Source organism: Bufo gargarizans, chromosome 6 (assembly GCF_014858855.1).
Source record: "Bufo gargarizans isolate SCDJY-AF-19 chromosome 6, ASM1485885v1, whole genome shotgun sequence".
In the NCBI taxonomy this organism is placed as follows: domain Eukaryota; kingdom Metazoa; phylum Chordata; class Amphibia; order Anura; family Bufonidae; genus Bufo; species Bufo gargarizans.
Window position 1 is genome coordinate 981,539 of NC_058085.1, and position 144,179 is coordinate 1,125,717.

General features: G+C 45.1%; 1 protein-coding gene and 1 pseudogene across 2 annotated transcripts; one reads left to right on the forward strand and one right to left on the reverse strand.

Annotated features, from left to right (window-relative positions):
* Positions 1-6,104: 6,104 nt before the first annotated feature.
* On the reverse strand, positions 6,105-6,280 carry LOC122942893 (annotated as a pseudogene).
* Positions 6,281-38,366: 32,086 nt separating this feature from the next.
* Positions 38,367-78,211, forward strand: LOC122939826 (perlwapin-like). 2 transcript variants are annotated; one of them, XM_044296002.1, is made up of 5 exons: positions 38,368-38,492; positions 42,136-42,288; positions 59,517-59,657; positions 72,206-72,343; positions 77,890-78,211. In XM_044296002.1, the coding sequence occupies exons 1-4, from the start codon at positions 38,417-38,419 to the stop codon at positions 72,340-72,342; spliced, it is 507 nt and encodes a 168-aa protein (XP_044151937.1). In that variant the 5' UTR covers positions 38,368-38,416; the 3' UTR covers position 72,343; positions 77,890-78,211. The 2 variants fall into 2 exon arrangements, with proteins under 2 accessions (XP_044151938.1, XP_044151937.1); XM_044296003.1 differs by lacking the exon at positions 72,206-72,343 and having other exon boundaries at positions 38,367-38,492.
* The last annotated feature ends 65,968 nt before the right edge of the window (positions 78,212-144,179 follow it).

Sequence of the window (144,179 nt, forward strand, 5' to 3'; positions counted from 1 at the left end):
CCTCTGCTGCGGAGGATAAGTTCATCCGAGTCACCAGCCTCAGAAATCGCAGGTTAACAGCAGCTCAGATTAGAGACCAGGTCAATGCCACACAGAGTTCTAGCAGCAGACACATCTCTAGAACAACTGTTAAGAGGAGACTGTATGAATCAGGCCTTCATGGTAGAATATCTGCTAGGAAACTACTGCTAAGGACAGGCAACAAGCAGAAGAGACTTGTTTGGGCTAAAGAACACAAGGAATGGACATTAGACCAGTGGAAATCTGTGCTTTGGTCTGATGAGTCCAAATTTGAGATCTTTGGTTCCAACCACCGAGTCTTTGTGCGACGCAGAAAAGGTGAACGGATGGACTCTACATGCCTGGGATTTGAACTCACAGCTTCTGCATCACAGCCCAGAACTTTAACCACTACACTATATAGCTGCATAGCCAGTCAGCAGAAAAATAAATAAAATATGAGACTTCTACTGTAGAGGAATACTTACTACCAGTAAAACTATGGCCTGTCCGAAATTTATTACGGCAGCCTCTCGCCGTGCGCTGGCGTGCCTCTGCCGGAATTCCACCCTGCCCCCATTATAGTCAATGGGGACGGAGCGGCAGTCCGGAGGCACACGTTCACTAGCGGCAGGACGGATCCGACAGGGTGTTCACCCGACGGAACAGCCTGCCGGAGGTCCGTGCCGCTAGTGTGAAAGTAGTCTTACGGATCCTCCTTTTGAGAATTTTAAGCTTTCTCCTTTGGGCGTTGTGCCAAAGGAGGAGCCTGGGGACTTCAGGCTTATTCATCACCAGTCATTTGGTGAGAAAAGCTCTCTGAATGACATGGTGGATAAATCAAAGGCCTCGGTTGTTTATGCCTCATTTGACAATGCCTTAGCCTTTCTACAGAGTTTTGGTAAGGGAGCTTTATTAGCAAAGACTGACATTAAGTCGGCATTTCGTTTATTGCCAGTTTAGCCCTCGGGGTTCAATTTATTAGGTTTTCAGTTCAATGGTTATTTTTATTTTGATAAATGTCTCCCAATGGGTTTTTCTTTGTCTTGTTATTGCTTTGAAGCTTTTTCTTTGTTTATTCAGTGGGTTATTGATTATGATACGAAAATAGGTGGCGTTTTACACTACCTAGATGATTTTTTATTTGTCGGTTTTTCTGAATCTAATCTATGTTCGGACTCGTTAGCTATATTTTTAGACATTTGTTCTTGTTTTAGTATTCCTATAGCAGCAGAGAAAACTTTTTTTTATTGAAGTTTTCAGATACATTTGAACATGAAGGAACGACATGTTCCAAGACAAAGGATTGAGAAACATCTGTAACTGTATTTAATCCAAGTCCTTCACAATGTGCATTCCTATTTTGCAACTGTTATGTTCCAATGTAATGTACCTGGTTTACCAGTAGGTGGCAGCAAGCATGGCAGAGCTACAGCTACAGAGAACGGAATCCTTCTTTCCATTCTAACTCTCCCTTTAAGGAGGGGAGGGGACTACTTAGAGGTCAGTTTAACTTACCCCCTGCTAGGGGAGAGTCTAGCTTATCTATCCCCTGCTAGGGGAAGGAAGCCAGGGCTAGGCGCGTCGCCGTTGGACGTGCCCTAGCTAAGCAAAGCAAGCCAGCTAGAGCACCTTTAGCTCTGCTGGACATGGAGGCCACAGTTTAAAGCCTCAGAATCCAGGAGGAGTTTTCCCTGGACAAATCTAGAGACCGACCAGACTACAAAGAGAAGTTGCAGCACGCAGCAGAAGCAAAGATTCTATTTAAGCCTGTCGGTACAGCAGAGTCAGAGAGCAACCGATGTAGCAGAGAGGAGTTTGCCTGCCACAGTTTTAATGCTAAAGCCTCCTGGGACCAAAATAAAGTCTGTAAACCGTTTGGAGAAACGTTTATGCAAAGTGACGCTGCTTTTCAACTTCATCACAAGGCCTGGACTCAATTTATTCTTCATCCCCAAGTTAACTTCCCCCCTTTTTCTGCTTCGGAGCCAACGCCTGGGGTCCAGTGTATCCAGGTAGGAGCACCGTGACACAACATTACATAAAGGGACATTTTAGGCCATTCTATGCCACTCGGTAATTCCTACACCTGGGTGCCGCCACCAACACCATTTCTTAAAGGGACTCTGTCCCGTTGTTGCTTCATTGCAACTGGCATCACAAACATTTCTTAAAGGGACCCAAGCCTGTTGCCGCCTCTTTAGCACTTTGGGCTAGGCTTCGCTGCACATGTATGTTGGTTCTGTAATGCGCGCTGGCTGCGGCCTTGTGTGTGAACATGGCCTTAGTATGGATGCATTTCTGTTTGTGTCACGGGTTGTTTGTGCTCTGGCGTACTGGCTGCGGTGGACTCCGTGTATGCTGGGTGCCAAGGGCAACGCTCAGGAGTGCCACTTGTGTGTTCACTTCCCTGTTCTTGCAGACTCCCCTCCCCGTTTGGTTCTGATGGGGTTAACTTTCCCTGGTCCGTTCTTGGGTGTGGCTTATCAGGTGCCCTGGTTATGCAGCTATTTCTATGTGTGAGCTGTGGGGCTTGGGATCAGTTTTTCTTCTGCCTTGCTGGATGTTGCACCTTGCTGCTCACCCAGGGGGTCAGTCTGTTTTGGGCCTTACTAGGTGTAGCCCCTTGCTGCTGACCTAGGGAGTTTTGCCATCTGCCCTTGTTTATGGTGTCGCCTGGTTACGTGTTGTTGTTGTTTTTGCCTTGTCTGACCTTCTGTACCTGTCCTGTACGATGTTTATGTTGTTATCCTTGTCCATGTCTTGCCTGATCTCCTGTACCTGTTCTCTGTCTGCATTAGGGATGCCACCTTTGCCAACAAAAAAAAATACTGGACAAGTTAAGCCACACCCAAAAAGGTTGTGGTTGTGGGGGGCGTGGCTTAACACAGGGTGTGAAGTCGCTGTCATACTGTGGCTCCCTAGGAATATTAAAGCCCCCATTAGCGCCCCCAGTAATAGTAATGCCCCATTAGTGCCCCCTCAGTAATAGTAATGCCCCCATTAGTGTGCCCCAGTAAGAGTAATGGCCCTATTAGTGACCCCCAGTTAGAGTAATGTGGCCCTCATCCCCCGGAAACCGTTGCTTGGGGCCGGCACTGTCTGACTCACACAGCGGCTGCTGCAGGCCACTGAGTGCTGCAGGGCCCGGCGACATTAGTGAGAAAGGCTGCCCTTGAACCCCTGCCCCGCAGGCTCCTGAGCCCGACACAGCGACACCAATCGCGTGCTCCGGTTCTCACCCAGCTCCTGGGCAGCTCCTCTAACCAGGGTCGCAGCCATTTCTTCCCAGAAGGGGCAACGCACGTCTTTCTGGGAGCCGGCGGTTTCCTAGCAACGAAAAGACGCGCGTGGACGAGGAGGCAGCTTCCTATTGCTCGTATCGAACTGTACATAAGATGGCATGGGGTGAGTGTGACACAGTGATGGGGCGGGGCTATGCCACTCGCTCAGCTGATCACCGGATTCGCCACGCCGGCAGTTTGACAGGCTCAGTCAGCTGACGTCTTCCGCTGCTGACTGACAGTCCTGTCCTCATCGCCGGACGCAGCCGCCGGCGCTGCTGACTCTGACATCACGCCGGCCGCTCACTCACCGCCTGCGCCACTCCACCAGCTGTCAGGACAGATGAGGGCAGGCAAGCGTAGAAGGGAAGACGTCTCTGCATGAATCTTCCTGTGCCCGGGTCTGAGAGAGGCTTGTACCCGGGCACAGGATTACAAACCCGGACTCTCCGGGTCAATCCCATATGGGTGGCAAACCTAGTCTATATACACTCTGTTCCTTGTATAGCCTAGCAATGCTCTACTGCATCTGATGTCTGCTCTGCAGTGCCTTACTGCGTCTGTTCCTGTGTTTGTCCTGCCTTTGTGAGAAGGCCCCTGGGTTCTCAGGAGGGAGGATCTCTAGTCTTTTTGCAGGTCTGCCTGAGACAGCCATGCTTTCATTCCGCATGGGGTCCAGGTACCTGCTTCTGTGCTGGTTCCCTTTTGTCTTGTTATCTTATCCATGTCCTGTGTTTGCTTGGGTTCCAGTTCTGTTGTCTGTTCCGCTGTTGGTTTCACCAGTGTGGTTCTCTGCAGGTAGTGGCAAAGTGTATCGGGACCTTCATGGAGGTGTGACCAGTGAGCCCTCGGCCCAGTTTATCCCACCACCAGGGGCTCTGTGAAGAACGGGGCTCACTGGTAGAGATCTCCCAAACTATTCGCCGGCGAATAGTTCCCGGCGAACATAGCTTGTTTGCGTTCGCCGCTGCGGGTGAACATATGCAATGTTCAGTCCGCCCCCTATTCGTCATCATTGTGTAAACTTTGACCCTGTACCTCACAGTCAACAGAAACATTCTAGCCAATCAGCAGCAGACCATCCCTCCCAGACCCTCCCACCTCCTGGACAGCATCCATTTTAGATTCATTCGGAAGCTGCACTCTTAGTGAGAGGAGGGACAGTGTAGCTGCTGCTGATTTAATAGGGAAATCGATAGCAAGGGCATTGTTCTGTGTCCACAGACTCATCTGCTGTAAGGACAGCGTCCTGACAGCACCCCAAAAAGCCCTTTTTAGGGCTAGTACATCAGTCTGCTTTTTATTTTTTTTTCTGGTGCCACAGTAGCTTGCATTTAAAAAAAACATTATTTTTTTTGACTGTAATATAATAGCAGTCAGTTGCCTGCAAGCATGTGTGATTCAGGCCCTGCAAGTGCAGAGTGTCATCAGTGCAACTCCTATCTGGTGTCACAGTATATTACATTTAAAATAAAAATAAAATTTTTGACTGTAATAGAATAGCAGTCAGTTGCCTGCAAGCGTGTGTGTCAGGCCTACAGTGTCTACTCTGCCAACTTCTGCCAGTGCACAGTGCCACTCATATCTGGTATCACAGTAGCTTGCACGCATAGTACAACTAAACTAATCTACACCACATACCCTGAACTCGAAAAGAGTAGTCAGGTGGGAGCCGAGGTCACAATACCAGGACGGATGCGCAGTACAGGAGGAGCAAGCAAAGGATCGTCAGGGAATAGGATCAGGTGAGTATTCAGTAGTCCAACAAATAGCCAGGAACGTAGAAATTAACAGGCAGCCTGTGGCCAGCAGGCTGCCTGTATTTATAGTGGGGAGTGAGGGTCATGTGATGTGGCCAGCGTCACATGACCGACAGACCGACCAGTCGAGCACCGAGTGATCAGCTCGGCGCTCAAGGCAGACCTAGGAGCAGGGAGCCTCCTAGCTAGCAATGCCGCCGTAGGAACGAGGTCAAACACAGATCCTTGCTCCCGAAGCTAAGCAGCAGGCCTGCAGCTGATGGGAGACCGAGTGTGCCTTCGGCACCCCGTTGCAGGAATAAAATTTATGTCATGAGTGTGTTAACTATTGACAACTCTTTGCGGTTGTCTAAAATCTTTTCCATACACGTCCCCTGATAGGGGACGTAACAGGGATTAAACTGATAGGAATAGTACTACTTAACACACCTCTCATATCTGGTGGCACAGTACATTGCACGGCGCACGCGCAGTGCCCCAAATTGGAAGTAGGATGACCGACCAAGCATCTTTTTCCATCTCCCGGTTCCTAAAATCTATTCCAGAGACCGGCCCCTGATAGGGGACGTAACAGGGATTAAACTGATAGGAATAGTACTACTTAACACACCTAATAATAATAATAATAATAATAGGGCACGTAACAGGGATTAAACTAATAGGAATAGTACTACTTAACACACCTCTCATATCTGGTGGCACAATACATTGCACGGCGCACGTGCAGTGCCCCAAATTGGAAGTAGGAGGACCGACCAAGCATCTTTTTCCATCTCCCGGTTCCTAAAATCTATTCCATACACGTCCCCTGATAGGGGACGTAACAGGGATTAAACTGATAGGAATAGTACTACTTAACATACCACTCATATTTGGATTGCACAGTACTTTACACGGTACACGCGCAGTGCCCCAAATTGGAAGTAAGAGGACCGACCAAGCATCTTTTTCCATCTCCCGGTTCCTAACATCTATTCCATACACGTCCCCTGATAGGGGACGTAGCATGGATTAAACTGATAGGAATAGTACTACTTAACATACCACTCATATTGGGATTGCACAGTACAATACACGGCGCACGCGCAGTGCCCCAAATTGGAAGTAAGAGGACCGACCAAGCATCTTTTTCCATCTCCCGGTTCCTAAAATCTATTCCATACATTGGCCCCTGATAGGGGACAAAACAGATATTAAACTGTTAAGAACAGATTTAAAAAAAAAAAAAAAAAAGAGGACAGCCTCTGTGGAGCTGGGTATTTTTTGGCCGCATTACTGAACGCTCATGCACAATGGCTGTAGGCTCGTGTGTCCTTTTGCGGAGGTGACAAACCTGATCAGTCAAACCCAAGGCAACATCATCGACCTCATCCCATATGCGTTTTTTCTGGAAAGAGTGCTGGATCAGGCCGTAGATGAGAATGAAGAGGATAAGTTGTGGTCACCATCACCACCAGAAGCAGCCTTGTCGTCGTAAATTGCTGGACCTGCGGCAACGCAGAGAGAGGAGTCTGAAGAAGAGGAGTCAGAGGAGGAAGGTGGCTTTGAGGAGGTGGAAGACCAACCACAGCAGGCGTCCCAGGGGGCTTATTGTCACCTTTCGGGGACCCTTGGTGTTGTACATGGTTGGATGGAGGAAGAGACCTTCAATGACGTCAGTGAGGACAAGGAACGGAACATGGCTAGCTTGGTATCCAACCTTGTGCAAATGGGGAGTTTGCGGTTGTGCAAATGGACTGTTTGTGGTGCGTTAAACGGGGAGTTTGGTCTGTCACTGTGAAGTGGGCGTAACCCTTACACTACCTGATCGATACAACATCATACCTGATGTTTTAAAGCACGTTATTCCAAACAATTTATTGTTATATAACGTTATTCCCTTTATGGATTAAAACCCGACTCTGCGTCAACTATGTAATTTTCCATGGGAGTTTTGCCATGGATTCCCCTCCGGCATGCCACAGTCCAGGTGTTAGTCCCCTTGAAACAACTTTTCCATTACTATTGTGGCCAGAAAGAGTTCCTGTGGGTTTTAAAATTCGCCTGCCTATTGAAGTCTATGGCGGTTCGCCCGTTCGCGAACATTTGTGAAAATTTGCGTTCGCCAATCGCGAACGGAAAATTTTATGTTCGCGACATCTCTACTCACTGGCTCTCCGCTCTCTGGGTTTTGCCTCTGGTCTGCCGATGCACTTCGTTCTGGTGGCCACCCTACAGTTTAGGGAGGGTGGGCAGGGACAGGTGGTCCCCTCCCCTACCTTCGTTTATGTCGTTTTGCCTGGCCCCATATTCAGCAGAGACGGGTCTGGGTTAGTATGGGGTTAATACAGGGATCTGGTTAAGGGGGGGAGGAGGCGGGGTTCAAGCAGGGTATATAAACTCTGTCCCGCCTCTTCTCTTCCTCTTTAAGCGGAAGCGCTGTGTGGCGTGGTAAGCTGCTGCGCTCTGTCCGCTAAAAGAGGTGGCTTCAGGAGATGCCCCCCCTGAGTGATGCTTTACTGGCGAGAATAGCTGAGGGTGGCGAGGGATGGCTGCTCTCTTTTTTGAGCAGCCTCAGTCCTCCCCAGCCTTCCTCCTCCCCTGGCTTGGTGTGCACCGCTGGGGATTTGGTCCCATTGCAGTCTGGCTCCAGGGCTTCGGCGGGGGGCAGGCGGTCCACCTAACAGCGCTGGTATACAGTACAGACCAAAAGTTTGGACACACCTTCTCATTCAAAGAGTTTTCTTTATTTTCATGAAAATTGTAGATTCACACTGAAGGCATCAAAACTATGAATTAACACATGTGGAATTATATACATACCAAAAAACTGAAAATATGTCATATTCTAGGTTCTTCAAAGTAGCCACCTTTTGCTTTGATTACTGCTTTGCACACTCTTGGCATTCTCTTGATGAGCTTCAAGAGGTAGTCACCTGAAATGGTCTTCCAACAGTCTTGAAGGAGTTCCCAGAGATGCTTAGCACTTATTGGCCCTTTTGCCTTCACTCTGCGGTCCAGCTCACCCCAAACCATCTCGATTGGGTTCAGGTCCGGTGTTATGTACAGTACAGACCAAAAGTTTGGACACACCTTCTCATTCAAAGAGTTTTCTTTATTTTCATGACTATGAAAATTGAAGATTCACACTGAAGGTATCAAAACTATGAATTTACACATGTGGAATTATATACATAACAAAAAAGTGTGAAACAACTGAAAATATGTCATATTCTAGGTTCTTCAAAGAAGCCACCTTTTGCTTTGATTACTGATTTGCACACTCTTGGCATTCTCTTGATGAGCTTCAAGAGGTAGTCACCTGAAATGGTTTTCACTTCACAGGTGTGTCCTGTCAGGTTTAATAAGTGGGATTTCTTGCCTTATAAATGGGGTTGGGACCATCAGTTGCGTTGTGGAGAAGTCAGGTGGATACACAGCTGATAGTGCTACTGAATAGACTGTTAGAATTTGTATTATGGCAAGAAAAAAGCAGCTAAGTAAAGAAAAACTAGTGGCCATCATTACTTTAAGAAATGAAGGTCAGTCAGTCCGAAAAATTGGGAAAACTTTGAAAGTGTCCCCAAGTGCAGTCACAAAAACCATAAAGCGCTACAAAGAAACTGGCTCACATACGGACCGCCCCAGGAAAGGAAGACTAAGAGTCACCTCTGCTGCGGAGGATAAGTTCATCCGAGTCATCAGCCTCAGAAATCGCAGGTTAACAGCAGCTCATATTAGAGACCAGGTCAATGCCACACAGAGTTCGAACAGCAGACACATCACTATAACAACTGTTTAGAGGAGACTGTGTGAATCAGGCCTTCATGGTAGAATATCTGCTAGGAAACCACTGCTAAGGACAGGCAACAAGCAGAAGAGACTTGTTTGGGCTAAAAAACACAAGGAATGGACATTAGACCAGTGGAAATCTGTGCTTTGGTCTGATGAGTCCAAATTTGAGATCTTTGGTTCCAACCACCGTGTCTTTGTGCGACGCAGAAAAGGTGAAAGGATGGACTCTACATGCCTGGTTCCCACCGTGAAGCATGGAGGAGGAGGTGTGATGGTGTGGGGGTGCTTTGCTGGTGACACTGTTGGGGATTTATTCAAAACTGAAGGCATACTGAACCAGCATGGCTACCACAGCATCTTGCAGCGGCATGCTATTCCATCCGGTTTGCGTTTAGTTGGACCATCATATATTTTTCAACAGGACAATGACCCCAAACACACCTCCAGGCTGTGTAAGGGGTATTTGACCATGAAAGAGAGCGATGGGGTGCTGCGCCAGATGACCTGGCCTCCACAGTCACCGGACCTGAACCCAATCGAGATGGTTTGGGGTGAGCTGGACCGCAGAGTGAAGGCAAAAGGGCCAATAAGTGCTAAGCATCTCTGGGAACTCCTTCAAGACTGTTGGAAGACCATTTCAGGTGACTACCTCTTGAAGCTCATCAAGAGAATGCCAAGAGTGTGCAAAGCAGTAATCAAAGCAAAAGGTGGCTACTTTGAAGATCCTAGAATATGACATATTTTCCGTTGTTTCACACTTTTCTGTTATGTATATAATTCCACATGTGTTAATTCATAGTTCTGATGCCTTCAGTGTGAATCTACAATTTTCATGAAAATAAAGAAAACTCTTTGAATGAGAAGGTGTGTCCAAACTTTTGGTCTGTACTGTAGTTCCGGCTGGCCGGCAAGATTCCTGTGTAGCTGTGTCAGTGGAAGCCGCACCCCTTCCTCCCTCCTCTCTTCCCTCTGTACTTCCTGCCGCCTCTTGTGTGAGTGCGGTGTGGGGCAGTAATTTAATGAGCAGCATGGGAGTGCAGGCGAGCAGCTCGTCCTCACAGGGTCTCCCCCTCACGCCTCCTGCAACCCAGCCCCTGGTGCCCCCAGTACTTCAGGGGCAGCCAAATGATGAAGGGGCTATGCCCTCTGTGGCGGTTTTGGAGGATGCCGTTTACCCTTCAATTAATAGTGGGGCGCAGGTGGACCCCCCCGCACATTGAGTACCCACACACTAACGGCACCCTCCCCAACTAGCCAGAGGTCACGCAAGCGCAGGGAATGGTCTAGCTCGTCATCCTCCTCTCAGGAGATCAGGAGAGGCTGTCGCCGCGGTTCCCGCAGACGTCACTCTCATCGCAGGTCTGGCGACTCGGTGTGGAGCAGGCGCTCCAGATCCATCAGGTGGCGCTCGCTGTCTTCTTCCGAAGGGTCGTTAGCAGCCTCTGCGGAGTCTGGTCGGACAACGCGTTTGCATCGCAAGAGGCAGACGCCTGGCCATTCATTCAGGGCTCGTAGCCTGGTTCCCGCGCTGTCTCTTCAGTTCCTTCTGTGGTGCCAGTCTCGTCGGTGGCCGGTGAGTACCAATTTACAGGAGCTTGGGGGGCGGGTACTGGGGATGCAAACACAGCTGAGTTGTTAACGACTCTGTTGGAGCGGTTGCAACAGCCTAACCAAGCCCAAGGGCCCCCTCCTCCCACTATTAGGCAGGTGCCCGTGTTGGGCCCGTGTTGGCAGGGGTTCACAAGGATTCGTGCTATTGTGGAGTTAGCCTCCTTGGCACCCACCTGGACTAAACTGTATGGGATAAACTTTGGGCTAATCAGTACCGTATGTGGATGTTTGGTCTCTCATATCTGTGGATTAACATACAGTGGACAAGGAGAGGCGTTTCTCAGATAAACCTTCTGAGCGCAGACCCAGAGTGGCTAAGACCATGAACAATTGGTTGCAGGCCTTCTCGGTTTTGGGTTGCCTTATAGGGCAGCGTCACCCTGAGCGTTGTTTCGAACTGTTCGTTTATCAAGATATAATCTATAGCGCTTACAAATCTCATGGGGGTAGCGCCTGGTGGTGGTACGATGAGGAGTTCCGGCGTTGTTTAGCTTCGCAACCTAAGATTAGTTGGGGGGTAAAAGCGACGGATGTGTGGTTGAGATTAATGGTGGCGCAAAGACCCTCTCCCTTTTCAGCGGCGGCCTCTGGTTCAGGGGGATCTTCTTCCAATGGACCAGTGGCCGTCTGCCGCCCAGGGCTTGTTGGTTGTTTAACCATTTAAACATAAATGCTCCGCCTGTGGTGGCACTTACCTGGCTAATAAGTGCCCTGCCCCCCAATTAAGCTTGCCAAACATTTTGAACAAGGGGGCCACAAGGACCCCAGTGAGCGTGGCAGAAATGGGCCCCTGGTTAGACAGATACCCCAATAAACAGGCGGCTGCCCAGCTCCGGTTTACTGATGTACCGCTTCCTAATTTACGGGTTTCCCCGCTTGGTGTGATCCCTAAAAAAGAACCGGGTAAGTTCAGATTGATACATCACCTATCTCACCCGAAAGGCTCATCAGTGAATGATGCCATTGGTCCGGAGGACGCTTCTGTGTCTTATGTCTCCTTTGACCGGGCGGTTGCGTTGGTCAGAGAGGCGGGTAAAGGGGCTCTCCTGGCCAAGTTGTACATTGAATCGGCTTTCCGTCTTCTCCCTGTTCACCCTGATTGTTTTCACTTGCTAGGTTGCTGCGATGATGGCCAGTTTTACTATGATACATGTCTCCCTATGGGTTGCTCCATTTCATGTCATTATTTTGAGATGTTCGGTTCTTTCCTAGAGTGGGTCGTCCGTTATGAGTCGGGCTCTACGTCAGTTTTGCATTATTTGGATGATTTTCTTTTTGTCGCCCCGGGATCAGGTAACGGTTGCTTGTTTTTGCAGAATATTTTTTGGGAGAAAATGTCTCAGTTTGGGGCTCCCATTTCAGCGGCGTAAATGGAAGGCCCGGTTACGCGTCTGTCGTTTTTGGGTATCGAAATCGACACAGTGGACATGGTTTTCCGGTTGCCGCATGAGAAGCTTCAGAAGCTTATAGGCTTGATTGATGGGTTTTTATTAGTTAAGAAAGTTACCCTCCTTTGGGCCTTTTATGTTTTGCATGTAGGGTAATGCACATGGGACGAGTTTTTGCTCGGCGTCTGTCATTGGCCACCCGGGGTGTCAAATCTCGGCGGCATCGCATCCGGCTGACTAATTCTCTGAAAGAAGACTTGCGGGTTTGGAAGGTTTTTCTACAATACTTCAATGGCCACACCTGTTACATGTCCAGGGTAACCCCTAATTCCGAATTGTCCCTGTTTTCAGATGCTTCCTGGTCATGCCGTTTTGGGGCGATTTTGGGGACTGAATGGTGTGCCGCGCCGTGGCCTGATTCGTGGCGGTCCTCTGGGTTATGTAAGAACATCACTTTATTGGAGCTGTTCCCGATCATCGTGTCAGTGGAATTGTAGGGGGACAGGTTGTCCAACAGGCACGTTTCTTTTTGTTTTCCTCTTCCCTCCCATTTTGGCTTTGCTGCGGCATTTAGTGCTGTTGTGCCTTGAGCGCAATATTTATTTTAGGGCTCGTCATGTTCCAGGGGTGAATAATAAAGTTGCTGATGCCCTTTCCCGTTTTCATTGGCAGGATTTACGGTCCTTTCTACCAGAGGAGGATCTGGAGGGCAGAAAATGCCTGCAGTACATATGGGGCTTGGTGGACAGCAGCTGATGACGCTGGTTAGCTCTTCAGTCTCCTCTGCTACATGGCAGGAGCATGGTAAGGCAAGGGCTGAATGGTGGGGGATGGTGGGCGACAGGGATGTGGGCTCCCGAGATGACCTTTGCTTGGAAGTTACAATTGAGTGGTTGTTGCGTTTGCGATCTACGCGCATTTCTGCTGCGGTTGCGCAGCGGCGCCTGTCGGGTATCGCCTTTCATTTCAGATTGCGCGGCTGGCTGGACGTGACCAAGCAGTTTATTATTCGCCAGGCATTCAGGAGCTGGAGGAAGGAGTTCTTGTCACGGGAGACTTGGCGTCCGATCTCGTTCAACCTACTAGGTAGGCTTATTGCCAAGCTTCCTGAGGTATGCGCATCACCCTTTAAGACTGTGTTGTTCTTGGGTAGTTTTAGTCTAGCTTTTTTCGCGGTCCTCCGAGTGGGTGAGTTGGTGGCCCCCTCTCATCGCAAATCGGGATGTCTCTTATGGCAGGATGTTGTGCTAGGCAAAGGATTCGGGTCAGTCATTCCAAGACGGACCAGTTTGGTAGGGGTACCTGCATTCCTCTCCATCCTGTTCCTGGGGTAACTTGCCCAGTCCGACTGATAACTAATTATAGTGCGCTGCGCCCGGCAGGTCACAATTTCTTTGCGCATGCAGATGGTTCTCCGATGACCAAATTCCAGTTCACCAAGGTTTTGTGGTCTTGCTTAGCATTGGCGGGGGTGGATCACAAGAAATTCGGTACCCATTCATTCCAGATCGGGGCGGCTAGGGCAGGTTTACCCTAAAATTGGAAGATGGAAATCGGCTTGCTTTGCGAGATATATTAGGCCGGATCTTTTGTTATTAAAAAAAAATACAAATATATATATATACAGTACAGACCAAAAGTTTGGACACACTTTCTCATTCAAAGAGTTTTCTTTATTTTCATGACTATGAAAATTGTAGATTCACACCAAAGGCATCAAAACTATGAATTAACACATGTGAAATTATATACATAACAAAAAAGTGTGAAACAACTGAAAATATGTCATATTCTAGATTCTTCAAAGTAGCCACCTTTTGCTTTGATTACTGCTTTGCACACTCTTGGCATTCTCTTGAGGAGCTTCAAGAGGTAGTCACCTGAAATGGTTTTCACTTCACAGGTGTGCCCTGTCAGGTTTAATAAGTGGGATTTCTTGCCTTATAAATGGGGTTGGGACCATCAGTTGCGTTGCGGAGAAGTCAGGTGGATACACAGCTGATAGTCCTACTGAATAGACTGTTAGAATTTGTAATATGGCAAGAAAAAAAGCAGCTAAGTAAAGAAAAACGAGTGACCATCATTACTTTAAGAAGTGAAGGTCAGTCAGTGCGAAAAATTGGGAAAACTTTGAAAGCGTCCCCAAGTGCAGTCACAAAAACCATAAAGCGCTACAAAGAAACTGTCTCACATGCGGACCGCCCCAGGAAAAGAAGACCAAGAGTCACCTCTGCTGCGGAGGATAAGTTCATCCGAGTCACCATCCTCAGAAATCGCAGGTTAACAGCAGCTCAGATTAGAAACCAGGTCAATGCCACACAGAGTTCTAGCAGCAGACACATCTGTAGAACAACTGTTAAGATAAGACTGTGTGAATCAGGCCTTCATGGTAGAATATCTGCTAGGAAACCACTGCTAAGGTCAGGCAACAAGCAGAAGAGACTTGTTTGGGCTAAAGAACACAAGGAATGGACATTAGACAAGTGGAAATCTGTGCTTTGGTCTGATGAGTCCAAATTTGAGATCTTTGGTTCCAACCACCGTGTCTTTGTGCGACGCAGAAAAGGTGAACGGATGGACTCTACATGCCTGGTTCCCACCGTGAAGCATGGAGGAGGAGGTGTGATGGTGTGGGGGTGCTTTGCTGGTGACACTGTTGGGGATTTATTCAAAATTGAAGGCATACTGAACCAGCATGGCTACCACAGCATCTTGCAGCGGACATGCTATTCCATCCGGTTTGCGTTTAGTTGGACCATCATTTATTTTTCAACAGGACAATGACCCCAAACACACCTCCAGGCTGTGTAAGGGCTATTTGACCATGAAGGAGAGTGATGGGGTGCTGCGCCAGATGACCTGGCCTCCACAGTCACCGGACCTGAACCCAATCGAGATGGTTTGGGGTGAGCTGGACCGCAGAGTGAAGGCAAAAGGGCCAACAAGTGCTAAGCATCTCTGGGAACTCCTTCAAGACTGTTGGAAGACCATTTCAGGTGACTACCTCTTGAAGCTCATCAAGAGAATGCCAAGAGTGTGCAAAGCAGTAATCAATGCAAAAGGTGGCTACTTTGAAGAACCTAGAATATGACATATTTTCAGTTGTTTCACACTTTTTTGTTATGTATATAATTCCACATGTGTTAATTCATAGTTTTGATGCCTTCAGTGTGAATCTACAATTTTCATAGTCATGAAAATAAAGAAAACTCTTTGAATGAGAAGGTGTGTCCAAACTTTTGGTCTGTACTGTATATATAAATATATATTAAAAAAATATAAATAAATTTTTTTTAACGAAAAACGATATTAGCCGCATTGTTGTTCTTGTGTAGGGGTTGCAAAGTAGTTTGTTTGGTTCTAATGCTTTTTTCTTGCAGGTCCGGTGCGGCCGGCCATATGGATGGTCGGCCATTCATATATTTTCTGGGCGGCGCATAGAGCTGACTGCAGACCTGGTGGGACATCCCTCGGTTTCCGGGAAGTGGATGTGTCGTGGAGAGGAATTTGTGGCTTAAGATGGTCTCAGCTCCTATCGCAGGTGGTGGATATTGGTTTGCAAGCCAATGGTCCAGTGATTCTGGTCATCCATGCTGGGGGAAATGATATTGGTTCCATGCTACTGGTCGAGCTTTTGATCCTTATGCGGTCCAATTTGGAGCGGTTCCCGTAATTTTTTCAGGAGGTGGTTATGGTGTGGTCCGAAATTGTTCCACGAGTGGTATGGCAAGGCGGGGAGGCGGTAGAAAGGTGCAGGAGAATGGTGAACACGCGTATATCCCGCTTTGTTAGGGCCTGGGGGGTGTGGTGGTTCGCCACCAGCAGCTTGAGGATGATAACTCGTTGATGAGGCCAGACAGGGTTCACCGTTCCGATATTGGATTGGACATTTTCCTTTCAGGCCTTCAGGATGGGGTGGTTTATACCGACAGTCTGTGGTAGTTCTACCACTATTGCTTAACCTGCATGTATTGTACTGTCATGTTCTTTTATTACATGTGTAATAAAGTACTCTGTTGGTCACTGGTCTGTTTCTGCATGTGTCCTGTTTGCATGACGTCCCGGAGGTCTGCCTTGGGCCCCCGGCACGTCCATTATGCACAGACGTCTTTGGCCAGGGGTATGTCACCCCCTCTGCTATATAAGAAGTTACCAGGATTAATAAAAGGCACACTGTAGATGCGGCCCGCTATAGATTTTCCATTAGGGCTCAGGAGATTAGGTTACACCTCTGCCTTGACTCATTTCTTCTGCGGTCCATCCCCACCCTAACCTCCCTATACAGCTACCCTTATACACTACTATCCTGTAGCTTCCACTAGTATTGTTCCTGCCACCCCATTAGCCCACATTACTGTACCAACAGTGCTGCCAATGACCCCAATAAAGGTTCAACTTGGTATCACCATGGGGGGGCTCCCCACACAGTGGACACTATCCAACCAGTGCTGCCAGTGCAGTTTGTGCAGGGTCCTCTTTAACACATTTTAACAATCTATTTGTGCATTAGTATATTGCAGTATTATATGTATTGTTTGAGTATAAACTAGAGAAGCTATGTACAGCATATACAGTATATGTCTACTAGTATAGTCATAAAAATTATAAATGGTGTATTTTGTTGAGTGACCATGTTCTGGTGGCAGACCTTTTACATTTAAAGTTTTCATCTGTGTCGATGGAAATATTAATAAAGTTTTTGCTGTTTAAAGGCAGGGAGAGAAAAATGAAAATGTTTCCCCCAAAATTAGCTTGGTCTTTAAGGGGTTAATGACCTACTTGTTAGCGTGTTCTGGAAGTGATATTGGTCGTTGGTTGCATTTTGAAATCCTATGAGACATACCTGAGCTAATTATTTTGACCTTATTATTTTGTTACAAGATACTGTGGTTGTTGCGACATGGAACTTGCTGCGGTGTGAACATGTTGACAGCACAAACAGTCCTTAGGACAACTGTACAAGCTGTACCGTGTAAGGGTTGGTCCCTGTAGACAATGGGGCAGATTTACTAACCTTATTCTAATATTTAGACAGTGTAAATAAACTTAGACTGGACCCTCAAAAGATGCACCAAATGTGTCAAAGTGGCTGATGCTGCATCATAAATGTGGTGCTCGGCTGGACACTGTTCTCTGATTTTAGGGTACTTTCACACTTGCATTAGAGGACTCCAGCAGGCAGTTCCGTTGCCGGAACTGCCTGCCGGATCAGGAAATCCGTATGCAAACGAATAGCATTTGTTTACGGATCCGGATCCGTCTGACAAATGCATTGAAATACTGGATCCGCAGACCGGGAAACCGGATCATTTGTTCCGGAACACTTGGTACCGGATCCGGCATTAATACATTTCAATGGAAATTAATGCCGGCACAGCTTCGGCATTCCGGCAAGTGTTCTGGAATTTTGGCTGGAGAAAATACTGCAGCATGCTGCGGTATATTCTTCGGCCAAATACCGCAAAAGGGACTGAACTGAAGACATCCTGATGCTTACTGAACGGAATGCTTTCCATTCAGACTGCATTAGGATAAAACTAAAGCGTTTTTCCTGTGACGGAACTCAATACCTGAAAACTTTAACGCTAGTGTGAAAGTACCCTTACAGCACCTAACAGTGATGGCTAACCTCCGGCTGTGGTGAAACTATGACTCCCAGCATGCTTCATTTATTTCAATAGAGTTCTGAGAACAGCCAAGCAAGTGCACATCTTGGGAGTCGTACTTTTACAGCATCTGAAGTGCTGGAGGTTAGCCATCACAGGCTTAGGATATGTCCAGACAGAGTTTAGACAGAGTTTTTTTAGCATGGATTTGATGCTGAAAACCGGGCCAAAACTGTACTGAAACCGCCTCCCATGGAAAACAATGCGGCCGTTGATTTTTTGCCACATGACTTTCTAGTCCGTGCCATTTACAGGTAGTGTTGAGCGAGCATGCTCGGCCGAATACCAGTTCGGCTCGACCATCGCTATGCTCGGCACATGGCGGTACTCGGGCGAGTACCGAATGTGCTCGAGTGCAAAGCTCAAGTCTCCACCTCGCATGTTTCGCAGCTGCTAAGCAGCCAATAAACGTGCAGGTAAGTACTGCCCTCACTGTAATGCTGTAGCCATGTTGGCTGCTAGCATTACAGTGATTGGCTGGCGGGAGCGCGTCATCGGGCACTATATAGCACCCGATGACGCATGTTCGGCTCATTCGTAGTCAGGGAGAGCTGAACATGGGAAGGGAAGGACAGTGTAGGGAGTGTAATTGAAGTTATTTTTTTCACAAAAACATTTCAGAGACCCAAAAGTCCTTTTAAGGACTATTGTGTGTGACAGCAGCAATATACAGGTCCTTCTAAAAAAAATTAGCATATTGTGATAAAGTTCATTATTTTCTGTAATGTACTGATAAACATTAGACTTTCATAAATTTTAGATTCATTACACACCAACTGAAGTAGTTCAAGCCTTTTATTGTTTTAATATTGATGATTTTGGCATACAGCTCATTAAAACCCAAATTTCCTATCTCAAAAATTAGCATATTTCATCCGACCAATAAAAGAAAAGTGTTTTTAATACAAAAAAAGTCAACCTTCAAATAATTATGTTCAGTTATGCACTCAATACTTGGTCGGGAATCCTTTTGCAGAAATGACTGCTTCAATGCGGCGTGGCATGGAGGCAATCAGCCTGTGGCACTGCTGAGGTGTTATGGAGGCCCAGGATGCTTCGATAGCAGCCTTAAGCTCATCCAGAGTGTTGGGTCTTGCGTCTCTAAACTTTCTCTTCCCAATATCCCACAGATTCTCTATGGGGTTCAGGTCAGGAGAGTTGGCAGGCCAATTGAGCACAGTAATACCATGGTCAGTAAACCATTTACCAGTGGTTTTGGCACTGTGAGCAGGTGCCAGGTCATGCTGAAAAATGAAATCTTCATCTCCATAAAGCTTTTCAGCAGATGGAAGCATGAAGTGCTCCAAAATCTCCTGATAGCTAGCTGCATTGACCCTGCCCTTGATAAAACACAGTGGACCAACACCAGCAGCTGACATGGCACCCCAGACCATCACTGACTGTGGGTACTTGACACTGGACTTCAGGCATTTTGGCATTTTGGCATTTCCCTCTCCCCAGTCTTCCTCCAGACTCTGGCACCTTGATTTCCGAATGACATGCAAAATTTGCTTTCATCCGAAAAAAGTACTTTGGACCACTGAGCAACAGTCCAGTGCTGCTTCTCTGTAGCCCAGGTCAGGCGCTTCTGCCGCTGTTTCTGGTTCAAAAGTGGCTTGACCTGGGGAATGCGGCACCTGTAGCCCGTTTCTACTCCAGACTCAGTCCACTGCTTCCGCAGGTCCCCCAAGGTCTGGAATCGGTCCTTCTCCACAATCTTCCTCAGGGTCCGGTCACCTCTTCTCGTTGTGCAGCGTTTTCTGCCACACTTTTTCCTTCCCACAGACTTCCCACTGAGGTGCCTTGATACAGCACTCTGGGAACAGCCTATTCGTTCAGAAATTTCTTTCTGTGTCTTACCCTCTTGCTTGAGGGTGTCAATGATGGCCTTCTGGACTGCAGTCAGGTCGGCAGTCTTACCCATGATTGCGGTTTTGAGTAATGAACCAGGCTGGGAGTTTTTAAAAGCCTCAGGAATCTTTTGCAGGTGTTTAGAGTTAATTAGTTGATTCAGATGATTAGGTTAATAGCTCGTTTAGAGAACCTTTTCATGATATGCTAATTTTTAGAGATAGGAATTTTGGGTTTTCATGAGCTGTATGCCAAAATCATCAATATTAAAACAATAAAAGGCTTGAACTACTTCAGTTGGTGTGTAATAAATCTAAAATATATGAAAGTCTAATGTTTATCAGTACATTACAGAAAATAATGAACTTTATCACAATATGCTAATTTTTTTAGAAGGACCTGTATATTTTTAGGGCACCCTGCGCTAAATACTGTGTAATAGGCTGCTGCGGACAGTTAAATTATCTGCACCACATCTCCTGTGTAAAGTGTGCGCATCCCTAAAATATAAGTGACATCCAGTGCACTTTTTCCGTAGACGGTGTCCGCTTCTGACAGTGACCTGACCAGGCCCACATCTGCAGTGTAACGTGTGCACTTCTAAAATGTATCTGTGACCTACAATAAAAATTTTCAATAGACGGTGTCCTCTTGTGACAGTGACCTGACCAGGCCCACATCTGTAGTGTAATGTGTGCACTTCAAAAATTCTGTGACATACACTGTACTTTGTCAGATTTGCAACCATTTTTCCCCTGGAACACAAAGACTGGTTTCCCGAAAGCAACTCTGCGGGTTATGGGAATAACGACGCCGGATGTCATTGTTTATGGTCGGAACTACGACGGTATCTGATCGTCTTCCAACTTCCGACTTTCTGTTTTGATTAATGAAAATATTCTGGGCGAATGCTTGGTTCGTCTTGCGCCGGTCCAAGAATTTCACCTCTAGCAACGCAATTCGGATGCCCCCGGCCGTCCCTCTTAATCATGGCCCCAGTTCCGAAAACAAACAAAATAGAACCGGAGTCCTATACCATTATTCCTAGCTGAAGTATTCAGGCAACCCAGCCTGCTTTGAACACTGTAATTTTTTTCAATGGTCAGCTCAGCAGCAGGCTCTCAACCATAATGTTTTAGAGAGTCAGCTCAGCAGCAGGCCCTCGCATATCATTTCTTTTAGAGGGTCAGATCACCTGCAGGCCCTCGCATATAATTTTTTACAGGGTCAGCTCACCAGCAGGCCCTCACCTACAATCTTTTACAGGGTCAGATCACCTGCAGACCCTCGCATATAATGTTTTAGAGGATCAGCTCACCAGCAGGCCTTCTTCACCTACAATCTTTTACAGGGTCAGCTCACCTAAAGGCCCTCGCATATAATTTTTTAGAGGGCCAGCTCACCAGCAGGCCCTCACTTACAATCTTTTACAGGGTCAGATCACCTCCTGATGATGACAGCGAAGTCTTGCCTGTTGGTACTCTGGCACACATGGCTGACTTCATGTTAGGCTGCCTTTACCGTGACCCGCGAGGCATACGCATTTTAGACAACACGGATTACTGGTTGTTCACCCTTTTCTACCCCCACTACAAAGAGAACTTATCATCTCCAATTCCTCTGGTAGAGAGGACAAGCAAAACGGTGCAATACCAGAAGGTCCTTGTGGAAAAATTGCTCGACATTTTATAGGGCTGACATCAAAATGGATCGTCGATGTCACAGGGAAGTGCGATCAGGCAGAAGTTATCTAGAGTCAACAAAGCAGCAGCAGGCCCTCACATATCTATGACATACAGTGCACTTTTTGCATAGACACTGCGAACAGTAACATTACTTGTGGTACCTCTGCTGAATAACGTTTTCTCATCCGAAATACCAGTAACATTCCCTGTAATTTTTTATTACTCATTCCAATAACAGGGCCTCTTACAAGTTGTTGTTTATCGCCACTGCCTCCTCGAGTTGGGATTGGGTAATTTGCGCGCCCACCACTTGCCTTCCTTGGATGTGGTAGCCGTAGCCGTTTCTCAGGCTCCCTCTCCGAAATCGAACCCTGATTCCCCGTTACCCATTGTCACCAAGTCAGGCGCATAAAAGAACATCGAAAGTTGATAGGGCAGACATCCAAATGGATCGTCGACTTCACGGGGACGTGCGATCAGTCAGAAGTTATCTAGAGTCAACAAAGCGGCAGCAGGCCCTTGCCCATAATGTTTTCGCTGGTCAGCTCACCGGAAGGCCCTCGCATATGTGTGACATCCAGTGTACTTTTTCCGTAGACTGTGCTGCGGACTGTGCTAAATCTGCTGTATAACGTTAGCACATCCAAAATATATCTCTGAAATTCAAGTTAATTTTTTCTTAGCCGGTGCTGACTGCGCCATTGCCTGCGCTAAATCTGCTGTATAACGTTAGCGCATCCAAAATATATGTCTTTTGCTGCTGCTCTGGAATGTAATATCCTAATATTGTTTTTCCTATGCTGATACATAACTGTTTTTGATAATATCTCTGGAAATGTCCTAGCAATGGCAGCTCTGCTAGTCTAGCGGGAATCAGGACTGTCATCGTTTAGCATTGACAGTAGGTGCACATTATCATGGCACACTTACTATCAGCGCAGAACTCTGCAGTCCCGCTTCTCTCGCTATCTTCCCAGTGTGTCTCTTAGCGCCAAGAGAGAAACTCAGAGGACAGAGCCAAAGTAGCAGAACTGCCAGTGGTTAGCACTGGCAGCAAGTCAGGCAAGGGCTCAGCAGTGCTAAAGCACATATAGGGAGGCAAGAGCTGGGGAAGTGACAAGAGGCAGCATGAAAGCCTCTGTATGTTACACACAAGCGTCTTCAGAGCTCAGTTGAACCCTGAAGACAGACGCTCCTTAGGAATGCTCAGGAAATTCAAATCTATGTTTATATACAGCTAGTAATGGATGGGGTATGCTACAAATAGTAATGGCTAATTAGCTAATTGGTCATAGCCCTCAAGATCGGATCTCAGAGATAATACAGATATGGTACCCACAGATTTTGTCTTCTCATCTTCTTTAAATTATTGCCAAGAATCCCATGGCCATCTTGCATTTATACTAGAATTTTATGAGTATGGAATTGGCACTGGGTTCTGATGTGAAGAATTGGATTGATCTGTATAATTGTATGTCACATTGGCACCAAAAGGAGCAGCAGCTGAATCAGGGACGGACTGACAACTCATGGGGCCCCCGGGAAATGGGAGATTATGGGGCCCCTGTGTCCCCGCCCACCCTCAAGCCACACCCACACATAGCCCCATCTACATATCGCGCCGCGCCGACTACAGGCTCATGTTGGCCCTTGGGCGATAAAGTCTCAGGGGGCACCCCTATACAGTGGTAACTCTCTGAGTACAGATAATATAGAAACATAGAAACATAGAATGTGTCGGCAGATAAGAACCATTTGGCCCATCTAGTCTGCCCAATATACTGAATACTATGGATAGCCCCTGGCCCTATCTTATATGAAGGATGGCCTTATGCCTATTCCATGCATGCTTAAACTCCTTCACTGTATTTGCAGCTACCACTTCTGCAGGAAGGCTATTCCATGCATCCACTACTCTCTCAGTAAAGTAATACTTCCTGATATTACTTTTAAACCTTTGCCCCTCTAATTTAAAACTATGTCCTCTTGTAGCAGTTTTTCTTCTTTTAAATATTCTTTCCTCTTTTACCTTGTTGATTCCCTTTATGTATTTAAAAGTTTTTATCATATCCCCTCTGTCTCGTCTTTCTTCCAAGCTATACATGTTAAGGTCCTTTAATCTTTCCTGGTAAGTTTTATCCTGCAATCCATGTACCAGTTTAGTAGCTCTTCTCTGAACTCTCTCCAAAGTATCAATATCCTTCTGGAGATATGGTCTCCAGTACTGAGCACAATACTCCAAATGAGGTCTCACTAGTGCTCTGTAGAGCGGCATGAGCACCTCCCTCTTTCTATTGGTAATGCCTCTCCCTATACACCCAAGCATTCTGCTAGTATTTCCTGCTGCTCTATGACATTGTCTGCCTACCTTTAAGTGTTCTGAAATAATGACCCCTAAATCCCATTCCTCAGATACTGAGGTTAGGACTGTATCACTGATTTTATATTCTGCTCTTGGGTTTTTACGTCCCAGGTGCATTATCTTGCACTTATCAACATTAAATTTTAGTTGCCAGATTTTTGACCATTCCTCTAGTTTTCCTAAGTCCTTTTCCATTTGGTGTATTCCTCCAGGAACATCAACCCTGTTACAAATCTTTGTATCATCAGCAAAAAGACACACCTTACTATCGAGGCCTTCTGCAATTTCGCTGATAAAGATATTAAACAATATGGGTCCCAGAACAGATCCCTGAGGTACCCCACTGGTAACAAGACCTTGGTCTGAATATACTCCATTGACTACAACCCTCTGTTGTCTGTCCCTCAGCCACTGCCTAATCCATTCAACAATATGGGAGTCCAAGCCCAATGACTGCACTTTATTGATAAGCCTTCTATGTGGGACAGTATCAAAAGCCTTACTAAAGTCTAGATAAGCGATGTCTACTGCACCTCCTCAATCTATTATTTTAGTCACCCAATCAAAAAAATCAATAAGATTAGTTTGACATGATCTCCCTGAAGTAAACCCATGCTGTTTTTCATCTTTCAATCCATGGGATTTTAGATGGTCCACAATCATCTCCTTAAGTATGGTTTCCATTAATTTCCCCACTATTGATGTCAGGCTTACTGGCCTATAGTTGCCCGATTTCTCCTTACTACCTTTCTTGTGAATGAGCACAACATTTGCTAATTTCCAATCTTCTGGGACGACTCCTGTTGCCAGTGATTGGTTAAATAAATCTGTTAATGGTTTTGCTAGTTCACCGCTGATGTTGTAGTAGATGTTGTGTACATTTTATTATGTGGACATTTTGTCTTAGGATGTGTGTGTGTTTTTATAGATTGTCATCTGTCTCCCTGTGTCGGATTTAGCCAAAGAACACTCTAGCAGAGGGTACTTTGGCTGAATCGGGACCAGTAGCAAAACTGTCAGTATGAAAACCTTCTCATGGGCTTGGAGCACTATCCCTTTCTGGACACATATCTGCTTTTAAGACATGCATATCTGCCTTGTCGGTATATTTGTACCGTATACTGACAATAGCCGTAGCAATGCCTCGCAGATAATCTCAAACCTATGAGAACCAGTAGAATGATCTTTATTAGATACTGATCACTCTGGAGCAGTATTAAATGAGGTCCATGCTGACAGTGATGGGGGGTAGGCGGCTACCTGGCTGGTCGGGTAATCGGCATGACTCATCCTTCCTTATACAGGGATGGGGTGTGTCCATTGTCTGCCCAGCCACATTGACTGCCCCTCCCTGTCCTTTGATATGTCATCACTTCCTGTATCCTTTTCTTGGGTCAGCCCCTTTTACACCTTTTGTTAGTCAATAAAGGACGGAAACTGGGCAAGGAGGGGGAGGAGTTGCTCAGAATTTCAATCAAGATGGTAGCACGTGGGTCTGTCTCTGACTGCAGCTGATGGAGGATGGATTTACCTTTTTCCTTACACAAACTTTGATGCGAGCTGATTACAACTATTAATATTTGTCTACAACATAGATTTCCCCTGCAGTCCTATGTAACAACACAGATAACACAGTGATGGCTATTTGAGTACAGAACATGTAGTAGTGTAACCTGCAGTCCTATGTAAAACCACAGAAAACACTAGTGTAGATCATGTGGTAGTGTTACCTACGTCCTTAGTGTGCCTCCCTGTGCCTCTTCCATGGACTCCATGCTGGTGGTGCTGCCTCTTCTTCCATCATCTTCTTCTTGCCCCACACAGAACGTCCTGATGCAGCTGCATCAAGACATAGGAACACTGTGGGCATGGTGATGTTGACAGACACAGGGAAAGACACACAGGGACAGACACACACAGACACACAGGGACAGACACATACACACAGACACACACAGACAGGGACAGACACAAACACAGGGACAGACACACACACACACACACAGGGACAGACACATACACACACACAGGGACAGACACACAGCTAGGCCTCACCACACTCCAGCCAGGCTCCTCTTCATACAGGAATACACAGAGTCACTAGTGTGTGTGTGTGGGGGGGGGAGCAGGGTTACTAGTGGGGTGACAGGAGGAGGGGGGAGCAGGGTCACTAGTGGGGTGACAGAAGGCGGGAGGAGTAGAGTCACCAGTGGTATGACAGGAGGAGTGAGAAGCAGGGTCACTAGTGGGGTGACTGGAGGAGGGGAGAGCAGGGTCACTAGTGGGATGACAGGAGGAGGAGGAGCAGGGTCACTAGTGGGGTGACAGGAGGAGGGGAAGCAGGGTCACTAGTGGGGGGAGCAGGGTTACTAGTGGGGTGACAGGAGAAGGGGAAGCAGGCTCACTAGGGAGGGCAGGAGGAGGGGGAACAGGGTCACTAGTGGGGGAGCATGGTTACTAGTGGGGGGAGCAGGGTTACTAGTGGGGTAACAGGAGGAGGGGGCATAGGGTCACTAGTGGGGTGACATTATAGTGGGGTTATATTACATTATAAATAGCTAATAGTCTTGTAGAAATGCAGCTATATACAGGCTGTCACTACTCTCCCACGTTGCTGTCAGCTGGGAGTGGTAGTAGTGGGGGCTGAGCAGGTGACACATCCCTATAGTGATGATGATAGTGAAGGCTGTGGTGAGGCTGGTGCTAGGGCAGCCACCATGTTGAGCTGTCAGTTCCTCTGCAGATCGACAGCTCCTCATTTGTTCCTGGCTGGGCTGGCGGGGGGAGCGGAGCATAAGTGGCTGGATTCCCTACATACAACAATAGCCTGTGCCTCTGCGTGCGGGCCCTCGTTCCATGCCCGAGTGCCCGAATGGTCAGTCCGCCCCTGAGCTGAATACATCCGTGCTTGAATTGGACCACTGAGACTGGAGTAAGGCTGGTTTGTAATGTAGGAATTTGGCACTGAAAAAGCTAAAGACTGATTGAAAGGACTGCTTGGCTGTGTACTGTAAGAAACCTGTGGGTATGTTTGACTTACTCCTCCAGTGTTATCAATCTTTTGACACCAGCAATATAAGGAATACTTCCAAGAATTGGGAAACGGTGGATACTGACGACTGGCTGCTGAGACTGACTGACCATTCCAGGTGGTAGATTTATCTTTTGGTTCTTCCGTCCCTGAGATATTTAAGTCTTTATTTATTTCTTCTTGTTCTTCAGTTCCTGGATTTATTTGCTTGATGTTTTCCTGCTCCTCTGATGTATTAATGTCTATGGAGCACATGCTTAAGATACTTAAGATACTTGCATTATTGCCTAATGAAGAATCTTTCGCTTTAGAGAACTCGTCACACACTTTCCTGCTTTGAATGTCAGATGCTTTACTGGAATTTTCATAACCTGAAGAAACTGCAATGCAATTTCCCTGACCGCACACTAGGTGAACATTGTGGAGACCGGGAGCAAGTTGGTTACTGGCACCAGACTTGCCCTCCAATAGATCCTCATTAAAGGATTTCATTGGGTACCTTGCTTGGAAGTGGTAGCCGTAGCCGTTACTCAGGTTCCCTCTCCGGAAGCGAACCCTGATTCCCCGTTACCCGTGGTCACCATGGCAGACTCATCAAAGAACATCGAAAGTTGATAGGCCAGACATCCAAATGGATCATCAACGTCACGGGGACATGCGATCACTCAGAAGTTATCTAGAGTCAACAAAGCGACAGCAGGCCCTCACCCATAATGTTTTAGAGCAGGCATCCTCAAACTGCGGCCCTCCAGGTATTGTAAAACTACAACTCCCACAATGTCCTGCTGTAGGCTGATACCTGTAGGCTGTTCGGGCACACTGGGAGTTGTAGTTTTGCAACAGCTGGAGGGCCGCAGTTTGAGGATGCCTGTTTTAGAGGGTCAGCTCACCTACAGGCCCTCACCTACAATCTTTTACAGGGTTAGCTCACCAGCAGGCCCTCACCTACAAGTCTAGTCTCACTATCCAAGAGTCTGGTCAACACAATCCTCACTGCCGGGGGTCACGTAACTAATTAGCACGGAGGAGTCTCGTTGGTTATCGGAATTAACCAGACAAATCGCTCCACTCACTCAAAATGGCCATGCACCACCACCCACAGAATTAAGAAAGAGCTATCAATCTGTCAGTCCTTTCCATGTCTGGGCCAGGTAAGGTTTGCTGTGTTGAGTCATATTAAGGCCTCATACACACGACCGTTGTGCGCATCCGTGTCTGTTGTTCCGTTTTCCGTGACTTTCAATGGGTCCGTTGAAAACTCGAAAAATGCAACGTTTGTCATCCGCGTCCGTGATCTGTGTTTCCTGTCCGTCAAAAAACTATGACCTGTCCTATTTTTTTGACGGACAACGGTTCGCGGACCCATTCAAGTCAATGAGTCCGTGAAAAAACACAGAGGCACACAAGATTGTCATCCGCGTCCGTGATCCGTGTCCGTTTTTTTCCTATCATTTTCAAGGCAAACTTGACTTAGATTATTTTTTTTCACTTTTCTGGTCTGCTGATCCTCCAAAAATCAAGGAAGACACACGGAAGAAAAAATGGACACGGATCACGAAACAACGGAACTCCGTTTTGCGGACTGTGAAAAAATACTGTCGTCCTAAGCCGCAGGCTCCATTCCTGGTGGTGCCCTTCTGTCAATTAGTTTAAGTTCAGCTTTGCAACCATACTCCCCCCGGAACCCAAACACTTTTTGGTTTCCTGGAAGCTGCTCAGCGGGTAATGGGAATCGCCTGTCCGATCGTCCTCGAACCTCTGACTTTCGTTGTTGATTAATGACAACATTCTTGGCAAATGCTTTCGCTGTCGTTCGTCTTGCGACGGTCCAATAATTTCACCTTCAACGGCACAATACAGATGCCACCGGCCGTCCCTCTTAATCATGGATCCAGTTCCGAAAACCAACAGAATTTTTGGCAGAACTTGCACTTTATATACAAGTAAATATACATGAAAGAATGTTTCCTACCAATTTTTCCTCTACAATCGATTTTATCTCTGGTTTTGTGCGTATTATTTTCAGTCTGTAAAAGTGGCGTACTACTCGGACAACATCGTTCCCAGCAGCGCCATGGGAGTCCAAGATGAATCCAGACATCCTCCCCATGCTGTTCCCGAACCATTGTTTCCCGCAATTTCTGAACTTTTCCTATGAACCAGGCACCCTCCCCTCTTCAGGAACGCGCTGTAAAACGCTCAGGTCTGAACCCAGCCTTAGCGAACTTGCAATGCCTCAGGCTCTTGGTTTTTCTCCCATCTCTGTTTCAATTTCATGTTTACGTTTCATGGTTCGCGGTGGTTAGTGTTTTATGTATGCACGAGCTTCAGATTACTAATGTCTATATTTTCAATGCCTGTTGGCAGTCATGTTCCTTAGGCCACCTTCTAGCCAATCCAATCATTCAAGTCGCTGCATATCCCATCAGGTCTGGCTTATATTTTAATTACTTATAGTCACCGCAACGTCATCCCTCTGGCTTCGGGGCCCTATGACTGATCCGACCTAATGGCTTCAGGGGCTCCATGACCGTTTTTTATGTTTTGTTTGTTAGGGGTACGCCATGGTTGTAGGCTGGTTAGTGTCCCAGGTTTGCTGTTGGAGGGGGTCATGGTTATGCGAGTCCCCAAGGCATTCTGGTGCTGTATAAGTGGTTTATAAAAAAAAAAATTCATAAGAGGCTCGCACGAGTGGCTCTTCGCTTATAGGACCTCACGACTGGCATCGTCATTCGTAGTTCGCACGGCCATCTGATACTTTTTTTCCGCCATAAGGGACTCGCACGCATGGCTCCCGCCATAAGGGACTTGCTGGAGTGGCTATTGGCTTAGAGGATTTCACAATTGTCATCAACATTGGTAGGTCTGATACTATTTTCCATGGCACACCTTTCAGAAGTTTTCTTTTGTTCATTTATATTTTACAGATTAGTACTTGCGGTTCATTTCAGCCTCATTTCATTAAGAAGCTTTACCCCATGTCTGTCTTTCTAGGTTATCGAGTCCCGGTTGATTACTAAACCTGTTGGGTTAAGCCCTAATCTTTTCCCCAGCCATCCTTAATTCTAAGGTTTGCATCCCAGCTGCTGCCCGGCCCCATGGGCCCCTGGTGGTTGCTTTGGCCTCATGGTTTCAGGGGTCCGACCAATGGTTGTCTGTCCACCTGTGCAGCTATGCTTTTGGTTTTGAATGACTCGCATCTTTACCTGTTTGCCAGCTTATGTCATTTTCTGTCACGTTTCCCTTCGTCTTTTCAGGTCATGTAGTTGAATTCATGTTGGGGGTCACCTTCCACGTCGGTCAGGTCTCGTTCCTAACGATATATCGCCTGCCACATCGGTCAGGCTCATGGTTTAATTTCACCTGCACCTTATTCAGGTCACTTATTATAGTTATAATATTTTTGATAAAATAAAATAAAAAAATAAAAAAAATAAAAACCTCGGCCCGATGACCGCTTTGGCACCATGGCTTCGGGGGCCCGATGACTGTTTTCAGTCGTGCTGGGCTGATTGCCTGGTTGGTTGTCTATCTGGGCTGATTTGGCCCGTATGTATCGCATACATACCTGCTTCCCTAATTTCCTAATAATCCTCTTTGATCGCTCACTTTATGTTTTGACCGCAACTGGTCCGGTTCGCCCTACAGTATCATTGTCATGTCTTACGCAGATATTTCGTCTTGCTTTATTCGTTCATGCTTTCGTTCAGGTCCTGCCAGAGGAGGAACAAGTAGGGTAATTGCCTACAGCATTTCAGTCTCTGATCATAGTCGATCATATCTTGTCAACCAGGTCCCCGTGCAAAGTTTTTGCCTTTTTACCACGACCAGGAATTTTATTTTCGCCGGGAACTTTATTGCAATTGCATTCCCTCACTCATGGGAGGGCATAGACAGAATCTTGTATATTATGGCTTCGTAGCTTCTTGCCACACTAACTCAGACTCCCTACAACCACGTTGAATCGGGTTTTGACAAGGTCCAGCATTTCCTCACAGTAGAAGATTCAGATAGTAGGGGTCTTCACATCTCAAGCGTTAAAACAATTCTCAGGGGCACACAGTAGAACAATGCGCGGCCCACGGCTAGCAGATAGCTGTTGTCTGGGGAACTATTCAAGGATTCTCTTCCTATTTACATAGTTCTTTTTGGCCCTCATTCCTGCCTAGTCTAGGCAGTTAGGTTTCGGTCCCACGATTACTGACGCTAGGGCATTGCCAGTACTCGCACTAGAACCAAAACTTTACAAGGTTCAGTTGGTTTTCATGATCCATTTCACAACATATTCCTCCATTCCGCTTTGGAGCAGTATCCGCAATATTGAGCATCATGTCTCTGGCCTTGTCATCCACAAGATGGGTTGTAGGTCTCCTTCTGGTCTTGCCTCATACACCCCGAATTTTCGCTCTAGATTCCTGACGCCTTGCAGTTGGCTTGGGGATTCGTTTGCACATGCCATTCGAGTTCCTTTTCTACCCTACTTGGCTTGGTTTTTGCCCACTTATAGGCCTACCCACGATCATGGCTTAGGGCACACAACAAGCCATTTAGTCAGGTCAGCTAAGATACACCTAGCTGGGTTAGGTTGTTCCCGTTGTTTCTCTCACTAGGGTTCTTTGGATATCTCTTGGCCGTAGCCATGACCACAAATATATATTATTATTTTTTTTTTTTTTACACTTTTAAAAAGTTCCCCTAGGGAACTTGAACATTGGAGTCTATGAGAGTTTCACTATGCTCCTACAGAGCCTTACCACAGGCAGGTTTCCACAGGAACATAGCTGCGGCATCCTCAGATTCCTCAAAGTGACCAGGGCTGCCGCAGAGAATGAAAGGCTCTTCTGATTGCCGTCAAGGGGAATTCTTTGCATGCCTAGAATCAATAGCCCCTGGGTACTTCTGTTTGAAACAGCAGAAACGCAGTGGCTATTATGCCCGCTGCATTTGCAAGCTGGCACCAAATTTAACCCCTTAAAGACCGGGCCTATTTTTTATCTCCACGTTGCAATAACCAGAACTTGTTTTATTTTTCAGTTCACATAAGGGCTTAATTTTTGTAGGACAAAATGTATGCGAGAAGACTGCATCACTCACAGGAGCACCAGTGCCTTGTTGAACAACTACCTTCATCTATAAAAAAAAGCTAGGCATACAAGAAACACTATTAAACATGCCAGATGCTAAACCACACTATATGGGCAATAATGAAAAAAAAAAAAAGTTACAAAAAAAAGCCTTGGGAAAGTCACATTTTTTTTCTTTGCACAAAAAAAAGCAAAACACAAAACGGTGTAGCAGAACACCTAAAGGGGTTTTCAAGGCATTTAAAAAATGAAGGGAGTCTGTCACAATGAAATTCACTGTAACACCAGGCACAATGCTTTGTAGGGCCAGCTCAACTGAATCTAACAATACCTTTCACCTAGCCATACTTTGCTTAAGGCCTCTTGCACACAAATTTTTTTTTTTCCTATTACGTTCTGTTTTTTGCGTTTCGTATACGGAACCATTCATTTCAATGGGTCCGCAAAAAAAACGGAATGTACTCCGTATGCATTTTGTTTCCATTTTTCTGTTCCATTCAAAGATAGAACATGTCATATTATTGTCTGCATAACGGACAAGGATAGTACTGTTCTATCAGGCGCCAGCTGTTCCAAAAAACGGAATGCATGCGGACGTCACCCGTATTTTTTGCGGATCCGTTTTTTTGCGGACTGCAAAATACTGAAAAAGCCATAAGGTCGTGTGCAAGAGGCCTGCTTCTGGAGAAAAGTAACTTTTAGTCCATGACAAATCAGAAGTTAAGTGCACCAAATGCAGGACCAAGCCTCTTTGTGCACCCTTGCTTCCTCTTCCAGCCCTCTCCCTCTGAATGAAAATACTTAAAAATTACTTTATTATAACTATATTCCCAAATATATTTCATAAGTTATAATGGCTCATTTTGTCTGGGGAGAAATTATTAGGAGTAATAAAATGGCCGCCGTCCTTTTAGGACACACCAAAACCTGTCCTAATCACACAGCAGGACAAGTTTCTTCACAACACTGAGCCAAAAAGCTGCCTCATCCTCCTCTCTGCTCTGCTTGTCAGCTGTATTCAGGATCATAATCCCTAAGTCTACTTTCACACCTGCATTCGGTGCGGATCCGTCTTGTATCTTCACAGACGGATCCACACTGATAATGCAAACGCTTGTAGCCATTCAGAACGGATCTGTTTGCATTATTCTTTAAAATAAAAAGTGTAAGTCAAAACAGATCCATCCTGACTTGTATTGAAAGTCAATGGGGGACGGATCCGTTTTCAATTGCACCATACTGTGTCAGTGAAAACGAATCCGTCCCTATTGACTTACATTGCAAGTCAGGACGGATCCGTTTGGCTCCGCATCGTCAGGCGGACACCAAAACGCTGCAAGAGGTGGAACGGAGCTAAACTGATGCATTCTGAACGGAGCCTTATCCATTCAGAATGAATTGGGGCTGAACTGATCCATCTTGGGCCGCTTGTGAGAACCCTGAAACACCAGTGTGAAAGTAGCCTAATAAGAACTGTAGCTGAATCTCTGTAAGAATGGCGTTCATGAGGAGACATGAAGTACAGACTGTTGTAATGGAGACTGCATACAAGTGCTGTCCAATATCCTCATCCTTCTCCCTGTACTTCATGTCTCCTCATAATACTTCATTCCTACAGAGATTCAGCTGACGATCATATTAAACTGTATTCAGGATCATAATCCCTGACGAGCAGAGAGGAGGATGAGGCAGCTCTTTAGCTCAGTGTTGTGAAGTAACTTGTCCTGCTGTGTGATTAGGACAGGTTATGCGTGTACTAATAGGACAGCGGCCATTTTATTTCTCCTGATTTCTCCCTAGCCCAAACCAGTCATTATAACTAATATAATGGGAATATATTTATAAGAAAGTAATATTTAAGTATTCATTTTTTTTTTAATTCGTGGGGAACCCCTTTAAGGCTAAGGCTACACTGAAACATTTTGTAGCGTGACTGATTGATTTTAAAGAGGACCTTTCATGGGTCCAGACATTATAAACTAAGTATCAGGATATGTAAGGCATAGTGCAGGGATCTAACTGCACTTACTATTTTTTCTGGGCGCTGCTCCGTTCGCCCGCTGTGGCCCCCGTTGTATTCTCCCACCTGGTGAGTCTTTCTCCATGGGCGTCTCCTTCACCCCTGGCTGTAGTGCTGTTCAATTGCAGCAGAGAGCGTCACAGCCAGGGAGAAAAAAAACTCACCTTCCCCCTTGCTGTGATGCTCTCCGCTGCGAGTGGACAGCACTACAGCCAGGGAGAAGGAGACTCCCACGGAGAAAGACTCCTCCTCATTGCTCAGATGCTAAAATTAGCATTCCAGGCGGGAGAATACAACGGGGGCCACAGCGGGGCGAAAGGAGCAGCACCCAGAAAAAATAGTAAGTGCAGTTAGATCCCTGCACTATGTCCTAGGTATCCTGATACTTAGTTTATAAAGTTCCTCTTTAACTATTGAACTAAAGCTGCAGTCCAAATGAATGTATTCAGTTCAATGCAATCCTGTTGACTGCAGCTGTAGTTCAATAGTTAAAATCAGTCGCGCTACAAAATGTCACAGTGTACCCCTGGCCTTACAGGGCGAGGTTCCTGCATAATCATCGCGACTGATCCTGTCAGTCAAGAAGGTAAGGGAGAGGCTGTCCGAGGAAGCAGGAGGAGCAAGGGTGCACAGTGTTACGGTAGTGGGTGTGGAACCATTATGTTAACCAACTAATTTGGATTTGGGCTATTCCTAAGGGCATTATCCTAGCTGTTATTCTCTTTAGAAGAATTGTTCTTAGGAGCAGGAGCTCAGCCGTGTGCCTCCTCTCCACACTCAGTGTAGACGGGAACTCCCCCTCCTGGCAGGAAGCAGGATCAGCCCACTCCAACCAAGAGGGGAGGAATATTCTTACTGGTGCTTATGGCCATGTATAGAACATAACATACATAACAATATAAAATACGACTATGCAGTAGCGTAGCGTGGAGGGGGGGAGGGCGGGCGTTAAAATGGGGGGTTCCAGGCAGCAGGCAGTAAAATGAAGGCGATGGAAGCCGAATTAGGCCTGAAGCCTATAAAGCAGTAGAACAGGGCAGGAGATCACGATTATCTCACTGTGACCTCCAGCCTCAGGTCTTGCGAGGCGACGTGATGATGCGGCGCAGGAGGGCACAGTGATGTGTTCGTGACCCCCTGTGCCGGGTGATGGAGAGGTGAATATTTTTTTAGTTTTTCAATCTATGCACATTGCACAATAAGGCAGGCTATACTGGTGGCACTATGAGGATGGGGGAGGAGCATTACTGTATAGAGAGAGTGGGCCATAATGACACAGATAATAATACAGAGGGGGTCATTATACTACTAATACAGAGGGGGCCATAATACTTACAATACAGAGGGGGCTATTATATATAATAATACAGAAGGGGCTATTATACATACTAATAATACAGAGGTAACACTGCGACAGGTCTTTATAAATACTGGGGCTACTGCCAGGGTCTTTATAAACACTTGGACCACTGTATGAGGTATTATAACTACTGCAGACAATGTAGGGGACTTTATTACTACTGTGGGCTCTATTGGGGTACCTTATAGAGGGGCCTTGTTACTGCTGGGGGGCCTTATTTCTACTAGGAGCCCTATGGGGCATTATTAATACAGGGGTGATGTTTTTTCTTTTTTATTATTGTTGAGCGCAATATGGAGGACATTACTACTAATGTGGTTGCTATTGGGGGTGCTGCAGGGGACAGTTTGGTAGCATATTAATTTGCAGGAGTATCTTCATGGCACTAGTAGAGTATTGAGGGTAGCAGCAGGATGACAGTGTTGAGGCACCAGGAGGGAGAGGAATCTTAAAAAAGGTTTCTGTGATAAACTCTGCAGAGACGAGAGGCGGCTGAAAGAAGGCAGACATCCCAACCTGCAAAAACTCATTTCAGGGGGGTGCACTTCTCATTTCCGGGAGGTTTTCTTATTTTTTTTTCTTTCACAAACTTTTTATTACATTTTCCAAACATATGCAGTATCTGCACACTTTGCTCTATGGTGTGGAGGACTGGGCTCATTACCCTGCCCCAAATTATCATATTTATGTATATGATTAAAGGGATCCTGTCACCACCTATAAGCCCTGTGAGCTAAACATATGCTCATGTCCAGGGTAGCATTCTGATTTCTAAGGTGGCCTTATAAAAGCTATTTGCGGAAAAACTGGTTTTACTAACCTGTCAATCATTGAATTAAGGTGCCCAAGCAGGGGAGGTCTGTGGATGCATGGTGCCCACACTACTGCGACTATGTTACTGACACGGCGGTCTTCTCTAACAGCTGATCGGTAGAAGTCCCAGGCCAGCTGTCAGACCTCATGATAGATCATCAGTAAGAAAAAAGTGTAGCACCCTTTAACTTTAGGAACTGTGATCAAAATAAAAAATAACCCATCAAATTGCACACTGCTTCAATGGTAATGCTTTTGTGGTCCCCACCAGTCTTTGTTCATTTGTCCTGCAGTTATGACATCACATACATTGATGCGACATGCTGTACATGCATGCGTCACTGGTCACAGGGATGTACGGCACATCATTGAAGCAAAGTAAAAAAAGACCATCAAGGACCTGGAGAGACAGGATTTAGTAGGTAATTACAGGTACTACTTATTATTTTTTTTATCACATATTGTTAGGCTGATTTTGTATGCTCTCTGGAACCCCCCGTTTAAAGTGCAGAACATTATATAAATGTTTTACTAGGGTTCTCAGTGATGAAGGTTAGGGGATCGCAGCAGCCAGCTCTTTCTGACAGTTTTATATGAGGACTTGATATATTTCTATTAGTTATAGTAATACTTATTTGGGAAGGCATTTCAGAGCCATTTACTAATATATATATATATATATACAGTCATGTGAAAAAATTAGGACACCCTTTGAAAGCATGTGGTTTTTTGTAACATTTTTAATAAAAGGTTATTTCATCTCCGTTTCAACAATACAGAGAGATTAAAGTAATCCAACTAAACAAAGAAAACTGAAGAAAAGTCTTTTCAAGATCTTCTGTAAATGTCATTCTACAAAAATGCCTATTCTAACTGAGGAAAAAGATAGGACACCCTCACATGTATTCCCTCTTAAATTGGCTCAGATCTCACACAGGTATATCACACCAGGTGCACATAATTAGTAGATCGTTACTCTGCATGTTGAATGAGGCTTGCCCTATTTAAACCTCAGACATTTAGTTTGGTGTGCTCCTGACTGTTGAAGTGAGAGTGAGCACCATGGTGAGAGCAAAAGAGCTGTCAGAGGACTTCAGAAAAAAGATTGTAGCAGCCTATGAGTCTGGGAAGGGATTTAAAAAGATCTCAAAAGATTTTGAAATCAGCCATTCCACTGTCCGGAAGATAGTCTACAAGTGGAGGGCTTTCAAAACAACTGCCAACATGCCCAGGACTGGTCGCCCCAGCAAGTTCACCCCAAGAGCAGACCGCAAGATGCTAAAAGAGGTCTCCAAAAACCCTAAAGTGTCATCTCGAGAACTACAGCAGGCTCTGGCTACTGTTGATGTAGAAGTACATGCCTCTACAATCAGAAAGAGACTGTACAAGTTTAACTTGCATGGGAGGTGTGCAAGGAGGAAACCTTTGCTTTCCAAGAGAAACATCGAGGCCAGACTGACATTTGCCAGAGATAAAGTTGACAAAGACCAGGACTTCTGGAATAATGTTCTTTGGACAGATGAGTCCAAAATTGAATTATTTGGACACAACAGCAGAGGACATGTTTGGCGTAAACCAAACACAGCATTCCAAGAAAAGAACCTCATACCAACTGTGAAGCATGGAGGTGGAAGTGTCATGGTTTGGGGCTGCTTTGCTGCAGCAGGACCTGGTCAGCTCACCATCATAGAATCCACGATGAATTCTACTGTGTATCAGAAGGTGCTTGAAGAACATGTGAGACCATCAGTTAGAAAATTAAAGCTGAAGCGGAACTGGACCATGCAACATGACAATGACCCAAAACATACTAGTAAATCAACCAAAGATTGGCTGAAAAAGAAGAAATGGAGAGTCCTGGAATGGCCAAGTCAAAGTCCAGATTTGAATCCCATTGAGATGCTGTGGGGTGACTTGAAAAGGGCTGTACGTGCAAGAAACCCCTCAAACATCTCACAGCTGAAAAAGTTCTGCATTGAGGAGTGGGGTAAAATTTCCTCAGACCGATGTCGAAGACTGGTAGATGGCTACAAGAACCGTCTCACTGCAGTTATTTCAGCCAAAGGAGGTAACACTCGCTATTAGGGGCAAGGGTGTCCTATCTTTTTCCTCAGTTAGAATAGGCATTTTTGTAGAATGACATTTACAGAAGATCTTGAAAAGACTTTTCTTCAGTTTTCTTTGTTTAGTTGGATTACTTTAATCTCTCTGTATTGTTGAAACGGAGATGAAATAACCTTTTATTAAAAATGTTACAAAAAACCACATGCTTTCAAAGGGTGTCCTAATTTTTTCACATGACTGTATATATATATATATACATTTTATTTTTTTTAATTGTGATTTACAGAGAGAAATTTAAAGTAATTTACTGGTGGAAGGACCATGTATAGCTACTTCACTTGGACCCAAGAAAGCTACCTCCATTTTTCAAAGGCCTTTACTAAGGATGGCGGGAAGGTCCATTACTATGGTACCAGATCAGATCAGCAGGTTTTGCATGTTACTATAATACTTTCCAGTTGAGTAATCTTAGTTCATGTCATAAAAGTTCTCTTGGGAAATTTTGCAATCATTACTTAGATGTGTAACACAAACAATATCCCATTGATTAATTATTTCCTTGTTTGTGTAAGGCCACCCACCACACCTAGGTTACCATTGCCTATATATTTATAAGAGCCTGGTACTCTAAGATACATTACAGCTCTCATACCTCTCGTAGAGATGAAGATGAATGGAATTCAAGCCTCCCTCCTGGGGCTCCTGATTTGTGTTGTTGCCCTGAGAACATCATCAGCTCGTAAGTTTTGAAGAGTAAATGCTAGATGTAGCGCTATTATAGAACAGATAGATATGATACATAATGTACAGTCTGTAGTATGCACACTGGGGTACATTAGGGCTGACATCTGAAATTATTTTGACCGTCCTAAAATGTATAACAATTGGTGTTGTCTCCTTATGAAGCTCAGGGGACTTGGTATCGCTGGATCAATTTATATTGGCGCCATATTGTCTTATTTTTCTCTTCACAACATAGTTTTACATTTTTGAGGAAATATGTATTGTAGAAGACATAGTGAGACCTCATCCAATTATGTAGGGTCAGAGTATATCCTACTACTGCATCATATTTTAGAAGGTTAGGGATAATGACACTTTAACATACCTTTATGTAGAGCCAGGGACAGTGATCCCTCAATATCGCTTTGTTGTGGCCTTCAATAATGATAATTCTTATGGCATTGTCATGGTTCCGCATCCAATGATATATTATGTAGGACCTTGAGTTGTGATCCTTTAGCATCAAATTTTTCTAGAAGCTCAGAGTGTGATCCTTAAGTATCCCATTATGATCCTTTACCATCACATTTTTTAGGACCTTGAGTTGTAAACCTGTAGTGCCACATTATGTGGCACCTTTAATTGTGATTCTTAAAAGGCTATATACATCTTTGGTGGCAATTTTTCTAATGATTGCATTTTACTCGTTTTAGGCAAAATATATATATTTTTTTTTCAATTGGTCTTTATTAACATTTTCAGGCATTCTGTCATAAAGGGTTAACTGTCTAGCTGTGTGAATCGTACTTTCACTTTGTGCCGGTCATCTAATTAACCTTATCTTTTAATTACTAAAAGGTCATAAATATTTATTTAAGCCACATTCTTATCAGTAAGATAAAAATGGTCAGAGATGAGGAGCCGTCAGTTGAGCTGCCTGATGGGAAACAGTAAAAATACAGAGCCTGCTACTAGAGAATCTCAAGGCGGTACAGAGAAAGGGGCTCAAAATGTTTACTAAAGACCAACTGAAAAAATGATTTTAGCTCAAAATGAGTGCAATGCAATAATAAAATATAGCCCCCAAAGGTTTACATAGCATTTAAGCATCAAATTAAGTAGAACATTTAATTATTATCCTTTACCGTGACATTTTTAGGACACTGGAATGTGAAACTGTATAATCACATAGTTACATAGTTAAAGGGAATGTCTCACCCAAAATTTTATTGGCCAGTTAAAACCTTATTCTGCCTTTATTTTATGATTACAGATTATTTATTCTATTTCTGAACATAATTATGGGGGGCGTCCATCTTGCTTGAACTGTTGTTAACAGCATTTAGAGAACATTAGGAAAATTGCTTTACGGCAGCCAAATGGGCAATAGACGCAGTGATCTGGAGGGGACCTCATTGACTTCTATGGGATAGTTTTCTAGGCATGCTCTGTGGCCTGTGCAGAGGTCACTGTACAAGGAAAAAATAGATAAGATTTGACAATCACCTTTTGTCAATGGTGGATCCTGTCTTATCTATACAAAGAGGTGATACCATTACAGGCAGGATTAGAATGCCAGATGAGCAGATAACTGCAGCAAAGTAATCTGTTCAGACCAACAAGTGGTACCTAATATTAGACTTAGTGGCCAGTCTGAAAATTGCAGGATTTTATGTTGTTTATATATAGATATTGACATGGAAAATGAAAAATAAAATCATAAAAAATTCTTTCAAAATAAGTTAAATATAAGAAGGGGAGAGAGATTCCGTTTTCTACATATTTTCGTAAGCATTAATGTTATTCAACTTTAAGAATTCATCTAAGCCTTTATTAAAAACGTTCACTGTTCCTGCTGTGACCACGCCCGGAGGTAGACTATTCCACGGATTCACAGTTCTTACAGTAAAGAAGCCTTGACGCCTCTGGAGGCTGAACTTTTTCTTCTCCAGACGGATGCAGTGCCCGCTTGTCTTTTATGTAGATTTTACATGGAAAAGCTTTTCACCACAAATTGTTGTACAGCGCACTTATATATTTATCATGCCCCACCTTAGACGCTTCTTCTCAAGACTAAATAAATGTAATAATTTTAAATGTAATGTCCTACATTATGTACGACATTAGATTCTGAGCTAGTAGTATTGTTATAATATGAGGTCAGTGACACTTTTATTATGTTTCTATGTAATTGTTCACTGGGCAGTGCCCAGTCTGTGACCAAAACCAATATCTTTCAGCAATAAATTTGTTATAAAACCACTTATGCCAACGTTTTTATAAACGACCCTAATAATGACATGGCTATACATGCCATGTAAAGCCTTTTGGATATTACGTTTTAACATAAACCTGGCCGAAATAGCATTAAATCCTTATAAGAAATGTCTGCACTATAAATACGGTAGTTATTCATGGTATGCGTGCATTTGTAGTGGCATTTTTAAAATAGTGTATTTTTGTACATTTTTAGGAAGCCTATGGAGAAAATACCAGAAAAACGGCATGCATACAAAATGACACTAATAAAAAGCTACAAAAACATGATAAAACCATATTACATCTACAGTACTAAAATTATTTAAAGACAAATTTGATCTAAGGCAAATCTAAGTTCATACACAATGAAAAAAAGGCAAATATCAAAAAAGGGAGACGGCATGCTAGAGATTTGAACATCTGTTTTTTACTGTAGCAAAGTCCCATGTGAACTTCACCTGAACAACTGTGGACAGATTAGCAATTACTTAGAACATTTTAAGTGGACCCTTTGGCTCTCCTGTTATGTCTGTGAAATACTTTTTTATGAGCCTTCCCCATAATATTCTGCATAATCCATTCTTAGACCTTTTTCTTGTGCCATTCCTCTGTTATTCCTCCTTGAATATGATGCATACATTGACAGCTTGGTGTTACTAGTTGGGGTTGTGTTTCTATACGCTCTTCCAATCAGTGCTGCCAGCGTCAGATTGTGTAGGCACACACTCCCTTGGGGAATGGTAACACCCAGCTGTTAATTTATTCAGAAACTTTCAGAAGGAATAACAAAGGAACAGCAAAACACAGTTACGAGGAAAGATTCTCCAGAATAAGGCCTCTTGCACATGAACGTGTGCTGCCCGTGCCTCCGCTGCGGACCGCAAATTGCGGTCCGCAATTAACGGGCACTGACCGTGGGGCTGCCGCATGCGGGTCTGCATTCCGTCCTTTCCGCAAAAAGATAGGACAAGTTCTATCTTTTTGCCGAACCGAAGCACGGAATGGAACCCCACGAAAGCACTCCGTAGTGCTTCCGTAGGGTTCCGTTCCGCTTTTCTGGATTTACGGACCCATTCAAGTGAATGGGTTCGCATCCGTGATGCGGAATGCACACGGCCGGTGTCCCATGTATTGTGAACCCACAATATGGCCACGGGGGACACACGGCCGTGTGAACAAGCCCTTATCCTTATTTCATGAGGAATGCAAGTATTTACTAAAACAGGACAGACAGTCCTCTTTAAAGCCTCACTTCCTATGAATAAGTAAGGCCAATTATAATTATCAGTCTCCATGGCAGACACAGAATTTTGGGTGAATCTGCTTTTGCGACCAGTTGTGAAAATGAATACTAAATAATGACATTAAGTAAACTGCTTTGTCTGTGACCTTTTTTCTAGAGACTGTGAAGCCGGGAATGTGTCCTCCAGAGAGATTCTTAATTACATCATTTCCTACAATAACTAGAGAATGTGAAAATGACAATGAATGCACAGGAAACAAAAAATGCTGCAAAGATAATGGATACTCAATCTGTAAACCACCTGCTAAAGGTCAGTCTGTGTGCATTATACAGTAATAAATGGTATAAATCAATTTCTCAAAAAAAAAAATAATAATAATAATTATATATAGCTATTCGAAGTTCAGGGCAGCACACCTTGTAATAAACTTGTAACAATGGGTGCCAGCGGTATTGCACTTACCAAAGTGATAATTAAGGCTACTTTCACACTTGTGTTCAGAGCGGATCCGCCCAGACGGATCCGCTCATATAATGCAGACGATGGGATCCGTTTAGAATGGATCCGTCTGCATTATATTGTCGAAAAAATTCTAAGTGTGAAAGTAGCTTCAAACGGATCCGTCCAGACTTTACATTGAAAGTCAATGGGGGACGGATCCGTTTGAAAATTGAGCCATATTGTGTCAAATTTAAACGGATCCGTCCCCATTGATTTACATTGAAAGTCTGGACGGATCCGTTTGCCTCCGCACGGCCAGGCGGACACCCGAACGCTGCAAGCAGCGTTCAGGTGTCCGCCTGCTGAGCGGAGTGGAGGACAAACGGTGCCAGACTGATGTATTCTGAGCGGATCCGCGTCCTCTCAGAATGCATTAGGGCTGGACGGATGCGTTCGGGGCCGCTTGTGAGAGCCTTCAAACGGAACTCACAAGCAGAGCCCCGAACGCTAGTGTGAAAGTAACCTAATAAAAATAAACACACCGCAGCACTTCCAATAGGTGAAAATAGTGGGATCCTTTATTCACCCATGCAACGTTTCGATCCACTTGCTGGGACCATTTTCAAGCCAAAATGGTCCCAGCAAGTGGATCGAAACGTTGCATGGGGGAATAAAGGATCCCACTATTTTCACCTATTGGAAGTGCTGCGGTGTGTGTATATATATATATACTCACCTAAAGAATTATTAGGAACACCTGTTCTATTTCTCATTAATGCGATTATCTAGTCAAGCAATCACATGGCAGTTGCTTCAATGCATGTAGGGTTGTGGTCCTGGTCAAGACAATCTCCTGAACTCCAAACTGAATGTCAGAATGGGAAAGAAAAGTGGGCTACAACAGCAGAAGACCCCACCGGGTACCACTCATCTCCACTACAAATAGGAAAAAGAGGCTACAATTTGCACGAGCTCACCAAAATTGGACTGTTGAAGACTGGAAAAATGTTGCCTGGTCTGATGAGTCTCGATTTCTGTTGAGACATTCAAATGGTAGAGTCCGAATTTGGCGTAAACAGAATGAGAACATGTATCCATCATGCCTTGTTACCACTGTGCAGGCTGGTGGTGGTGGTGTAATGGTGTGGGGGATGTTTTCTGGGCACACTATAGGCCTCTTAGTGCCAATTGGCCATCGTTTAAATGCTGCGGACTACCTGAGCCTTGTTTCTGACTATGTCCATCCCTTCATGACCACCATGTACCCATCCTCTGGTGGCTACTTCCAGCAGGATAATGCACCATGTCACAAAGCTCGAATAATTTCAAATTGGTTTCTTGAACATGACAATGAGTTCACTGCACTAAAATGGCCCCCACAGTCACCAGATCTCAACCCAATAGAGCATCTTTGGGATGTGGTGGAACAGGAGCTTCGTGCCCTGGATGTGCATCCCTCAATTCTCCATCAACTCCAAGATGCTATCCTATCAATATGGGCCAACATTTCTAAAGAATGCTATCAGCACCTTGTTGAATCAATGCCACGTAGAATTAAGGCAGTTCTGAAGGCAAAAGGGGGTCCAACACCGTATTAGTATGGTGTTCCTAATAATTCTTTAGGTGAGTGTATATACACAGTGTATATATTAGAGATGAGCTAATCGAATCCGAACTGGAATTCGATCCGAATTTCAAGATAAATTCGATTCGCCTCGAAGCCAAATTTCCTCGTGCTTCATGTTAGCGAATCGATTTAACCTGAAATAGTGTAAAAAACAAAAAAATCATACTTGCCTCTATTTGCTTGCGACGGGCCATCAGCCGACATCTCGATTGAAGATCTCTGCTGAAATTCCATGTGCAGTGACGTATGACATTACCACACCGGCCTGTCACGAGCAAATGAAGGCGGTAAGTTTCATTTAATTTTTTTAATGTTAATTTTCCACTGTTTTTAAACGCGGCATCTGAGGGGTACAATGACTGGTGGCAGCTCTATCACAGCTCCCTGTCATTGCACCCGCTACTTACAAAAAAAAATGCGCTTCGTGACGAAGTAATTAGTCACAAACCAAATATTTTTTTTTACAATTAGGCGAATCAGCCGAATCAAACTTTTCAAAAGTTCGCTCATCTCTAAAGATACAATATTTTCAACATACAATGGGCTTTTCTGACCCATTGTAAGCTGAAACCAGACCAAGGCTACTTTCACACTGGCGTTTTGGCTTTCCATTTGTGAGATCCGTTCAGGGCTCTCACAAGCGGTCCAAAATGGATCAGTTTTGCACTAATGCATTCTAAATGGCAAATGATCCGTTCAGAGTGCATCAGTTTGCCTCCATTCAGTCTCTATTCCGCTTTGGAGGCAGATACCAAAACGCTGCTTGCAGTGCTTTGGTGTCCGTCTGACGAAACTGAGCCAAATGGATCCATTCTGACACACAATGTAAGTCAATGGGGACGGATCAGTTTTCTATGACACAATCTGGCACAATAGAAAACGGATCCGTCCTCCATCGACTTTCAATGATGTTCAAGACGGATTCGGCTTGGCTATGTTAAATATAATACAAACGGATCCGTTCTGAATGGATGCAGACGGTTGTATTATCTGAACGGATCCGTCTGTGCAGATCCATGACGGATCCGCACCAAACGCGATTGTGAAAGTAGCCTAAATATACAATGTCTCAGACTCAGGGGTCATTCACACGGCCGTGGTTTGGTTCCGCATCTAATCTGCATTTTTTGCGGCTCTGGTGCGAACCCCTTCACTTTAAAGATGCGGACAGCATTCCGTGTGCTGTCCACATCCGTTGCTCCATTCCGTGGCCCCACAAAAATTATGAATCATGTTTTATTCTTGTCCGTACACAAGAATAGGCATTTCTATAAAGGGCCGTCTGTTCCGCAAATTGCGGAAGGCACACGGACGGCATCCGTGTTTTGCGGATCCGCAATATGCGGACCGCAAAATTCTGCACGTTTGTGTGAACAAGCCCTCAGATACAACATATCAAGGTTACTTCTCTGGTAAAATAGCTGTATTAGTTGCCAGTTAGCAGCTATTCCTGGATGTTATATGAAAGGACTTGTTTTATCTCTCAGTTATCTGCTTATTTTTCTTAAATCTTCATTTTCTCTCATCTTGGATGACATTTTGGGGCTTTGGAACCAATTACTCAAGTTACAATGGTTTCACCATACAATGGCCATCCTGGAACCGATTTAATATTGTATCTTGAGGGACCACTAGTGGTAATGTGTATGATAAATTGGTGGAAGGCTTGTATATCTCACCCAGATTCCTCAACTGGGAAAGATAGATGAAATCCAGAAACCTGCACTTGTTTCAGCAGATATAGTTTGCTGGAGCTGTTTTGTTAATACTTCATGGGCTGGATTTTATTTGGACTGAGAGGTAGGATTGTCTGGCAGTGGGAACTCCCAGTCTACAACTTTCCACTACAGGTATTCCCACTAACCTGAGCGATCCCGGATGTAGGGTGCTAGGACCATTAGTGGGGAATAAAAAGAAATCAAAGTCTGGGGGAATTGTAGCGGTCAGAGGAGAAAAAGACCACAGGGCAGGGTTCAAATACAGTACAGCAGACAAGGAGGCTGGAGCAGATACCGGCTTTATTAAAAGACAAAATATAACGGCCGGAAAATCGGATTAACAGTATTGCACCGATGCCCCAGAGGCGCAATCGACAAATGACAGAAACAGTGTAAACAGGTTTACATAAATTCACAGGAAGGATAACTAAACTTTGCATCCAAACAATGTGCTCTAAACAGCAAACGCATAAAAAATGCAAGCTACTCTCCTCTAATATTCTTCTGTCTGCCCCTGCCACCCAGGGCACGTTTCTAAAATGCACTAAGTCTCCTGCTCTATGTCCTACCACCGTTTAGCACCGGGGCACACTCACAGTTCTGCAGATAGCTGCTTGTCTTGGTCTGGTACGTGAAGGCTCCTGATCCGGTCGTTTGTTTGTCTCAGCGCGGTCTTTTCCGCTCTCTGTCTAGATTGCAGGTACAGGCATCCACATAGTTCAGCTCTGACGCGAGTAAGCCATCCTGTCACTGGTCTCTGAATTGTACGCTTTTACTCCTCTGGAACACACTTTGCAGTCTCTGTTGATCTGACTGACAGCAGCCAGGAAAAAAAACAGCCAAACTCTCTCTGTACACGCAGCACTCCAGCTCTCTAAGCCCGGGAACTTGAACTCCTCCTACATCCTTTGGAATCAACAACTTCATTTTCACTCTTACTCAGCACACAGTGGCCTCTTGTGGCTGGAGGAAGGCATTACAGTCTGTGTGAAATATTATCACTGGAAATGCACCTTGATAATTCTAGGGGCTTACCCTTACAGAATGACGACTGGAAAGCTGACCTGTGTGGTTAGAGCATGGTGACTGACTGTGAGGCAAAGTGAAGCCTGATCTTGAACGGTGTGAACGGGACTCTATAGGTGAGACAGGAACCGCCTGTGTATTAGGTAGAGCCCAGGCGGGCAGGTATTTATTTTGTTTTATGTTCTGTTATGCTGGTGCTATAACCTTACCGCACCAAGTGACGTTATGACCTTACCGCACCAAGTGACGCTATAACTTCACCGCACCAAGTGACGCTATAACTATGCTACTCTGTTATGCCGAGGTGACCAAATAAAGCACCGTTTGGACATGGAAACTGCTGTCTCCATGAAAATCTGTAATTGCCAGCGAGTACAGTAATGCTACTATATGTGTGTATATATATATCTATACACACTGTAATAGCGACCCGTGCTTGTGTTTCTGGACTCCGCTATCTGTTTGATCCCTGCCTGCTTGCCTTGACTCTCCTGTTGCCGAGCCGGACTGCCTGACCTGTACCTGTGATGCCTACCCTGACTTATTGCTTGTTTGACTATTGCCTCTGCCTCAGCCTCAGGTCCTGCACTGTTGCTCCTGGTTACGACTTGGCCTGCTGACTTCGTCTGTACCTCTGTTACCTTGCTCTGCTAGCTCCAGGTCGGCCTGGACCAGCTGCCTTGTGTTCCAATCCTCCTCAAGAGCTAGCGACCTGGTGTTCCCCTCGGGATAGTCTTTCCCCACCATTAGGGGTACTGTGAAGATTGAGGGGTTCACTTAGGCAAAGCCCATAGTGGAGGTAGGACACGTGGCACAGTGGGTTCAAACCCGCTGGTTCGTGACACACACACACAGGGGAGGATTGGGCTAAAAATAATTAATACTCTTAATACTCACCAAGTCCCTGTTGTTGCCTTTCCAACGCTGCTCCACTTCCTGGTCCTGGGTTTCACACACAGAAAATGTATTAGGATGCTGCTCATTCATTGGCTACAGTGGGGATTCACCAGTCAGTGCAAGTCATGTCCTGTGTGTTAAGCCTGTGACCAGTAAGTGGAGAAGAGCGGGGACCAGAGCAGTGTTTGAACAGCAGTGGTGGAGGATCAGCGAGCAACAATATAAGGCTACTTTCACACTATCAGCAGGACGGATCACCCTGTCAGATCCGTCCTGCCGCCATTTCGCCGTGCCGCCAGATCGCCGCTCCGTCCCCATTGACTATAATGGGGACTGGGTGGAGCTCCGGCGCAGCATGGCAGTTCGCGGTGAGAGGCCGTCGGACTAAAAAGTTGGACATGCAGTACTTTTAGTCCGACGGCCTTTCGCCGTGCACTGCCGTGCTGCGCCGGAGCTCCGCCCCCGTCCTCATTATAGTCAATGGGTGAACAGCCTGTCGGATCCGTCCTGCCGCTAGTGTGAAAGTAGCCTAACAATGATTCCCCTGAAAACCCTTTTTAGTGAATTATGGCTACTTTACATGACATGACCCATCATGGTTTTATGCAATGTATTTGCTATCAAGGCCTGATAGCTTGTGAAGACATCTTAACTCATTTGTTTCAAAAGCAGAAAGAGAGGAAAAGAACTTAGTTCAAAGAAGCAAAAAGAAGATAATAAGCCATATAGATCACCTATGTCCACATTGTCCAAATACCACTGTACAATAGCTACAGTATGTAAACGTGTCATAGAGTGCCCAAATAGCAAAGCACCTAGACATTGTTGTGAATTGCTGCAAAATTTGGCACAATCTTGATAGCTTGTTGTCTTTTCTCACTGCAGGAGACAGTCTCAATACAAACTCTGAGTCTGTCTTAATTCCGTCTCCTCTATGTGCCTCTCTCTCCTTATTCTAGCGATCAGGCCCTAATCATCAAAACTAGAGTTGAGCGGACACCTGGATGTTCGGGTTCGAGAAGTTCGGCCGAACTTACCGGAAATGTTCGGGTTCGGGATCCGAACCCGATCCGAACTTCGTCCCGAACCCGAACCCCATTGAAGTCAATGGGGACCCGAACTTTTCGGCACTAAAAAGGCTGTAAAACAGCCCAGGAAAGGGCTAGAGGGCTGCAAAAGGCAGCAACATGTAGGTAAATCCCCTGCAAACAAATGTGGATAGGGAAATGAATAAAAATAAAAATAAAAATTAACCAATATCAATTGGAGAGAGGTCCCATAGCAGAGAATCTGGCTTCACGTCACCCACCACTGGAACAGTCCATTCTCAGATATTTAGGCCCCGGCACCCAGGCAGAGGAGAGAGGTCCCGTAACAGAGAATCTGTCTTCATGTCAGCAGAGAATCAGTCTGCATGTCATAGCAGAGAATCAGGCTTCACGTCAGCCACCACTGTAACAGTCCATTGTCATAAATTTAGGCCCTGGCACCCAGGCAGAGGAGAGAGGTCCCATAACACAGAATCTGGCTTCATGTCAGCAGATAATCAGTCTTCATATCATAGCAGAGAATCAGGCTTCACGTCAGCCACCACTGCAACAGTCCATTGGCATATATTTAGGCCCAGCACCCAGGCAGAGGAGAGAGGTCCCGTAACAGAGAATCTGTCTTCATGTCAGCAGAAAATCAGTCTGCATGTCATAGCAGAGAATCAGGCTTCACGTCACCCACCACTGTAACAGTCCATTGTCATAAATTTAGGCCCTGGCACCCAGTCAGAGGAGAGAGGTCCTATAACACAGAATCTGGCTTAATGTCAGCAGAGAATCAGTCTTCATATCATAGCAGAGAATCAGGCTTCACGTCACCCACCACTGTAACAGTCCATTGTCATAAATTTAGGCCCCGGCACCCAGGCAGAGGAGAGAGGTCCCGTAACAGAGGATCTGGCTTCATGTCAGCAGAGAATTAGTCTGCATGTCATAGCAGAGAATCAGGCTTCACGTCACCCACCACTGTAACAGTCTATTGTCATAAATTTAGGCCCTGGCACCCAGTCAGAGGAGAGAGGTCCCATAACACAGAATCTGGCTTCATGTCAGCAGAGAATCAGTCTTCATGTCATAGCAGAGAATCAGGCTTCACGTCAGCCACCACTGCAACAGTCCATTGGCATATATTTAGGCCCAGCACCCAGGCAGAGGAGAGAGGTCCCGTAACAGAGAATCTGTCTTCATGTCAGCAGAGAATCAGTCTGCATGTCATAGCAGAGAATCAGGCTTCACGTCACCCACCACTGTAACAGTCCATTGTCATAAATTTAGGCCCTGGCACCCAGTCAGAGGAGAGAGGTCCTATAACACAGAATCTGGCTTAATGTCAGCAGAGAATCAGTCTTCATATCATAGCAGAGAATCAGGCTTCACGTCACCCACCACTGTAACAGTCCATTGTCATAAATTTAGGCCCCGGCACCCAGGCAGAGGAGAGAGGTCCCATAACACAGAATCTGGCTTCATGTCAGCAGAGAATCAGTCTTCATGTCATAGCAGAGAATCAGGCTTCACGTCAGCCACCACTGCAACAGTCCATTGTCATATATTTAGGCCCAGCACACAGGCAGACTAGAGAGGTCCCGTAACAGAGAATCTGTCTTCATGTCAGCAGAGAATTAGTCTGCATGTCATAGCAGAGAATCAGGCTTCACGTCAGCCACCACTGCAACAGTCCATTGTCATATATTTAGGCCCAGCACACAGGCAGACTAGAGAGGTCCCGTAACAGAGAATCTGTCTTCATGTCAGCAGAGAATTAGTCTGCATGTCATAGCAGAGAATCAGGCTTCACGTCAGCCACCACTGCAACAGTCCATTGGCATATATTTAGGCCCAGCACACAGGCAGAGGAGAGAGGTCCCGTAACAGAGAATCTGTCTTCATGTCAGCAGAGAATTAATCTGCATGTCATAGCAGAGAATCAGGCTTCACGTCAGCCAACACTGCAACAGTCCATTGTCATATATTTAGGCCCAGCACACAGGCAGAGGAGAGAGGTCCCGTAACAGAGAATCTGTCTTCATGTCAGCAGAGAATTAGTCTGCATGTCATAGCAGAGAATCAGGCTTCACGTCAGCCACCACTGCAACAGTCCATTGGCATATATTTAGGCCCAGCACCCAGGCAGAGGAGAGAGGTCCCGTAACAGAGGATCTGGCTTCATGTCAGCAGAGAATCAGTCTGCATGTCATAGCAGAGAATCAGGCTTCACGTCACCCAACATTGGAACAGTCCATTGGCATATATTTAGGCCCCGGCACCCAGACAGAGGAGAGGTTCATTCAACTTTGGGTAGCCTCGCAATATAATGGTAAAATGAAAATAAAAATAGGATTGAATGAGGAAGTGCCCTGGAGTACAATAATATATGGTTAAGGGGAGGTAGTTAATGTCTAATCTGCACAAGGGATGGACAGGTCCTGTGGGATCCATGCCTGGTTCATTTTTATGAACGTCAGCTTGTCCACATTGGCTGTAGACAGGCGGCTGCGTTTGTCTGTAATGACGCCCCCTGCCGTGCTGAATACACGTTCAGACAAAACGCTGGCCGCCGGGCAGGCCAGCACCTCCAAGGCATAAAAGGCTAGCTCTGGCCACGTGGACAATTTAGAGACCCAGAAGTTGAATGGGGCCGAACCATCAGTCAGTACGTGGAGGGGTGTGCACACGTACTGTTCCACCATGTTAGTGAAATGTTGCCTTCTGCTAACATGTTGCGTATCAGGTGGTGGTGCAGTTAGCTGTGGCGTGTTGACAAAACCTTTCCACATCTCTGCCATGCTAACCCTGCCCTCAGAGGAGCTGGCCGTGACACAGCTGCCTTGGTGACCTCTTGCTCCTCCTCTGCCTTGGGCTTCCACTTATTCCCCTGTGACATTTGGGAATGCTCTCAGTAGCGCGTCTACCAACGTGCGCTTGTACTCGCGCATCTTCCTATCACGCTCCAGTGCAGGAAGTAAGGTGGGCACATTGTCTTTGTACCGTGGATCCAGCAGGGTGGCAACCCAGTAGTCCGCACACGTTAAAATGTGGGCAACTCTGCTGTCGTTGCGCAGGCACTGCAGCATGTAGTCGCTCATGTGTGCCAGGCTGCCCAGGGGTAAGGACAAGCTGTCCTCTGTGGGAGGCGTATCGTCATCGTCCTGCCTTTCCCCCCAGCCACGCACCAGTGATGGGCCCGAGCTGCGTTGGGTGCCACCCCGCTGTGACCATGCTTCATCCTCATCCTCCTCCACCTCCTCCTCATCCTCGTCCTCCTCGTCCTCCAGTAGTGGGCCCTGGCTGGCCACACTTGTACCTGGCCTCTGCTGTTGCAAAAAACCTCCCTCTGAGTCACTTCGAAGAGACTGGCCTGAAAGTGCTAAAAATGACCCCTCTTCCTCCTCCTCCTCCTGGGCCACCTCCTCTTCCATCATCGCCCTAAGTGTTTTCTCAAGGAGACATAGAAGTGGTATTGTAACGCTGATAACGGCGTCATCGCCACTGGCCATGTTGGTGGAGTACTCGAAACAGCGCAACAGGGCACATAGGTCTCGCATGGAGGCCCAGTCATTGGTGGTGAAGTGGTGCTGTTCCGCAGTGCGACTGACCCGTGCGTGCTGCAGCTGAAACTCCACTATGGCCTGCTGCTGCTCGCACAGTCTGTCCAGCATGTGCAAGGTGGAGTTCCACCTGGTGGGCACGTCGCATATGAGGCGGTGAGCGGGAAGGCCGAAGTTACGCTGTAGCGCAGACAGGCGAGCAGCGGCAGGATGTGAACGCCGGAAGCGCGAACAGACGGCCCGCACTTTATGCAGCAGCTCTGACATGTCGGGGTAGTTGTGAATGAACTTCTGCACCACCAAATTCAGCACATGCGCCAGGCAAGGGATGTGCGTCAAACCGGCTAGTCCCAGAGCTGAAACGAGATTTCGCCCATTATCGCACACCACCAGGCCGGGCTTGAGGCTCACCTGCAGCAACCACTCGTCGGTCTGTTGTTCTATACCACGCCACAACTCCTGTGCGGTGTGGGGCCTGTCCCCCAAACATATGAGTTTCAGAATGGCCTGCTGACGTTTACCCCGGGCTGTGCTGAAGTTGGTGGTGAAGGTGTGTGGCTGACTGGATGAGCAGGTGGAAGAAGAGGAGGAGGAAGCCGAGAAGGAGGAGGTGGCAACAGGAGGCAAAGAATGTTGCCCTGCGATCCTTGGCGGCGGAAGGACGTGCGCCAAACAGCTCTCCGCCTGGGGCCCAGCTGCCACTACATTTACCCAGTGTGCAGTTAGGGAGATATATAGCGTCCCTGGCCGTGCTTACTGGTCCACGTATCTGTGGTTAGGTTGACCTTGCCACAGATGGCGTTGCGCAGTGCACACTTGATTTTATCGGATACTTGGTTGTGCAGGGAAGGCACTGCTCTCTTGGAGAAGTAGTGGCGGCTGGGAACAACATACTGTGGGACAGCAAGCGACATGAGCTGTTTCAAGCTGTCTGTGTCCACCAGCCTAAATGACAGCATTTCATAGGCCAGTAGTTTAGAAATGCTGGCATTCAGGGCCAGGGATCGAGGGTGGCTAGGTGGGAATTTACGCTTTCTCTCAAATGTTTGTGAGATGGAGAGCTGACATGGTTGAGATGCTTGGTGACGGAGGTGGTGGTGGTGTTGGTGGTACATCCCCTGTTTGCTGGGCGGCAGGTGCCAACGTTCCTCCAGAGGCGGAGGAAGAGGCCGAGGCGGCAGCAGCAGAAGAGGCCAAGGCGGCAGCAGCCGAAGAGGCCGAGGCGGCAGCAGCAGAAGAGGTAGCAGGGGGAGCCTGAGTGACTTCCTTGTTTTTAAGGTGTTTACTCCACTGCAGTTCATGCTTTGCATGCAGGTGCCTGGTCATGCAGGTTGTGCTAAGGTTCAGAACGTTAATGCCTCGCTTCAGGCTCTGATGGCACAGCGTGCAAACCACTCGGGTCTTGTCGTCAGCACATTGTTTGAAGAAGTGCCATGCCAGGGAACTCCTTGAAGCTGCCTTTGGGGTGCTCGGTCCCAGATGGCGGCGGTCAGTAGCAGGCGGAGTCTCTTGGCGGCGGGTGTTCTGCTTTTGCCCACTGCTCCCTCTTTTGCTACGCTGTTGGCTCGGTCTCACCACTGCCTCTTCCTCCGAACTGTGAAAGTCAGTGGCACGACCTTCATTCCATGTGGGGTCTAGGACCTCATCGTCCCCTGCATCGTCTTCCACCCAGTCTTGATCCCTGACCTCCTGTTCAGTCTGCACACTGCAGAAAGACGCAGCAGTTGGCACCTGTGTTTCGTCATCATCAGAGACTTGCTGAGGTGGTATTCCCATGTCCTCATCATCAGGAAACATAAGTGGTTGTGCGTCAGTGCAGTCTATGTCTTCCACCGCTGGGGAAGGGCTAGGTGGATGCCCTTGGGAAACCCTGCCAGCAGAGTCTTCAAACAGCATAAGAGACTGCTGCATAACTTGAGGCTCAGACAGTTTCCCTGATATGCATGGGGGTGATGTGACAGACTGATGGGGTTGGTTTTCAGGCGCCATCTGTGCGCTTTCTGCAGAAGACTGGGTGGGAGATAATGTGAACGTGCTTCACTGTTGGCCACCCAATTGACTAATGCCTGTACCTGCTCAGGCCTTACCATCCTTAGAACGGCATTGGGCCCCACCATATATCGCTGTAAATTCTGGCGGCTACTGGGACCTGAGGTAGTTGGTACACTAGGACGTGTGGATGTGGCAGAACGGCCACATCCTCTCCCAGCACCAGAGGGTCCACTAACACCACCACGACCATGTCCACGTCCGCGTCCCTTACTAGATGTTTTCCTCATTGTTATCGTTCACCACAACAACAAAAATATTATTTGTCCCAATGTATTGTAATTCAAATTCAGGCCTTTTTTTACAGACACCTAACACTATCTGGCTATCTATTTAGGTACCGTATTACACTAATACAGGCACAGCAGTAACCACCGATTTAGCTGACTATGAATTTGAGGCCTAGTATTTAGGCGCTGGGTGACAGGTATACGTTTTATGGACAGAATTAGACTGGGATATGCACAGTAGCGTGTGTGTGAAGTTATTGAGAATGACCCTATCAGCACCTTGATTCTGATATACCCTTTTAGGGATGTATTTAAAGTAGGCCTGATACAGCAGAAACCACAAAATTAGGAAATTGCTAAATTGGGAATTGTATTTCAACCCAGAACAAAAAATGTGCTTTGACGTACACTAAATAACTTGCCCAGCCACAACAGTACAGCAGTAACGACAGATTTAGCTGGATATAAATTTGAGGCCTAGTATTTAGGCGCTGGGTGACAGGTATACGTTTTACGGACAGAATTAGACTGGGATATGCACAGTAGCGTGTGTGTGAAGTTATTGAGAATGACCCTATCAGCACCTTGATTCTGATATACCCTTTTAGGGATGTATTTAAAGTAGGCCTGATACAGCAGAAACCACTAAATTAGGAAATTGCTAAATTGGGAATTGTATTTCAACCCAGAACAAAAACTGTGCTTGGACGGACACTAAATAACTTGCCCAGCCACAGCAATAACCACCGATTTAGCTGGATATAAATTTGAGGCCTAGTATTTAGGCGCTGGGTGACAGGTATAGGTTTACTGACAGAATTAGACTTGGAAATGCACAGTAGCGGGTGTGTGAAGTTATTCAGAATGACCCTATGTGCACCTTGAATATTATATACCCTTTTAGGGATGTATTTAAAGTAGGCCTGATACAGCAGAGACCACTAAATTAGGAAATTGCTAAATTGGGAATTGTATTTCAACCCAGAACAAAAAATGTGCTTTGACGGACACTAAATAACTTGCCCAGCCACAACAGTACAGCAGTAACGACAGATTTAGCAGGATATAAATTTGAGGCCTAGTATTTAGGCGCTGGATGACAGGTATAGGTTTACTGACAGAATTAGACTGGGATATGGCCAAAAAATAACCACACTATTGATGGTTAAATGCACTTGGTGTGACAGCTTGACCAACCACACTACTGAGGGTTAAATGCACTTGGTGACAGGCGCAGCTTGCCCCTGATGTAGTATATGGCCAAAAAATAAACAGACTATTGCTGGTTAAATGCACTTGGTGTGACAGCTTCACCCTGATGTAGGATTTAGCCAAAAAACAACCACACCATTGAGGGTTAAATGCACTTGGTGAAAGGCGCAGCTTGCCCCTGATGTAGTATATGGCCAAAAAATAACCAGACTATTGTTGGTTAAATGCACTTGGTGTGACAGCTTCACACTGATGTAGGAATTAGCCAAAAAACAACCACACCATTAAGGGTTAAATGCACTTGGTCGCAGCTTGTGCTGGCACACCACAAGACACAAAATGGCCGCCGATCACCCCAGAAAAAAGTGACTGACAAACGGTCTGGGCAGCCTAAAAACAGTGAGCAATTGAGTATCAGCAGCTCAATGATCCACAGCTGCAGATCGATCAATTAATCAAGTCCTTTGGAGGAGTTAATCTGCCTAATCTCGCCCTACTGTCGCAGCCGCAACCTCTCCCTATGCTGATCAGAGCAGAGTGACGGGCGGCGCTATGTGACTCCAGCTTAAATAGAGGCTGGGTCACATGGTGCTCTGGCCAATCACAGCCATGCCAATAGTAGGCATGGCTGTGATGGCCTCTTGGGGCAAGTAGTATGACGCTTGTTGATTGGCTGCTTTGCAGCCTTTCAAAAAGCACCAAGAAAGCGACGAACACCGAACCCGAACCCGGACTTTTACGAAAATGTTCGGGTCCGTGTCACGGACACCCCAAAATTCGGTACTAACCCGAACTATACAGTTCGGGTTCGCTCATCCCTAATCAAAACCTTTGATACGCTGCTATGACATATAAAAACATTTTTTCTAAGTGCGAGTAAAGGGGTTAAGTAATGGCCTATGCTCGGCATGGTTGATCGGCTATAACTCTGCAGCAAGCTCATGAGGAATTGGTGTAGAGGATAGGAGTGGTAGTGACCCTGATGAGATGTTGAATCATGGTATACTCCCTTAGGCCATTGATCCCTGGCTATTGGTGCAGTGAGAAAGTAGTTTGAAGAATTAGGCCAGGAGTAAACTTATAAAAGTCTCTTTTTACTGAGTGCAAAATATAACTTGTGGCACATTCAGCAGCAATAAATACAAAATATGGTGTCTGGTTGGATTGCAATAGGTTGGCACTAGCACATACTTGTGGATATAGGTGTCCACTGTAGTATGATGTTAGTGTTAGTCTGGCCTAGCGATGGTTTAGGTAGGTGGTAGTGTCTGAACTATTGTCCCTCACCTTGCAGCAGTGTCTGTAAAGCTGTATTTTGCTGTCTTGTTACACTGATGCTTTCTTGAAGCTGTGCTCTGGAATTTTGCAGATCTCTCTGGAGTGTTGGTCTCACAAGGAAGTAAGATACAATTCCTGGGAGTAGAAGCTCTGACATGTGCCATCCTTACTTCCCCACTATCATAACAGGAACTCTCTTCTCCTCGTCTCTTTCACTAGACTGGACATCCCCCCCTCCTGGCAGGAAGTAGAACCAGCCCAATCCTACCAAGTGGGGAGTGACAGGGTAGTTAGCGCTGCTCCCATTGATTGTCTGCTTCATTCTCTGGAGTTATAGCCAAACCGCTGATTGGCAGGGTGCAGAGTGTCGAACCCCTGTTGATCAGCTAGTCATAGCCTTTCCTCGGGATAAGCCATCACTTATTAAAAGGTCCACAATTATCATCTTAATGATCACTGTGACGAACTGCGACCGCCGCAGCCACAATATGTCACAAAACCGTCACAGCGCCCCTAGTGGTCAATCCGCAAACAGGCCTCCCAGCCACTTTCAGCACACCGACAGTCTAACTTGAGTCTGTACAGTCGATAGGCTGAAAGCGCAGGGAGTGGACCGCCGATTGACCGCCAGTAAGCGTATGAGCGACCGGACCGGAACCACACACAGGGTAGTTTAACTGCCACCACCTTGCAATTTATGGGAGCAAGGAACCCACTATCTAGATAACACAACCGAGTAGCTTTCCCTTCGGAGAGGCTAGGGTAAGTTTTTGCAGTGTTTGAAAACAGGCATATTGCTAGAGAAATGACTTGGAGGTCATTTATTATATATCTATATACAATACAAATTATCACGATGCACAGTAATTATTAACACAATAATCAAGGAAAGTATAGTCCAATAAACAAAAGGGAGAAAAGAAAGAAAATACTTAGTTTCCGCAGAAAAGATGTCTGTTGGTGAAATAGTCCGTTGCAGGGATAAAGTCCAAGAAGCCTTTGTCCAGTGTAATATGCCTACAGCCCACAGGTTCTCTGGCTGAGGCCCTCTTTAGGTGTTAAAAGTGGAAGAACTCCTTTAGCAGATTCTAGGTCTTTGTTATAAAGGGTCCCAGAATCAAGGCGGGGAATTGAGAGTCCGCCTGCTGGGCAGGCTGTATTCCTGAGGTGAATGTCAGTTCTGAAATATGGCATGTGCCATATCGCGGGATGTCTCCGCTGTACACAAGTAACAAGCACATATTCACATTCCCCACAAAATATGGAGTTCAGGGATACCAAATATTACTATTATAACTGGTTCTATGATGGGGTAACACCATAACTTTACCTGGGCACATCTTAGAGTTATGTTTGTCCGATGTAAACGTCCAGTGAATTCTGAGTGACACGATGATGTAATTTTTACGTCCATAAGATGCATGGTCTCTCTTAAAAAGGTAAAAATCATATCTCAGATTCATGTTGCAATCTGGGAAACCTTGGTGCCGGCCTGTCTGCAGCAAGCTAGCTTACAGACCCTTATGGCAACGACACCATATGGCTCCCCCCAGGTGCAGTCTTCACACCTAGCTGTGATATCTCTTCAGAAAGGGAAGTTCTTTTGTCAACCTGAGGAAGCCAGCTGTAATTGCGTTATCTGCTGGGCATCTATTGACTGACTTGAACAAAAGGACTATGTTGTTCTCTGGGTACAACAGAAGGACAGAAGGAGACGCTCTGAATAATCAAATTGTAGGTTCTGGGGCCTAGGGAAATAATTACTGTTTAATAGACCTACTGATCAATAAGGCAGAGTAATATTGATAATATTGGGAGAACAGTTCAATATTCTCGCGGATCATCCGTGACAATCACTGTTAAATCTGTTAATGATTTAACAGTGATCATTTTTCTAAATATATTTAATTAACAAATCCCCACCCCTTAGAAAAAAATAAACCTATACTTACCTGACTGTCGTCTTCCGTCTCCCCTGGTTACGGCCACCGCTCTTCTCAGGAATCGCGGTGGCCGCGCGTGCGCAGACGTCTTCTTTTCTTCTCCCGGCCAGCCACGCGCTGTACTGAACGCGCACGCCGAGTCCGGGCATGCGCCCTGGTGACTTCTTCCTGGCAAGTATACTATACTGGCCAGGAAGAAGTCACCAGGGCGCATGCGCGGACTCGGCGTCCGCGTTCAGTACAGCGCACGGCCTGGCCGGGAGAAAACATCAATGAAGATGGAGCCCGCCCCCTGCCGAAACCAGGAAGTGGACGGTGCGCCGGGAGCAGGTAAGTATAAACCTGCGTCTTGAGAAAACCCCTTTAAGTTATGTGATTTTAGGTTGAAATGCACTTGGGCATAAACAAAGCTTGGGGTTAGCGATCATGTATTAGATTTGCATTTGTTTTTATTGTAGTTGTAATTTTCTTTGCTATGTAATTCACTTACTATGTCTATGATTCTTTCTGTACGTACAGAGAGGGCTGGCACATGCCCTGAAAACCCCAATAAAACCACTAAGCGACGTGATGATTTTTGCACCTCTGACAGCGAGTGCGCTCCTGGAAGTAAATGTTGCTTGAAGGACGGTGGAAAGACCTGTCTGCCCTCTGTTGGAGGTAGGTTATACTTATATTTTTTTTTTCATTTTATATACCCTTCCTTTTCATTCCGTTATCATTGCTCACCCAGCAGTGGCTATTATATCTAGAATAATGATAAATGATCAGTATATTAGACACCATTATTAAAGGGCTTCTGTCACCCCACTAAAGTAATTTTTTTTTTTGTGGGGCTAGTTAAATTCCTTATACTGCGATATATGAAAATATAATGCTCTTACTTACTTTCCTTCAGCAGTTTCTTCTAAAAACATACTTTTATAATATGTAAATGAGGTCTCTACCAGCAAGTAGGGCGTCTACTTGGTGGTAGCCGCCGCAAAAAAACGCCCCCTCGTCCTGTTGATTGACAGGGCCAGCCGTGATCTCCTCCGGCCGGCCCTGTCAGCATTTCAAAAATCGTGCGCCTGTGTTCATTTAGCGCATACGCTCTGAGATGAGGAGGCTCGCCTCCTCAGAACTCCCTCAGTGCACCTGCGCCGATGACATCACCGAAAGAGAAGATGTCATCGGCGCAGGCGCACTGAGGGAGTGCTGAGGGGGCGAGCCTCCTCATCTCAGAGCACCTGCGCCGAATGAACACAGGCGCGTGATTTTTTGAAATGCTGACAGGGCCGGCTGGAGGAGGAGATCGCGGCTGGCCCTGTCAATCAACAGGACGAGGGGGCATTTTTTTGCGGCGGCTACCAGCAAGTAGATGCCCTACTTGCTGGTAGAGACCTAATTTACATATTATAACAGTTAGTTTTTAGAAAAAACTGCTGAATGAAAGTAAGAGCATTATATTTTCATATATCGCAGTATAAGGAATTTAACTAGCCCCCCCCAAAAAAATTACTTTAGTGGGGTGACAGAAGCCCTTTAACCACTTCAACCCCCCTAGCTGAAACCCCCTTAATGACCAGGCCACTTTTTACACTTCTGTACTACACTACTTTCACCGTTTATTGCTCGGTCATGCAACTTACCACCCAAATGAATTTTACCTCCTTTTCTTCTCACTAATAGAGCTTTCATTTTGTGGTATTTCATTGCTGCTGACATTTTTACTTTTTTTGTTATTAATCGAAATTTAACGAAATTTAAAAAAACGACATCCATATATAAATTTTTCGCTAAATTTATTGTTCTACATGTCTTTGATAAAAAAAAAAATGTTTGGGTTAAAAAAAAATGGTTTGGGTAAAAGCTATAGCGTTTACAAACTATGGTACAAAAATGTGAATTTCCATCTTTTTGAAGCAGTTCTGACTTTCTGAGCACCTGTCATGTTTCCTGAGGTTCTACAATGGCCAGACAGTAGAAAACCCCCACAAATAACCCCATTTCGGAAAGTAGACACCCTAAGGTATTCGCTGATGGGCATAGTGAGTTCATAGAACTTTTTATTTTTTGTCACAAGTTAGCGGAAAATGATGATTTTATTTTTTTTCCTTACAAAGTCTCATATTCCACTAACTTGTGACAAAAAATAAAAACTTCCATGAACTCACTATGCCCATCATGAAATACCTTGGGGTGTCTTCTTTCCAAAATGGGGTCACTTGTGGGGTAGTTATACTGCCCTGGCATTTTAGGGGCCCAAATGCGTGCAAAGTAGTTTGAAATCAAAATCTGTAAAAAATGGTGGTGAAATCCAAAAGGTGCTCTTTGGAATGTGGGCCCCTTTGCCCACCTAGGTGACAAAAAAGTGTCACACATGTGGTATCGCCGTACTCAGGAGAAGTTGGGGAATGTGTTTTGGGGTGTCATTTTACATATACCCATGCTGGGTGAGAGAAATATCTCGGCAAAAGACAACTTTTGCCATTTTTTTTATACAAAGTTGGCATTTGACCAAGATATTTATGTGGCCAAAAATAAAAAATTCTAGGAACTCGCCATGCCCCTCACGGAATACCTTGGGGTGTCTTCTTTCCAAAATGGGGTCACTTGTGGGGTAGTTATACTGCCCTGGCATTTTAGGGGCCCATATGCGTGAGAAGTAGTTTGAAATCAAAATCTATAAAAAAATGCCCTGTGAAATCCGAAAGGTGCTCTTTGGAATGTGGGCCCATTTGCCCACCTAGGCGGCAAAAAAGTGTCACACATGTGGTATCGCCGTACTCAGGAGAAGTTGGGGAATGTGTTTTGGGGTGTCATTTTACATATACCCATGCTGGGTGAGAGAAATATCTCGGCAAAAGACAACTTTTCCCATTTTTTCAATACAAAGTTGGCATTTGACCAAGATATTTATCTCACCCAGCATGGGTATATGTAAAATGACACCCCAAAACACATTCCCCAACTTCTCCTGAGTACGGCGATACCACATGTGTGACACTTTTTTGCAGCCTAGATGCGCAAAGGGGCCCAAATTCCTTTTAGGAGGGCATTTTTAGACATTTGGATCCCAGACTTCTTCTCACGCTTTCGGGCCCCTTAAATGCCAGGGCAGTATAAATACCCCACATGTGACCCCGTTTTGGAAAGAAGACACCCCAAGGTATTTAATGAGGGGCCTGGCGAGTTCATAGAAATTATGTTTTTTGGCACAAGTTAGCGGAAATTGATTTTTTTTTTATTTTTTCTCACAAAGTCTCACTTTCCGCTAACTTGGGACAAAAATTTAAATCTTTCATGGACTCAATATGCCCCTCACGGAATACCTTGGGGTGTCTTCTTTCCGAAATGGGGTCACATGTGGGGTATTTATACTGCCCTGGCATTTTAGGGGCCCTAAAGCGTGAGAAGAAGTCTGGAATATAAATGTCTAAAAAATTTTACGCATTTGGATTTCGTGAGGGTTATGGTGAGTTCATGTGAGATTTTATTTTTTGACACAAGTTAGTGGAATATGAGACTTAAAAAGAAAAAAAGTAAGAAAAAAATAAATAAATAAATTCCGCTAACTTGTGCCAAAGAAATGTCTGAATGGAGCCTTACGGGGGGGGGGGGGGGGGGGTGATTAATGACAGGGGGGTGATCAATGACAGGGGGTGATCAGGGAGTGTATATGGGGTGATCACCCCCCTGTCATTGATCACCCCCCTGTAAGGCTCCATTCAGACGTCCGTATGTGTTTTGCGGATCCGATCCATGTATCTGTAAAAATCATACGGACGTCTGAATGGAGCCTTACAGGGGGGGGGGTGATCAATGACAGGGGCTGATTAGGGAGTGTATATGGGGTGATCACCCCCCTGTCATTGATAACCCCCCTGTAAGGCTCCATTCAGGCGTCCGTATGTGTTTTGCAGATCCGATACATGTATCCGTGGATCCGTAAAAATCATACGGACGTCTGAATGGAGCCTTACAGGGGGGGGGGTGATCAATGACAGGGGCTGATTAGGGGGTGTATATGGGGTAATCACCCCCCTGTCATTGATAACCCCCCTGTAAACAAAAGGGACCACCAGAGGACCAGGTAGCAGGTATATTAGATGCTGTTATCAAAACAGCGTCTAATATACCTGTTAGGGGTTAAAAAAAATTGCATCTACAGCCTGCCAGCGAACGATCGCCGCTGGCAGGCTGTAGATCCTGTCTCTTACCTTGCGATCCTGTGAACGCGTGCACCTGTGTGCGCGCGTTCACAGGAAGTCACGCGTCTCGCGAGATGACGCGTAGACGCGTGATTCTGCGCAGGGCTGCCGCCTCCGGACCGCGATCCTGCATTAGGCGGTCCGGAGGCGGTTAAGCAGAAGGTTGCAGGTGACTTAATGTAGACATTATGCAATTCCTAATGATACTCATCTCAGCGGCGGCAAAAAACCTCTTTGTCCAGAGGATGTGGAGTAGGGTGACCACATTTTCTAACTGCCATTCAGGAACACTTACTTTCACAAGTGCATTTCGTCAAACTTATACTTGAGACTGGCAAAAACATATCTGCATGTGCATTTTTCAGTATTTCTGCATACATTAACTGGCTACTTAGACACCTCTTAAAAAAATAATGTGCAAAACCCAAAAACTGTCATGTTAGCATTTAATAACTTAGGGCTCTTTCACTTGCCGGAATTACACGCCGGATCCGGAAAAACGCAAGTGAACTGAAAGCATTTGAAGAAGGATCCGTTTTCAAAATGCGTTCAGTGTTACTATGGCAGCCAGGACGCTATTAAAGTCCTGGTTGCCATAGTAGTAGTGGGGAGCGGGGGAGCGGTATACTTACAGTCCGTGCGGCTCCCGGGGCGCTCCAGAATGACGTCAGAGCGCCCCATGCGCATGGATGATGTGCCATGCGATCACGTCATCCATGCGCGTGGGGCGCCCTGACGTCACTCTGGAGCACCCCGGGAGCCGCACGGATGGTAAGTATACTGCTCCCCCACTCCCCACTACACTTTACCATGGCTGCCAGGACTTTAGCGTCCCAGCAGCCATGGTAACCATTCAGAAAAAGCTAAACGTCGGATCCGGCAATGCGCCGAAACGACGTTTAGCTTAAGGCCGGATCCGGATCAATGCCTTTCAATGGGCATTAATTCCGGATCCGGCCTTGCGGCAAGTCTTCAGGATTTTTGGCTGGAGCAAAAAGCGCAGCATGCTGCGGTATTTTCTCCGGCCAAAAAATGTTCTGTTCCGGAACTGAAGACATCCTGATGCATCCTGAACGGATTTCTCTCCATTCAGAATGCATTAGGAGAAAACTGATCAGGATTCTTCCGGCATAGAGCCCCGACGACGGAACTCTATGCCGGAAGAAAAGAACGCAAGTGTGAAAGAGCCCTAACTAAAACCCAATCACAGCAGGTCTCAACTAGCACATGCAAGTAAATGTACAAAAACCAAGTAACATATAAAACCAGATTCAAAGCATAGATGGCAAGGCGGATTACTGTATACTGTACATAAAATGTATGGAGGTTACACCATGCCGGACAATATAACCTCTGTGCCATGCTGTACAATAAACAGTATAACCCCTAAACAGTGTAGCGGTATACTGTATATTGTGTGGCACAGTGTAGGCTATATGTGTATAACATAAACATACTCCACATGAAAACTTAAAATTACTTGGCTTAGCCCTTGGGGATCTCGGACGCCACTTCAACACTTTGGCCGGGGGCTTGGTGGAGCTGATCTGCTTTATGCTAATGAGAAAGATTTCATAATAAGGATTTGGAGAATAGGCAGAGGGACAGCAGAGCAGGGAGAGGCTGGTGCTGCTACTAGGGGGTCATACCATGGGGGAGTAATAACGCCCACCATAATGCCCCCCCAGTAGAAATAATTCTCCTTATAATGTGCAAAACATACCCCCTTGTAATGCCCCCAGTTGAGCTAATGTTCCCATAATGTGGCAATATAAAATACCCCTTCTCAGTGCCCCCGTAGATGACCCCATAGTGCTCCTTTCCCCCCTTCCCCATAGCACCCACCATAATGTGTCCCAGTATAAAATGCCCCTATACAGAGACCCCCCATATAAAATACCCCTTCTTTTTAGCCTCAGTAGATGCCCCTTTAGTGCCACCTAATAATGTACCAGTAATAAGTGCCCCAATAGATGCCCCCAATCATGTGCCAGTAAGATATGCCCCCATAGATGCCCCTAATCATGTGCCAGTAAAAAGAGCCCCCATAGATGGCCCCCAATCATGTGCCAGTAATAAGAGCCCCCCCTATCATGTGCCAGTAGCCCCCCTCATGTGCCAGTATTGTAATTTGTACATATATATATATATATATATATATAAATATATATATATAAAATCTTGCCCCCTCCAGGATAGAATGCAGGTCTCTTCCGGCCTGTGTCCCTCGCTGGCTCAGGCGGCGCAATGACATCATTGTACCGGCCTCTGAGTGATAGGCTGCCAGCACTAGGCCGGCAGCCAATCAGAGGAACAGAGAGGGGACCCACATCTCCCTCCCCTGCTGGCTGCCACAGCACAGACATTTGTATCGCCGTCCTGAGGACAACGATACAGATGACTATAGAGATGAGCGAGCACTTCCACAATGGAAGTGCAGCGCTCATCTCCTGCCGGCGCCCCCCTTCTGACAGAGCCCCTCTGTGTGAAATGGCCCTGGTCACAGCAGCTGTCGGCGGCTCAGGTCATTCTGGGACACTGCATTGTCCCGGAATGAGGGTGACCGGGACCCGGGATAGACTCTCCAAATGCAGGACTGTCCAGGGCGATCCAGGACACGTGGTCACCCTAATGTGGAGGTTTCATTTCAATCACTGCTTGAATAACATTAAGTATTTTTCATACAGAAACAGCCAATGTCTGCCTAAAAGGAGAATCCAGCCCATCCCAAATAAACCTCAGAGCCCATGTCCACCATATCAACAACGAACACACACAAGACCACAGAAAACCACTTAAAAAGTACCTCAGAGGATAAAAATGCAGCACTTTCCTTAAATGCTCCATTTCACCAACTGAGTGTCATGAGACCTAAACATCGCAGTAGCTCATAAATAGAGATGAGAGAATTTTTAAAAAATTCGATTTGGCTGGTTCGCTGATTTTGTTTTTTTTTTCAAAAAAATTTGATTCGATCCGAATTTATTCACACCGAATCGGGTTAAAAAAATGGCTATTTCCTGGCTGCAGAGAGCCTTTATAGTGGTGTAGAACACTCTGTGCCTTGCAGTAACACACATAGGGAGTCTGCTGTGGTAGTGAAACAATACTGTGAATCCGTATGACATGCATATGACAGGCTCGCTCTTAGAATCACTGCACACTTCACTTATTTGTGCAGTCACGGGGCCAAAACTGACCAAATAACTCAAGTATGAACTCAGCCTTACAGGTCGATGTTAGCGCCAAGAAGAAGCGCACTCCTTTCACACCTTCATCAGCTGATTCCACATAGATGTCTACGGTACCTGTTCTATTAAATGCTTATACAAGTAGAGCCCACTAACAGAGTGGAGAGGGTGTCAGCAGTAAGTTTGTGTTGACGTTACTGATTATTTTGCCCTTCCTCTGATCCGTCAGAACACTAACCCACCTTCACTTGGTCAGCATTTGGTCAGTAATCCATCAGTATTGCTAATGCCAAAAAAAAGAGGAGTGGATCCAAAACCGAGATGACACGTGAATGGAATATTTGCATGTCTTCTGTGTTTTGTACCCACTCCTGCTTTTGGTTACCAAATCACAAGCCAATTCTGATGGGACCATAGAGGCCTTACAGCTGCTACACAGACAGGATCCGTTGTGCATCTAATTTTTACTTCCTTCTGACAGATCAGAAGAAGGGTCAAATAAATGATGTCAGCCAGGCCGAAAAAAGTGGCAAGGTAGTGTGGAGGTGGCAGCAGCATGAGGAGGCCACAGAGTTGCAAGGTGACATAGTGTGGAGGTGTCACAGTGGGGAGTGGGGGGAAACTCCACACCGTACACCGAAGGTAAACGGGAATAAACACCCGGAAAAGGGAGCAAGTAACCTCCTAAAGCAGTGATGGTGAACCATTTATAGGCAGAGTGCCCAAACTGCAACCCAAAACCCACTTATTTATCACAAAGTGCCAACACTGCAATTTAACCTTTAGTACTACAGTCCAATAGCATATCTTCCATGTATTTTATCAATTAGCTATAATAGCCTGCCTTCATTCAATGCGCTGCCTGTGCTGTATATAGTATGCCATGCGCTGATGAAGGACAGGAAAAGTCTAAGGCATATTGGTACACCATAGACATTTTCCAGGGTGCAGGTGCCCACAGAGAGGGCTCGGGAGTGCCTTTTCTGGCACCCGTACCATAGGTTCGCCACCACTGTCCTAAAACATCCCTAATCCTCGCCCTGACTCTTAACCATATGAGCGGACCCAGATGGTAGGAGGGCTCATACACCGTAATCTCGGGACATACTAACTCTAAAGATCCCTGGAATAGTGACAGGACGGAGATGACCTGTTCTTCCAAGACACGAATGAAAATACAAAAATACTCATCCCCTAGGGGACAGAGGGGGTAAAACTTAACATTTAATAATGATAATGTTAAAATGACTACACTGTGTCACGGTAAGAACCAACAAGGTCTCCCAGGCCACTTTATGGTGATGCTGCATGTGTTGAAGCAGGGCCGTGGTGCCAACATTGCCACGTGCCACATGGTGCCACGCTTTACCTTCTGCCCACAGATTCTACATATGGACATGTTCACCTCCTGTATGAAAATGCAAAAATACTGATCCCCTAGGGGACAGAGGGGGTAAAACGTAACATTTAATAATGATAATGTTAAAATGACTACGCTGTGCCACGGTAAGAACCAACAAGAACATAAATAGACAGCCCATATTGGGCCTAGACGAACATACACTGATTGGTGCCTATATATATGTATAAAAAGGAACGATCTTACCCATCGATGGCTATGCAGGTTAATGATCAGGTATCTTCCAATATGATGAGCTTCAAGGAGACGGATATCCTTTAAATACTGGAGATGAAAAGGATTCCAAGGATGGTGGTACCAATCAGGAAAAATGCCAATGGTGAACTTCCGCGTATATAGGAAATGGGAGTGTAAGTCGCTAATGCACCCTTTCCAGGGGGAAGGGACTGAGAATACCCTGCCTATCTATACGAAGTACTTGCCTCGCAAGGAGCGACCCCATCCGGATACCTTTCCCTGTTCCCGGGCAGTATCCCTAGTACACCCTATTGGAGGTAAACTCCTGCCGCCCCACCCCTCCCTAGCAGCCATGGCAGTGGAACGTGAGCGCAGAGGGCCCCCCCGGTCAGACCTGCTAGAGGATGGACGATGGTGTAGATAGGCAGCGGCCAACTGACTACATAGGATGTCTCTCTAGTAGTTCAGTTTGTCCTCCCTCTCAGCAGGTGTAAAAAAGAAAAGCCCCCCATTTTGGATCGGTAGCAAGGGGTGGAGAGCTAGAATTCATCCCTCTGCCGAATGGTGACAATTCGGCTCTCACTACGCAAGCAAGTGAGCATGCATTGTGCCATTTGTGCAAGTGACTCGGAGGGAGTCCCTGCCTCAATCTGCACTGCATACTGCTAAGGTATGTCTGGGTCCTCTGCCTCATCTTCCTCATCTCCATGTAGCTCCTCTGGCTGCTTCTGCTCCTCCTCTCCTGTCACTTGCTTGTCAAAACTGCCCATTTCGCTACACATTGATTGTTCTCCAATGTCCTCCTACTCCTCCTCCTCCTCCAGTTCAGCCCTCACAGGGCTCATGTGGCTGTGAGATCTAGGCACCATGTCTCCAGTACCCTGACCAGTCAGATTTGCCAGCATCTGTTCCAGGACATGAAGCAGTGGAATGACATTGTTCATCCCGTAGTCCTGGGGACTGACAAATAACGTGGCCTCCTTAAAGGTCCTGAGCAAACGGCAGGTGTCCTGCATGAGCTGCCACTGGCTAACATCAAAATTACACAGGGAAGTACTCCTGTCCGCTTGGATCATCAAGAAATCGTTTATGGCCTTTCTCTGTTCGTATAGCCGGTCCAACATATGGAGGGTGGAATTCCAACAGGTGGAAAAGTAGCATATCAGCCTATGTTGGGGGGATGCCATTCTGCCGCTGCAGCTCAAAGAGGATGTGCTTTGCGGTGTACGAGTGGCTCAAGTGCATACCAAGTTTCCTGGCCATTTTTAGGATGGGTGGAAGACTTGCAGATGGGTGGAAGACTTCAGGAACCGCTCGACAACCAGACTTGACACGTGTGCCATTCAGGGCGCATGGCTCAGCCCTCCTTGACGCAGCACCGACACCATGTTCTTCTTGTTTTCGGTCACCATGGTTCAGATTTTGAGTTGTCGCAGAGAAAGCCAGGATTCGATTTCTTGCTGAAGGACATGGAGCAGTTCCTCCCCTGTGTGACTTTGTTCGCTCAGGAAAATGAGGTGCAGAACAGCGTGACATCGCCGAGTCCTGCACATGTGGTATGCTGGAGGGCCCCTGTGAATTGTCCCTGCAGTGGAGGCTAAGTACACGGTGGAGGATGAGGAGGCAGAGGCGGACATTTTTGCAGGACTAACGGCGTGGCAAGGTGGAGGCGGAAGCTGTGTCACCTGGCCAAGTTGCTGATCTGGCTATGAAGGAACCACATTTACTCAGTGGGCTGTAAAGGACATATATTGTCCCTGACCGTAGTTACAGCTCCACACCTCGGCGCTGCCGTGCACTTTGGCAGACACCAACAGGCTCAAGGACTGGCCCACCTTCTGTTCTACATGTGGCTGGTGCCTTTTTGGCAAAGAAATGACAGATTGGGACTCTTCACCTTGGCTCGGCACAAGCCATCAGTTCTCTGAAAGGTGCAGAGTCCACCACTTGGAAAAGGAGGGACTGCAGCACCAGCAACTTGGACAGGAGCACATTCAGCTTCTGGGCCATTGGATGAGTGCACGCATACTGCTGTCTCTTGGCAATCGCTTCAGTGATCGATTGCTGACGAGTAGGAGTAGGAGGGCAAGGAGCAGGAGCATCAGGACCAGCAGATGATGGGAAGGACAGACAGCTCCCTTATGCTGAGGTGGTGGAGCCCGGGGGGGGCGTGCCACTGGGTGATGCAGCAGTTGCTGAGGCAGGCTGGACCACCACATCAAAGCCACGGGTCTCCCAGGCCACTTTCTGGTGACGCTGCATGTGTTGAAGCAGGACCGTGGTGCCAACATTGCCACGTGCCACATGGTGCCACGCTTTACCTTCTGCCCACAGATTTTACATATGGCCATGTTCAACTCCTCCGGTGGCTTAACAAAAAACTGCCACTCCTCCGAGTAGGTGATTTTACCCCCAACACTCCGAGCTGACTGACTGCTACCGACGCTGCTTCTATGAACCCCTGCACCACTACTTTCTGGGCAGGTAGGCTCCTGAGAAGCGGGTGGTCTACCCCGGGAACTTTTGGCTCCCGACCTCCTACTGCTGCCACCCTGCTGACTCCCAGCCACGCTAGCTGTAACATCCCCTACTGAACCCTGTTCTACATAAATGCTGTAGAATGATTCCTCCCTATCCTTTCCCTACACCTTAAAAAATCTTTCCCGGAACATGTAAATCATTTTTTTTAGTACAATGAAGTTTTTTCTAACACTGTCCATAGCACCTGTTGACGTCTCTCCCTGCACTAAGTTCACTGGTAAATGGCAGAATCCAAGATGGCTGAGGCCATTTATAGGGCTGTGACATCACAAGGCTGGCTGGCTGCTGATTGGCTGCATGCATGTCATTATGGGTGATCCCGCCTTCCCAGAGTTCCTTGCTCCATGTCCTCACACGTGCAGCAGCCATCGCGAAGAAAATTCGGATTTGGTGCGAATCGAAAAAAAACTGAAATTCGAATTGAATTCCACTTCGTCAACTTCGCTCATCTCTGCTCATATACTCCAGCTCTTAACCCAGTGACAATGGCCCACCAGTGCCAGTCTAATGTACCCCCAAAAGTGGCAATGATGCTGCACATTGCTTGACACAATGCCCATCAAGTGCCAGACATATTGTCCCACCATACCAATCTTCATCTCTGCTGTCAGGTAACTACATGCCAACTAATAGGCATCCTGTTTATTACAGATTGGAAACCTGATGGCATCGCTCAATAGTCTGACAGTTCAACCTAATGCTTAGAGGAAGATTGATCTCAGGCCGCCTGTGTGCCAGAACTGAAATTTACACCTGGCGCCGGCCTCTACATAACTTTGTCGTATCCAGTGCTGGTCTAAATGTAAGCTTCCTTGCTGGCTTACATTTAGACCATTTTCTACGCCTGCCGGCCCGTACCCTTCCCTGCCAGGCCCACTTTTTTAGACCTGGCATGAACAGGGAAATAAATTGCAGATTGCAGCAGAAAATAATCTTTGCTCTGCAATCGGCGTGACAAATACACCTAATATAGGCATATTTCTGATAGTAAATGATCCCCATAGTGTGTAGATAAGCCAGTTTCAGTGTCGGACTGGGGTGCCTAGGGCCCACCAGTAAAAGGGCCCACACTCAGGCAGGCAGCAAGACCGTGCAAGATGCATGGGGCCCCTGCAGTGACTGCAAGAAGACAGGGGAAAGGGGGTCCTAGCTGGCCTGCTTCTGTATCTACAAGTCATGTCAGCCGCCTGATGCATCTATAATAATAAACTGGGAAATTTGTTCGATAATCTTCCCAGTTTTTTATATGGAGGCATATGCTGGCTGAGGTACCATATGCTGCGTACCTGTATGTAGTGCAGTCAGAGTACTTTGCCAGGTGCCAGTAGTACAGGGGTGGAGGACTAGGGGATTCACCTTTGGACCAGCCTGAGCTTGGCCAGTTCACCACTTGTACCACTGAAATTGCACATCTGGCATCACAGCAAACATTTTAACAGCATTCAGAGTGAACCATTTAATAACGTTAGCAGTGAACCACCGAGCAACTGCAGTACTTACCTCAGCATACATACCTCTCGAACCATGGAGAAGGTAAGGATGGACCGGTATATGCAGAAAACTATTCTGTGCCATCTTCCAGCCTTAGATCCCCATAACAGAAACCCAACCGTTTCTTATTAATTGCTTCACTATATATCTTTGTCTCTGTTGCTGTGTTCTGATTTTGACTTTTCTTTTTTGTAGAGAAAAAAGGTTCCTGCGGATATAAGCCATCTTGTTTCATTGAGGAACGCCCATATTGTAATGGTGACACTGGATGCTCGGGTGATGAAAAGTGTTGCCAACCAGTATGTACACAAAAATGCATGAAGCCGCTGTAAGGTAAATAGTGATAGGCTTTAATATCAATGAGTCCGCAGTCTTCAAGGATAATGAGTCCTCAAATTCTCTCTGTATAACGATGCCAAACACACATACGGTGTCTAACATATGACGTGATCATGCACGAGAAGGAATCATCTAAAAATATATAGCTTTATTAAAGACCGTACACAAAAAGGTCAAATCTAGGCTAAAAGCAATGCACACATCTGAAGGACGAAAGGGGACACCTAGTGGCAAAAGGACGTAAGGGCGGCCAGCAATATTCAAATAACACAGTAATGAAAGAGGCAAATAGACCTGGACAAGTATAAAACCATAAGAGGTTTTGTACGTAAATGATGATACTGTGCTCAAACCGGGATTAAACAGCAGGACGCCCCGAAGGGTTTCACATGGAGCTTTGTCTATTTTGATATGATTCCTTCTCTTGCATGATCATAGTATGGTGTCTGCCTGTGTACATGCTTAAAGGGTTATCCCATGATTAATGCAAAAAAAAAAAAAAAAAAACGGACATCACACAGTAAATGACAATTTACAAGCTGCAGAAAAGCTGTGGGGGCGTGCAACAACGATGACTGAGCTTTCCCTCATGAATATTTGTGGGCGTGAACAATCTGACCTTCCCCGCCCCCTGCTCTGCACATCCTAACTTTGCATAAAAAAACTGTCACATGATCATTTCCTCTCTCACAGGCAGAAGATCTTCTAAGATCTAAGCTATATGACACCTATATGTATCTAAGCTCTATGCAGCTATATGTATCTAAGCTATATGTATCTAAGCTATATGACAGCTATGTCTATCTAAGCTATATGACAGCTATGTCTATCTAAGCTATAATACGGCAATATGTATCTAAGCTATATGACAGCTATATGTATCTAAGCTATATGACGCCTATTTCTATCTAAGCTATATGACCGCTATATGTATTTAAGCCATATGACTGCTATGTATCTAAGCTATATCACAGCTATATGTATCTTTGCGGAATGGACTTGCGGACATACGGAATGCACACAGACAAGAATAGGACATGGTCTGCAAAACAGACAAGAATAGGACATGTTCCATTTTTCTGGAGACCCATTAAAGTGAATGATTCCACATATGGGCTGCATAAAAAAACTGAATGGAACCAGAAAGAAAATACGGTTGTGTGCATGAGCCCCAATCCTGCAAAGCTGTGAATTGTTGAGCGGTACCCACTTGACAATAACAAGAGCAGCAATATCTAATATATAAAGCTGAGTGTATGTGTGTGTATGGCCGCTGAAGGACACCGTTGCATTTACAATCACAAAATTTGGCTCACGGGTACATCAGGTGTCTGGGAAGGTTTTAGACCAGGTCTCAGCTCTCTAGGACGTACCGCTCCTGAGATATTCCCAAAAAATGCATTAGCCAATAGAAGCTTGGTCACATGACCCTTATCAGCCAATAGAAGCTCGCAGGTCCTCCAGCCTCCACATACAGTTTTACTCCAGGTTTCCATAACAACCCAGCCATTTATCTTCACTGCTGTAGGAGAGCTTTAAAGGAAATCTGCCACCAGGATAATCACTATTGAAGTAAAGCCATGGCCTAATAGCAGTTAGTACCTTATTTCAAGATGTGCCTTTGTTCCAGCAACAGATGTTTTCATCCTCTGAAAATCTTATTTGGTATGCAAATGAGCCAGTTAGGTGCCCAGAGGGGCGTCACTCTTCCAGTAAGGAGCCCAGACACGCCCCCTGCTACAATGTGTCCATCCTCAAAAGACTTAAAACCCCATCCCCAGGTCCCACTAAGCCATGCCCCATATCTGGTTAGGCCCCCTCACACTCCTGAGCCAACGTGGATTGAAAAAAATGAAGGTAAAAATCAACTTTTGTCAGCTGCAGGGCTGGGAGGGAGGGTGACTTTCTCCCTGCAGCTTACACTCAGACAGCACAGTGATGCTGTCTTAGAGTGAGCTGTTCAAAAGGACACGCCCCCTATCTGGTTAGGCCATGCCCCCTCCCACTCCTCAGCCAACTGAGATTGAAAAAATGAAGTTAAAAATCAACTTCTAGGTCCCGCTAAGCCATGCCCGATTTGGTTAGTCTACGCCCCCTCCACTCCTCAGCCGACGGGGATTGAAAAAATTAAGTTATAAATCAACTTCTATCAGCTGCAGAGGTGGGAGGGAGGGTGACTTTCTCCCTGCAGCTCGCACTCAGACAGCACAGTGCTGCTGTCTTAGAGTGAGCTGTTCAAAAGGACATACCCCTGATCCAGTAAAGGCCACAGTTAAGGGGGTGGGCCACTGTGGAGGTCGCTGTCAAGGGAGTGGTATGCTGTGAAAGTCACTGTTAAAAGGGAAGGCTGTTGTAAAGGTCAATGTTAATGAGGTGGGCTGCTGTGGAGGTCAAATTTTAAGGAACAGGGCAATGTAGGGAGGGAGTCAGTGTTAAGGGGTGGGGGGCTCTGGAGGTTACTGTTTTGGGAGCGGGGTGCTGTAGATGTCACTGTTATAGTGGATAGTGTTGATATCTTTAAGGCTCCATTCACACGTCCGCTATAACACTCCGTTTCCGTTCCGTTTTAAATCGGAACGTTTTTTCGGATCCATTAATTTCAATTGCCTCAGCAAAAATGCGGACACCAATCATAGTGCTGTCCGAATCACTGAATCCGTTCCGTTTTCCTATTTTCGAGTATGCGGATCCTGAAAAAAAATGAAGCTTGTCCTACTTTCTGTCAGTTTTTCTGGTCCGTTGTCCATTCAAAACTGATGACATGCACAAAACCATCCGAATGTCATCAGTTTTTTAACTGATCAGTTGACAGGAAACAAAAATAAATAAATTAGGTCCAGCCCTCAGTGCCTGTGGTGAGAGAAGTTCAGGTCATCTTCTGCTCTCCTGCTCTCCTGCAAAATGGCATATGAAGTGGACCGATTGATCACTATGATCCAGGTACATTATCCAAGTCTTCAGACATGGCGATCGGTGAGATAACTGTAGAAAACTAAGCTAGCAAGGCAGAGATTTCTTACACAGCTCCTACTATACCAAAAGCACAATAAAATGGCACCTGTTCTAGAAGATGTCCTCTGTTTTCACCAATTTTTATTTTTATTTTTTTGGTACTCATCCTTTTTTTTGGTACTCCTCCTCTTTTTTCTTTTGGAAAAAAACAAACAAAAAAAAAACGGAATCACGGAAACACGGAACGGATTTGGAAGCACTTTAGTAAAAAAACTGAGGGTTGTAATGAAAAACGGATCCGCAAAAAAAAGGAACGTTTATCTGGAAAGGTAAAAATACTGACGTGGTAAATTAAATAGATTAAATATGCCTGAGCGAAGCCGGGTCCTTCTGCTAGTAAATGTATAAATCTCAGGTTTTGCTGAATTTATTCCCCCAAAACTATGTATCAATCTGCTCAGATCCTTCTGCTCTATAACATGCTGTCTGCAGATTGCATGATCATGGTGACAGTTGCCCTTTAAATGTGTGCCAGTCAGCTTGCTATATCATTGATTGTACACTCTCTTTTGGGGTAATTATCTGCCAATGTGAAATGAATGGGTGAATATACATTATTTATCATGACATGTACCTACAGTATATGAATGTCCAGCGGTGGGTTTTGACAAGAGCCGTCTGATCATTCTCATTTATTTACCGTCTGGTAAATGTCCAGAGGTATCTGCAGAGCCACAAGAGAAGCGAAACCCGTGTAACACTGACTATGAGGCTACATGCAAACGGAAGCCGCCGGTATGCTTTCCACAATTTGCGGAACGGAACAGGCGGCCCATTGTAGAAATGCCTATTCCTGTCCGTAAAACGGACAAGAATAGGACATGTTATATTTTTTGGGCGGGGCCACGGAACGGAGCAACGGATGCGGTTAGCACATGGAGTGCTGTCCGCATCTTTTGTGGCCCCATTGAAGTAATTGGGTCCGCACCCGAGCCGCAAAAACTGCGGCTCGGATGCGGACCAGAACTACGGTCGTGTGCATGAGGCCTGACTGTGAAGGTGATAAGTGCTGCAGTACAGTCTGCACTACTCCGTTGTATGGTAAGCCTTTAACTCACTGTATCTGGAGTAGTAAACCTGACTGAGTCAAATTGAAGGACAGTGTTAAAGGGGATATCCAGAATAAGTGTCCCTCTTGTCATTGAGCCGTGTCTGTGTTTCAAGTGTTATGTGACTGATCCAAGTGAAAACCATTGAGAAGAGCTGTTTCTGGGGGGGGGGGGGGGGGGAAGCAGACCTTCTTTCGAATCCCCAAAACGGTCTTTAAAGGAGGTTTTTGGGAATCATATATTTATGACCAATCCTCAGCATAGGTCACCATTATCTCATGACACCCCCACCGATCAGCATTTTGAACAGGCTGCGGTGCTCCGAGTGCTGTGGCCTTCTCACAGCTAAGCAAGCACATTGTTTCATGGCTGTGCTTGGTATTGCAGCTCAGCCCCATTCATTTGAGTAGGACTGAGCTGCACATGGTCCATGTGACAGGTGAACTTGACGTTGCTGGCCTCTTACAAGAGCTGATCGGTGAGCATGCCTTGAGTCGAATCCTGGGGATAGCTCCTTAATATAGGAGGCCTGGAAATGACTTTAATGAGATCCAGCACAATACTCGTAATGGCCGTGACAACAGTTTTTCTTGTTAGTATCTTCATGATTTCTCTCTAGGCACGCCCAATCCTTTCCCCCCGCATCTGTTGTCTGAGGCGACTTGGATCTCTCCCATACACAGCTGGTCCTGTTAGAATTAAGGGGTTTGGTGCACATTAATGTAAAGTGCAATTTTACGAAAAGATCAAAATAAGGGTTCATTCAGATGACCGTATGAATGGGTCAGCATCCGTTTCGCAATCTTGTGGAATTGGTGCGGACCCATTCATTTCAATGGGACCGCAAAAGATGTGGACAATGCACCGTGGGCTATCCGCATCCGTGGTTCCGTTCCGTGGCCCCACAAAAAAGAGCGCATTTTCTATCATAGTGGTGGCCATGTGCAGTTCGCAAATTGCAGAACGCACATGGGCCGGTATCCGTATTTGGCAGATCCCCAATTTACAGATCGCAAAACACTATGGTCGTCTGAATGAGCTCTAAGTGTTTTAAGGTACTGGCTGTTCAGCAAACTGTAGGCCATGTAGAGATGACTCTACGAGAAGTTATTTAGCGTTAAATGGTAATTCTTATCTGGACATTATGACATATCCCCAGTTGTGAGGCCCTGTTCACATGGGCAGATGGCCACACGTACATAGCTTTCTTCATTCACTTTTATGGGAGGCCATGGCTTCCTCGACCAGCTGATTACTAGGGGTGTCGGGAGTTAAACCCTTGCCAATCTCATATTGATGACCTATCCTTAGGATAATTCACCAATAGGAAAATCCCGGAAAACCCTTTAAAATGGGATTAGATCAAATGGCAATGGACTCTTAGTTATATGTTGAGATGTACAGTACATACTGAATATGTATTATGCTTAATGGTAAAACATAGGTCTTTCATCATTTAACTTTCCTATTTTTCCCTAGATTAAGGCCAGGACAATGGACCAAAGACGTATACATCTTATTACACCAAGACATACAATGCTTCTTCTTTTTTGCTTTCATCTATCTGTTAATATGGACTTCATAAGCATCATTATAAAGGGGTTGTCTGATTCAGAATACCCAATGCTTGTTTCTGCCCATAGTAATATATTGTCCATTATCAACTTTACTATTGCTACTCAAGATACGTACCATGAGAGTTTTCGCAAATTTTACTTGTCTGTCTTGTGAAGACACTTGAAAATCTTTTTATTTTTAAAAAATGTTACTAAATTTGCAATAAAGGAAAATATAAAAAAAATGTCATGTTCTGTCAGTTACCATAAAGAAGACGCAGGTATTGCAATAGAAACAGAAACTTTGGCAAGACAAAAGCATCAATAACATTCTGATTTAGGTATGACATGAGGATTCGGTGTTTGTCGCTTTCTTGGCGCTTTTGTGACGCTTTCTTGGCGCTTTTTGAAAGGCTGCAAAGCAGCCAATCAACAAGCGTCATACTACTTGCCCCAAGAGGCCGTCACAGCCATGCCTACTATTGGCATGGCTGTGATTGGCCAGAGCACCATGTGACCCAGCCTCTATTTAAGCTGGAGTCACATAGCGCCGCCCGTCACTCTGCTCTGATTAGCGTAGGGAGAGGTTGCGGCTGCGACAGTAGGGCGAGATTAGGCAGATTAACTCCTCCAAAGGACTTGATTAATCGATCGATCTGCAGCTGTGCATCATTGAGCTGCTGAAATTCAATTGCTCACTGTTTTTAGGCTGCCCAGACCGTTTGTCAGTCACTTTTTTCTGGGGTGATCGGCGGCCATTTTGTGTCTTGTGCGGTGCTGCGACCAAGTGCATCCAAGCTGCGACCAAGTGCATTTAACCCTCAATGGTGTGGTTGTTTTTTGGCTAAAGCCTACATCAGGGTGAAGCTGTCACACTAAGTGCATTTAACCAGCAATAGTCTGTTTATTTTTTGGCCATATACTACATCAGGGGCAAGCTGCGCCTGTCACCAAGTGCATTTAACCCTCAATGGTGTGGTTGTTTTTTGGCTAAAGCCTACATCAGGGTGAAGCTGTCACACCAAGTGCATTTAACCAGCAATAGTCTGTTCATTTTTTGGCCATATACTAAATCAGGGGCAAGCTGCGCCCGTCACCAAGTGCATTTAACCCTCAGTAGTGTGGTTGGTCAAGCTGTCACACCAAGTGCATTTAACCAGCAATAGTCTGTTCATTTTTTGGCCATATACTACATCAGGGGCAAGCTGCGCCCGTCACCAAGTGCATTTAACCCTCAGTAGTGTGGTTGGTCAAGCTGTCACACCAAGTGCATTTAACCAGCAATAGTCTGTTCATTTTTTGGCCATATACTACATCAGGGGCAAGCTGCGCCTGTCACCAAGTGCATTTAACCCTCAGTAGTGTGGTTGGTCAAGCTGTCACACCAAGTGCATTTAACCAGCAATAGTGTGGTTATTTTTTGGCCATATCCCAGTCTAATTCTGTCACTAAATCCATACCGGTCACCCAGCGCCTAAATACTAGGCCTCAAATTTATATCCCGCTAAATCTGTCGTTACCGCTGTACTGTTGTGGCTGGGCAAGTTATTTAGTGTCCGTCAAAGCACATTTTTTGTTCAGGGTTGAAATACAATTCCCAATTTAGCAATTTCATAATTTAGTGGTTTCTGCTATATCAGAGCTATTTGAAATCTATCCCTAAAAGGGTATATAATATTCAAGGTGCACATAGGGTCATTTAGAATAACTTCACACACACACTACTGTGCATTTCCAAGTCTAATTCTGTTAGTAAATCCATACCGGTCACCCAGCGCCTAAATACTAGGCCTCAAATTTATATCCCGCTAAATCTGTCGTTACCGCTGTCCTGTTGTGGATGGGCAAGTTATTTAGTGTCCGTCAAAGCACATTTTTTGTTCTGGGTTGAAATACAATTCCCAATTTAGAAATTTCATAATTTAGTGGTTTCTGCTATATCAGAGCTATTTGAAATCTATCCCTAAAAGGGTATATAATATTCAAGGTGCACATAGGGTCATTCAGAATAACTTCACACACACGCTACTGTGCATTTCCAAGTCTAATTCTGTCACTAAATCCATACCGGTCACCCAGCGCCTAAATACTAGGCCTCAAATTTATATCCCGCTAAATCTGTCGTTACCGCTGTACTGTTGTGGATGGGCAAGTTATTTAGTGTCCGTCAAAGCACATTTTTTGTTCTGGGTTGAAATACAATTCCCAATTTAGCAATTTCATAATTTAGTGGTTTCTGCTATATCAGAGCTATTTGAAATCTATCCCTAAAAGGGTATATAATATTCAAGGTGCACATAGGGTCATTCAGAATAACTTCACACACACGCTACTGTGCATTTCCAAGTCTAATTCTGTTAGTAAATCCATACCGGTCACCCAGCGCCTAAATACTAGGCCTCAAATTTATATCCCGCTAAATCTGTCGTTACCGCTGTACTGTTGTGGCTGGGTAAGTTATTTAGTGTCCGTTAAAGCACATTTTTTGTTCAGGGTTGAAATACAATTCCCAATTTAGCAATTTCATAATTTAGTGGTTTCTGCTATATCAGAGCTATTTGAAATCTATCCCTAAAAGGGTATATAATATTCAAGGTGCACATAGGGTCATTCAGAATAACTTCACACACACGCTACTGTGCATTTCCAAGTCTAATTCTGTTAGTAAATCCATACCGGTCACCCAGCGCCTAAATACTAGGCCTCAAATTTATATCCCGCTGAATTTGAATACAATACATTGGGCCAAATAATATTTTTGTTGTTGTGGTGAACCATAACAATGAGGAAAACATCTAGTAAGGGACGCGGACGTGGACATGGTCGTGGTGGTGTTAGTGGACCCTCTGGTGCTGGGAGAGGACATGGCCGTTCTGCCACATCCACACGTCCTAGTGTACCAACTACCTCAGGTCCCAGTAGCCGCCAGAATTTACAGCGATATATGGTGGGGCCCAATGCCGTTCTAAGGATGGTAAGGCCTGAGCAGGTACAGGCATTAGTCAATTGGGTGGCCGACAGTGGATCCAGCACGTTCACATTATCTCCCACCCAGTCTTCTGCAAAAAAGCGCACAGATGGCGCCTGAAAACCAACCCCATCAGTCTGTCACATCACCCCCATGCATATCAGGGAAACTGTCTGAGCCTCAAGTTATGCAGCAGTCTCTTATGCTGTTTGAAGACTCTGCTGGCAGGGTTTCCCAAGGGCATCCACCTAGCCCTTCCCCAGCGGTGGAAGACATAGACTGCACTGACGCACAACCACTTATGTTTCCTGATGATGAGGACATGGGAATACCACCTCAGCATGTCTCTGATGATGACGAAACACAGGTGCCAACTGCTGCGTCTTTCTGCAGTGTGCAGACTGAACAGGAGGTCAGGGATCAAGACTGGGTGGAAGACGATGCAGGGGACGATGAGGTCCTAGACCCCACATGGAATGAAGGTCGTGCCACTGACTTTCACAGTTCGAAGGAAGAGGCAGTGGTGAGACCGAGCCAACAGCGTAGCAAAAGAGGGAGCAGTGGGCAAAAGCAGAACACCCGCCGCCAAGAGACTCTGCCTGCTACTGACCGCCGCCATCTGGGACCGAGCACCCCAAAGGCAGCTTCAAGGAGTTCCCTGGCATGGCACTTCTTCAAACAATGTGCTGACGACAAGACCCGAGTGGTTTGCACGCTGTGCCATCAGAGCCTGAAGCGAGGCATTAACGTTCTGAACCTGAGCACAACCTGCATGACCAGGCACCTGCATGCAAAGCATGAACTGCAGTGGAGTAAACACCTTAAAACCAAGGAAGTCACTCAGGCTCCCCCTGCTACCTCTTCTGCTGCTGCCGCCTCGGCCTCTTCTGCTGCTGCCGCCGCCTCGGCCTCTTCCTCTGCCTCTGGAGGAACGTTGGCACCTGCCGCCCAGCAAACAGGGGATGTACCACCAACACCACCACCACCTCCGTCACCAAGCGTCTCAACCATGTCACACGCCAGCGTTCAGCTCTCCATCTCACAAACATTTGAGAGAAAGCGTAAATTCCCACCTAGCCACCCTCGATCCCTGGCCCTGAATGCCAGCATTTCTAAACTACTGGCCTATGAAATGCTGTCATTTAGGCTGGTGGACACAGACAGCTTCAAACAGCTCATGTCGCTTGCTGTCCCACAGTATGTTGTTCCCAGCCGCCACTACTTCTCCAAGAGAGCCGTGCCTTCCCTGCACAACCAAGTATCCGATAAAATCAAGTGTGCACTGCGCAACGCCATCTGTAGCAAGGTCCACCTAACCACAGATACGTGGACCAGTAAGCACGGCCAGGGACGCTATATCTCCCTAACTGCACACTGGGTAAATGTAGTGGTAGCTGGGCCCCAGGCGGAGAGCTGTTTAGCACACGTCCTTCCGCCGCCAAGGATCGCAGGGCAACATTCCTTGCCTCCTGTTGCCACCTCCTCCTCTTCTTCCACCTGCTCATCCAGTCAGCCACACACCTTCACCACCAACTTCAGCACAGCCCGGGGTAAACGTCAGCAGGCCATTCTGAAACTCATATGTTTGGGGGACAGGCCCCACACCGCACAGGAGTTGTGGCGGGGTATAGAACAACAGACCGACGAGTGGTTGCTGCAGGTGAGCCTCAAGCCCGGCCTGGTGGTGTGTGATAATGGGCGAAATCTCGTTGCAGCTCTGGGACTAGCCAATTTGACGCACATCCCTTGCTTGGCGCATGTGCTGAATTTGGTGGTGCAGAAGTTCATTCACAACTACCCCGACATGTCAGAGCTGCTGCATAAAGTGCGGGCCGTCTGTTCGTGCTTCCGGCGTTCACATCCTGCTGCTGCTCGCCTGTCTGCGCTACAGCGTAACTTCGGCCTTTCCGCTCACCGCCTCATATGCGACGTGCCCACCAGGTGGAACTCCACCTTGCACATGCTGGACAGACTGTGCGAGCAGCAGCAGGCCATAGTGGAGTTTCAGCTGCAGCACGCACGGGTCAGTCGCACTACAGAACAGCACCACTTCACCACCAATGACTGGGCCTCCATGCGAGACCTGTGTGCCCTGTTGCGCTGTTTCGAGTACTCCACCAACATGGCCAGTGGCGATGACGCCGTTATCAGCGTTACAATACCACTTCTATGTCTCCTTGAGAAAACACTTAGGGCGATGATGCAAGAGGAGGTGGCCCAGGAGGAGGAGGAGGAGGAGGAGGAGGAAGAGGGGTCATTTTTAGCACTTTCAGGCCAGTCTCTTCGAAGTGACTCAGAGGGAGGTTTTTGGCAACAGCAGAGGCCAGGTACAAATGTGGCCAGACAGGGCCCACTACTGGAGGACGAGGAGGACGAGGATGAGGAGGAGGTGGAGGAGGATGAGGATGAAGTATGGTCACAGCGGGGTGGCACCCAACGCAGCTCGGGTCCATCACTGGTGCGTAGCTGGGGGGAAAGGCAGGACGATGACGATACACCTCCCACAGAGGACAGCTTGTCCTTACCCCTGGGCAGCCTGGCACACATGAGCGACTACATGCTGCAGTGCCTGCGCAACGACAGCAGAGTTGCCCACATTTTAACCTGTGCGGACTACTGGGTTGCCACCCTGCTGGATCCACGCTACAAAGACAATGTGCCCACCTTACTTCCTGCACTGGAGCGTGATAGGAAGATGCGCGAGTACAAGCGCACGTTGGTAGACGTGCTACTGAGAGCATTCCCAAATGTCACAGGGGAACAAGTGGAAGCCCAAGGCCAAGGCAGAGGAGGAGCAAGAGGTCGCCAAGGCAGCTGTGTCACGGCCAGCTCCTCTGAGGGCAGGGTTAGCATGGCAGAGATGTGGTTTGTCAACACGCCACAGCTAACTGCACCACCACCTGATACGCAACGTGTTAGCAGGAGGCAACATTTCACTAACATGGTGGAACAGTACATGTGCACACCCCTCCACGTACTGACTGATGGTTCGGCCCCATTCAACTTCTGGGTCTCTAAATTGTCCACGTGGCCAGAGCTAGCCTTTTATGCCTTGGAGGTGCTGGCCTGCCCGGCGGCCAGCGTTTTGTCTGAACGTGTATTCAGCACGGCAGGGGGCGTCATTACAGACAAACGCAGCCGCCTGTCTACAGCCAATGTGGACAAGCTGACGTTCATAAAAATGAACCAGGCATGGATCCCACAGGACCTGTCCGTCCCTTGTCCAGATTAGACATTAACTACCTCCTCTTAACCATATATTATTGGACTCCAGGGCACTTCCTCATTCAATCCTATTTTTATTTTCATTTTACCATTATATTGCGAGGCTACCCAAAGTTGAATGAACCTCTCCTCTGTCTGGGTGCCAGGGCCTAAATATATGCCAATGGACTGTTCCAATGTTGGGTGACGTGAAGCCTGATTCTCTGCTATGACATGCAGACTAATTCTCTGCTGACATGAAGCCAGATTCTCTGTTACGGGACCTCTCTCCTCTGCCTGGGTGCTGGGCCTAAATATCTGACAATGGACTGTTGCATTGGTGGCTGACGTGAAGCCTGATTCTCTGCTATGACATGCAGACTAATTCTCTGCTGACATGAAGCCAGATTGTCTGTTACGGGACCTCTCTCCTCTGCCTGGGTGCTGGGCCTAAATTTATGAAAATGGACTCTTACAGTGGTGGGTGACGTGAAGCCTGATTCTCTGCTATGACATGAAGACTGATTCTCTGCTGACATGAAGCCAGATTGTCTGTTACGGGACCTCTCTCCTCTGCCTGGGTGCCGGGGCCTAAATATCTGAGAATGGACTGTTCCAGTGGTGGGTGACGGGAAGCCAGATTCTCTGCTATGGAACCTCTCTCCAATTGATTTTGGTTAATTTTTATTTATTTAATTTTTATTTTAATTCATTTCCCTATCCACATTTGTTTGCAGGGGATTTACCTACATGTTGCTGCCTTTTGCAGCCCTCTAGCCCTTTCCTGGGCTGTTTTACAGCCGTTTTAGTGCCGAAAAGTTCGGGTCCCCATTGACTTCAATGGGGTTCGGGTTCGGGACGAAGTTCGGATCGGGTTCGGATCCCGAACCCGAACATTTCCGGGATGTTCGGCCGAACTTCTCGAACCCGAACATCCAGGTGTTCGCTCAACTCTACTAATCAGTCATTTTGGGCAAACCAACCTTGGTCGACAATATGTTATATTCTGTCAAACCAGTGTTTCACTAACAGATCAATCATTATGGTCCCATTTGGCTATTCCCACTTGAAATCATATGCATATAAACAAAAAATGCATCTAATCCAAGAAAAACGCATATGCGTTTTTAATGCAATTTCAGTGTGTTTTCTGTATAAAATGCATTGTTCCACTCTGTTCTAGAAGGACATATACATTATTTTTCCACGAATATCTGATACTCTTATCAAGTATTATGCATATACAGAAATTTTTTGTCATTTTTCAATCTAATTTTTCTTCCTTATGTATACTGAATATACTTTGATAAAAATAAATAGACTTCAAAGAAGGTGAAGGACGGGGGCCTCCCATGGAGGCGGAATCGGGGAGCTGAAGTGTTTACTTCAGATGGAAAAAAATGACAAATATTCTAAACTAATATATAGCACTATATTGAATATAGTGCTATATATTTTTTTTTTTTATATTCGTCATTTTTTTTCCATCTGAAGACTCATTGACCCACAAGCAAGAAGCAGGGAGGAATCATGTGTTCAGATGGAAAAAAAAATGACGAATATTCGATATATAACGAATATAAAGCACTATATTCTAAATATTCGCGAATTCTCAAAGTGGCGATATTTGCGAGAAAAATTTGCTTTTCGAATATTCATGCTCAACACCACTCGGCACATGGCGGTACTCAGCCGAGTACCTCATGTGCTCGAGCACCATGCTCGAGTCTCCTTCTCACACGTTGTGCGGCTGCTAAGCAGCCAATAAATGTGCAGGTAAGTTCTGCCCTCACTGTAATGCCAGTGTAGTCAGGGAGAGCTGAGGATAGGAAGGGACAGAGAGTGTAGGTAGTGTAATCTAATATTATAAGTGTACAAAAACGTTTCAGAGACCCAAAAGTCCTTGTAAGGACTATTGTGTGACAGCAACAATATATTTTTGTAGCGCAACCTGCGCTAAATTGCTCAGTGTTAGGGAGAGCTGTGAATACGAAGGGGCAGAGTGTAGAGAGTATAATAGGAAGGTTTTTATACAAAAAACTTTTCAGAGACCCAAAAGTCCATTTATGGACTATTGTGTGTGACGGCAGCAATATATATTTTTAGCGCATCCTGTGCTAAATTCCGTGTAATAGGCGGATCGTTAAATTATCAGCCCCACAACTCCTGTGTAAAGTGTGCGCATCCGTAAAATATCAGTGACATCCAGTGCAGTTTTTCTGTAGACGGTGTCCGCTGCGGACAGTTAAGTTATCTGCGTCACATCTACTGTTTAAAGTGTGCACATCCCTAAAATACAGTATCAGTGACATCCAGTGCAGTTTTTCTGTAGACACTGCGAACTGTATAACGTTTCCTCATCACAAATACTGTTGTAAATTTTTTTGCACAAACACTTCCAAATCATACGGTACTGTATGTGTGACATACTTTCAAGCATATATCACATTTAAAATGAAGAAGGCGAGCAGTAAGGGACGGGGAAGTGGCCGTGATGCTGATGGTGCACGATAACTAGCTTCATGTCCCAGTTTTCAGGGCGGCGCAGGACACCACTCTTGAAGTCAGCCCAGTGCGAGCAGATGGTTGGTTGGATTGCAGCAGATAATGCTTCCAGTCCGTTAAGCACCACCCTGTCTTCCACCAAGTCCAGTCTCAGTAACCAGGAGTCTAGTCCACACAATCCTCACCCTGATCCTCCTTCCTCCCACCATTTACAGTATGGCCAAACAAGTTATCCCACACTTGGAAATTCTGAGGTGCTCTTTTCAGCACAGATTTGGCCCTCTCGCTAAGCATGCTTGAAGAGGGACATGAAATCTTGTGCCCTGATTGCCAACCTCTTGAGCATGCACAGTCACAAGAACATGACAGTGGTGAACGGCATTTAGAGTTTAATGAGGTGGATGATGAGACACAGTTGCCAATGAGTAAACCGCAATTACTGTCTCAAGAGGTTGATGAAGAGGATGAGACACAGTTCGCAATCACTTAGGGTTGTGGTTAGGTCAACAAATCAGGAGAATAATCAGAGTGAGGAAGTGGAAGAGGAGGTGGTGAACGATGAGGTCACTGTCCCAACCTGGGAAGGTGGAAAGCCGAGTAAGGACAGCAGTACAGAGGGGGAGGGATCTGCCGCACTGCAACAGGCTGGAAAAGGCAGTGGGGTGGCAAAAGGGAGAAGGCAGGCCACACCAAACAGGCCCACAACTGTTCCACGGAGCACCCCCTTGTGGAAATCTCACTTGCCAAGGGGCAGATGTTCCGCAGTATGGCGTTTTTTGAGGAAAGTGCGGATGACAAAAGAATAGTAGTTTGCAAACTGTGTCATATGAAAATGAGCCAGGGCGTGAACACTAGCAACCTCAACACCACCAACATGATCCGCCACATGGCATCCAAGGACCGTAATAAGTGGGACAAACGCCTGGGTCCACAATCTGTGTGTGCGGGTCACACCACTGCCTCCTCTTCTCCTATATTACTTGCTGGCCAATAACCTGTCGAAAGCGCAGGCCCGGATGCCTCCCGCTCTGCACCTGGACCTTTGCAAGTACCATCAGCGACCACATCCACTTCCGTGTCCCAGCGCAGCATCCAAATGTCCTTACCCCAGGCCTTTGAATGCAAGCGAAAATACCCAGCAACCCACCCACAGGCCATAGCACTAAATAAGCAGCTTTCCAAATTACTGGCCCTGGAAATGTTGCCATTTAGGCTAGTGGACACTGAGGCATTCCGCAGCCTGATGTCGGTGGCCGTCCCGCATTACAGTCCCCAGCCGCCACTATTTTTCAAGGTGTGCTGTGGCCGCCTTACACCAACATGTGTCCCGCAACATCACACATGCCCTGACCAACGCAGTTACTGGGAAGGTCCACTTAACCACAGACACATGGACAAGTGCTTTCGGCCAGGGATGCTACATTTCCCTGACAGCACACTGGGTGAATGTTGTGGAGGCCGGGAACGAGTCGTACCCTGGGATGGCACAGGTGCTACCGACGCCAAGGATTGTGGGCCCTAAGTCCATACCAAGGATTGTGGGCCCTACGTACCTACGTTAGTGGCTCCAAACCCCACTTCTCCGCCTCCTCCTCCACTTCCACCTCCGATTTTTCCGCATGCAGCACCAGTCAGTCAACAGTCTGTAGCTGGAAGCAGTATAGCACTGCAGTGGGGAAGCGGCAACAGGCCGTGCTGAAGCTGATATGCTCAGGGGACAAACAGCACACCGCCGCAGAGCTGTGGCAGGGGATAAGAGACCAGACTGAGCTGTGGCTCTCGCCACTCAACCTACAACCAGGCATGGTTGTGTCTGATAATGGCCGTAACTTGGTGGTCGGCTTTGGAGCTTGGCAAGCTCAGGCACATTCCATGCCTAGCCCACGTGTTCAACCTTGTGGTTCAGTGGGTTCTCAAAACCGACCCCAATTTGCCCGAGTTACTGGTGAAGATGCGCCGCATGTGTACACATTTGCACAAGTAATCAACAGCTTCAGCCAGTCTGTCAACGCTGCAGTAGAGCTTGAAATTGCCAGCTCACCGACTGTTGTGCAACGTGAGCACCCGCTGGAACTCCACATTCCACATGTTGGCCAGGCTTTGTGAGCAGAAGAGGGCAGTAGTGGAATACCAGCTTCAACATGGTCGTCGCCTTTCCAGTCAGCTTCCGCTATTTACAAGCGAGGAGTGGGCATGGATATATGACCTCTCTGAAGTTTTAAGAAACTTTGAGGAATCAACACAGATGAGTGAGCGGCAATAGCGCTATTTTCAGCGTAACCATCCCACTTCTGTGTCTACTCAAACGCTCGCTGCTCACAATTGAGGCCGATGTTTGCATGTGGAAGAGGTGGAAATGGGGGAAGACATTACACAGGGTAATAGCCAGACCAACCTCAGTTTGTTTTCTCAGCGCGAATTGTACGATGAAGAGGAAGAGGAGAAGGAGCAGGAGACGGTTGCCTCCGCTACAGAGGGTAGTACCCATGGAAGTTTAATTCCATCTGTTCAGCATGGGTGGGCAGAAGAGGAGGAAGAGGATATTGAGAGTGATCCTCCTGATGACGACAGTGAAGTCTTGCCTGTTGGTACTCTGGCACACATGGCTGACTTGATGTTAGGCTGCCTTTCTCATGACCCGCACGTTATACGCATTTTAGACAACACGGATTACTGGTTGTTTACCCTTCTCGACCCCCGCTACAAAGAGAACTTCTCATCTCTCATTCCTCTGGTGGAGAGGATGAGCAAAACGGTGCAATACCAGAAGATCCTTGTTGAAAAATTGCTCCAAAACTTTCCATCTGACAACACTGGCGGCAGAGTCCATAGTTCCTTGGCCAACCAAGGAGGGGAGACAAGGGGAACACACAGCCATTCCAACAGAGGCAGGGCAACACTCAAAATCCTGGGACAGTTTCATGACAACCAACCAGCACCCTTAACCTGATGCGTGGCCTAGTGTCACAAGGAGGGAAACATTTTGGAAGATGGTGAAGTTGGACACGTGGCACGAACTGGCGCTCTACGCCTTGGAGGTGCTGGCATGCCCTGCTGCCAGCGTTTTGTCTGAGCGGGTATTTAGTGCTGCTGGTGGCATTATAACAGATAAGCGTATCCGCTGACAGGTTGATCTTATGCTGACAGGTTGACCTTATAAAAATGAACAAGGCCTGGATTGACCATGACTTCTCGACTCCAACAGAGGAAAGCTGATGAACACAAAGGCACTTTAAATGTGTTGTTTATAATGTACTGAATACACTGTATTCCCATGCACCCCTATCACCACAAACAAGGGTATATGGTTGAATCTTCCTTTTCTCATCCTCCTTCTCCTCTGCCATCATATCAACACATGCTTATTCGTCGCATATAATGCCCTCGCATATATGCCCTTCGCATATAATGTTTTACAGGGTCTGCTCAGCTGCAGGCCCTCACATATAATGTTTTACAGGGTCAGTTCACCAGCAGGCCTTCACCTAAAATATTTTACAGGGCCAGCTCACCTGAAGGCCCTCGCATATAATGTTTTAGAGGGTCAGCTCACCTGCAGGCCCTCATCTACAACCTTTTAGAGGGTCAGCTCACCAGCATGCCCGCACCTAAAATCTTTTACAGGGTCAGCTCACCACCAGGCCCTCACCTAAAATCTTTTACAGGGTCAGCTCACCTGAAGGCCCTTGCATATAATTTTTTACAGGGTCAGCTCACCAGCAGGCTCGCATTTCATTTTTTATAAGGTCAGCTCACCAGCAGGCCTTCACCTAAAATCTTTTACAGGGTCAGCTCACCAGCAGGCCCTCACCTAAAATCTTTTACAGGGTCAGCTCACCTGCAGGCCTGCAGCTAAAATCTTTTACAGGGTCAGATCACCTGCAGGCCTTCACCTATTTATTTTAGCTTGTAACCTAAATCCCTAAAATCATTTTTAAGGATGCTCCACCTACCTCTAACTTCCGATATTCCGATATGGACGATGACTGCTGGATCTTCTCCAGCCCCTTCCAGTAATCTGTCAACCCGATCTGCGATGTGTCGAACTCGAGCGCCAGGAAGACAACATACTGTTCGACGATCCCGGTCTTTGTGACAGATCGCCCTATCTGTACCCCTAATAATTGTGTATCCCATTACCAGCACCTGTCTGGCCTGTCCTGCTCTCCTGGTCCCCTGCTTACTGGAGATGACATTCCCCTGACTGGAAGAGGAAGGGTCCGGCTGCAGCAGTGCTCTCCCTAAACTGACATCCCCCTCATCTGCCAACCTTGCAAACTTGTTGGGGTGTGTCAGATCAAGGCTGGCCTCCCTGGCACTCTTCCCTCTACCCCGCTTTCTAACTTTTATCCAGCTACCTAACTCACTTTCCTGAGCCTCCTCGCTACCACCCTCCCCCGCATCTACCCCATAGAGTGCTTGCTCAGTGAGCAGCAAACTCTTTTCCAAATTGTCAACGCTTCTCAGTGTTGAAACTTGCCCGGTTATATACAACATGTGTGATTCCAAACGAGCAATTTGCTCACATTTTGAACAAAGATATGCACCCTCAAACGGCTGTTCCAGGACTGCATACATTAGACAAGTTGTGCACTGGACTGCGCTGTCAATAATGAAACACATACTAAATGGGGATTACGCAAGAAAAGAGAAAAAATATAATATAGTGCAGTGATAAGAATCTAACTTACTGTGGTCCCCTCCTTAAGTCCCTGAATCTCAAGTCACATAGTCTAAAGTCACACACTTAATACAAACACACACTTGAAATAAAACACGCAATAAAACATGTGAACGCTCACAAACTCGCGTTGTTTGTCTGCTTGTATAAGTGCAGCTCTCAAACCAGAATGTGGCAGGGTTTTGGTGTCTGCCTCCAGAGCAGAATGGAGATTGATCGGAGGCAAACTGATGCACTCTGAGCGGATCCTTTTCCATTTAAAATGCATTAGGGCAAAACTGATCAGTTTTGGACCGCTTGTGAGAGCCCTGAACGGATCTCACAAACGGAAAGCCAAAACGCCAGTGTGAAAGTAGCCTTAGTCATCCTGCAGGCTCAATGCTATAAAAAACAAAAATCCCCATGCCAGAATTACAATTTTGGGGCCAATTCGCCTCCAAAAAGTAATTGAATAAAAAAAAAATCAAAAGATTGTATTTACCACAAAATGATACAAATAAAAACTAAAGCTCTCCCTGCAAAAACAACAAGCCCTCACACAGCTCGAGGGACAGAAAAATAAAAACGTATGGGTATCAGAATATGACGAAACAAAGCATTTAAAAAAAAGCTATATATCATATTCTTTTTACTGCATTGTAAAAGGCGTATAAATTAAGCCCAAAAAGCAAAGGCAAATTATTTTTTCAGTTTTACCCCACAAATAATTTTATACTGTTTCTGAACATTGTATGAACCATTAAATTGTACTATTGCAAAACAAAACACGTCCCACAAAAAACAAGCACCTATATGACTATGGCAAAGGGAAAAAGTTATACAGTAGCTCTTTTCAGCCAGGGAAGCCAGGGACCAAAAGTATTGGCCCCAAAATTAGTTTGGTCCATAAACGGAATGTGTCATCAGAAAATGACATGATGTTTACGTCACATTTTTTGTTAAACATATTCAAAAGACAGCAAATCTTAACATATTTTAGGCCTAGTGTTCAGTGAGGAAACAATTTTTTTTTTGTGGCATTTCTTGTGTGTGGTAGTTTCCTGTTTACATCAAAATTAAACTTTTTTGGGTTCCCTTTGCCAGGCAGCACAGAGTTGTCATAGTCTCATTACTTAAAACGGGATTAGACAAAATGACAATAGTCTTTAAGGCCTCATGCACACGGCCGTTGTTTTGGTCTGCATCCGAAGTTTTGGCGGCTTGGATGCGAACCCATTCACTTCAATGGGTCCACAAAAGATGCGGACATCATTCCGTGTGCTGTCCGCATCCGTTGCTCTGTTCCGTGGCCCCGCAAAAAAAATATAACATGTCCTATTCTTGTCCGCGCTTTGCGGACAAGAATAGGCAGTTATTTTAAAGGCTGTCCGTGCGGCCTGACCTGCATGGCGTGAGGAAGCACAAGTGGCGAGCTCCTCCAGTATCCTGCGTTAAAACATTGCTTTATACCTTCCGACCTGCATTTCGAGCCCCAAACCTGCTGATCTAACACCTCTAAGGCCCGGTACATACGGTGACGAGAGATACGTGGCGCCGCTGAGATCTGACCGGAGTCCCTGTGGCCTGCTGAGCGGGGAAAGTGCAGAGCGGTTTCTTGAAGTACCCTTTCCCCCTGCCGCTGAGAGACCGCACACGTCCTCCTACCTGAATACCACCGGTGGGAACCCAGCCGGCGGTGAACCCTTCGGTGTCCTCCAGGAGTCTGAGCTGGGAAAGCGGCAGAGCGGGAGTCTTGAAGAGGGTCGGGAGACACGTGGTGGGCGCCATATCAGTGTTGAAACTTGCCCAGTTTGATACACCATGTGTGATTCCAAACGGGCAATTTGCTCACATTTTTAACAAAGATATGCACCCTCAAACGGCTGTTCCAGGACTGCATACATTAGACAAGATGTGCACTGGACTGCGCTGTCAATAATGGAACACATACTAAATGGGGATTACGTAAGAAAAGAGAAAAAATATAATATAGTGCAGTGATAAGAATCTAACTTACTGTAGTCCCCTCCTTAAGTCCCTGAATCTCAAGTCACGTAGTCTAAAGTCACACACTTAATACAAACACACACTTGAAATAAAACACGCAATAAAACATGCGAACGCTCACAAACTCGCGTTGTTTGTCTGCTTGTATAAGTGCAGCTCTCAAACCAGAATGTGGCAGGGTTTTGGTGTCTGCCTCCAGAGCAGAATGGAGACTGATCGGAGGCAAACTGATGCACTCTGAGCGGATCCTTTTCCATTTAGAATGCATTAGGGCAAAACTGTTCCGTTTTGGACCGCTTGTGAGAGCCCTGAACAGATCTCACAAACGGAAAGCCAAAACGCCAGTGTGAAAGTAGCCTTAGTCATCCTGCAGGCTCAATGCTATAAAAAACAAAAATCCCCATGCCAGAATTACAATTTTTGGGCCAATTCGCCTCCAAAAAATAATTGAATAAAAAAATATCAAAAGATTGTATTTACCACAAAATGATACAAATAAAAACTAAAGCTCTCCCTGCAAAAACAACAAGCCCTCACACAGCTCGAGGGACAGAAAAATAAAAACGTATGGGTATCAGAATATGACGAAACAAAGCATTTAGAAAAAAGTTATATATCATATTATTTTTACTGCATTGTAAAAGGAGTATAAATTAAGCCCAAAAAGCAAAGGCAAATTATTTTTTCAGTTTTACCCCACAAATAATTTTATACTGTTTCTGAACATTGTATGAACCATTAAATTGTACCATTGTAAACAAAACACGTCCCACAAAAAACAAGCACCTATATGACTATGGCAAAGGGAAAAAGTTATACAGTAGCTCTTTTCAGCCAGGGAAGCCAGGGGCCAAAAGTATTGGCCCCAAAATTAGTTTGGTCCATAAATGGAATGTGTAATCAGAAAATGATCTGATGTTTAAGTCACATTTTTCGTTAAACATATTCAAAAGAGAGCAAATCTTAACATATTTTAGGCCTAGTGTTCAGTGAGGAAACAATTTTTTTTTAGTGGCATTTCTTGTGTGTGGTAGTTTCCTGTTTACATCAAAATTAAACTTTTTGGGGTTCCCTTTGCCAGGCAGCACAGAGTTGTCATAGTCTCATTACTTAAAACGGGATTAGACAAAATGACAATAGTCTTTAACACCTTAAAGAGGACCTTTCATCAGAAAAAAGTATGTAAACTGACTATACTGACGTGTAGAGCGGCGCCCAGGGATCCCCCTGCACTTACTGTTATCCCCGGGCGCCGCTCCGTTCTCCGGTTATAGCCTCCGGTATGTTCCTACTTAGGCTCCACCCGGGGGAACTTAGGCTCCACCCAGGGGAACCTGCCGGCGTCTCTTTCTCCTATGCTGTAGCAGCCAATCGCAGCGCTCAGCTCATAGCCTGGCTATTTCAGAATTTCAATTTTTGGGCAAATTTTCCATTTTACTATTTTTTTTTCCAGTTACAAAGCAAGGGTTAACAGCCAAACAAAACTCATTATTTATGGCCCTGATTCTGTAGTTTACAGAAACACCCCATATGTGGTCGTAAACTGCTACGGGCACATGGCAGGGCGCAGAAGGAAAGGAATGCCATACGGTTTTTGGAAGGCAGATTTTGCTAGACAGTTTTTTTTGGACACCATGACCCATTTGAAGCCCCCTAGAGTACAAACTCAAAAAAAGTGACCCCATTTTAGAAACTACAGGATAGGGTGGAAGTTTTGTTGGTACTAGTTTAGGGTACATATGATTTTTGGTTGCTCTATATTACACTTTTGGTGAGGCAAGGTAACAAGAAATAGCTTTTTTGGCACCGTTGTTTTTTTTTTTTGTTATTTACAACATTCATCTGACAGGTTAGATCATGTGGTATTTTTATAGAGCAGGTTGTCACGGACGCGGCGATACCTAATATGTATACAATTTATTTATTTATTTACGTTTTGCACAATGATTTCATTTTTGAAACAAAAAAAATATGTTTTAGTGTCTCCATAGTCTGAGAGCCATAGTTTTTTCAGTTTTTGGGCGATTATGTAAAGTAGGGTCTCATTTTTTGTGGGATGAGATTACGGTTTTATTGGCACTATTTTGGGGTGCATATGAATTTTTGATCGCTTGCTATTGCACTTTTTGTGACATAAGATTTTTACACCATTTTAATTTTGATTTTTTTTTTACGGTGTTGACCTGGGTTAGGTCATGTGATATCTTTATAGAGCTGGTCGATACGGACGCAGCAATACCTAATATGTATACTTTTTTTTTTATGGTAAGTTTTACACAATGATTTCATTTTTGAAACAAAAAAATCATGTTTTAGTGTTTCCATAGTCTAAGAGCCATAGTTTTTTCAGTTTTTGGGCAGGGTATTATTTTTGCGGGATGAGATGACGGTTTGATTGGCGCTATTTTGGGATGCATATGACTTTTTGATCGCTTGCTATTACACTTTTTCTGATATAAGGTGACAAAAAATTGTTTATTTAGCACAGTTTTTATTTTTTACGGTGTTCACCTGAGGGGTTAGCTCATGTGATATTATTATAGAGCTGGTCGATACGGACGCGGCGATACCTAATATGTATACTTTTTTTTTAGTTATGTTTTACACAATAATATCATTTTTGAAACAAAAAAAAAATCATGTTATAGTGTCCCCATAGTTTTTTTATTTTTTGGGCCATTGTCTCATGTAGGGGCTCATTTTTTACAGGATGAGGTGACGGTTTAATTGGTACTATTTTGGCGTACATGCGACTCTTTTGATCACTTTTATTACCTTTTGGGAAGTAAGGTGGGCAAAATTTCAATTTCCTGATAGTTTTTATTTTTATGGCGTTCTCCATGCGGAGAAAGTAACATGACCGTTTTATAGATCAGGTCGTTACGGACGCGGCGATACCTAATATGTGTAGTGTATTTTATTTTTTACATTTTTATTCAGTGATAAATGTGTTTTTATTATCTTTACTTTTTTTTTTTAAAAAATGGACCCAGACCCACTTGGTTCTTGAATATCCAGTGGGTCTGATGTCTGTATAATACAGTACAGTACACTATATAGGGTACTGTACTGTATTTTACTTACACTGTCTGAACAGATCTATGCCTTTAGCATAGATCTGTTCAGCACCATGGACAGCAGGACGCCTGAGAAGGCGTACTGTTGCCATGGGAACGTTCCCCGTCTGCCACAATTGAGCAGACGGGGAAGGGGAACGGGAAGGAGGGGAGCTCCCTCCCTCTGTCCCCCCATCCATCTGGGAGCTGCAAAGGCACAGCAGCCCCCTAAAGGCAGATGGAGGGAGCTCCCTGACTTAACCCTTTCCATACAGCGGTCCATACGGACCGCTGTATGGAAAGGGTGAAACGGCTGGCATCGCAGCGATGTCAGCCGTTTATACCAGAGTGTCAGCAATGTGCTGACACTCTGGTATACCACTGACCACCAATGAAAATTCAGGGGGAGGGGGATCCCGCCTGCAGCACCGCCCGCCTCCCGCAACTGCCGCACCGCCCACAACCCGCCGCCCTGCACCCAGCCGACATAAAATCATTCAGAAGTTAAATTTTTTTTTTACTTTGGCCATTTTAAAGTCTCAGATCCCTGTGGTCAGGGACCGCAGGGATCAGAAACTACAGAAAGCGCTGCAAACCACAGGACCCCCCTCGGCATTGACCCTGGTGACAGTTTAATGCCAGGACGAGTATACTCGTCCTGGAGTGCTAAGTACCAGTGTTCCAGGACGAGTATACTCGTCCAAGGTCCTGAACGTGTTAAGGCCTCATGCACATGGCCGTTGTTTTGGTCTGCATCCGAGCCACAGTTTTGGCGGCTCGGATGCGAACCCATTCACTTCAATGGGTCCACAAAAGATGCGGGGGCTGTCCACATTCGTTGCTCTGTTCCGTGGCCCAGCAAAAAAATATAACATGTCCTATTCTTGTCCGCGCTTTGCGGACAAGAATAGGCAGTTATATTAAAGGCATGCCCGTGCGGCCTGACCTGCATGACATGAGGAAGCACAAGTGGCGAGCTCCTCCAGTATCCTGCGTTAAAACATTGCTTTATACCTTCCGACCAGCATTCCAAGCCCCAAACCTGCTGATCTAACACCTCTAAGGCCCGGTACATATGGCGACGAGAGATACGTGGCGCCGCTGAGAGCTGACCGGAGTCCCTGTGTCCTGCTGGCCTGCCGGGCGGGGAAAGTGCAGAGCGGTCTCTTGAAGTACCCTTTCCCCCTGCCGCTGAGAGACCGCACACGTCTTCCTACCTGAATACCACCGGTGGGAACCCAGCCGGCGGTGAACCCTTCGGTGTCCTCCAGAAGTCTGAGCTGGGAAAGCGGCAGAGCGGGAGTGTTGGAGAGGGTCGGGAGACACGTGGCGGGCGCCATCTTGAAGGTGAGAGAGCCGGGTAGAGACGGAGAGCCAGTTCTGACATCAGGAATTTGCGCAGACAGATAGAGGTGCACGCTCCCAAGTCCCCCCATTCCTGGCTGAAGTTCAGCTCATCTAAATACCCTGGCCACAACGTCAAGCATTACAGAGCATCTGGCCCTTTGGGAAGCTTCTGCACGAGGGTGTCGGTGTCCTGTACAAGTGGACTTCTCCTATCCCTGTCTATAACACTGAGTGTCTGCTAACTTGATACAACTGGGGGAAGTTGAATAACAGTAAACCCAAAGGCAGAGTTGAAGGAGTTAATCCTCTCTTTACACTATTGCATCAGCTTATGTGTGCCTGCTTTATATGGGACACAAAACAAACACTCCTGCTGCGCCCCCGGCTGTTAAATCCTACATGGATACTGAAAGTCAAACAGAACAAGGGGATATTGTCAAGGTATATCTTTTATATAAAATATAAATATTTTATATAAAAAATAAAATGTTAATAAAATATGGAAATCAGTCAGGAAATCCACTAGGCAGACATAAAACGCCTTTTATTTTATCTTGAGACTCTAAATTTAATTATTAATATAAAACAGACATAAGATCAATGGATAGACAAATCGACGCAGTACCAACAAACCACCAGTAGATGGTAGTGTAACCTACTATCACTTTCTCACCAGCACAGAATTATTTAAAAGTTACATATAAGTATAAATGCTATATCTTTATCAAACAGACCAATACTTAATACATCAAGAGAAGCTCAGGATTTTCTGTTTATCGACAGGTTATAACATGACAAAATACAGATTAATACAAGAACAATAAATGTTGTCCCTTGACTCTGTCTCAGCCTATGACAATCAAAAATATAAATGATATTAATATGATATAATATCCTACTTGGCAATCAGACTATAGAAATATAATTTCCCAGAGTTTTTCCTCTACTCAGACAATGTCTAATCTCCCATTAGCAATATGCATCTTTGCTAAGAGGACAACTAGCATTTAGGGAGGTGTTTAACACTATACGTTCCCACAGTATGAGAACTCTTGACTATATGCTGAGAGGAATATCTCATTAATATCACAAGCAAAAATATAAAATATGTTACCAAGTCAAGGATGGACAGAGTTTTGGATAGGACCAGTTCTCAGGAGTTCTCTAGTGGTCAAAAATATAATTCAAGTTTCTTTTGATATCTTTTCTTATGATCTGATCTCATGGTTTGATCTTATGGTTTTGATCTCTTTTCCTACGTTACCACCTCCTGGATTATGATCTCCCAATCAACTGAGGGTGTAACGTATGTTAATACTACTATGATGTAATCCTAACTCTTGATATGCTGGAGAAAACAAGTTATAAAATAATATAATATTGTCCATCTACCTCTAGATGGCACTGTTGTACCACATAACAATTTCAACATTAATTCTAAATACCTAATAATACGTTCATATGACCTTTTCAACCTCTCGAATATACATCAATATTAAGGGTTTCTTCCTGACATTTTAATTACCCCTAATCTAGACATGTTGGAGTCACCATCTTCTACTGTCTTCTTAGGGACAATGGACAATGGTTCCTTTTACTTGACATCCGGGTTCATTAACTTGCCCACATGACTGGCAACTAATATTCAGCTCTCCTCATGAAATCCAATTAGTAGGAAGACAACTTCAATACTTTCTAAACCTTAAAAAGTCTATATAGTCAATGGGATACACACGGCATAAAATATATATTCTAAATTATATATATATATATATATATATGTGTGTGTGTGTATAGACACACTGTTACACATAGATGACATATTATATAATTCATTGGTTAAGATATGTTGCAAATTGAAATATACCACACAGGAATATATAGAATATAATTATGAAGACATGAATGGGACATTCACACACCCAATGCTTTCTATAAAGTAGACTTCCCTAATGACTTTGTAATGAAGTAAAATAATACATGTCCCTACAAACATTTTACCCAAACTGAACTCAGCATAACCTCATCTCGGCCTGTTTCAATCCTACAGAGGTTTTAGACTTTGGTTCAATCTGTCTCTATACTTAAAGGCAATGAGCATTGATATTTAGACTATAATATCTTCATATAAGACTGTACACTTATTAAAATGCATGACAATATGGATCCTAAAGCTGCGGTTGATTCTGTGAACGCATCCCATATAATGAAGGCAATAGCGACATGTCAGGCGACTCTTATTGTCAAAAATCGATCATATTCAATCTGATCCGAGTTGTCTACGGCATGATTTTGATAAAATACGTGAAAGAACCGCTGAAGATTGATTGATGTGGAGGATCTGGCTCGGGCTGGAGAAACTTACACTAGACAACTACAGCAACAAGTTAAGATGCTGCAAGCTAAGGCTGAAGATACAGAAACAGGAGGAATAATGTTTGTATTTTAGGCCTACCTGAAAGGGCCAAATTGAGCACTCCTGAAATCTTTGCTGAACAACTGATAAGAGATGTCCTGCAGCCTGCGACCCTCTCCACCTGTTTCGTCATTGAAAGGGCCCATAGGGTCCCAACAAAACCGCTCCCTGCAGGTGCCCCTGCAAAACCATTCATCATGATGGTCCTAAATTATAGGGACAGAGACGCTATCCTGTTAGCAACTCAGCAAAAAGGCACAGTCACATATGAAAATGTCAGATTATCCTTTTATCCAGATTTTACTTCAGAAGTTAAAAAAAGGAGGCGGCAATTTAATGATGTCCGGGCGCCTCTAAGAGATCTACACTTTAAGTATGCCATGATGTATCCTTCTAGACTTCGAGTTCAAGATGGAGAGACTGTATGCTTTTTCGAATTCCCTGAAGCAGCTGCAGATTGGATTGACAGACTGCCAGATGTCAGACCGCTCCGTTGAACTGAGAAGGATCTAAATGTAGATATTTGAAAGCCTTGTTATCTTTAACTATCTTATGTGTTCTCAATGCTCTGTTCACATAACCGAGGTATAAGTTATGCAAAGGTTGGCGGGTAGCCAAAAATACTTTTGGAGTAAGGAGACACGCTAGTTGAGGAGTTCAGCGTTTACTGTTTGTACCTCAGTTCCTCTGATGCCCATGTAGGGTAAGGGAGTGTAGGTTAGAGGTTAAACCCTAGAGTTATTGTTCTAATTGAGGGATTAGGCTCATCCATGTTGGGAAGGATAGGGCAGGGTGGGTGTTTACGGGAGTTGGGAACAGTTTATCTGTATTTGTATGTTGTTGTATGTATGTGTATGAATGTTTGTGCCTCCACGGGTCCTCAGGTTACTGGTACATTTCTCTTGTGGTGCTATGGCATTAGTTAAACTGGTGTCATGCAATGTTAGGGGTCTCAATAATAAGATCAAACGTTCTTTAATCTTCAACTATCTGAAAGGATATAACCCTGACATAGTAATATTGCAAGAAATGCATTTAAGTGGCCAGAAAGTTCTAGCTCTTAGACGCCCATGGGTGGGGTCAGTTTATCATGCAGTGTATTCCAATTATGCTCGGGGAATTTCTATCCTAATTGCTAAAAGTCTTCCCTTTCAGCTGATATCTGTTCAAATTGACAACTCCGGTAGATATGTACTCTACATGCACACATTAGAGGGCTACAATATTTAATTATTGGTGTATATGTACCTCCCCCTTTTCATAGAGGTATATTAGACCTTATTATGAGTAAAACAGCTATGGTCCCAGAAATCCCTCTCCTTATTGTGGGAGATTTCAATGCCACTTTTGATCCTGTCAAGGATAGGCTATGACCGCAAGCGTCCTATAATAGGGCACTTGCTAATTGGGCGGAAGCGAATTGTCTTGTGGAATCTTGGCGGCAACTTCATCCCACTCTTTTACAATACTCGTGTTGCTCTGCCTCCACCGGATCTATGTCTCATCTGGACATGGTTTTTATGAACAAAGGTCTATTACCATGTCTTAAGAATAGTGAATACTTACCTAGGGGGCTTTCTGATCACGCTCCACTGTTGTTGGTCCTGTCACAGCCCATGGCCCCTCCTACTAGGTGGTTGCGATTGAACCCGATGTGGCTTGATGTTTTTACGGTGGCGGCCAGTAACTATGATAGTATGATACAATATTGGACAAACAATGAGGGATCCTCAGATCCCTTGATGGAGTCGGATGCTTTTAAATCCGTTATGAGAGGGGCACTAATAAATGCCATAGCGACACGTAGAAAGGAATTGCACTCCACTAGGACCAAGCTTGAGACAGAAGTTTTTAGCAAGGAGCAACAATACTTAAGAGATCCGAATAATGACAATAAGGGATCCTGGCTGGAGGCACAACACAGGTTTTGCCTACATCTTACAGAATACACCCAAAAGAAACGATTAGCCCAGAGACACTCGATCTTTTCAGAGGGTGACAAAAAGGGTAGAGCTCTGGCGTATCTAGCCCACACAGAATCTCCTCAATGGTAGTTGCAGGAATCATGTCAGACCAGGAGGTATTGGTGACTGAGCCTAAAGAGGTGGGTCATCAATTTGCTTCTTATTATGCTTCCCTGTATGCTTTTAAGACTGTCGGCACTACAGCAGGCACTACTGACAAGGGGAGATGGGGAGAATTTAGCGGCAAGCATTATTGATGCTGAAATTGAATTAGCTATTAGTTCCCTTTCGGTAAGGAAGGCTCCTGGTCCGGGGGGTCTCCTGGCCGAGTGGTATAAGCTCAATCCTAAAGAACACAATACAAGACTTGGGAAGCTATTTGCCTATGCTTTTGATCAGGGAGCTTTGCCCTCCTCCTTCTATGAAGCCACTATTGTGGTGATCCATAAGCCTGGGAGACCTCCGGAGCAGTGTAGCTCATATAGACCCATATCATTACTAAATCTAGACGCTAAGATTTTAGAAAAGGTACTGGCATTACGGTTGCGGGATGTCATCCTCCCTATTGTGGGGGTAGACCAGTCAGGCTTTATGCCTGGGAGAACCACTGACATTAACTTGAGGCGACTGTATACCAACCTACAGGTCCAACATGATAACAGGGACGGGAGAGCCTTAGCGTCGTTAGACAATGAAAAAGCATTTGATTTGGTGGAATGGGGCTTCATGTGGGCCACGCTTCAGCGAATGGGCTTTCCACCGAATTACTTGCGATGGCTGCGGATGCTCTGTAATTCTCCAACTGCCAAGGTAAAGGTCAACGGATATATTTCTGACCCCTTTCCTCTAGGGAGAGGCACTAGACAGGGTTGTCCGCTTTCCCCTTTACTCTTTGCATTAATAATGGAACCTCTATCATTGTTAATTTCATCCAATTCAGCTATAGAGGGATGGGAAGTGGCGGGGATAGCAGAGAAACTCTCTTTATACACAGACGACATGTTCGTATATCTAGCAAACCCTGATAGTTCCCTGTCTGCCCTCCTGGATACAGTAGATGAATTTGGGCGCTTTTCTGGGCTACGGGTGAACTTGAGCAAGTCCAGTCTCTACCTGATAGATGATGATAATCCCACCCGCATCTGTAGACAATCTAAATTGCAAATAGTAGAACAATTCAAATACTTAGGGATCGTCATCCACATGGACTCTGCAAAGTTTTACTAACTAAACATAGTGCCTACGATGGCCTATATTGCTAGGAACTTGGAAGCCTGGGAAAATTTGCTCTAACCTTAGTGGGACGCGTTAATCTTATTAAAATGGTCCTCTTGCCAAAATTGTTATACTTATATAGGGCGGCGCCAATGTCTCTACCGAAAAAGCATTTCTCACTACTGGACAGGCTATTCACCCCTTTTCTATGGCATAATCAATCCCCCAGAATAGCAAAACAAACCCTCCAGGCATCTTATGGGCGGGGTGGTTTGGCGCTGTCGAATCTTTTTCTCTATTATGAAGCGGTACAATTGAGTTATGTAGGATGGTGGATCAGAGCTGATGCGAGCAACCCGGCAGTTGTTTTAGAAGCGGCTCTGGTGGGATCCTATGAAGCCCTTGCAAATTTAGCATACAGGCAGGGGGCTTATGCAGCGCATTGCTTCACACCTGCAATGGCGGCGACGTTAGCAATCTGGAATAAGAGAGTGGAGGTACGTATGGTTCAAGAGAGTGGGGAGAGCTGGTCACCATATTTTACCAATATATATTGATATCTCTCCCGGATTTTGAGTTCTGGCCTCAGAAGGGCTTGCGATATCTCACTCAATTGTACGAAAAAGGTTTATTCAGATCTTTTAGTAGTCTTCAGCAAGAATTTCAGTTACCCCAACACTCTTTATATAGATATTTCCAACTGAGACATGCTTGTAGTGCCCAATTTGGCAGAGGACCATTGGCGCTAGACTGCGGTTCAGTGGAGGCAACAATAAGGTGGACCTGCCTAGATAAACCAGTGTCTACCCTGTATGCTGTACTAATGGCGAAATTAGACTCTCTGATAGATAGGTAATTTGGTAAATGGAGGCGAGATGTGATAGAGCTGGAGGCCCATCATGTGAAGGAACTGAGCCAGACGTGGAGATCAACTGTTATTAGTGCCAGAGATCAACGTATACAATTGAAATGGCTACACAGAGTATATTTTACACCTGGTAGACTATTTAAGATGCGCAGATTAGCCAATCCTCAATGTACGCGCTGTGGATCAGGAGGCGGTTACTTCCTTCACATGGTGTGGCAATGTCCGGTTATTCAAAACTTTTGGGCACAGATACATGCCTATTTACACTCAAAAGTGGGGTTTGCAGAGATTTGTGTTCCGCAGTCAAGTCTGCTGGGAATTGTTAATGATATAATCCCCACCAAATATGATAGAAGACTATATAGGTCACTCCTATACTACGCTAGGAAAACCATACTTTTGAACTGGAAAGCCCCTAAGGTTCCCACCATACAACACTGGATTCAACTAGTTAACACAGATCTGGAGCTCTATAAGGTCTTTGAGCATAGGAATACTTCTGATCGTTTCCTTAAAATTTGGGATCCTTGGATTAATGCGCAAACAGTGACACTTTGATTAAATTATGGTTCCTGTGTTGACCCATGGAGGAATGGCGTGTTTGACCATTAGGATATTTTTGCATTATGTGAATGTGTATTGTATAACTTGTAAGTTTGTTTCTTGGAAACTAATAAACAGATACTATTAAAAAAAAAAAAAAAAAAAGGCTGTCCGTGCCGTTCTGCAAATTGCGGAACGCGCACGGACGCTATCCGTGTTTTGCGGATCCGCGATTTGTGGATCGAAAAACACCCCACGGTCGTGGTCGTGTAGCCTTAGTTTCATGTTCAGTTCTGTGTATGCTGTATGTGAGCTATGCTTAATATTCCCTGGTAAAAATTAGTTTTCCCATTTTTTTTTTCTCTAGGTTAAGGCCCGCGAAAAGAAACAAAGTTGTGCAAGTCTCATTATACCAAGAGATATAAGCAATTATCCATGTGCTAGTGACATCATATGCATCATTATATAAGAAGGGTTTTCTGTCTGAAGAAAACCCATGTTCAAATATCTAATGAGGTAGATAGGCCACCACTTAAATGCAGACAATCCCTTTAAGCTGACCGTTGACAATAGAGAGGCATAAGCTGTCAGATGTTTGGTCATATACCACAGATATTTCCCTGGACAGAGACATAGCTACAGGTAGTGCTGAGGCAGCAGTTCTACCTGGTATGTCATGCTTGACGGAACCTATAGCCCCTCAAACTATGGCATGGCCTCTGGTGGAAGCAGCAAACAAAGCAAAGGATGTTCTTCTATGATATCCAACTATTAGACAAAATAACAACAGATTTTCAACAAAGGGAAAAGGAGACTTGACTTCACCTGATGTGCCTTAACCTGCTTGCGCTTGTGAGTATAATAGCGCATTTATAATAAGATCAGAGTAGCAGTATTTCACCATTAGCGCACTTTGATGTTCCACAAGATGTTTTAAAGGAAAGGACGTCTGTGGACCCCGTTTTTTTCTTGACGTGGTGAGATGGAATACACCTAGGTTTTAAAAGGAGGGAAAACAAGTGGTCTCATTTGTCCATTTAAGGTTAATCAGTGAAACTAGCCAAGGTCAGTACACAGAGGGTAAACTCGCCTGATTTCCTGGTTCTGATTTCGGCAAGTTTCCATTCCATCACATCCATTATATTTACTAACACAGCCAGGACATGGGCTGTGTTTCTCTCTCCCCTCAGTGCAGTTCTTCTGTGAGGAGAGAGAGTGGGGAAAGCGCATGTGAGTCTAATAGTGATGTGGGAAAGTGTGTATCTTACTCTTTGCCACGCAGGCAGGAATTTGCCCACAAAGAGGATCAGGGTCCTAGGGGACCATCATATGCTGAGGTGGTCTCTAGGAAGAAAAATTACCAATATTCAGAAAAGGATCAAAGTTCATCCAGCATAATTAAGTTTTTAAATACCACTGTGTCCAAGTTCTCTAAGAAAGGTTATTCTCAGATAGCGAATCACTTAGAACTGAATGAATCCACTATGGATTCTTCAAAATTATACTCTGATGCTGACAGGATCAGATTCCTTCCATGGGCATTTGATGATAAGTATCGCCATTGCTTTACCTCATTTAGGGAGAGAGGAATTCAAGATTGGTCAAGTGTCTTGCATGAAGTTAAACTGGAATTCGGACCATACCGAACCATTACTGCGGCAAAACGGGACATATATAAGCTTACATGCAGGCCCAATCAAAGTCCCCGTGAATTCCTTTCTGTCCTTAAAAATGCCTATGGGTTAGCATATAGGACCCCAAACTGGGAATCTGAAGAGTTTAAGAAGTTGTTCTATGATGCTATGCCAACCCAGATCAAACTTAGCCTAGCCAGAGGTCTGGATATATAAGCTCCCTTGGATAGGTTGGTGACGGCTGCCACCATGCTGTTTAATATCAGTGAGTGCCATGCATCAGGTGAGAGAAGATTTAAAAAGTCCCCAGAGAAAAATATAGCTGAAGCTAAGGTAAACCCTAGCTTGGGATTTGAAACAAAGCCACATACCTCCGTCTACAGGACCTGTCCAACAAACCCAGCAACAACAGGTAGGACCCAAGCAAATCAAGCCCCAAAATCCCAACGGGTCAGAGGGGGATATTTCTGGTGCTGGGAGGTCTAACTACAGTCCATATTACAATAAGGGTACCCAGGGATATAGGTCCTATTACAATAGGGATTCCCAGGGTTACAGGCGCTGGAATAACAGGCCCAGACAACAGAGGGAAGATAGGCAGGAACCCTCAAATTCACCTAGGAGTAGGTCACCCACCAATAATCAGGGCGCCCCACAAAACCAAAATGTGCGCAAACCAAACAGGTTTGATCAGCTGGCAGAACAAGTAGCCCAGTTGAGTGACATTGTGAGGAAGTTGTCCCAGGTATCCCCAGGAAAACAGCCTGAACCTTTTTTAGGGGCAACTCCAGGTTCCAGCTCAACATCATAAAGCAGGTTAGGCCGGGTCAGAACCCAGGCCACTGCAAGGCCATTAAGATGGATGTGAAAGAATCTGATGTGATTACTAATACCATTTCTCCTTGCAGTACCCCTGACCCTGAGATTGGGGCCAGGGAGGAGGTGTCTAATATGTTATTTGATCCCCGCGACCATGCGTCTGTTCCAGTGTGTGATCCCATCGTTCCAGCCTCTAGTCATGAACCAGCTGTAAACTGTGATGTAATCCAGTTTTCCCCAAGGGTGGGGGCTAACGCTGCTCCTCCAACTTCTCCTGTGAGACACAGGAATGTAGAGGTCACAAAGCTGCAGAGAGGTCAAACCCTCCAGAGGAATCATATGAGCAAACATTCTAATTTCTGGTGTGATTTGTTCCAGGTCGAAGGCCTATATTTTGTGGATTCTTATATTCAAGATGAACATATCGGGCCAATAAGGGGTTTAATTGATACAGGATCACAGGCCACTATCGTATCATATAGTTTTTTCCAAAAGGTTCTGGATTTAACAGCAAAAAGGCCCAGATTGAAATTGTTCTATGGCTCTTTGATAAATGTAGGTGGAGACACTTTACAGGTAAAAGGTACATTATGGTTGACATTTAGAATTGGCAAAAAGACCATTAGACACCCCACATTGATTGTGGATCTTCCATATGATCGGCTGATCATAGGAATTGACCTTATGAAAAGGTTGAGTTCCATAATAGACTTCATTAATGAAGCAGTTTGGACTCAGGTAAAGACACCCATTGCCTATGAATTCTCTTGCAATGCACAAACACGACACAGTTGTCACATGATTAAAGAGAGGCCTAACTCTATTGAAGTTCATTTCATAAACAATCAAACGCCGGATGTCACAATCCTGAAAAATGGTAAGCCCGAGGAAGCTGTCAACGGTGCCGCTGATATCATTACCATCCAGAGGGACAGAATCAAAAAGGTAACCTTGGATGAGGATGTATTGACTATTTCTCTTGAAGGAGGAAATCACAAAGTCGCGGACCTGACCAAACATACTCAATCCATGGTACGGATTGAAAAGGTCAATGACAATTTATTGATTCCCATACAGGTGAACAATATAGCCCGGGGGAAATATCCCAAATTGGATCTGAAATCCAAAGCCAGCTACATAAGCTTAGAACTCTTAAAACAGGTCACCGATCCTAAAATGATTAAAAGTTTCTCTCCACAGGAACAATGGGTTTATGATCTGGATAGAGATTCCCAGTCATAATGTGGTTGCAAGATGTCTTTTGTCTATCTCCCTAGGAAGTAAGACCACGGAACACTTTTTTATCGTGATAAATGAACCACAGTATCAAATGTATATAGGTAACAACCTTCTACACCGATTTGCTGCTCAGATTGATCTGGTGAATAAGACTTTATGGTCCAGATTACCAGGAAATCCAGAGGGATTCCAGGATGTAGAGCAGGCCTTGAGAGGGGGACAACAGATGCCCTATGCCAGTGATGGCGAACCTATGGCACGGGTGCCAGAGGTGGCACTCAGTGCCCTCTCTGTGGGCACCCGCACCCTGGAAGAAGTCCAAGGTGTAACACTATGCCTGAGACTTTTTCTGCCATTCATCAGCGCAGGGTATGCTATGAATGGCACAGACAGCTCACTGAATGAAGGCAGGCTATTATAGATAAATTATAAAGTACATGGAAGATAAGGTATATTAGTATTCAGGGTAAATGGCCATGTTGGCACTTCGCGATAAATAAGTGAGTTTTGGGTTGCAGTTTTGGGCACTCGGTCTCTAAAAGGTTCACCATCACTGCCCTATGCCGTAAGTATTGAGGTTGCTGAAGAGGTTGAAATCCCTGAAGGATGCAAACCATTTCTTCTTCCTATTCAAGTGAAGAAGGGAGAAAACTTGAAAAACACAAATGCTTTGATATGTTTGTCCAACTGGAAGCAACAAGTCGGCCTAAAGGTAAAGCCTACTCCCATGATAAAAGTCCATCAGGTTCCATTACAGATGGTAGTCCATAATATGGTTTCCCATAGCATATCCCTACAAAAGGACACAGTAATTGGTCTAGCTATGGATTCGGAATACTATACCTTTGGATTCCAGAATGATGTCATTGGACTTATTCCTGATGAATACCTAACAGAAGAATAGGTAGTGAAACAACATTTTTCATCAACACCTGAGGGGTTATTCAATATACACTCACCAAAAGAATTATTAGAAACACCATACTAATACGGTGTTGGACCCCCTTTTGCCTTCAGAACTACCTTAATTCTATGTGGCATTGATTCAACAAGGTGCTGATAGCATTCTTTAATAATGTTGATGGAGATTTGAGGGATGCACGACAAGGGCACAAAGCTCCTGTTCCACCACATCCCAAAGATGCTCTATTGGGTTCAGATCTGGTGACTGTGGGGGCCATTTTAGTCCAGTGAACTCATTGTCATGTTCAAGAAACCAATTTGAAATGATTCAAACTTTGTGACATGGTGCATTATCCTGCTGGAAGTAGCCATCAGAGGATGGGTACATGGTGGTCATGAAGGGATGGACATGGTCAGAAACAATGCTCAGGTAGCCCGTGGCATTTAAACGATGGCCAATTGGCACTAAGGGGCCTAAAGTGTGCCCAGAAAACATCCCCCACACCATTGCACCACCACCACCACCAGCCTGCACAGTGGTAACAAGGCATGATGGATACATGTTCTCATTCTGTTTACGCCAAATTCTGCTGTTGTAGCCCATCCGCCTCAAGGTTGTGCGTGTTATGGCTTCACAAATGCTTTGCTGCATACCTCGGTTAAAACGAGTGGTTATTTCAGTCAACGTTGCTCTTCTATCAGCTTGAATCAGTCGGCCCATTCTCCTCTGACCTCTAGCATCAACAAGGCATTTTCGCCCACAGGACTGCCGCATACTGGATGTTTTTCCTTTTTCACACCATTCTTTGTAAACCGTAGAAATGGTTGTGCGTGAAAATCCCAGTAACTGAGCAGATTGTGAAATACTCAGACTGGCCCGTCTGGCACCAACAACCATGCCACGCTCAAAATAGCTTAAATCACGTTTCTTTCCTATTCTGACATTCAGTTTGGAGTTCAGGAGATTGTCTTGACCAGGACCACAACCCTACATGCATTGAAGCAACTGCCATGTGATTGGTTGACTAGATAATCGCATTAATGAGAAATAGAACAGGTGTTCCTAATAATTCTTCAGGTGAGTGTACACTCTGTTTATCCTTTCAGCTCTGAAGAAGGTACATGCCACATCGAAGAGTCATCATTGGTTGTACGAGTCCTACCAACAAGGAAAGGATAAGGTACGCTACACCCAAAATGACTTAACCAGTGAGCTTGAAGAAGCTTACGAGTTAGGTCAGCCTGAAATCTTTTCAGAATTTCAGGAGGCGGTGGATGCATGCTCCGATGAGTCAGGGCGTCAACAGCTAAAGGAGCTCTTCACAGAGTTCCAGGATATGTTTGCCAAGGATTCTTATAACTGTGGATAAACAGACATACATGTTGCAAGAATCCAGACAGATCCCGATGCACCCCCTGTCTTTGTCAAACAATACCGACTTACGAGTCACTATCGGAAATCGTCAAGAACCTAGAGAGGGCATTATCCATCCAATACATAGCTTGTCCAACCATCCAATACTTGGAGTCCTCAAACCCAATGGTCAATTTTGTCTATGCTCGGATCTAAGGCCTCTTTCACACTTGCATTGTCCGGATCCGGCGTGTACTCCACTTGCCGGAATTACACGCCGGATCCGGAAAAACGCAAGTGTACTGAAAGCATTTGAAGACGGATCCGTCTTCAAAATGCTTTCAGTGTTACTATGGCACCCAGGACACTATTAAAGTCCTGGTTGCCATAGTAGGAGCGGGGAGCGGCATACTTACAGTCAGCGCGGCTCCCGGGGCGCTCCAGATTGACGTCAGAGCGCCCCATGCGCATGGATGACGTGCCAGGCGATCACGTGATCCATGCGCTTGGGGCGCCCTGACCTCACTCTGGAGCGCCCCGGGAGCCTCACGGACGGTAAGTAGGCTGCTCCCCCGCTCCCCGCTACACTTTACCATGGCTGCCAGGACTTTAGCGTCCCGGCAGCCATGGTAACCACTCTAAAAAAGCTAAACGTCGGATCCGGGAATGCGCCGAAACAACGTTTAGCTTAAGGCCGGATCCGGATCAATGCCTTTCAATGGGCATTAATTCCGGATCCGGCCTTGCGGCAAGTCTTCAGGATTTTTGGACGGAGCAAAAAGCGCAGCATGCTGCAGTATTTTCTCCGGCCAAAAAACGTTCCGTTCCGGAACTGAAGACATCCTGATGCATCCTGAACGGATTTCACTCCATTCAGAATGCATTAGGATAATCCTGATCAGGATTCTTCCGGCATAGATCCCCGACGACGGAACTCTATGGAGGAAGACAATAACGCAGGTGTGAAAGAGCCCTTAGACAATTAAACAAACATGTTTACATGTCCGGATGGCCCATGCCATATATTGACCAATGTTTGGCACAAATTCAAGGATCTTAAATGTTCACCGCCCTTGATTATGCACAAGGATATTGGACGATTAAAGTTGACGAGAGGGATCAGTACAAATTGGCCTTCACATTTGGAAAGCAACAATATGCATAGACCCGACTGCCCTTCGGGTACATAAATGCGGGCCATGAATTTGCTGTGTTCATGCATAAGGCAATGCCTGATGCCACTGAACGAGGTACCTTATCCTATGTGGATGACATCCTAATCAAAAGTACGACTTTTGAGGAACATGTTGCAGAACTGAGGCATGTACTAACCCAACTGAGAAAAGCTGGTGTGAAACTTTCTTTTCAGAAGGCTCAATGGTGTCGTGCCAAGGGTAATTTCCTAGGTCACAGAATCACTGCTGATGGAATCAACCCACAGAAGAAGAAGGTGGAAGCAGTGATCAATACCAAGTCACCTACAATTCTCAAGGAGTTGAGATCATTCTTGGGTATGATTAATTATTCACGTAAGTGTATAGATAATTATGCTGAAATTACAAAGCCTCTTTTGCAGTTACTGAAGAAAGGAGTAAAATGGGAATCGAGTGAGCGTCATGAGCAAGCTGTGAATGAACTCAAGGCCACACTTATCCAGGAGCCATGCCTTGCCTATCCAGAAGGTGGAAAACCTTTCTTCGTGGAAACAGGTTTCACTGACAAAAGCATGACTGCAATCCTTTTCCAAAAACAGGAAAACCGGAACAGAATCATTGCCTATGCCAGCAAATCCTTATCACCGATTGAGGTAAAATTCAACAGTTGTAAGAAAGCCTTACTGTCAACTGTGTGGGCTTTACAATATTTCAGGAGTTTTATCCAAGGTGAAAGGATCATTGTGGAGACTGCACACCAACCGCTGCAATACTTGCAGAGTGATCTAATAAGGGATGGAAACCTGTCAAATAGCAGGATAACCGCCTGGACGATGTCCTTAATGGGATGGCCATTGGTGATCAGGTACAAACAAAATAATAAAAACCCAGTTGCTCAAGGATCAGCTCAAGGATTGTACCAATGCAGAACATAAAAGTAAGTTACGGAAGAATGATTTCCTGGAGAAACAATCATCATCCCCATATAAATCTTACAAAGAGGAGTACTGCAAATCATTACCGTGTGTATGTAGATGGTTGTTCTTCCCATACAGATATAGGAACTGAGCGTACGCTGGTAGCAATCGGGTGGAATAATATGTTACCACAGATGTCCGTCGGATACAAAATCGGTTCCAAAAGTAGCCAGGTCGCAGAACTTACCACTGTGTACAAAGCTGTACAAATGTCTATCGAATATGATATTAAAGAGTTTATCATATATCACAGATTCTGATTATATTCAAAATAGCTTTGTGGAATATTTCCCTGGATGGAAAAGATCCAACATGATGAGAAGCAACAACTAGCCAGTCAAGCATGGTAAGATGTTTTGCAAAATCAACGAGATGGTTATTACCAATAGTGTTGATCCCGAATATTCGAATTTTGAATTTTTATCGCGAATATAGGTACTTCGAAAATTTGCGAATATTTCGAATATAGTTATATATATTCGTCATTTCGAATATTCAATGAATTTTTTTCGATTTGTTTTCCAATTTTTTTTTTTATCAGCACTATATTAGCTAAATATTTGTTTTTTCGAATATTCGCTATATTGCTATATATTACGAATATTCTAAAAAACTGTTATAGCAATATAGCGAATATTCAAAAAATCGAATATAGAGCAATTTAGCTAATATAGTGCTATAATCTTCTTTGTCTAATAGTTGTAAGTTGAAAAATTTGCAATAAAAATTTGAATCCGAAAATTCGAATTACGAAAATTCGCATATTACACAATCATTACCTTGCCGATTTGACAAATATTCTAAAAAATATTTGCGAAATATTGCGAATTCGAATATGACCCCTGCCGCTCATCACTGATTACCAACAGTCTTACAGTTTACTGTAAAAAGGTAAAGGGTCATTCAAAATATCCAGGTATGGATAAGGAAGAGAATGATCTAGCAGATTCCCTCGCCAAGCAAGCAGCCATTAACGGAGAAGTCTTGGACGTGGATGATCTCATGGGAACTATCCAAGAGGATGCAACGACGAGAAGTCAGACCCAAAAGGGAACTGAAGCCAATGTGGTACAATGGAGCCAAGATTACCCTAGTGAGGATCTCATTGTGAGCCAATAGGGGGATCCAGTTATTGGTATCTTTTATAACCACGTTGAGGATCCACAGAATTGTCCCATAAATACGGAAAATTGTGACGGTAAAGAGGAGTTACGGATTTTGATGAAGGGTAAGTCCCAATTCTCATTACAGGATAGATTGCTGATAAGGACCTCAAAGAACGGTATCACGCAATGGGTAGTACCCGCAGCGTATCGAGGTCTGATGCTACAACATGCCCATGATGCCCCAACAGCTGGACATCGAGGTGAGAAACTAACATACGAGTTGTTACGGGACTACGCTTACTGGCCACATATGTTACAAGACGTGAAAACATATTGTCAAGGATGTCTAATCTGCCCTCAATTCCAGCCACAAGGACCCACTCATTGGGCACAGCTGATGAAAAGGGGGATGTCCATGCCATGGTCAGACATCCAAATTGACTTCATTGGACCAGTAACCACATCATCAAAAGGCAACAGATACATGTTAACCGTAACTTGTTTGTTCACAAAATGGGTGGAATGTTTGCCGTGCAAAACATGCAGTTCAAGCATATGTGCATCTCTGCTCAATTACCACATATTCTCCAAGGTTTGGTCTTCCCCAACGCATCGAGTCCGATCGTGGAAGTCATTTTACTGGTGAAGTGATGACAAAGGTGTGGGAAATACTGGGGATAAATAGAAAGCTACACATAGCTTATCAGCCAGTCTCTAGTGGTGGAGTGGAGCGTTACAACCAATCTATTGTGAATATTCTAAAAAAGTTTGTCAATGAATCAAGTAAAGACTGGGATGTCAAGTTGCCGTTGGTCCTCATGGCCATCAGAGCCACCCCAAGCGCAGCAACCAAATTTTCTCCCTTCAAGATGATCACAGGAAGGAAGATGGTGTTTCCCCAGTATTTATTATACCGGACAACAGATCATAATTTGATAAATGCTACAACATCGCATCAATATGTGGAAAATTTACGCAAGCACCTTCAGCATGCTTTTGCGTTTGCCCAGAAGAATATAGAGAAAGCTGCAGTGAGTGCTAAAACATACTAGGATCTGAAAACTACTCAGAAGGAGTATCAAATTTCCGATCAGGTTTATCTCTATAACTTCGCTCGGGATCAAGTGAAGGAGAGAAAATTCTTACCTTCATGGAAAGGACCTTATGTCATTATTGACAAATTGTCTCCAGTGGTATACAAGATAAAGATCCCTAAGGAGGATGAATTTGTGGAAAAATGGGTACACATTAAGCAACTGCAGTTTGTCATCCTAGCTCACAACTTTGAGAGATAGAAGGAGTCGGATGAGGAGAGGTGAAGAGATTTTACAGTTCCAGCTAAAGACGGAAATTAGGATTGATATTGTATGAACAAACGTGTATACTAACCCATCCTCACGTGTGTTTCCTCTGTAACTAAACATCTTTTAACTGTCCTATAAAACAAGGAACTTACCCTGTTCAAGAAAATAACCTATGCCAATCAAAAATATATGATAGCATTAACTCTTTTCTTACAGGATAAAAAGTGAAAAATTGTATGTATTCATATGTGTCATACAATATTTTATAGACAAGATGCAATCAAAGGTTATTGCCATTATCTACGCTGTCCTGATCCTGAGGAAGGCGTTCCACGCCGAGTCGATTGTTGTGCCAGGTCCTTCGTCCGGAATCATGCTGCAGGATACCAGGGGATTCATACTGACGAACAAGAGGATTCTATTCCAGAAAATCGACATCAACCTGGATCCACGCGTCTTCGTCGAAAAACAACTCAACGTGTCTGAGATCCTGTCACCGGAGATCCAATCCTGGTACCAGACGCACATCGGATATTCCCAAGAACGTATTACGCAGATCCTGGAGCGAGCGAGAAAGACCTTGACCAGAGAGCAGTTTTCCACAAGTCAAAAACCGTAGTCGGCGCTGTTATTGCTACCGGTGTAACAGTGGCTAAGTCCATCTCTATCAAGACATTAGAACTCGAAGTTGGTTCATTGAAAAGGAACCTAATAGACATTCATGCGGAGATGGAGAATCAAAACAAACATTTATCGAACTTAACCACTTAAGGACCACAGGTTTATACCCCCCCCTAGTGACCAGGCCCTTTTTTACAAATCAGGACTTCAAACAACAGTTTATTGCTCGGTCATGCAACTTGGCACCCAAATAAATTTGACCTCCTTTTCTTCTCACAAATACAGCTTTCTTTTGGTGGTATTTGATTGCTGCTGAGATTTTTAGTTTTTCTGATATTAATCAAAAAAGACCGCAATTTCGGTAAAATTGTTCAAATATAATTATTTTTTTCTATACAAGTTTGTGTCATAATTTATTGTGCTACATATCTTTGATAAAAAAAATCCAATAAGTGTATATTTATTGGTTTACACAACAGTTATAGCGTTTACAAACTATGGTACAAAAATGTGAATTTCCGCATTTTGAAGCAGCTCTGACTTTCTGAGTCATGTTTCTTGAGGTGCTAGAATGCCAGGATAGTATAAATACTCCCCAAATGACCCCATTTTAGAAAGAAGACACCTCAAAGTATTCGCGGAGGGGCATGGTGAGTCAATGTATGTGTTACGCTGAGCGCTCCGGGTCCCCTGCTGGCCTCGGAGCGCTCACAGCGTATGCCCCCAGGCAGCACTCCAGTGTCTCGGCGTGTGCGTCCTCGCTCTCTAGGGCGCGCGCGCGACGGGACTCTTAGATTCAAAGGGCCAGTGCACCAGTGATTGGTGCCTGGTCCAAAGGGGTTATTAAGGGTTAAGGTTTGTGAGAGGCAGTGCTGACTTAATTAGGCTGCACCTGTGCACTGCCCATTTATACCTTCTCCTCCCACAGCTTCCTGCCGGATCTTTGTGCCTTGTGCCTCAGAGAAAGCGTTCCACTGTGTTAGTTTGCCTTGCCTGTTGCCGAACCCGTTGCTACCGTCTACTCGCCTTTAAACCTTGCCGCCTGCCCTGACCTCTGCTATGTCCGACTACGCTCTTGCCTTCTCCCTGTGTACCACGCCTTATCAGCTGCCAGAGAGGTCGAGTTGTTACTAGGGGACACGACCTGGTAGTTACCGCCGCAGCAAATCCATCCCGCCTTGTGGCGGGCTTTGGTGAAGACCAGTAACTGCTTAGAACCGGTCCTTTAGTACAACCCGCACCATCGCCTCTCTGGTCCAGAGGATCCACTACCTGTCCTGCCGGTACGTGACAGTAAGATCCGGCCATGGATCCCGCTGATGTTCCCCTGCCAAGCCTAGCGGACCTCACCACTATTGTGGCCCAGCAGGGTCAACAGCTGGCCCAGTTGACCGCTATGTTGCAGCAGCTCCTGCCTTCTCAGCAACAGCCAGCTCCTCCGTCTGCTCCTGCTGCATCACCTCCGCCTGCAGTTGCCACCGGTTCCAGAATCCGTTTGTCCCTACCAGACAAATATGACGGAGATCCTAAGCAGTGCCGTGGGTTCTTGTCGCAGTGCTCTCTCCACCTCGAGCTTCTGTCCGAACCAGTTTCCTTCTGAGCGAGCCAAGGTAGCCTTTATTCTCAGTTTACTGTCCGGGAAGGCCCTGGCCTGGGCTACACCACTATGGGACCGCGCAGATCCTGCCACCACTTCCGTCCAGAGCTTCTGCCTAGAGTTCCGGAATGTTTTTGAGGAGCCTGCCCAGGGTTACCTCCGCAGAGACTGCCTTACTAAATTTGACCCAAGGAGGTTCTTCCGTGGGTGACTATGCCATTCAGTTCCGCACCCTGGCCTCTGAGCTGAACTGGAACAATGAAGCCCTTTGCGCCACCTTCAAGAAGGGACTTAACAGTGAAGTAAAGGACTGTTCTGGCTGCACGTGAGCTTCCTTCCACTCTTAGTGACCTCATCCTGCTGGCCACTAGGATAGACAAACGTTTCGCCAAAAGACAAGAGGAACTCCTCCTTGAAAAGGAAAAAGCTCGTCCTAGACGCTTTCCTCGTCTGGCTCCCGTTTTTCTGCGTCCACCTCAACCCGCTACTGGGTTTTCCGCCGTGGAAGCCATGCAGGTGGATCGGTCACGCCTGACTCCGCAAGAACGAAGCCGCCGCAGAAATGAGAACCTGTGTCTGTACTGTGCCAGTATCGAGCACTTCCTTAGAGATTGTCCTCTCCGTCCACCGCGTTCGGGAAACGCTCGCACCTAGTAAACGTGGGAGAGGCGTTGCTAGGTGTGGATTCTTCCTCTCCACGTCTCATCATACCCGTGCAGTTGATCATCTCTTCCAAGTCCTCTTTCTCGGCAGCCGCCTTCTTGGATTCCGGTTCAGCTGGCAACTTTATTCACGCCTGCTTGGTTGACAAGTACCATATTCCAGTAATCCGTCTACCCAAGCCGTTTTTCATCTCTACTGTTAACGGTGAGAGACTCTCTGCCACCGTGCAGTTCCGTACCCAGCCTCTGCAGATGGACATTGGAATATTTTATACCGAGACTATAGAGTTCTTTGTCCTTCCCTTCTGTTCCTCCGAACTCTTCCTGGGTCTGCCGTGGCTTCAACGTCATAGTCCTGTCCTGAATTGGTCCACCGGTGAGATCCTGCGTTGGGGTTCCTCCTGTTTGGACCGCTGTCTCAAGCCTGCTCTGGTCAAACAGAACCCGCAAGTTTCTCCGCCTTCTGGGCTGCCCAAGCCATACCATTCCTTCGCGGATGTCTTCTGCAAGAAACAAGCTGAGGTCCTTCCTCCTCACCGATCCTATGATTGCCCGATCGACCTGATACCCGGTTCTACTCCACCTCGGGGCAGAATTTATCCTCTCTCACCTCCTGAGACTCTTGCCATGTCCGACTATATACGTGAGAACCTACAAAGAGGATTCATAAGAAAATCTTCTTCTCCTGCTGGGGCCGGTTTTTTCTTCGTGACAAAAAAAGACTGCTCCCTCCGCCCCTGCATTGACTACAGAGGTCTTAATAAAATTACCATCAAGAACCGTTACCTTCTGCCTCTAATCTCTGAGCTATTTGATCGTCTCCGAGGGGCTAAGATCTTCACTAAATTGGACCTTCGAGGGGCCTATAATCTGATCCGTATCTGTGAGGGAGACGAATGGAAGACCGCCTTTAACACAAGGGACGGCCATTTTGAGTATTTGGTGATGCCCTTCGGCCTCTGCAACGCACCTGCTGTCTTCCAGGAATTCGTCAATGATATTTTCAGGGACTTACTTTACACCTGCGTGGTCGTATACCTGGATGATATCCTCATCTTTTCCTCCAATTTGGATCAACACAGGGTCCATGTGCAACAAGTTCTTACTCGTCTTAGGAGAAATCGCCTGTACGCTAAACTTGAAAAATGTATTTTTGAACGGACCTCCCTGCCTTTCCTGGGATACATTATCTCAGCCCAAGGACTTCAAATGGACCCAGCCAAGCTTTCGGCGGTTCTGGATTGGCCACGCCCCTCTGGTCTCCGAGCCATACAAAGATTTCTGGGCTTTGCGAATTACTACAGGCAACTCATCCCTCACTATTCCACTCTGCTAGCTCCTATCGTGGCCCTCACAAGAAAAGGAGCTAACCCCAAATCCTGGCCTTCCCAAGCCGAGGAAGCCTTCCAGTCCCTGAAATCCGCCTTTGCCTCTGCACCTGTTCTCTCTAGACCAGATTCCACCAAGCCTTTCTCTCTTGAAGTGGATGCCTCCTCGGTGGGAGCCGGAGCTGTCCTCACCCAGAAGTCTTCCCGGGGCAAGACTTCTACTTGTGGCTTCTTTTCAAAAACATTCTCTTCCGCAGAGAGAAATTACTCCATTGGGGACAGGGAACTGCTGGCTATTAAATTGGCACTGGAGGAATGGAGACATTTACTCGAGGGCGCCACACATCCTGTGTACATCTTCACGGACCACAAGAACCTGGCTTATCTCCAGTCTGCTCAGAGATAAAATCCCCGTCAGGCTCGTTGGTCTCTGTTCTTCGCCCGCTTTAATTTTGAGATCCATTTCCGTCCGGCTTGTAAGAACATTAGGGCAGATGCTCTAATGTCCCCTGCTGGCCTCGGATCGCTCACAGCGTATGCCCCCAGGCAGCACTCCAGTGTCTCGGCGTGTGCGTCCTCGCTCTCTAGGGGGCGCGCGCGCCAGGACTCTTAGATTCAAAGGGCCAGTGCACCAGTGATTGGTGCCTGGTCCAAAGGGGTTATTAAGGGTTAAGTTTTGTGAGAGGCAGTGCTGACTTAATTAGGCTGCACCTGTGCACTGCCCATTTATACCTTCTCCTCCCACAGCTTCCTGCCGGATCTTTGTGCCTTGTGCCTCAGAGAAAGCGTTCCACTGTGTTAGTTTGCTTTGCCTGTTGCCGAACCCGTTGCTACCGTCTACTCGCCTTTGAACCTTGCCGCCTGCCCTGACCTCTGCTATGTCCGACTATGCTCTTGCCTTCTCCCTGTGTACCACGCCTTATCAGCTGCCAGAGAGGTTGAGTTGTTACTACGGGACACGACCTGGTAGTTACCGCCGCAGCAAATCCATCCCGCCTTGCGGCGGTCTCTGGTGAAGACCAGTAACTGCTTAGAACCGGTCCTTTAGTACAACCCGCGCCATCGCCTCTCTGGTCCAGAGGATCCACTACCTGTCCTGCCGGTATGTGACAGTATGATTAAATTTTTTTCATAAGTTAGTGGAAAATGACACTTTCTGAGGAAAAAAATAATAATAATAAAGTTTCCATTTCTGCTAACTTCTGGCAAAAATCTCCCACGGACTCACTATGCCCCTCAGTGAATACCTTGGGGTGTCTACTTTCCGAAATGGGGTCATTTTTGGGGTGTGTTTACTGTTCTGGCATTTTGGGCGGGGCTAAATTGTGAGCAACCCTGTAAAGCCTAAAGGTACTCGTTGGACTTTCGGACCCTTTACGCACCTAGCCTGTAAAAAAAGTGTCACACATATGGTACTGCCGTACTCAGAAGAAGTAGGGAAATGTGTTTTGGGGTGTATTTTTACATATACCCATTCTGGGTGAGAGAAATATCTCTGTAAATTGACAACTTTGTATAAAAAAAATTAAAAAGTTGTCATTTATAGAGATATTTCTCACACACAGTATGGGTATATGTAAAAAAAAAACACCCCAAAACACATTGCCCTACTTCTTCTGAGTACGGCGATACCACATGTGTGACAGTTTTTTGCAGCCTAGGTGCACAAAAGGGCCCAAATTCCAATGAGTACCTTTAGGATTTCACAGGGCATTTTTACGCATTTGGATTCCAAACTACTTCTCACACTTTAGGGCCCCTAAAATGCCAGGGCAGTATAAATACCCCACAAGTGACCCCATTTTGGAAAGAAGACACCCCAAGGTATTCCGTGAGGGGTATGGTGAGTTCATGTAAGATTTTATTTTTTGTCCCAAGTTATGAGACTTTGTGAAAAAAAAATCTTCTATGAACTTGCCATGCCCGTCAAAAGTGATCTTTATAGCGCCGCAGTTATTTTACGGGGTTTTTGCAGTGATCAGAAAAAATAATTCTGTCACTGCGGTGGGGCGGACTGAACGCAAGTGTGAGCACAAGATCAGGCCTGACACTGCGTTTTTTGTCGACCCTAAGGTTACCCTAATGTGTTGATATAGATCTGATTGCGATAAGTCTTTATCACTTACAGATACTATATAGTACTAGTGCTGATTAGCCTCAGCGATGACGCTAATCAGCGACTAATCAGTGACTGCGGTGCGATGGGCTGGGCGCTAACTACCAAACAAGTAGCTAACTAACTGGCGGTGATGAGGGACCCTTAGAGGGGGGTGATCAATGACCGGGGGGGTGATCAGGGAGTCTATATGGGATGATCAGGGGTTAATAAGGAGTTAATAAGTGGCAGGGGGGGTGTAATGTGTGTGTGGTGCTTGGTGCTACTTACAGAGCTGACTGTGTCCTCTGGTGGTCGATCCAAGCAAAAGGGACCACCAGAGGAGCAGGTAGCAGGTATATCAGATATACCTATTTGATTGGTTCTTTTAAAAATCTACTGCCTGCCAGCCAATGATCAGCGCTGGCAGGCTGTAGTTAAACTTGAATACTGCTCAATCCCGTGAACGCGCGCTCCTGTGAGCGCGCGTTCACAGGAAATCTCAGGTCTCACGAGATGACGCCAATAGGCATCACTGAAACCTGAGAGCGCTGCCGTCCGGACGCCTAACGGCGTTACCGTGACGACAAGCGGTTAAATACTGTTTTGCAAGATCTATGGGATGGATGAGTTTGTTGACCATCCAAAGCAGTGCGCAGTGTGGTAAACTATGGCTAAAACACCATAGACAAGGTCTACGAGCCGTGACCCATGAAGAAGACATATGAAAAGCCCTTTTGAACATTCCAAATATATTCACACTTTATGGAACATTTTGGAATGAAAGGGGATTTGTCATGCATTTTCATAAGTGTACAGTCTTATCTGAAGATATTATAGTTTAAAAGACAATACCTTTAAGTGTAATCACAGACTAAACCAAAGTCTAAAATATTTCTGTTGAATTAAAACAAGCCAAGATGAGGTTATGCTGAGTTCAGTTTGGGTAAAATGTTTGTAGCGGAAGAGTGTATTGTCTTTTAAAATTATTGTGCGCAGATGTGGTGTATCTGTTAATGCTATGATGGGTCCTACAGACATGTGTCTGTGAGAGACAACCATTTAAATAGCAATGTATTATTTTACTTTATTACAAAGTCATTAACCCCTTCTCGACCGCAATCCATATATATACGTGATAGCTGCACATACCCCGTGCAGCTACCACGTATATAAACGTTCTGGCAGCTCTTTAATCCAAGCGCTGCAAAGAGCTTGGATTAAAGCTTCTGCCCCTGCCCTGTATGCTGTCACTGACAGCATACAGTGCAGTAATGCCGGCAAGGGACCAATCAGAGTGGCCCCTTGCCGGCAATCGATCCGATTGGTTAGTCTGTGCAGACTAACCAATCGGATCGCGGCAGTGAAAAAATGCTGGTTTCAGGCTCTGATCTGCGCTCTGCAGATCAGAGCCTGAAATCACATGGAGTCCTCGTGCCCCCCCCCATCTGTGTCCACCCCCAATCTGTGCCCCCCCGATCTGTGCCCCTGCACCTGAAGCTGTCTGCACTGTGCACATGTGCACTGATGCGCCCGCCCCCTCCCCACCCCATACATTCAGTAACACCCCCCCTCCCTTTCCAGCGCTGCCCCCTGCCCTCCAATACGGTTTGGTCCCCCTGCTGTGTGTGATGGCGGCGGCTCCATTCCTGAGCCGCCGCCATCATCAGAGTGTCAGGTCTATGCTGACACTCTGCTGTTACCCCATAGATGCCGCGGCAGCAGCATCCATGGGGTTAATAGAGGGAGGGGGCTCCCTCTCTCCACCATTGGGGCTGCTGCGCTGCGATGGTGCTGTTGCCACCTACAGGGCATCTGATTGTATTACACTTTGCAATGCAAGAGCATTGCTAAGTATAGTACAGCCCCACTGGATCTTCAAGATCCAAGAGGGACTTGATAAAAAAAAAAAAAAATTGAAAAAAAAAGTAAAAATAAATAAATAAAAATGTAAAATAAATTGTCTTTTCCTATAAAAAATGAAAAATAAAAAAACTACACATATTAGGTATCACCGCATCCGTAACGACCGTCTCTATAAAGATATCACATGATAGACCCCATCCGATAAACACCATAAAAAAAAAACGGTGTAAAAAAATGCCATTTTTGTCACCTTACATCACAAAAAGTGCAACAGCAAGCGATTAAAAAGGCGTATGACCCCCAAAATAGTACCAATCAAACCGTCACCTCGTCCCGCAAAATGATACACTATTTAACCACTTCAGCCCCGCTAGCTGAAACCCCCTTCATGACCAGAGCACTTTTTACACTTCGGCACTACACTCCTTTCACCGTTTATCGCTCGGTCATGCAACTTACCACCCAAATGAATTTTACCTCCTTTTCTTCTGACTAATGGAGCTTTCATTTGGTGGTATTATATTGCTGCTGACATTTTTACTTTTTTTGTTATTAATCAAAATGTAACGATTTTTTTGCAAAAAAATTTCATTTTTCACTTTCAGCTGTAAAATTTTGCAAAAAAAACGACATCCATATATAAATTTTTCGCCAAATTTATTGTTCTACATGTCTTTGATGAAAAAAAAATGTTTGGGCAAAAAAAAAAATGGTTTGGGTAAAAGTTATAGCGTTTACAAACTATGGTACAAAAATGTGAATTTCCGCTTTTTTAAACAGCTCTGATTTTCTGAGCACCTGTCATGATTCCTGAGGTTCTACAATGCCCAAACAGTAGAAAAACCCCACAAATGACCCCATTTCGGAAATTAGACACCCTAAGGTATTCGCTGATGGGCATAGTGAGTTCATAGAACTTTTTATTTTTTGTCACAAGTTAGCGGAAAATGATGATGATTTTTTATTTTATTTTTTTTCTTACAAAGTCTCATATTCCACTAACTTGCGACAAAAAATAAAAAATTCTAGGAACTCACCATGCCCCTCACGGAATACCTTGGGGTGTCTTCTTTCCAAAATGGGGTCACTTGTGGCGTAGTTATACTGCCCTGGCAATTTAGGGGCCCATATGTGTGAGAAGTACTTTGCAATCAAAATGTGTAAAAAATGGCCTGCGAAATCCGAAAGGTGCACTTTGGAATATGTGCCCCTTTGCCCACCTTGGCATCAAAAAAGTGTCACACATCTGGTATCGCCGTACTCAGGAAAAGTTGGGGAATGTGTTTTGGGGTGTCATTTTACATATACCCATGCTGGGTGAGAAAAATATCTTGGTCAAATGCCAACTTTGTATAAAAAATGGGAAAAGTTGTCTTTTGCCAAGATATTTCTCTCACCCAGCATGGGTATATGTAAAATGACACCCCAAAACACATTCCCCAACTTCTCCTGAGTACGGCAATACCAGATGTGTCACACTTTTTTGCAGACAAGGTGGGCAAAGGGGCACATATTCCAAAGTGCACCTTTCGGATTTCGCAGGCCATTTTTTACACATTTTGATTGCAAAGTTCTTCTCACACATTTGGGCCCCTAAATTGCCAGGGCAGTATAACTACGCCACAAGTGACCACATTTTGGAAAGAAGACACCCCGAGGTATTCCGTGAGGGGCATGGCGAGTTCCTAGAATTTTTAATTTTTTGTCGCAAGTTAGTGGAATATGAGACTTTGTAAGGAAAAAAGGAAAAAAAAGAAAAATCATCATTTTCCGCTAACTTGTGACAAAAAATAAAAAATTCTAGGAACTCGCCGTGCCCCTCACGGAATACCTTGGGGTGTCTTCTTTCCAAAATGGGGTCACTTGTGGCGTAGTTATACTGCCCTGGCAATTTAGGGGCCCAAATGTGTGAGAAGTACCTTGCAATCAAAATGTGTAAAAAATGGCCTGCGAAATCCGAAAGGTGCACTTTGGAATGTGTGCCCCTTTGCCCACCTAGGCTGCAAAAAAGTGTCACACATCTGGTATCGCCGTACTCAGGAGAAGTTGGGGAATGTGTATTGGGGTGTCATTTTACATATACCCATGCTGGGTGAGAAAAATATCTTGGCAAAAGACAACTTTTCCAATTTTTTTATACAAAGTTGGCATTTGACCAAGATATTTCTCTCACCCATTATGGGTATATGTAAAATGACACCACAAAACACATTGCCCAACTTCTCCTGAGTACGGCGATACCAGATGTGTGACACTTTTTTGCAGCCTAGATGCGCAAAGGTGCCCAAATTCCTTTTAGGAGGGCATTTTTAGACATTTGGATCCCAGACTTCTCACGCTTTAGGGCCCCTAAAAAGCCAGGGCAGTATAAATACCCCACATGTGACCCCACTTTGGAAAGAAGACACCCCAAGGTATTCAATGAGGGGCATGGCGAGTTCATAGATTTTTTTTTGTTTTTTTCTCACAAAGTCTCACTTTCCGCTAACTTAGGACAAAAATTTCAATCTTTCATGGACTCAATATGCCCCTCAGCGAATATCTTGGGGTGTCTTCTTTCCGAAATGGGGTCACATGTGGGGTATTTATACTGCCCTGGCTTTTTAGGGGCCTAAAGCGTGAGAAGAAGTCTGGAATATAAATGTCTAAAAATGTTTACGCATTTGGATTCCGTGAGGGGTATGGCGAGTTCATGTGAGATTTTATTTTTTGACACAAGTTAGTGGAATATCAGACTTAGTAAGAAAAAACAAACAAAAAAAATATATATTTCCGCTAACTTGAGCCAAAAAAATGTCTGAATGGAGCCTTACAGGGGGGGTGATCAATGACCGGGGGGTGATCACCCATATAGACTCCCTGATCACCTCCATCATTGATCACCCCCCCTGGTAAGGCTCCATTCAGACGTCCGTATGATTTTTACGGATCCATGGATACATGGATGGGATCCGCAAAACACATGCGGACGTCTGAATGGAGCCTTACAGGGGGGTGATCAATGACAGGGGGTGATCAATGACAGGGGGTGATCAGGGAGTGTATATGGGTGATCACCCCCTTCATTTGATCACCCCCCTGGTAAGGCTCCATTCAGACGTCCGCATGATTTTTACGGATACATGGATCGGATCCGCAAAACACATGCGGACGTCTGAATGGAGCCTTACAGGGGGGTGATCAATGACAAGGGGTGATCAGGGAGTGTATATGGGTGATCACCCCCTGTCATTGATCACCCCCTGTAAGGCTCCATTCAGACGTCCGCATGATTTTTACGGATCCATGGATACATGGATCGGATCCGCAAAACACATGCGGACGTCTGCATGGAGCCTTACAGGGGGGTGATCAATGACAGGGGGTGATCAGGGAGTGTATATGGGTGATCACCCCCTGTCATTGATCACCCCCTGTAAGGCTCCATTCAGACGTCCGCATGATTTTTACGGATCCATGGATACATGGATCAGATCTGCAAAACACATGCGGACGTCTGAATGGAGCCTTACAGGGGGGTGATCAATGACAGGGGGTGATCAGGGAGTGTATATGGGTGATCACCCCCTGTCATTGATCACCCCCTGTAAGGCTCCATTCAGACGTCCGCATGATTTTTACGGATCCATGGATACATGGATCGGATCTGCAAAACACATGCGGACGTCTGAATGGAGCCTTACAGGGGGGTGATCAATGACAGGGGGTGATCAGGGAGTGTATATGGGTGATCACCCCCCTGTAAGGCTCCATTCAGACGTCCGCATGTGTTTTGCGGATCCGATCCATGTATCCATGGATCCGTAAAAATCATACGGACGTCTGAATGGAGCCTTGCAGGGGGGTGATCAATGAAAGGGGGGTGATCAATGACAGGGGGTGATCAGGGAGTGTATATGGGTGATCACCCCCTGTCATTGATCACCCCCCTGGTAAGGCTCCATTCAGACGTCCGCATGATTTTTACGGATCCATGGATACATGGATCAGATCCGCAAAACACATGCGGACGTCTGAATGGAGCCTTACAGGGGGGTGATCAGGGAGTGTATATGGGTGATCACCCCCTGTCATTGATCACCCCCTGTAAGGCTCCATTCAGACGTCCGCATGATTTTTACGGATCCATGGATACATGGATCGTATCCGCAAAACACATGCGGACGTCTGAATGGAGCCTTACAGGGGGGTGATCAATGACAGGGGGTGATCAGGGAGTGTATATGGGTGATCACCCCCTGTCATTGATCACCCCCTGTAAGGCTCCATTCAGACGTCCGCATGATTTTTACGGATACATGGATCGGATCCGCAAAACACATGCGGACGTCTGAATGGAGCCTTACAGGGGGGTGATCAATGACAGGGGGTGATCAGGGAGTGTATATGGGTGATCACCCCCTGTCATTGATCACCCCCTGTAAGGCTCCATTCAGACGTCCGCATGATTTTTACGGATCCATGGATACATGGATCGGATCCGCAAAACACATGCGGACGTCTGCATGGAGCCTTACAGGGGGGTGATCAATGACAGGGGGTGATCAGGGAGTGTATATGGGATGATCACCCCCCTGTAAGGCTCCATTCAGACGTCCGCATGTGTTTTGCGGATCCGATCCATGTATCCATGGATCCGTAAAAATCATACGGACGTCTGAATGGAGCCTTGCAGGGGGGTGATCAATGACAGAGGGGTGATCAATGACAGGGGGTGATCAGGGAATCTATATGGGTGATCACCCACCTGTCATTGATCACCCCCCTGTAAGGCTCCATTCAGACGTCCGCATGTGTTTTGCGGATCCGATCCATGTATCCATGGTTCCGTAAAAATCATACGGACGTCTGAATGGAGCCTTGCAGGGGGGTGATCAATGACAGGGGGTGATCAGGGAATCTATATGGGTGATCACCCGCCTGTCATTGATAGCCCCCCTGTAAGGCTCCATTCAGACGTCCGCATGTGTTTTGCGGATCCGATCCATGTATCCATGGATCCGTAAAAATCATACGGACGTCTGAATGGAGCCTTGCAGGGGGGTGATCAATGACAGGGGGTGATCAGGGAATCTATATGGGTGATCACCCGCCTGTCATTGATCACCCCCCTGTAAGGCTCCATTCAGACGTCCGCATGTGTTTTGCGGATCCGATCCATGTATCCATGGATCCGTAAAAATCATACGGACGTCTGAATGGAGCCTTGCAGGGGGGTGATCAATGACAGGGGGGTGATCAATGACAGGAGGTGATCAGAGAATCTATATGGGTGATCACCCGCCTGTCATTGATCACCCCCCTGTAAGGCTCCATTCAGACGTCCGTATGTGTTTTGCGGATCCGATCCATGTATCTGTGGATCCGTAAAAATCATACGGACGTCTGAACGGAGCCTGACAGGGGGGGGTGATCAATGACAGGGGGGTGATCAATGACAGGGGGGGTGATCAGGGAGTTTATATGGGGTGATCAGGGGTTTATAAGGGGTTAATAAGTGACCCGGGGGGGGGGTGTAGTGTAGTGTTTGGTGCGACTTCACTGACCTACCTGTGTCCTCTGGTGGTCGATCCTAACAAAAGGGACCACCAGAGGACCAGGTAGTAGGTATATTAGACGGTGTTATCAAAACAGCGTCTAATATACCTTTAGGGGTTAAAAAAAATCACATCTCCAGCCTGCCAGCGAGCGATCGCCGCTGGCAGGCTGGAGATCCACTCGCTTACCTTCTGTTCCTGTGAGCGCGCGCGCCTGCGTGCGCGCATTCACAGGAAATGTCGGGTATCGCGAGATGACGCGCCGAAGCGTCCAGGAGGAACAAATCAACCACCTCCCGGACGCATCGGCGCGTTAGGCGGTCGGGAAGTGGTTAAGACAATCGCCCAAAAAATTAAAAAGCTATGGCTCTCAGACTATAGAGACACTAAAACATCATTTTTTTGGTTTCAGAAATGCTATTATTGTGTAAAACTTAAATAAATAAGAAAAAGTGTACATATTAGGTATTGCCACGTCCGTAACGATCTTCTCTATAAAACTATCACATGAACTAACTCCTCAGATGAACGCTGTAAAAATAAATAAATGAAAACTTCCAAAAACAGCCAATTTTTGGGTCACTTTGCCCCATAAAGTGTAATAATAAATGATCAAAAAATCCTATGTACCCAAAAATGGTACCAATAAAAACCTTAACACTTTCTGCAAAAAACAAGCCCCTGCACAAGACGATCGGCAGAAAAATAAAAAACATATGGCGTTCAGAAAACCAATCCAGCACAATCTGCCTTCCAAAAACCGTATGGCATTCCTTTCCTTCTGCGCCTTGCCGTGTGCCTGTACAGCATTTTCCTTTATTTCTTGTGGAAGGCCTAAAGGGTTGACAAAGTTTGTAAGTGGGGTAACTTGAGGGGTGTAGTTTCTACAATGGGGTCATTTATGGGGGTTTCCACTATGTAAGTCCCACAAAGTGACTTCAGACCTGAACTGGTCCTTAAAAAGTGGGTTTTGGAAATTTTCTTAAAAATGGTAAGAATTGCTTCTAAACTTCTAAGCCTTCTAACGTCCTAAAAAAAAAAATTACATTTCCAAAATGATGCCAACATAAAGTAGACATATGGGGAATGTTAAGTAATAAATATTTTATTAGGTATGACTTTCTGTTTTAAAAGCAGAGAAATTAAAATTTGGAAAATTATGAATTTTTCTAAATTTTTGGTAAATTTGGGATTTTTTCATAAATAAAGGTGAAATATATTGACTCAAATATATGACTATCATGAAGTACAATGTGTCAAGAGAAAACAATCTCAGAATGGCGTGGATAAGTAAAAGTGTTCCAAAGCTATTACCACATAAAGTGACACATGTCAGATTTGTAAATTTTGACCTGGACACTGGGGCATCAATGACCCTTGGTCATGAAAGGGTTAAGAAAGTCTGCATTATAGGAAGCATTGGGTGTGTGAATGTCCCATTCATGTTTTCATAATTATATTTTATATATTCCTGTGTGGTATATTTAGATTTGCAACATATCTTAACCAATGAATTATATAATATGTCATCTATATGTAACAGTGTGTCGATATATATATAATTTAGAATATATATTTTATGCCATGTGTATACCACTGACTGAATATAGACTTTTTGAGGTTTAGAAAGTATTGAAGTTGTCTTCCTACTAATTGGATTTCATGAGGAGAGCTGAATGTTATTAGCCAGCCATGTGGGCAAGTTAATGAACCTGGATGTCAAGTAAAAGGGCCCATTGTCCATTGTCCCTAAAGAAACAGTAGAGGATAGTGACTCCAGCATGTCTAGATTATGGATAAGTAAAATGTCAGGAAGAAACCCTTAATATTGATGCATATAGGAGAGGTTAAAAAGGTCATGTGAACGTATTATTAGGTATTTCAAATTATTGTTGGAATTGTTATGTGGTACAACAGTGCCATCTAGAGGTAGATAGATAATGGTATGTCATTTTAACCAGTATTTTGGGAGTTAAAATTACATCATTATTATCTGCATACGAATACACCCACCTTGTCTGATTGGAGATCCCTAATCTAGAAGGGGATGAGTTCTTAGACAACATGGGGTATAAAGTATGCATGTAAAAGGTTAGACAGGATCTACACTCTTCAACTGAAACAACTGCAACTAACAACTTACTTCAACAACAAAAAGAAACTTGGATTAATTTTTGTCTACTGGAAGAGTTTTGAGAACTGATCACACCCGAAACCCTGTTTATCCTTGACCCGGTAACGTATATTTATATTTACTGATTGTAGTATTAATAAGATATTCCTCTCGGCATATAGTCAAGAGTCCCCATACTGAGGGAACATATAGTGTTAAATACCTCCCTAATGCTAGTTGTCCTCTTAGTAAAGATGCATATTGCTAATGGGAGATTGGACATTATCTGAGTAGAGGAAAAACCTTTGGGAAATTATATTTCCATAGTATGATTGCCGAGTGGGATATAATATCATATTAATATCATATATATATTTTTGATTGGTCATAAGGAAACAGTGAATCAGTTATGCTTCCAGTATTAATCTGTGTTTATCCTTTTTATATTCAATTGTGTATAATATATATTTCATTAGTCTTCGGATAATTTTATGCTGGTGAGAAAGCAATAGTGGGTTACACCACCATCTAATGGTGGTTTGTTGGTACTGCGTCAATTTGTCTATCCATTGATCTTATGTCTCTTTTATATTGGATTTTACTCCTTTGTAAATAAATGTAATATTTTTGCATAATTGATTGCCCCTTTGTTTTCATTAATTGCATAAATAAAATTTAGAGTCTCAAGATAAAAGAAAAAGCGTTTTATGTCCGCCTAGTGGATTTCCTGACTGATTTCCATATTTTATTGACATTTTATCTCTTATATAAAATATTTATATTTTATATAAAAGATATAGTTTGACAGTATGCTCAATTTCGCTATGCTTTATTCCCCAAGGAAGGTCCTTTATTTCCAGACTCTTGGTATTGCTCCCTGGTGCCCCAAGTCAGGACAGTCGAGTTTATTTGGATCAGGAGGCCCTTGCTGATTTATTAATAAGGGATAGAGTTCCAGAGATTGCGATTATCACAGGCTTCTCTCAGTGTTCCCCGTTGTTTGAAATGTATCCTATAGTGGGGGCGGTGCAAATTTGGGGCAAACAGTGGAGGACCTATACAGTGTTATTTCTGTCTGATAATGCGGCAGTGGTTGACATCCTTATGAAGGGTAGATCGGGGTCAAAACAGATAATGTCATTTGTGAGGAGGTTCGTTTGGCTGTCTTTACAACATGATTTTCACTTCATTTGCACACACATCAGTGGGCAGTGCAATGTCGCAGTGGATGCTCTGTCCCGGTTTAATCTTCAACTCTTTTTTCAGGTTTTTCGGGGTGCAGATAGTTTGCCGACGCCAACTCCTCATCATTTTCAGTTGCTGATGGATTAGGGGCACATCTTCCTGTAGCCAGAAGCCTTATGGCCAAATTATTGTCCAATAATACCCTTAGAACATATAAGATGGCCTGGCATTTGTTTGGTAGATTTAAACATACCTACCCCCCTGCGGGAGAGGCGCCTATAACTTACATACTTGCATTTGATGCCTTTTGCCACTCTCATCTACACCTGGCCCATAGCTCTATTAAACTATACCTAGCCAGTATTCAACATTATTGGTATTGCCAGTATCCCGACCAACCGTCTCTGTTCTCAGCCCATCCCGTTAAGGCCTTATTAAAGGGTATTCAGAAGGTGCCGTCAAGAAACGACCCACTCGACAGCCTTTTACCGGCAGCATGTTTAGGTCTTTATCAGACATGTTGCAGAATAAACCATTTGGTCAGCATATCAGCTTACTAATTAAAACAGCCATGTACTTGGCTTTCTATGGGTTCCTCAGGCCGGGTGAGTTTACCTGTGCCACTACATCTATAAATTACTTACGGAAGAGTCAGTTGTGCTGGAGTAGCTCTTGCTATATCCTTACCTTAAAAGCTTCCAAGACGACCCTGCCGAGTACTTTGCCACCAGTAATGAATGGAGCCTGGTGAGTGTTTTACATCAGTGGTTGCAGTTGAGCCAGCTGATTCCCCCTTGCTCAAGTTGGAAGATGCTCTATTAGTAACATAGTAACATAGTACATAAGGCTGAAAAAATACATTTGTCCATCCAGTTCGGCCTGTTATCCTGCAAGTTGATCCAGAGGAAGGCAAAAAGAAAAACCCTGTGAGGTAGAAGCCATGATGGGATAGATCTCTGTACTGACCCCTGATATATTTATACATAGTAAATAGATCTCCCCTCAGTCGTCTTTTTTCTAAAGTGAATAACCCTGATTTTGATAATCTTTCAGGGTACTGTAGTTTCCCCATTCCAGATATTACTTTAGTTGCCCTCCTCTGGACCTTCTCCAGCTCTGCTATGTCTGCTTTGTTTACAGGAGCCCAGAACTGTACACAGTACTCCATGTGTTGTCTGACTAGCGATTTGTAAAGTGGTAGGACTATGTTCTTATCACGGGCATCTATGCCCCTTCTGATGCAACCCATTATATTATTGGCCTTGGCAGCAGCTGCCTGACACTGGTTTTTGCAGCTTAGTTTGCTGTTTATTAAAATTCCTAGATCCTTTTCCATGTCAGTGTTACCGAGTGTTTTATCATTTAGTATGTTTGGGTGACTTGCATTATTCCTTCCCATGTGCAGAACTTTACATTTGTCAGTGTTAAACCTCATCTGCCACTTATCTGCCCAAGCCTCCAATCTATCCAGATCCCTCTGTAGTAGTATACTGCCCTCTTCAGTCAAATTACTTTACACAGTTTAGTGTCATCTGCGAAAAATTATACTTTATTATGCAAGCCTTCTACGAGATCATTATATAAATATATTGAAGAGAATAGGGCCCAATACTGACCCCTGAGGTACCCCACTAGTGACAGTGAACCACTAATAACCACCCTCTGTTTTCTATCATTGAGTCAGTTACTTACCCACATACAGATGTTTTCTCCCAGTCCAAACATTCTCATTTTATATACTAACCTTTTATGTGGTACAATGTCAAATACTTTGGAGATGTCCATCCATTGATTTGCCGCTGTCAAGTCTAGAACTTACCTACTCATAGAAACTGATTAAATTTGTTTGGCATGGCCGATCCCTCACGAAGCCATGCTGATATGGCGTTATTTGCTTATTTCCGTTGAGATGCTCTAAGATAGTATCTCTCAGAAAACCTTCAAACAGTTTACCCACAACAGATGTTAAACTTACCGGCCTATAGTTTCCAGGCTCTGTTTTTGGACCCTTTTTGAATATTGGCACCACATTTGCCATGCGCCAATCCTTTGGGACATTCCCTGTCAGTATAGAGTCCCCAAATATCAGAAATAAAGGACTGGCTATGACATTACTTAATTCCCTTAGGATACGGGGGTGTATGCCATCCAGTCCTGGCGATTTGTCTATTTTAATCTTTTTAAGTCGCTGATGTACTTCTTCCTGGGTCAGACAGGATACTTTTAATGGGGAATTTATTTTTACATTCTGCATGTATTCTGACAGTTTATTTTCCTCAGTGAATACATTGGAAAAAAAAATATTTAACAGCTTTGCTTTCTCCTCGTCGCTCTCTGCGACTCCCCCCTCATTACTCTTTAAAGGGCCGACACCTTCAGATTTATACTTTTTAACATTTATATAATTAAAGAACATTTTAGGGTTAGTTTTACTCTCTTTGGCAATTAATCTCTCGGTCTCTAGTTTGGCCGCTTTTATTTGTTTTTTACATGTTCTATTTTTTTCCTTATAGTTTTTCAGTGCTTCCGTGCTACCCTCCTGTTTTAGTGATTTATATGCTTTCTTTTTGTAATTTATTGCTTTCTTTACAGTTCTGTTTATCCACATTGGTTTCTTTTTGTTCCTTAACCTTTTATTCTCATACGGTATGTACCTCTCACAATGAGAGGATGTTTTTAAAGATATCCCATTTTGTGGCTGTATTTTTATTTTTGAGGACTTTGTCCCAGTTAGTTATGCCTATGGCCTCTCTTAGTTGGCTAAATTTAGCTTTTTTGAAGTTTGGTATTTTTGTTCCTCCCTGTAGAAACGCTCTTTTGAATGATAATTGGAAAGTTATTACTTTATGGTCACTATTTCCCAGGTGTCCACCAACCTGCACATCTGTTGTTCTGTCAGGCCTATTGGTTAATACTAAGTCCAGTAGGGCCGTCCCTCTAGTCGGGTCCTGAACCAGTTGGGAGAGGTAATTGTCTTTGGTTATTGCCAAGAACCTGTTTCCCTTAGGAGATATACAAGTTTCAGTTTCCCAGTCTATAGCTGGGTAGTTGAAGTCCCCCATATTAACCACCTCATTATGATTTGCCGCCTCGTCTATCTCGTTTAGTAGTAGATTTTCTGTGGACTCTGCTATATTAGGTGGTTTATAGTAAACTCCTATTAGTAATTTATTGTTGTTTTTAGCTCCATGTATTTCTACCCACAATGACTTCACATGTTCATGTCCCTCACTTATATCTTCATGGAGTGTGGGCTTTAGACACGACTTTTCATAAAGGCAAACCCCTCCCCCTCTCCGGTTTTGACGATCCTTTCTAAACAGACTGTAACCTTGTACATTAACTGCCCAGTCATAGCTATCATCCAGCCATGTCTTAGTTATTCCAACTATGTCATAGTTCTCCTCACACATCACTAATTCCAGCTCCCCAGTTGTATTAGTCAAGCTTCTGGCATTAGTATACATACATTTGAGAGGTTTATGTATATTTTGTACCCTATACCTTTCCTTCTGAACTGTTCTAGTCCCTCCTTCCATTCCTCCCCCAGTCCCACTACCTTGCCCCCGGTCTCTATCTGCACTATCTTCCCCTCCTATAGTGTAATTTCCCTCCCCCCAGTCCCTAGTTTAAACACTCCTCCAACCTTCCAGCCATTTTTCTCTCCAGCACAGCTGCCCCTTCCCCATTGAGGTGCAGCCCGTCCCTACGATAGAGCCTGTAGCCGAAAGAGAAGTCGGACCAGTTCTCCAGGAACCCAAACCCCTCCTTCCTACACCAGTTCTTGAGCCACTTGTTAATCTCCCTAATCTCCCGCTGCCTTTCTTGTGTGGCTGGCTCGTGGTACAAGCAGTATTTTGGAAAATACTACCTTTGAGGTCCTTGCCCTAAGCTTTTGACCTAAATCCCTGAAATCATTTTTTAAGGACTCTCCACCTACCTCTAACTTTGTCATTGGTTCCGATATGGACCATGACCGCTGGATCTTCTCCAGCCCCTCCCAGTAATCTGTCAACCTGATCCGCGATGTGTCGAACTCTAGTGCCAGGAAGACAGCACACTGTTCGGCGATCACGGTCTTTGTGACAGATTGCCCTATCTGTTTCCCTAATAATGAAGTCTCTCACTACCAGCACCTGTCTGGCCTGCCCTGCTCTCCTGGTTCCCTGCTTACTGGAGCTGACATTCCCCTTACTGGCAGAGGAAGTGTCCGGCTGCAGCAGTGCCATCCCTGGACTGACATACCCCTCATCTGCCAAACGTGCAAACTTGTTGGGGTGTGTCAGATCAGGGCTAGCCTCCCTGGCACTCTTCCCTCTACCTCGCTTTCTAACTGTTACCCAGCTAGCTACCTCACTTTCCTCAGCCTCCTCTCTGTCACCCTCCCCCTCATCTACCCCAAAGAGTGCTTGCCTGATGAGAAGCAAACTCTTTTGCAAATTGTCAATGCCTCTCAGTGTTGCAACTTGCCCGTTTAGAGACTCGATTTGCGATTCCAAACGAGTAATTGAATATTAATACGTTCCTCAAGTTCATCCGCATATTGTTAGCCAATTCAGGGGTTAATCCTTTGTCTATTACTGGTCACTCTTTCCGTATTGGCGCAGCTTCAGCTGCTTCTGAGCATAACATAACTGTTCATATCATTAAAAGAATGGGTCGATGGAATTCTGCTTGCTATACTCGTTATATTCCCGATCCGCATCGTGAATTGTCACTTGCCTTTCAAGATTTGGTTATGTAATTATATGTCATAAAGATACCTTTGCTATATCTATGGTCTGTTATTTTTGGCCCCTTTAGGCTGCCATTCTACAACAGTTCCGGCATAATCCTGCTGCTATTAGGTAGAGTTAGATAGGGTGTGTTCTTACATGAGCCGATCTGAGCACAAGTGTTAGGCAATAGGATTGCCGTATTTGTGAGAAGGGAGGCAGGGCCCTATTGCCTATTTATACCTGCAGGCGCACAGCCACAGGTGTGGTTCGTCAGCGTTACATCCCTCCCAAAATCCCCCCCCCCTTTTCTTAGGGCACTTCATATTAGGGTTGCCCCCTTTAGGCTGCCCTTCTACAGCAGTTCCAGCATAATCCTGCTGCTATTAGGTAGAGTTAGGTAGGGTGTGTTCTTACATGAGCTGATCCGAGCACAAATAAGATTTACACAAGAAACCCTGACTTTGGTTATTTCTTCTCTGCAAATGTGCTTCAGTTCATAAGTTTTTCCCGGACGCCTTGTGTCCTCTTCAGGTCATGGGAAAAAGCAGGAATCTTCTTCTTTTGCAACCATTTCTTAGTTGATTTACTTGTGTTTTGGGACATTATTCTGTTACATCATCCAATGTCTCAGCTTAAGGTCATGGACTGCTTCCCTTACTTTCTCCTGCAAAGTGTCCAAATACACCCTAGAATTCAATGTTCTCTCAATGATTGCAAGATGTTTACGTCCTGAGGCAACAATCTTCACAATGCTTCACAGTTGAAAAGGGATCCTGGTTTGCAGTGCATTGTCCCTTTTTTCCTCCAAATCACATATCAGAAGCCTAGTGCTGTTAAAGCAACCCTCCAGGTAAAGAAAAAAAGATTTGCATTAACTGAGGAACAAACAGAACATGTACATGGTGCCCTCCTATTAATCTTTTTAGCTGTAGATCTGCTGATTTCCAGGCTCCTCTGTCATCCGATATGTCCACGCCATCTTTCAGATCTGTTGCACAGTGTGCATTTGGTAGTCCAAGACATATCCTGCTTAACCACACCTGCTCTTGTGCTGGCCAGCCCAAGTGCTGACCAATCCAATGGCAGCAAGAAGTGTCTTGGAATACCAGTAGCAGTTTGACCATCTTGAATGAGAAAAGAGGAGCCGAGGACTTGGAAGATTTGCAAAGTTGAAACTATGAAAAAGGGGTCACAATGTTGGTGTTCCCATTTAATGTGCTTATTTTCTTTCCCCATGAACCAGAAGATCACTTTAAGAGAATGGGGGCTAACCTCATATGCTGTCCCCCTTGAGGATGTCTATGGTGCATATCATAACTGACCAAAAACAGCACATTTAATCAGTGTCCTAAATACAAACACTATTTAAGAAAACAGTTGATCGTGAAGAACAATTTTAACCGTATTGGGCAATACATGTGTTCAATAGCATTCAGTGGCGAAAAGGTTACTAATAGCTAACAAAGCGGACAAAAAATCATGGTGCGTCAACATAACAAATCAAACTTTTCTGTGACAAAGCGCAGAAGCAGCTTGTGAAAGGTTGCAAAACTTTACCACGTCACTTCACGTCAAATAAACGTAAAATAGGGAAACCATAATACAGGTACTGATTGTGGCTGTTAAATGTGAAGATAAGCAACAATCTAAAGAAATACAAGGTGCAGAAATGTGATTCATACAGGTTGGACAACATCTTTAAAGTCAATTAGACAATTAATATGGGCTAGGTATTTTATTGTCTCTCTTTTCTCTTACGTATATTTCTTCATTCTAATCTGCATACAATGGATTTCATATTAATGGCTTTATAAGAATGTAGTTCTCCATGTTATCAGATTCCATTCTTGATTTTCCCAGCTGTTCCGCTGTCTATTTTTAAAGCTGTCATCTCAGTACACCATTGGGATGTCTGCCATTACACTTGCTCGCCAAATTGCCGCAATAAAATGTGTATGCTCATCAATAAAAAGAACAGCAGAATTGGGAAACTAGGTCAGGCATTTAGAGAGCCCAGAGATGGACTTGGACCCACCAGAGAAAATAATTCCCAAGGCCCAACCCCATATCGTCAATAAAGTTTAAAGGGGTTTTCTCACTTCAGCAAATGGCATTTGTCATGTAAAGAAAGTTAAGTTACAAGGCACTTACTAATCTATTTGTGATTATCCATTTTGCCTCCTTTGCTGGCTTGATTGATTTTTCCATCACATTATACTCTTTCTCTTATCCAGGAGTTACAACCTGCAATGCAGCAACGGTGGCAGTGCTTGCGCAGACTATTGGAAAAAGCCTCTGGACTCTCTGTTGGCTTTTTTCTATAGTGTGCAAGCACGGCCACCACTGCCAGATTGAAGGGAGGTTTGTAAACACTGAAAATGAGCATTGCATGATGTGATGAAAAAATGAATCAAGCCAGCAAAGGAGGCAATATGAACAATCACAGTACATTAGTAAGTGCCATGTTTTAACTTTGTCTACATGCTGCTTTCAACTCAAGAACATCTCTAGTATTTGCTCCTTCCTCATCCCTGAGTCAACTAAAATGCAAGTGCATGCTCTTGTCATCTCCCGCCTGGACTACTGCAACATCTTCCTCTCTGGCCTCCCATCTAGTACTCACACCCCTCCAATCTATTCTCAACTCTGTTGCCCGGTTAATGCACCTCCCTCTTGTTTCTCCTCTGCCTCCCCCTCTGCCAATCCTTTCACTGGCTCCCCATTGCCCAGAAAATTAGTTTCAAATACTTACAACTACATATAAGTCCACCCACAACCTGTCCCCTCATTAAATCTCTGACCTGCTTTCCAGATACATCCCCACATGTAATCACCGATGCTCATAGGACCTCCTTCTTTGTTCTCCTCTGTTCTTCACACAATCATCTACAAGATTCCCCATGCTCTGGAAGTCGCTACCGCAGCACATCAGACTCTACACCTATCATCCAAACCTTCTAAAGTAACCTGTATAAGTATTTTAATAGTTTCTTGTTTATTGTATGTGTAAGTATGTGTAACCTCCTCTTGATGTACAGCATCATGGATTTAAAGGGATTATCCTGGCAAAGATAATGATCACTTGCACACGTGCTAGTGTGCTCTGGTGCTCGAGTAGAACACTTCCCGATGCTCAGGTGCTCTACAGAGCAGCCGAGCACAATGGAAGTCCCCGAGCATTAAACCAGGAACCCCCTGCTCTGAAGAGGGGAGGGTGTCGGGACTCTAGTTCGGCTTAGGAGTCCCTTCTCTGACTTCATATATTGCTATGTTCATATATAGAGTCAGTAGTTGGGGACACCCAGTGTATTTAAATCTAATTTAGCCTCTATTTCTGCCGGGATTCGAACTCACAACCTTCTACATTATAGCCAAGAATCTTAAATACTACACTATAGAGCTGCATAGCCAGATACTTAAAAAAAAAAAATATATATATATAAGACTTCTGCTGTATAGGAATACTTACTAGTAGCAGTAAGGAGCAGTAAGTATTCCTATACAGCAGAAGTCTCATATATATTTTTTTAAGAACCTGGCCATGCAGCTCTGTAGTGTAGTGGTTAACATTCTGGGCTGTAATGTAGAAGGTTGTGAGTTTGAATCCTGGCAGAAACTTTTCAGAAATAGAGGCAAAATTTAATTTATATATTTAATTTTTTTTTTGTAATTGCAAAAAAAAAAATAATATATATATATATATATATATATATATATAGGAAAAAGAAACCACTGGCGGCACCACCCTCAGATAATATAAGAAAAAGATGGGTGCAAAATCCAAGTATGGTAACAGGTGCTTACCCACTTATAAAAATGAAAAAATTGGACTGCACTCCAAGCGTATCTTCAGGAAAAATCTGTTTAATCACCCATAAGATGGCAAAAGCGACGTTTCGGCTCCAACTGAGCCAAGCCTTGAGAAAGGCTCAGTTGGAGCCAAAACGTCGCTTTTGCCATCTTATGGGTGATTAAACAGATTTTTCCTGAAGATACGCTTGGAGTGCAGTCCAATTTTTTATTTTTATATATATATATATATATATATATATATGTTTTTGCCATAATATATTTGCATATATTATAATATATTATATATTCTAAATATATAATAATATATGTAAATATATTATGGCTATAAATGTGTATATATATATATATATATATATATATATATATATATGTTTAAATTAAATTTAGCCTCTATTTCTGAAAATACAATATGAGACTTCTGCTGTATAGAAATACTTAATACATTTTTTTTAAGTAACTGGCCATGCAGCTCTATAGTGTAGTGGTTAACATTCTTGGCTGTAATGTAGAAGGTTGTGAGTTTGAATCCCACCAGAAACTTTTCAGAAATAGAGGCTAAATTAGATTTAAATACACTGACTCGAGCATTGCGCTTGAACACATGTGATATTCGGCCAAACACGCTTGTCCAACACTATTCATCATTATTGCATCAGCAGGGGTCTAAGTTCAGGGAGCAGCGGCGCTCACTGGAGATCTGGTGAGCGATGCAGGCTCCTGGCTGTTTTCAAAGGACAGCGCTGTACATCGTATACAGGCAGTGCTTGATATTACAGCTCAGCCCCATTGACTTGAATGGGGCTGAGCTGCAACTTGGCCATGTGACTGATGTACAGTGATGTGACTGGCCTAGACAGAGGCTGCAGTGCTCAAAAGCTCTTCTAACTGCCAATCATGGGGATCCCAAGTGTCGCACCCCCGCAGATCTGATACTGATAACCTATCCTGGATAACCCCTTTAATTGTGAAGGGACACAACACCTTTAATAGGTTTTGATTCAAAGAAATAGTCCCTAAAGATAATCAATTAGCTCCAATCCTATGGTATCATAGCCTTGGTCCACCAGATCCTCAATGCAGAACATTTATTTAGTGAGTGTCCTAAATGAAATGCCTGACCTGTCAATCATCTATATATTACTTGAAATAAGAAAGTTGATTTTCAGGTTCTGTACAGTCACCCAGGAAGCAGGATATATCAGATACTCCATATTTGCCCATTAGCAGCTTAGAGCCTTCTATGTACCCTATTGCTATTCCTAATGTTTGGCCAAGCAGACTATTAGGTACGATTCACAGGAAGAAATTTTATGATACCTCCATTGTGAAAGCTTTGATATTACAGCTAGGACTCATGAAACCTGGGGACAAAATGGCAAAACACTGTCTTAAACCAAAACTGAACTTTATCCATTGCTAGAGAGAAGCCCTGACTCTTCATTATTGGGATTTTTACTTTCTTGGAATTGTATTGCAAGGTATCTGGCTTAGGCCTCTTTCACATGTCCGTCATGACATCTGTGACAAGATAGTCAGTGGTTCATCTGTAAAGATGTCCGTGAAGGACCTGTGTTTGGTTGGTGTGTCTGTTTTTTGCCCTCTGTGTGTCATCCATATTCCACTTACACTAATAGGCAGAAAATTTGTTTCTAGGGCATCTCCTTCTAATGATCCTTGAAAATCATTGACAGAATACAGATGCCATATGTATTGTGTCAGTGGAAAATTACTGATGTGTAAACAAACATTAAAATCAATGGGTACATGTGCTCTCTGTAGATAACATGGACAATACACATCCACAAGTTTATATAAATTTACAGAAAGGATAATTGAACTTTGCATCCAAAAATCGTGCCCCAACCAGCAAGCACATAAAAATACAGGCTACTCTCCTCTACTATTTTCCTGTCTGAACTCTGCTACTCAGGGCACGTTGCTACAACGCACTGACTACAGTATCCTGTTCTATGACCTATCACAGATTAGCACCGATGCACACTCACAGTTCTGAGGGCGGCTGCTTGTCTTGGTCTGGTACATGGAGGCAGGTGTAGTCTGGATCCTGATCCGGTCGCTTGCTTGTCCCAGCGCGGTCTTTTCCTCTCTCTGTCTAAATTGCAGGCACAGGCATCCACATAGTTCAGCTCTGACAGGAGTTCCTGTCCTATCACTGGTCTCTGAATTGAACAATGTCACTCCTCTCAGACACACTTTACAGTCTCTGTTGTTCTGTCCCACAGCAGCCTGGAAGAATCACTTTACAGTCTCGGTTCACATCAGCCAGAAAAACGCACTCCAGCCAGGAAGACACACACCAGATTGAGCCTGGGAACTTGAAACTCCTCCTACATCCTCTGGAACAAACAACTTCATTTCTCTCTTACTCAAAAACACAGCAGCCTCTTGTGGCTGAAGGAAGACATTGCAGTCTGTGTGAAACCTTATCATTAGCAATACAGCGCAATGTAAATTGGTGTTTCTAGGGGCTGACCCTTACACAGTGACCAGGTTTGGGGTGGTCCCAATGTTACCATGGACACCGTTGAGTTGTCACCATGTGTTGCTGCTCTCGGGAAGGGATGATAAGGCGTAGTACATCAATTGGAAATAAGTCCAGAGAGTCATGGTCTGCAGTAAACCAGTGTGCTTCTTTACTGGAGGAATTCACATGCAAAACAGAAGAAGGGTTTGATGCTGAGGAGAGGCCTGAGCTAGCTGTCCCTCTCTCTCTCTCTCTTAGAAGGCTGGTACCATGGTCAAAGGTTTGAGGCCCATGGTCTGTAGCTCAGTAGTCCGGGTGGCTGAACTCAGCACAAACAGATACATTGTTACAACTCCCATCTGTCATAGACTTACATTAGAGCTTTAATGATACTCAATGGCAATGATGCAGCAGTTTTTCCAGACAAAAACAAGTTTCTAGACATAACAACAGAGTCAGTCTGTCTGGTTTTAGTGGTAAACAAGTCTGGATTTTCCCTCAAAAACATTCTTTTCTTTAAACCCTATGGCAGCTGTGGAAAATTACCAGCTTCTCATTCAAAGTCTCAAAAGTCTCTCAGCGTTGATTAGCCCCTGACAGAGCCTTGAAAATACAATACAAATGAACAGGATGTATCACAACATATAAAATGCAGTTACACAGTATTAAACAAAGTAAGCAAATAAAGTGAGAAGTTTATAACTTTGCATAGGGGAAATATGCAAATGTCCAGACTTCAAAGTACCCCTGCTCCAGGACATATTTGGGAAAATCGTCTGAATTTGTTAATTATTTTGTGTTTGGGAATGTCCCAACTTTCTCCCAATGGCAGATGTTGGGGAAAAAGAAAGATCAGGAATGTTGGATTTTTTAGTATGCTTGATTCTACAAGAGATAAGCTGCAGATAGGGGTCTGACAGCAGCATGTCAGAGGTATATCTGTCAGTAGA

Coding starts and splice junctions, on each gene's coding strand:
- LOC122939826 (XM_044296002.1), top strand. CDS start 38,417: ATGAAGATGAATGGAATTCAAGCCTCCCTCCTGGGGCTCCTGATTTGT. Junction 38,493..42,135: donor CCTGAGAACATCATCAGCTC/GTAAGTTTTGAA, acceptor CCTTTTTTCTAG/AGACTGTGAAGCCGGGAATG. Junction 42,289..59,516: donor CTGTAAACCACCTGCTAAAG/GTCAGTCTGTGT, acceptor CTGTACGTACAG/AGAGGGCTGGCACATGCCCT.